The following is a 144,179-nucleotide window of genomic DNA, read 5'->3' as shown; positions in this document are numbered from 1 at the left end:
TTTCTCGCGCACATTATATTGTTTTTTTTCGAATTTCATTTTGTGAGCGCGACACGCATATATATAAAGACGTCACTAAAGCTGCAGCTATTGTATTACATGCAATATATATGTATAGGTATCGAAGTGGTGGTGGGTTGCAGTGGTGTCAGGCGGCGGCAATTGTGCAAGAATATAGAGAAACTTTTCGTCGCTCAGGAAATTGTTTCGCTCCGACGCCGGAAGGGACACACTGAGGTGCTCCCTAATGAAAATAAATGCTTTGGTATATACGTGGGTGGTGCTATATATATATATATATATATATATATATATATATATATATTTATTTATTTATTTATTTATATATATATATAAATTTGTGTGTTTGTGTGTGTGTGTGTATGTGTCCAGTACAACAGCAACAGTCAATATAAATTGGTGTTACAAACATTGTTTTCACTCACTCCCTCAAATAATAGATGGGGTAAGGAAAAAATGGACGGATAGTAGAACGGATAGACGGAACGACGATAAAAAAAAAAAACTAACTAAAATACAGAGAAAAATGTCGTCAAAAATGACAAACAAGTGATAGTTCTATGTTCTAAAAAATTACAGAAGTCTTCTACCAAAAATATATTTCTGTAAGCAATTTTTTTACGACTCATTATATAATTGACTGTATAAAATAAATATAATACTTTTTTGTACAAATGTTTTACTTTTAACAAACATAATCATGTATTTAAAACAAATTACTCAAAACTATAAAAGTACATAACAAGATAATAATTTTATGAAAAAAATCATACTTAACAGACATAAGTACAATACAAGAGAGATACGCAATGACACAATTAAAGCTTTAATAGTCATATAACATATCTTGCCCACCTTATGGAATCGCTTCCCAAAGGTAGACTTTGGCAACCGGTAGTATTCCGCTCGTGATAGCTTATGTGTTCCTATGCTATAGCAGATAGCTAACCAACAATTTACCTAAAAAAACAGTTCATCTTCACCCCCTTTATCACGTCTCTTTAACCGAACAATCAGTGTATTCATATTTCATTGTTTAATTTTTTGGGGACAGGAGTTGAGTCTATAAAACTTTGCTCAAACCCTTGCTAAAAACCAAACAATTCAACATGGAAAACATCATTAAAATCTATTTGATAGTTTTGAAGGAGAATAGTAACAATACGAAAATCCATTCTTATTTATAAATATATAGCAGAGAGTAAAAATAAAGATACATAAAAGTGTACGCGTGTCTCGGCATATCAACAACTGCCGACGTAATTGATGCTACGAACATTGTTTTCACGTGGCCTTCGCAAAATAGATGGGGTAAACAAAATACTGTAAGATAGACAAACGGAAATAAATATGAAAAAAAAAAACAACAGAAAAACGGAGAATAATATTATCGACGGGTGGCAAACAAGCGATAATAATTGCACAGTCTATAAATAAGTATAAAGATCTGAGCCCACTCACAGTGTGCGTATTTACAAGTCTTTATTAGTGCAGTCTACCATTTTCGTCGTACATCATGATTGACCAATGTTTACTATATGGCGTATACAGACCATGGGGTGAATATGACACACATGTTATTATTGTTATCGTACGACAGATGACTCCCCGCCGAGACTAGAAATCGTTATTTTATACCGAAACGATATAATTAGTATTATACTACGACACGCACCACCTTGTCATTATTGTGAGTATATAACGTCGAGCAATATATAGCGTAAGTGATTGGGGTTGTTATACGACGAGTCAATTAAATTTCCTACGTATTTATAATATATATATATATATATATACAATATATATGTTGATGACAGTTATAACTACTGAATTGTAGGGAGAAGTTATGTTTTGTAAAACTTTGGGTATAATATTATCAATTAAAATATATGTGTGCACATAGCATAATGTATCTGATAGTTATGGCATATATAAACATAATTTCAGTGTAACATTTTCAAATCCTCCGAGTCCAAAAACATATTATGTTATATACTTATATTATTACGATATGATTTATGACTTGTTAATTGAATTATATAGGCATGCTATGCGGACACCATTAAAAGTACTATCAATACTGTCAAGACAATCAATGCCAATTTTTATTTATTTACTTGGATAAATTAACATTATTTCATTAAATATACATTGATCAAACAATTGTATATTGTTTACTCTTTGTTATTTCTACACGTGTAAAAAACTTAAAACAAATTATCATAGACAAAAAATGTAAATAGTTATAATTTTTAATAAGTACCAACGCCAAATTATCATTAGTTATTTAAAATAATAATATTTATATCATTTTACTGTCTCAACTTCTAAGCATATCATTTTAAATTGTAAACATTTTTGAAAATACGACAAAAATAAGATTTACCAAATATCAATATTTTATAAGAATTAAAATTAAAGCATATGATTAGTAAAAAAAAATTAATATAATTTAAATCTCATAGAAAGATTAAGAATTATTTTTAAAAAAAATAAAAGAATAATAATTATATAATCTCAATTGCTGTATAGCGTTTCACCTGAGTAGTTCAGACATAACTATATGATCAATGATCATCCTCATGAATTCGTTTTTAATATTTATGATTTGAATTACAAAAAACTAAAAATATCTACCACTAAAAGATTTAAATTAATAATACTGAGTTTATTTATTTTTTATTTTTAGTATGAAAACTAATTATTACGTTTCAAATTTCTATTGAAAAGAATCATGATAAAAAACATAATTTCTTACTATACACAACATTATAATATAATTTTATAAATAAACCCGTTGTCACAACTAATATTTTGTTTAAATATCAATACACTATACTCGTACTTACGTACCTATTATAGTTGTAGGATTCAAGTGACTGTACAAATTTCAAAAATCATTATAGTGTCAAATGCTCTGACAATGTTCAGTAGCGTTCGTAAGATTTCAATTTCTCTAAAGTTTTTCTCAACAGTAATTATCTTCTTAGTCAGAGGTTCATAACCTAATATGTAGCAAAATAGTATGAAGGTTTCGTGAAATAATTTCAAATATAAAACAATCATACGTATTTTTCACAATTTAAAAAAAAACGATTTAATAAAATACAAATAAGGTGTACATTTAATATTTTTCTTATTTATTTTTTTACAAAAAATAATAATATTTATGTATAATATATTTGGTTATAATAAGCTAAAGAAAACTAAATTTATAAAATATAAATATAAGATACACTGCAATAGAGCCTCGCCAGATTTTTATAAAATAGTAAATACCTACCTTACAGTGTCATAAGTCAAAAAAGATCGGAAACTAAGTTTTACTCTATGAGTATACTTAGTGTTAAACGTATAATAACAGATATTTGAGTTATTTTAATGATAGATAACAACTAATAGTATATAGCTTATCCAATAATTATAAAAAAATGCCTAAACAGTACATAACATATTGTTTAAAGACATTTAGAAAAGTGTTATTTTTTCAACGTAATCAACTTAATAATTTTAAAGTTTAATAGAGGATATTTTTTTATTTTTTAAAGATATTGCATTCCATATAATTATATAAGCTTTTATCAGATATTAAACTTCAAAACAATATCATTTTTTATTTAACCATCATCTCTTTCTACTATAATGAATCTAAATCGATAAACTTATTATTATTACAAAAGTTTAATTGTGCATAACTAATTTGCATCGCTTTACGCCTGTTGCGTTCAAATCGACCGTCAGAAAATCACAGGCATAGCGATATAATTTATTCGTTAATTACAATAACATTAACTTTGTATATACAAATCTGTTGACAAATCCAAAAAAAAATTAAATTTACCGAGAAGAAGCTGTCCTTTATTACTATGTAGATATACAGATTGAAATATCGTAATATTTTATATAATAGTGTTTACTGTTTACACAGAGTATTCCACAATCTTATTTAATGTGCTACACTATTATTTTTTCAGTTGGTATTTATTAGGAATAAAAGATTTATACTTGAATAAATACCTATTGACTATCATTCATATATTATTACGAAATTTTATAATTATTTCTATTCTATTTTCAAGCGGCAACCCAATTTTAAATTTTGGATAATATTCTGAAAACTTAGTTATAAAAATATTGAAACAATATTTTGTATTTAAAAATTTATACCTAAGTATTAAAAGTATACATCACCAGAGTAAATGCACCAGAATTTCTGAAATTAATGTTGTTGTTTTTTTTTTTATCAAAACGCAACTAATTTTGTGATTCTAAAGCTTAAAATCAATTTTAGTAATCAAAATAAAGTAAATATTTATTCTTACGGATTTTGTTTTAGAATATGAAATTAAAAATATGGTCTTTAATTTATAAAAAAATATGTTAATCACCACAACGTATAAAATAGTAAACAAATTATATTTTTCAATCTAAACTTATATTCTATACACGTATATTATATAGCACGATTATGTCGATTATACTCTCGCTCTATATATACATATATATTCTTTAAACTCATTATAATTATGTTAGGTAGGTAATATGTATGTATCATATTGATATTTCAGAAAAATGTTAAAGGCTAAATTTTATCAATAAATCAATCATTTTTTTCTCTTCCAATAAATATAAATAATCATAAATTATTCCAAAATGAAGGTACTTATTTTTATGTTATGCCAAAATGTATTATTACCTGTGTTATAGAGATAAATAAAATAAAATAGTTAATCTAAACTGTGATATAATTAAATTTTAAAAAATGTAATTAAATTATTATTACGTCAATCATGAAGTTTGAAATTAAATTAAAGTATAAGTCTTCATTTTTAATACGTTAGAATCGTTTTAAATAAAAGTGGTTTATTAATAAATATTTTTTATTTTTAAATAATTTAGCCTTCAAAATTACTTGTCTATTTAAAATATAATTTGTTTTTATTGACAATGTTCAAAACCACGAATATTTTCACTGCGACAACACATCCCACTTATTATTCTCCCAATTTTTATATTATAGCTTTATTATAGTCGATATACTCAGTGAACTAGAACACGTGTAATAAGACTAACTATTTAACATCGCTAGCTAAACACTTGGCGTTAATTAATTCTACTGATTTCATATCAAATCCACTGTCATATACTAATTAGTGACTAGATAATCACTTGATTCTGTCAAATTTTAAATTAAATATTTAAAACTATAACCTTTAAAGTATTAATACCTAATTTTATAATGTACTACGTGCCATGTTATAATAGCATGTAAATCGTTATTTTAATTTTTAATGAATTAAAATATATTCCAAATTTGTTATATAACGTCTCTGTCATTTAAATCAAGTATTATATATTTCTATTTATAAAATAACATTTAAATGTAATGCATGGCAAATAATACAGTGGTATAAGGTGTATATATTATATATTCAACACTTTATCGGCAACACATATACAACACGTATATAATATCATTTGAATATTATAATACAAACATACACGCTACCATACACTGTCAGGATTTACGCGAGAATAAATTTCGAATATTGCATTAGAATATTATGCACATTGCACATACAAAATGCAACTAGAAAATATGACATATTTCAATGTAATTTTAGTGTAAAATTATCAAGACCTCCTTATATACTCTTCTGAGTATATGTACGAAAGTTTATCAGTCGACGACATATATACATTATATATACACGCGTATAAAATAATAGTTTATTTAAATATTATTATTATAAAATAATATACATTTGTTTGTCGACCATTTTTTATTATGTACATTGTTTAATACTGAAACATACATATACCGACCGATGTATCTATATACCTCCGGGACTACGAAATTTATCAGAATATCCGATCGACGATGTTACTATGAAATATTACTACTTACCAGTTATAAGTTTATTCACAGTATACATTTTCACGAACAACCACGCATAGCCATAACATGATCGATTCTAATGTGAAATTATAAATAGACATTGTACACAGAGGTTATTTTATTTTTATTTTTAATATAGAGATACATCGCTTTGAACCACAAACTAAGATCTTAATCTTAGTGCTTTGAACAGAGTTTTCCGTTTGTACCTATATCAAAGTATGTCGAAACTACGTTTCAATCGCAGTCCATCAACATTCATCACCCAACCGTAATGAATCCAATATTTTCGATTATATATTTTATAAAAACATAAGCATCTAGCAAAATAAAAAAGTTCTAACCCTAAACTTGAACAATATTTAAAAAAAAAAATGTATTAAGAACTTCAAAGTTCAAATTAAATTTGAAATACATTCTCAAAAATGTGTATTCTTTTCAAGATAATGGATGATTAGTGATCAAAAAATCACTCAGTATATATTTGTTGGCTCAAAAACCTATCACACTGCGAATACGTAAAATAACACAATTTATTACACCTAAATTGTTTCATACGAAACCGATTTTGAACGAAAACAGACTATCATCCTAAATATATTTTATATTATACTATATATCTATTTATAAAGATATTGCTTATTAATAATTTATTTTGCTATTAGTAATATTTTAAATTAAATTAATTCTTGTCAAAAATATCCTATTTATTCATTATTGATTGTTACAGAAAATGAATAATTTTGCTTAAAAGTTTAAGATATTTTAGACATATTTCAACATTTTTTATTTAATAATAACAGAATAATCATAAAATTTTTTCGATATTATAAACTTATAGTTGTTGATTGTACTCACATTACTTTTCAAGAAATAACTTATGAAAATGTCATGACATTCCAACCATATTACCCTAAGTTATTGTTCAAAATAAATATAAAAATTACCTACAACTATTTTGTACTAATATAATTACAATAATATCAAATAATTATTATGTTTAAGCTGTTGTTATTAAAAATTGTATATAATATGTCTAAAATGGTTTAAAATTTATAACAAAATTATTTATTAGAAAATATAATAAAGTTTTACATTTTAATTTTTCCCTTTTAGCATATTATTTCATCCAATTATACACGACTATATAGTTAGTATACACACAGACTGCAATTAAATCATATATAAGAGTTGAATATATAACTACATACAATTCAAGATAGATACAATATTATACTCTTAGAAAATAAAAGATAAAAACTAGTTTTTCTACTAATATATCTGACATTTTGTGTCATAAATTAATTATTTTTGTTCTAAATCATTCATTCTATTATGATATTATTTAATGGCATCATTAAGTAATCATTTAATCGTAGATATTATGAGTCCCAGTGAAAAGTATTTCTACAACTATAGAATCATTATATTAGAGTCATTAGAGTACATTCATATAATATACAAAGTTAAGAGCGATTGTGAATAACGAGACTTTTAATTGAAACAAAAACAGTTTTTCCAGTTTATATTTGATAAATTTGAATGCCGACACAGTAAGAGTGTTGTGGGAGAAGATTCGGCGGTGATCTCATATTTCAAAGTCACAGAAGTACTTCAGAAAATTGTATTAGATCAAAATAAAGTACAGATTACACAATAAAACTTTTGCTGTATAATCTACCCATGTACGGATCAGTTTACTGTTATACAGTGATTATATATTGTATAAACAATTTTAGGTTTTTTAACACGTAATTTCATTGAATTTAGTCATAATGCTAAGTTTCAAAATCTATTGGTAAGAAACTTAAACTTGCTTTAAATGAAATTTTACTCCAGACTACAAAATATTACAAACTATAGTTAATAGTTTATAAATAAGGCGTATTACATTTAATCATGAATAACATAACCTTTATATTAATACATTTTTTTAATTATAACCACAAGGATTACCAAATATCAAAGAATAAATACAACAAGTACTACCTACATACCTACAGTTTATTTTTATCTGTAATACTACTACGCTATACGGAATAATTTATGTTTCGATTCATTTTTTCAATTTCACCAGTAAGTGTATAACTGTGATAATAATAACGAAATTAAATTTCTATTTTGTAAAATCTCATAAAAAACTTGTGCTTGTGCTTTGAAGTTACTTTTTTTTACAATTTTTTTTAATAAAAATTTTATTTATTTACTATAAAATATAAATTTATTTTAAATAACAATCAAATGTTTAAGTTAACAATGTTACAAACTGTACTGAAAGTTATTATAATAACTATTAAGTAAACTCTATCGACGAAGCGTTAGTAGTTTAAAAACTAATTTAAGAATTTTACTGATTGATTTTAAATCGGTAGAATTCACCTGTTATATAAATAAATATACATACAATGTGATACAAGAAATAAAAATTTTCATCTGTTGTGAAAATTTCATATTATTATATATTTTACATGCTTTCCAATTACGACTGACGTTGAAATCAATAAAATGTTAAATGGAAATAATAAAGAAATAATTATTCAAAAGCAATTATTATGTAACACACGCAAATATTGTATGTATAAATTGTATAATATATATATATTATGTTAATGAATAATATCTTTACTTATAAATTAATTGAACCGTTTAATTCAGGCTTCAAAAATATTTTCACGCTTTAATACGAGTATTGACTATAAATTATAATAGCAGTTTTACAAAAATGTATCGTTATAACTTGTTGAATTACACATACTTACAAAATTACATCACTACCGCAATTCCGCCGGAAGTGCCACTTATCACGTTCTTTTGATAATTCCTTCTCATTGAGGACTAAAAGTGGAATGACAATCGCGCAAACATCTATTATTGTATGCATCAGTAATTCGGGAGTCACTACCATAACCATGAATCCAAAAAAACAAATTTCAAAATAGCGACGGTAAAATAGCTAAAGTATATATTATTTTAAAATTATTGTTCTTATTATTTATCTGTAATAATAGTATTACTTATAAATTATAAATATACAAAAAAATCACAATCAATTTTATAGCTGGGTTATCCAATATTCTGAACAGACGAAATACGTATATAATAATAAAATAGGTGGATTAGATACGAGCACAATATTCGACAGCGACAGTGTATGTTAAACCGCGGATCGTGGTTTTAATCATTTACTTGGGTCATGTCACTCAACACTTTGAAAACTTTTAGAAGGGCTAAGCAATTACTAATAACGCGGAAATGAAAATAGAACAATATATAAGCTGACAAAATCCAATAAAAAAAAAAAGAAAAAATATCAAAGTATTACTACATTAATAATTTTAGAAATTCAAAAACAATATACGAAAATAAATATTGTAAATTATTTAACATGCATAGTCTATAATTTATCTCTACAAGTATAATCTATTTAATTTGATGTATGAGTAAACACGTATAATTATAACAATTTTAAAATAATTAGCTTTAGATGTTTCAAACATTTACTATTATGTCTTTTAGCTATTTCGCCGTCACTATTTTGAAATTCACTTTTTTAGATTCTTGGTTTTGATGTGATACCGTAAACTAGGTGAATGCTAGTTCTTAGTTTTCCTATACAAAACCAGCAAATGAAAAAAATGCATTAATTAGTTCCTACGACATGAAAAAAAATTACTTACGTTAGTTCCTATATTAGAGTGACTCTTAGGTCCATTTAAAATAAGATTTCCCCCTGTTAGATCATCCTGTCTTGTTGTCTCAGCAAACTTAAAACTCTCTTTCATATATTATATATATTATTTTTGTATGCGCCTATATTGCTCTTTGTCCAGATTTAATCCCGTTATCTTCATATTATTATATTATGTGAGTGAAAAAAAAAATAAATTTATCAACAAGTTTTGAAAGTTTGTAGAATAACAATGCCAAGAACTAATGCAACAATAGAAAGAATATTTTCTATCAAAAATGTATTATTGACAGACATAAAAAATTGCTTTCCAGTACCTTCTACCAAACGTAGAAACTAACATATCTACGTATTTTTCTTACCATGTAGGAACCTACACATATCATTTATAGAAATTAACGTATGTAATTTTTTACCTACTATATTGTGTAAAAACGTATTATTCCTCAGTAAGTCGGACATAACCACCTACCATTTAAAAATTGGTGCAATCAAAATTGTATTCATTTAATTTTATTTTTTATTACACTGTATTGTTATTGTAATTCATTTTATGTTCTTACCAAGCATCGACTCATATATGTATTAGCGCCTGCTAATAAGGAAAGTAGTTCAAGCCTTCTGAAAAAAAAAAAAAAGAACAATCATAATATATATTATAAACATAACGTTTCAATAAATAATTCTGTAGAGGGGATGTAATGCTTACGCAGAATCTCTCATCATGTTAGTGGTTCAAAAGGGTAAAAAAATATACCTACAACAAGTAGTTTGTCCTGGCGATATTATTTATTTTTATTTTTTAATTTTTACCATTTGGCTGGGTGTTATCAATAGATAACTTCCCACCCTTATAATTCACCGTCAATTTTTATATTCTCTTCTTTTTTTATCAAATCTAATTATTGTACAAATAAATTGTATAGATTGTAGATGTATATTTTCTAAATAAAAAAAAAAAAAAATTATCATACAAATTTATAATTATTATCTTTGTTCACATTTTTTTAACACATATAAAAATGTTGTTTTAATGACAGACACATAAAAATGAAAATTGTATCTTTTGTTTTATCAATTTTTTTTTTTTTTTTTGTTTATTTTTTTTTTTAAAAAAAAAAAAAAAAAAAAAAAAAAAAACAACAAACTCCGTCCATGTGTATAATAATAGCTTTTTTACAATTATTAAATAAAGCTTAATTGTTGAAGTTATAAACACGTTGTGCGTGTGTATTTCAAATATTTATTGGTAGATACCTATATATGTTATAAGAAATGCGGAAAATCTGATTATATTTTAAAATTCCCGGTATTTTTAGGACGTATGAAAATTATTTTAACATTTTCTATAGTGTCCAGAAACTTTAATAGAATGTCTCGTATTTAAAAAATAACCGATTTATCACAAACAATAAATGCTATAAAAAAATATTAATTTCGTAGATATTCGTGAAAATAAATTATATTATTGATTTTCTCAAATATTTAAAAAATTAATGAAACTACAAATTTAATCATGTTACATTTTCTATTTTAATTCATTATTAGGTACTATTATTATTATAGGTAATGTACTAATACATAGTAATTAGGCACAAAAGTGATCACCTGTTTTTTATTCTTTGTCAACCAACAATTTACAAAAATAATAAAGATTATCACGATAATGTTTTTTTATTTATTCTATTCATTCATTATAATATTTCATATACGTATTTCACGTACCCACCATCAACCAAATTTAAAGGTCTATCATAAGGTACAATTTAAAATGAAATAGTCGCCACTGAATCATTGTACGACGTATTTTTCTTAAGTTTAAGTTGCATGATGAATAAAAACGTTTAAACATTATTTGATATATAATATTATTATAGTTAAAACTATATGAAATAATGAAATGAAATAATCAAAAAAAAAACGTTAATGAAACATTTACTTTTTACTTTTTTGTTATGCTTGTTATTATTGTTGATTTAAAAAATCTATAAAATGTACAAAATAATCATATTGCTAATGCCTACTATTATTAGGCTAGGATAAACTTTGACCCTAATTTGTCTATCTAGCATGCCATCCTACATGTATTTATTACATTATTATTATTATTGTATAGTTCAATGACTTTTTATGCGATAAAAATATTAAAATAAATTTAATTTTTGAATAAGTAATCACTTCTTTCACTTCGATTAAAAAAAAAAAAATCATCATTAATTCGTATATTTTTATTAATATTGGACTAGGTTTATGTTTCTTTTATACAAATAAATTTATATATTATGTATAATTTATTTAAATTCTCTATGAGCCATTAATTAATATTCAAGTACTTCATTTTATAGATTTCAAAAAAATTATACCTACATAATCGTGTTAAAAATAAACTCTTATATCGGATTAAAGTATACTCATAAATGATCGTTTAATTTTGATAAAAAATTCTTAATTAAACTCATTAGAAATTTATAGTGAAAAAATTTCATAATATTTATCATTCGCTGCTAATAATATTAATTGATAATACATTTTAGCAACAAGATAACGTACAAGTATCCTTCCATTCCGATTTTTCTACGCTAAAAATTAAACCTACTGACCACGAACGATAGTTTTCACTCAACACGCAGCATAATGAAAGAGAAACGATAAAAAAAACACCCCGTCACGTTGGAGTAAAACGAACGATATTTCCGGTGAAACTCAATTCGAACACGTGCAGTCCGTGCGGTCAACAGGTACTCGTGCGTTGTTCGCGAGCATATATTATATTACACGTATATCATTATTTATTATTATGATATTATGCGGGTGGTAGGTACATTATAATATCCAAGGTTGATTACGGTGACATATTCTATACGGGAGCATCCCGTGAAAAAACTAAAAAGGTACTTACTACTCGTACCTACACACAAACTACGTCTCACAATATCTGAACGCAGTTTATAGATTTTAATCAGAGATTCAAAGAGCGACTAATAATTAAATAAATAATGGGTAAATAACAATTTATATGTTGAATTTATTATAATTGTTGTAATTATTTAATGTAACAAAAAAGCAAAAATATAGGTACCTATGTTGAATGCCACTTGAATCTTCTTAATATTCTGAATATTCAATAAATCTATAACATAATATGTATTATTAATAAATGAACAATATACTTACATATAATCACTATTTTATGTGCCCACAGCCGATAAACATATTAGCGTGTATAGTACCACAATAATACTTTATAATTCACCTAAGTAAATATCGATGTTAAACATTATATCTTCCCTTATCAGTGATACGCGATTACTAATATACTTTTCTCTGTAGCACAATTAGCACAATTGCAATTGTTTCAACTTATCTTTTTTCATACGACATATTGCTAGATCATATTATTTCCACCATATATCAGTGTGCAAGAACTATCACTGTTTCTACTGTATTACTCGTATAACACAGTAATTAATTTATAAAAAAATATTAAATATAACATAAGGAATTAACATTTTATTTATTAGATATACTTACATCACATATTTTGTATATTATTTATTTGTTATTATTAAACTAATATAGTAAACAATTATTAGAATTATATAGGTAGGTACTTTGACTTAAAATCAATAATTAAATAGAAAAAAAATAAAATAAATAAAATTGTAATATTGTAATTTGTTAATACGTATAAAAATATTTAAAAAATGTACCAAATTTTACAATGAGTACACTAATAAATTCAAAACATCTCTGTATTAAGTTAGGTTAGGTAAATTCAAATTTCAATAACCTAATACAACAGTCAATTTTACAACCCAAGTCATTCAAAAAAATAATATATATAATGGTTTTGACTTGATTAAAAATTCAATCATAGATAGCTAGACCATAGAACGATAATTAATTCCACCAAACATCAATAATAATTTGTCAATGTTGCTTAAAAAAAACGTTGGCTAAAATCTGTCATAAAATATTTTTAGTCAACAGATAATTGGGTTACAAAAAGGTAAAACGTTCATAATTAGGTTTCATGCATTGATAATATGAGTATATAATTATGACACAAAATTGCTTACAATTATATCTTTTTATCAACCCAATTCTACAAATGTTTGACATACAATTGATTCTTTGATTTTTCCCGACTGTAATACGAATATGTATAAAAATTGCTGCAACATTGCCAGGTATAATTAAAAAAAAAAAAATGTAATAAAATTATTTCTTTTTTTGTTCTGAAATTGTATTGCAAAAAAAAAAAAAAGAAACAAAGTAGTCAATATAATAAAACAAATGATTAATAACAAAGTATATAAAAAAAATAAATTATTTATTTTAAAATTCTACTGCATTAAAAATGTAAAATTAGTTAAGCCTCAACATACATAATTGAAGTAAGTAATTATATTTTTCCCCTGCATATTGAGAACCACTTATAATGAAAATCAAATAATATTCATTTAGTTTAATTTGTATTTATTAGTAATTATTGTATGCATTTATGGTGAATTCTATACGATTTTTTTCTTTTGCGTTTAATATTTTTTGATCTTTCTATAATTTAATTGATATGATTATGGTTTTAATTTCCTACTGGAACTAAATCAATACTTTTAAGAACAAATAAATATGTGGGTGAGGGTGATAAAATTAGAAGTTATAAACTTACACTTATAATGAAAGTTTTCAAAACATTTAATAGTCCTATAAAAAGAATAAATTTTATCCTATACTTTAGTAACTATTTTATTTATTAACATAGATATATAGGTATTTTTTACCTAGATTCATTTATGACCTTTCTCCTCACAATTCTTGTGGAATTAAATATTCATATTCAATGTAAATATTCAAACTATAATTAGTGGACACATATCCTACAACATTGTAGGAACAAATACTTAATAGTTCAGTGAATGCTTCATTTGATTCATTATATGCAAGGAAAGGTTAGGTTAGGTAACCTCTTTTCAAGTTAATCATTTGAGTTCATAAAACGTTCTCTTGAATTAGATCCAGTTTGAATCTATTAAATAGATAAATATAATCACAATATATATATATATATATATATATTAGTAATCGAACAGGTAACTGATGTGTCCAAAGTCAGATAAGATCTTTTAGCTGTAATATTATTATCGTATATAAATAAATCGATGATTGTAAAAACGACACGAGTCATAAAAACTTTGAAAGTCAATAATAAAAAACATCATATTATTTATATACACAAATTATATATAATCAGTGCATAATATATTTCTACAAATATCCATTTTTAAATAAGAATTTTTTTCAGAATTATTTAAATTATACACTTTTTATCAATTATCCAAAAATTTTAAAAATTGGCTCATGTCGTTTCTACAATCATCGATTCAAATAATAATTATAATTAATAATTTCTAAAATTATTTTCAATATAAAATTAAGCGGGAACTTCAGAAATTTATTATGTGTAGAATCATGTAAATGAAAAGATATGCACAGAATCGTTAATCATGGAAAATATTTTATCCAAATAAAATCAACTTAATCTTTATCTTATCTAGATGAATAAAATCTAAAGTAAAGAATAAATTAAAAGTTATTCTCTAATGATCTCTCATTTTTATTTATTTCCTATAATAGCTTTACATCCTTAAATGTTTTTATATACTTTTCATGTTTTTAACATTTATAACAAATTGAAAATTAAAAGCTGTTTTTAGTGTAAGCTATGAGTATTACTTGAATTCAAGTAATAAGAATAATATAATCTTACCTTTTAATAAATAATGTATTTATTTGATAAATTTCATGTATGGATGAGAAGGAAATAGAAGTATCTGCCTATGCTGTTGACAATCTTACAATGACAAATTAACAAAAACAAAAAATAATTATTATCCCGGTATTAGTTATAATATTTTTCAAGTGTTTTATTTTAACAATTTAAAAATCAATTTAAAATCATTATAAATGCAACTATAAAAATAAAATAAATATGATTTATTCGCAAACTCTGCTGTTGATAACTAAAATTTAAGTACACTTATTTGCTAATAAAATCAAGCTTCAAAGTTTTGAGCTCCACACCAATTTAGTTTCTAAGTCGATTTACTACTTTACTGACAAGTATATAGCTTATAAACACATTTCAATTAATTTCTTAATACTACTACATCAAATAATATATTTTTTGACAGTGAATTTATAGCCGTCAATCTTACACAGCATTTTATTACTTATTTTTTACATTATTATTTTTAAAAGCGTTTTAAAAATAATTACACCGTGACAAATTTTTAAAACATTTCTATAAACTTCCCAAACACAATTTCAATATTTTCCAACGTGCAGTATGAGGGTAAGTGTTATTATAAGCAAACATACCGGCCTTCAAAATATTAAACAACATTCTTGAAACATTGTGTTTATATATTATACTGTAGTTATAATATGTGTACAATGTACACTGTAAATTCAAACAGTATTACATAAAAATAAAATAACTAGTGATTTTTTACTATTATTTTTTACATATACGAGTAAATGTGTAGAGATATAATTTTTGATCAGCGTCTTAGTTATCGACTATCTAAGAGAACTAGAGAGTATAAATTTTGAAAAGTTATCCGCAGTGGTCACTGACAACTCGTTATAAATTACATAATTATATCATTTAAACACAAGATAAAAATATCATACCTGTACAATATTATAATATTATAGACACCAGGAGAAAATGACGATCATGTACCCGATTTGCCTATCTATATCGCCGTTTAATCATTATTGTATTAGGTATTCAAATACATTTTTAAATAAAGCATTAATCACCCCAATTTTCCCATCACGGTGGATAAAATTAACAGTATTATTTAACCAATAGTAAGTATAGTTATATAAAAATGTATGCTATATTCTAATTTAAAAAAAAAAAAAACACTTGTTTGTGTGTTCTCTGTGACTTTGTTCCATTGGTAATTCATGAAGGCATACATAAAATAATTTATAAATATATTAATATTACATTCCCAGCATATCTTTATCCCAAACGTGTATCAAATTATTACACTTATAAATTATCATCAAATAATATCAACAATATACTTATATAAATTATAATTAACCTAACCTATACTATTGTCGACGGATGCGGATAAATAAATGCAAAAATGAGGACAGAAAGAATATTTATGAACGACAAAATTTCCGATCCAACAACAAATTCAAAGTTTGATTAGGCAAACCTTGTGGAAATCCCAAGGCGATCAAATTAAATTGTATTCAAACTATATTTTGTGTTACAATATGTAAACAATATAATATTGTATAGGTATATCGTATATAAGGGCATTATTCATATTGCACTACCAGTGTTTCGAATGCACGAATACACACATTAAGATAAATTACACACGTATAATTAACTTTCTAAACTATTAAATTTCCATATACATAATCACCGAGATCGTCAGTGTGACAAAAATATTGTCATTTTTCTTGCCTTTTTTTATGTTTTAGTTAGTAACAAACTAACAACCCAATACATTTTTTATTTAATTTTTTGTTCATAACTAATATTATAATAAATATAATAGTATAATATACATTTTATATATTATAAAATTATAATCCATGTGCCCTGGTACAGTGTCGTAATTGTGGAGGGAAAGGTGGCACTTACTCTCCCTGATAATTTTATGAATGGCAAAGGAATCAGTTTGTCTCCATGTTACTTGCGTCCCAAAAAAAAGTATATTTTTCAGATAGTAAATTTGACCGGTAACTTGCGTCCCGTTTTAGGGACGCAATTGGCTGTATAATTATTATCGATATTACCTACTAAAATCACAAAAATTTATGGTATAGTGTCACTAAAATCAGTGGTTCATAAACTATACTATATACTAAACCTCACTGTTTGTAGGATAAGGACAAAACAGTTTGTAGACACAACTAATCTATTTCAATCGTGGTATATCATAATAATTAGGTACATAATGACATATTGTATTTATAACCTATATGTGGGTAATATGTGATGTGAAGATGGTAGAGAAACATGTATATTTAATACAACTTATTACCTAGTTGTTAGATTCGATAAGATATAAAAATGACGCCGATAATCTTTTGTATTTTATCCTTATTATGTTTTCACATTTTACTTTTGCTCAGTACAATTCGTCTTATCATGACAAAATGTAAAACATATGCATTTTGTATATTGATATAAATAATATGAAGACAATATGATGTTATGAAACTTTTATATTATAAATCAAAATAAACATCAATTTATTTTTATTAGCATATTGATATCGATTATATCGATAGTTTCGGGACGCAAATAGGCTATGACCCTTTTTGAGTTTTTTTTTTTGCAAGACGCAACTCATCTATTGATAATAATTTCAGACGCAAATGTACCCCCCTCCCTTTATGATAATCCCACAGTACAAATATTTGAATCATCATAAGTTAAGAAAGAATGTATAATATATTATTTAACAAGTTATAAAATTTATTTTCTCAAATTATTTTATAGAAGTTAACGTTTATTTTAGGTTTTTATTGTTGTTTATGTTATCGCAATTCGCAATAATCACATTAGTTAGGTTAGAAACAAAAATAATCCAATAATATCATCATCATTATAGCATGAAGTATGAACACGATTTAATATTATTGTCTTGAAATCGTGATTATGACTACAGAAACAAGAGGTTATTTTTAGGTCAATAAACAAATTACAATAATAACAACTGATAATATAATTATTATTTTGTCTTGTTTATACGAGTACTCACATACTTATTTCTACATTATATTGTGCTGTGAATCTGTGATAGTGTGCTTTAGTGCTTTACTGAAAGTGTATAAACTATGCTGTTATAAGTTATTCTATACTTACTCATCCTTCTACTGTAATTTGTTAATAATTACTAATTATATCTTTAAAAAAAAATTCCAATAAGCAACAGTTGACATTATTCAATTAAACAATAATAACAGATTTTAATAAAATAATTTATGAATTTGTTTCAAATGGAGTAGGCTGTAACAGAAAATTAATATTAAAATAATTATTCTTTCATTTATTTTCTAAGTTTTGTTTAATCAATAAAGTCATTAAATTAGTCATTGTCATTATTAATTGTTCAGCAAATATAAAATATGTATAAATAATATTTATACTAGTTACTTTTTTAAACTTTACATAGCACCTTTTATTAATGAACGCTTATTGGTACTTAATATTGTTTAACAACATTAGTACCTTATACCTGATACCTATAATTTGTTTCTATCTAAGAAAACCATAAAATTAGTTTTAAAACTTGAATGAAATCAATCAATTAGGTATACTGTATACAATACAAACATTTAAGATATATTTAAGCCGAGGAGGGGGGCTCAGGGTATTGATCACTACGTATAATAAATTATTTTTCCCCCTCACAAAATTTTTTTTCAGTTAAACCGCTATTCTGTATACAATTTGAATAGATTATTTTAAGTTATGGGGTTTAACTTGGGACCTTATTATTTATTTATTTATCTGCGTGCAACTCAAAATATTGACAAAAACACCTACAGACATACATGCATTTTTATTCTCTAGTATCTAAAGTTAGATTAGAATGTTAAATAATATACCAACATTGGAGCGCATCCAAGCTAATAATTATATCTAAAATATTTTCTTAAATCAATTAACATTTTTCAGAGTAAGGGGTTATCGGTTAGATTATAGAGATTTTCGGGTAAGGGTTTACAAAAATTATAAAAAAAAAAAAAAACAATAGGTATTATGCGGTGGATTGACATCATGCTGCACCTGAAGTCTGCGCGTGTGTTTGACAAACAGTTTATCAATATTTACATGATATTACGAGTATAACAACATGCATATTCTATGAAATATTATACAGTAACATATATTTTTTGTTATTACCCCATACTTATCCTACTACTGTTAAACAGACCCATCGGTTGTATCGGGTAAAAATATCGAGGTGTTTTATGACTGGAGTAAATAATTGAATTGATAAAAACCTGGTTGCTCGTTCAAAAACCGGAAGTGCTTTAAGTACACCCTGTTAGCACCCTACAACGAGGGATGCATTCTCTTGTAGTGGTTTGACAAGAGTGATGAATCGTGTGTGTAGGTACCGACCATAATATGAGTGTAGGTATATGAGTATATGAGTGTTAAAAGGTATATATTGTGGTTTGTAATCGATATTACATAAAGTAAACAAAACGAAAACTAATTTTGCTAATGATCAACAAACAACTAATTTGTAGAAATTGTGAAATTAATCGTTACCTCGGCCTCGGCCGTAACGTCATCCTGTTAATTTAATGAACGTAGTTCATTCAAATCTATTGATATTGTGTCACTAAATTAATCACAGAAATAAAATTAACCGTAGCGGATATTAATCTTGTTAATAAAAAGGTAAAAAGATATTAAATGCCTGTGATTCACAGTTTTAAATAAATGGTATCATTTTTGGTCAAAAAGGTAACGGGCAACCAACCCAAAAACTAACCATACAATTTAATACCGTTTCCATATAATGACAACACTTAAATTTCTTATTATTTTCATTTTATATACATATAGTACCTAACAGGGTTAGAACGTATTACAAAAGAGTAATAAATATTATACAAGTCGTTTTAATGAAACACAGGACACGTAAACTGTTTTTTTTTTTTTTTTATTACTTATTATTATTTTCAAGACATCAGAATAAATGACTAAAAAACACTATCACGCTACTTTTAATTAAGACCTTCATTCTAATTTCTTAGCACCCTATGCACCGGAATCATTCAAAAGAGATCATATTATCATAATATTATGTATTATACACCTGTCAATTTCTTAGCGCATATAAATTATAGATATATTTATTATTATTATGTGACTACTTTCCCATGACGTCAAATAATAGCTTATGCCGCTACTTCGTCCAATCAGTAAGGTTTTTTTTTTTACTTTACTAACAATAATATAATAAACGTATTAAGTTATATTTTGTTACACATTTGATAGTTTTTTAAGTGAAGTTTTACCTAAAATTAATTTTACCTATATACAGATATAGCTACCCTATTTTCGGACCTTGTTATTATTCGTTTAATTTATTATACGACCCTGACATGACAAACTGTATATATATGCATAATATTATTCACGCACTCTCGAAATCGTTTATAATATAAACGTACATGAAATATGATCGATGTAAATACGAAAAAAATCCTTTGCGATCGTTTTGACTTTTATTAATTATTTATTTCCTACAACGCAGTTCTAAAACGTTTTTACACGACATTGTTCACATAACAGGAAGATAATTTAATAGTCATACGAAAATGTATCTGAACACTTTTTTCCACGAGTGTTTTTAATTTAAAACATTTATACAACAGACTATTCACTATTCCTTAAGTGTAACATAAAGGCCAAGGATTACTTGGGTGATATCTTTAAGTTGGGTTGGGTTATGTTTATAGAGGACCAATAATAACGAAGTAATTCAGTACTAGCAGAAAGAAGATATACAGTAGACGCCGCTTATAAGACTCACTTTGGGACCAGCACAAAGTGAGTCTTATAACCGAATGAATCTTATAGGCGAAGTGGAAAAAAAAAATTAATTACGTATTTATAAATTTTATTTTACTACATATTTTACTTTGATTTTAATACATTAACACATATTACATATTACATACTTTATTATTTAATAAATTTAATAATCCCGATAAAAAAAACTAAAATTATAATCGTTATAATTATTGTTGCGATAAAAATTATTATACGTTATAAGGTACCAACTGAAACTAGAAATAATCAACACGAATATTATTTCATTTTTCAAAACCAATTTATTTCTAAATTATAACCAAAAAAGTTTATTTTCTACTATTTATTTTACGAAATTTGAGTCTTATAACCGAAGTGTTGAGTCTTAAAACCGATTTTTTTTTAATGTATTTGGATACGTCCGGACCGTTCCAGACGATTTTGAGTCTAATAAGCGACTGAACCTTATATCCGTGAGTCTTATAAGCGGCGTTTACTGTACTTAGAAACTTATTATAAAAGTATAGATACGAGTAGAATAGTAATTTTTTTCAAATGATACGTTCTATTTGAACAAAAACCTATAATCTATTATTTTTTTTTTTTTTTTTTTTGATAATATTATATGATTTTAAGGTCCTACTATAATTCTGAACACCAATTTTTTTTTTTTGCTATATACCACTAGTACGCGCTTAAAATTGTAAAAACCAATTACCTGACACTAGAATAACATACGTTTCTTATATTCTTATATTCTTCTAAGGAAGAATCTATACACTCATAAAATATGTTTTCCAATCAACACATTTATTTAATAAATAATACATTTTATAAACGTCATTTTGATACTCAGCGGACGTTTTTCACATCCAGAAATTATGATATTACCTCTTTTATCTGCCCAAAACTCTACTCATTTTATATATCTACGTGGTTGTGTATAATAATATCCCGGATAAAAATAAACAAAAAATGTAAAGGAACATCTTTGAATCTAGTATATGTAGACAAGTAGTATACGGTAATTTTCTCGATAAATTAACTGCTAATTCGAAAATTGATTTTTATACATATCAGTTTTATGAATTTGAAAGTAATCTTAAGATTATTCATTCGTAAAACAAAAAACTTGTTATGTCAAAAATATTGTATTAACTTAAAACTACCTATATAGCAAAAATAACAGCGAAAAGTCATTAAATAAATCATCTAATATAATTCACGCATTGAGCCAACATATTAATTCTAACAATTTGGCGAGCATTATAACACATACACCTCGCCCATTTAAACTGAAATTTTCAACTAAGAGTTTCGTAAAAGATAATCAAATTAATTTTCAAATGATAATATATATTTATAAGTACATAATTCCTACCGATACTCAAATCATGACAAAATATTTTATGAATCAACCCGAGTTTTTGTCATTGCAGTTGTTGTTTATTTAGGCAAAGAGAGCACAGATATTGATGTTTCTAAAATCTTGTGATGGCAAACACTTTAAAAAAAAAACCTCGGTGTATATTATAAAGGTAATCTCGAAAATAAAGGAAAACGTACTTTCGAAAAACGTTCGTTTTTCATCTTTCACACGTCTCCTCTCGAGAACGGATTAGAGAAAACGATGGTAAAAGTATCCGCACAGTAGCTACTACCCAGTACTCACTTACAGCAGACGCACATTATTGAACAAATAAAACTGTAATATTCGTTTGTGTTTATTCTATAGAAGCATACGTATTAACATGTTAGTACTTAGTACCTACTGTACACACTTTTATGTTGAATTAAATTTATTATAAATGTAGCGTAGGTATCCAAAATAAAAATAAAATTGGTTTGAAAATAACACAGTTATGTCATATTGTCATTGTATTACAATTCAGCGCATAAAAATTGTAAGTAAGGATAATTCAAGTACACCCAACATATTCTTATCGTTATTAGAAAAACAATTTTTTTTTTTTATAAGTTAATATCTCGATATTATAATTTATAAGCAAACCTAGATAGCCAAAAGTAGGTATTCAAACACTAAAAAAATTTAATACTTTTTTTTTACTTTACGTACATTATATTGACTTAAAAGTATATTTTGGAAAAAAAAATTTTTTTCCTACATATATTTATAATTTTAAATCTAAATTCTATAGCAATACAATTGTAGAAATTAAAATAAATTAAATACACGTGTTATACGTAGGTATACAATTTACCCTCTGTAGATGAGTTTTTATATAGTCTCGAGAAGTAATTCCGAGATTTCAAAAGGTAATTTTTCATTTAACAATTATAATTTTATTTTTTTTTTTAATATAGCACTTTTGTGGAAAATATTAATAACAAATAAATATAAGAAAAATTAATATAAAATGATATATATTTATACTTACTATGACCATACCTGGTATAACTTTATATAATGAATAAACACGATCACTTGTATATATATATACATATTTATTTAACAATAGAAACAACATTCATCAACCATTACTACAATACGTGGTGCCGATACAATAAATTTCTGACCCACCCAACTATATACTATTTTCATTTCTCGGAGACACGGACAAACAGCAGTTTACCGTGCGATTAAAGCCATCATAATATGTATATGTATATATTATATATATTATTTTTAATCAATTTTTTCCGACTTTGAACTTCCACAACATATACCAATGTAGATGCGTACCCACTTAATAATTATTAAGTACAATACATAAAATGTAAGTTCCCGGTCAAGTAAATTGTGCGCGGTCCAAAGTAAAATCGTTATGACCGGTCGCGATGAGGGGTGAGTGTGATAAAGTAAAAAGAACCCGGCAATGACGGCACTCGAGAGAGAACATCTACATGAGAGAGTGGGAAAAGAGGTATGAAATTAAAAGAAAAATAAGGGACGGGGTTAAGGTATAGTGTATACTACATATAAATATATATATATATTATATACATGAGCTATTCACGAAACCTTGACATTTCACCTCGAGGCCGCAATAGCTACATTTACCCACCTTAAAATGTCGGTAAAATATTATTTACGCTCTCCGCCAGTCTAGTACCTACCGTACGCTTAATTATTTTTTTCAACATTAAACACCGTTTCTTCTTTCCGCCGGGTCAATTATATTATGCATTAAAATGTAAAGAAATTAAAAGAGAGCTAGCACTCTGCCCATTTATACTCTCCAACTACTTCCTACCCACCAGCCCGTTAAAAAACGACTTGAATAAGTTAATTATTAATTATTACATTTAAAGGTAAAACGCTCCGGGTCAACAAATCAAAGTGTATACTGTAACTGTATTATACTACCCAAACTGTAAACACGTTGTTTATAACACGTATTTAAACGAAACCCATTCGTTTCAATATTGATACTGATCACAAAAAACAAAACAAGTTATAATTGAAACAAATAATAACAATAATAATACCTGTAATAACGCATGTGTTGGTTTCAACAATTTTGCAGCCGGCGGGCGCACTGACGTAGAGCAGACAACACAATGAGGTAGGACCCTCATAAACACGATTTTTAATGTAGGGTGTATATATATTACACGTTTTATTCTACAAACACCGTGGCAAGCTGCAAACCTTGGCTTCCGCAGAACTGAAACGGATACATGCAACTCTGAAGATCTCTACCGACTTTTAATGAGCAATAAAACATCTTCAGATGCGGCTTACTTCATTATACAAGTACTATTTTAAGGCGCAGTGCATATTCGACACTAGTGACTTGTTAATATTAATTTATAAAATATTATCTAACTGTCTGCAGTGCTTTTGATATGATGTGGATGAGCAGGAAATAAAACGTATACTATTCAGATGGAAAAAAAATTAATTTAAAACAGTAAAAACTTCATATACATGTTTATATAATATAATTGAATGTTCGAAAAAATTACGTACACGTCATACACAACATATACACTGCACGATATATTATAATACGGCGGTATAATTATATAATATCAATATTTTAAAATAACAAGTGGCATATAATAATTAACATATAATATATATATATTAATTACAAATGCTATAGAACAAAAAGAAATATACAATCATAATTTACAAACTAGGTAGAGTGAAATTAAAAACAAATATAACCCTAAAATAAGAATAAAACGTCCTCGGGCTCCGTCACCACTTATATTTTCCGATACTACTTTCACTGCCACAGCAATATGTAAAGCAGCAGAGCGGCCCACAGTTTCATATGGTCACGCAATCACGTGAATGAGTTTGTGCAAACGATAAACATAACATTATAACAATATGATTATTATTTATCATATAAACGATGAATTCCGGACGCTCACTTGTACCGTTTTCAGAAGAAGTAAATATAAAATACAAAATAATAATAATAATGATAATAATAACAAAAGCAATATAATATATAATTATTATACGATCGCTATACATATGCCGCCGCCGTTTCTAATCCCGTGATATATATATACATATTATATACATCGTTTTACATGTCTTTGTTTTCATCACTACCGTTATCACACGTGTATCATATATCACAGATTATAGAGCGTTTATGTATTCATTATATTATATATAAATATATATAATATAATCTGCGCGGCATTGTAAAAACTGTATTACAATAATAGCAGGAGCAGTAGTAGCAATTGTTGTCATCGTCGTTATGGTAGAAGTGGTTATTGTTGTTGTAATAGGAGTATTATAGGTAAGTAAGATAGGTATATAAGGTATAGGTGGTAGGTAGTTTGGCAGCTCATCGCGGTTATAAAGCGCACTATTGCATTGCGACAGTGGGCGCCGCTGCCGTAACGTTTTCTGAACCAACACTTCCGGTTGCATCAGCCATCGTCGAAGGTGTCCGCGGAGGCGGCTGTGGAGACGTGTTTTGTTGGGTATTTGGAGGTGGAGTCGGCGGCGGCGGTGGTGGCTCGAAAGTCCTTACCCTGCGCCGGCGCAACAACACTGTCCGCAAACGGCCCAGGTTATTGAGTCCGTTCATCAGACTAAAATGCTGAACCGGTCTGATGGTTACCTCCACCGGACTTCTGCCTTCAGGCCGCAAGGAATCTCCGCCGGTTGGCTGGTGTTGGTGCTGATGCTGTTGCTGTTGCCGCTGGATGATCACCTGCTGCAGCTGAGCTTGCTGCAGCACATATGGCAGCTCATAGTGGTGATAAAAGTAAATCATGGAATGCTGTGGAAAAAAAATAAGAGGGAAATGTTTTACACTGTTATAAACTTCAAATTTGTACAGACACGGTGGTCTTTAATTATGCGACTCGTAAGTACATGGCATAAATATATAATTAAGTTATGTGCACTAGCGCTCAAAAAAGTAAAGAAGACCCTGAAAATACATTTTAATTTTCCGGTTGACCGTCCGTATGTATACGATTGGCAAGTACCGCAGTGGCTACACAATTACAACATAATATGCATGATAAGCACAGTGCACAGCCATTTCAACCATAGACATCAGCAATAGACAATTTTTTGTATATTTTTCAGAAAAGAATGAAAGAACGTACGAACACGTATCCGGGGGATCCAAGACACAACACCATAATATATATAATTACGAAGGGCATGCTCGTGACATTTCATATTATGCATTATTGAATCTATTATTAAAATATTTAATTTGAGCTCAACCACGGTCAGAGACAATGAGTAGTAGATAGAAATAATGTTTATTTTTGTTACAATAATATAGATGAAACAACTTATGGCATAATTGCGCACACAAAAAACACCCAGTGGCGAAGCGTCATAGGAGACAATGAGACAACGTCTCCCCACTTAAAAATTAAAACACGGGACAAATAATTATATTTTATAATATAATATTTATAAATTTTAACGTCTTTTTATTATAAATATAATGTATGTACTATGTTTTAATATTTATTAAAATCAGTTTTCCTTTGTACAGTTAAGTTATGATAGTCATTAGTCTTACAGAATTCTTAAAATAGATTAGATGCGCTCGATACGACCGTCTGTACGAATTGGCGATGCGGGTCATTCTAAATATCAATATGGTATTAAATCAAAGAAACGTTCCAATGCAACGTCTCATAATCTTTGACGCGCGGGTACAAGGGGAATTTGAATGGGAGTGGGATTTACCATGTATGTGATGAGACGCGTCTCATTCGTCTTGCCGTTCGTATTTCATCGATTATTGTCGTTCTGTCGCGTTGTCACGCCATCGTCAATAAAATTGCGATAGCCGATAGTTATACATAGGTACGTGTTTATTAATATTTTTTAATTTTAAATTATAAATTATGGCTGATGATTTAATTAATGCTATTTTGAACGATGGAATTAGTAATTATTCATACGAAAAAAAATTTGAACTAAAAAATAAAAAACCTTGTCCTTTATTAAATTTAACGACAACTGACGGAAAATCCATTCGAAAATTTCAATTTGTGTGGTATTCAAAATATAAGTGGCTTACTGGTAGTCAAGTTAGAAATAAATTATATTGTTATTATTGTCTATTATTAAGAGGAGAGAAAACCTGGAGCCAAGAAGGTGTATCAACAATTAAAAATTTTGAACGAAAAGCAAACAAGCATGCTATTTCTGAAAGGCATCTTGTTTGTCAAGAACAATTCAAGTTACTCGGGGAAAATATGATTTTTTTTCAATGTCTCCCCAACTAAAAACTCCAGCCTCGCTACTGAAAACACCAAAACTAAAATACTATTTAAAATTTCAAAATATAAATCACGTTATAGTTATATACCTATTCAAATCATATTGTTATGACTGACAAAAAATTCGCAATTTTATCTGTTTTTTTATAAACACGAAAATATCATGAGCGATTTAAATTTTCAACAAATAACAGAAATGCGTATATTGTTAAATTATTTTTTTGAGTTAAAAACGATCACATGTTTCTATTATAATAATTGATATAGTAGTCAATAAGATTTATGTTCTAAAAATATCTAAAAAAAAAATCATAATTGCATTTTATTTTCATGTAAATTGTATTCATTTAAAAGATTTTGTATTTAAATTAATCGCCTATAAAAACAAAGAAAAATTTTGACATTATCGTTAAGACTTATATAATATAAGATACAACAAATGTGAGATACAAATATTTCAAAAGTTAATATCATAAACTATTATTATACATTTAAAAATTATCTATGAGTAATATTTATGATTTAAGTAAAATTAGATAAAAATCTTGTTAAAGAATATCATAAAAATACGAATTATAACTTAATTTCTAACAGATATTTAAGAGAAATTAAAATTGTATTTAACATAACTTTTTCTGCAATAATGATATAATTTTTAGTAACATAATCAAACAAAACTAATATTTTAATCGTAGTATTTAATTACACTAAAAAATATAGCTACGAGCATAGATACTAGGTGCAACGTGACAGAAACATATAATTACAACGGCATAATTCCTATAATATAACACAATCATACAGGTTTAGATAATTCGTAACCCGTCCTAGGGTTCAAGTGAATATATTATTATTATTTTATTATTATAATATGCCATACGATAAACCAACGGCCCTAAAAAAAATATGCATTAAATACAATAATGACGAAAATAAACGAAAAAATGATTCGATCATAAAGTATATATGCACGCGGTGAAAAGCATGAGAGGTGTTGGACGGACAGACGGACCGTGCTCTTTGTTAAATTTATATGGAAATTTCACATCATCCCTTCGGGACGTCGACGCTCGGAATTCATTCTGTTTATGACACTATAAATAAATATATACATATACAAATATAGCTGTGTGCGACGGCGCATGTTCTCAAAAATTTCCATACACATAATAATATAGACCATTGGGTTTTTCGTCCGTTAATTACAATAACACAATACTGAACGCAAAAATTTCACATTTAAATTACATTAGAAAAAAAATCGAATTCAAACCCAAATAATATTATAAGGGAGCAATAATAATAATCGCAAAACGACCACGCTGGGTACTGAACCGTATTCGTAGATAGCAGACATCACTATATTAAATAGGTACTTGAACAGAAACAACTATAGCGATAACATATATACATATATATGTATCATATGAGTAATCAAACGTGAAATGGTGTTTGAACGCGCAACACCCCTCAAAATCATGTATATGTATTATGTATATACATATGATACATAAAGGAAATATACCTGTACTCAATATTTTTCGTTATGTATTTTCTGCTTATAGGGGAGGAAGAAAAAAACAGAAACTAACCAACTGACGAGAAGAAATCGAAAGAAATGTTTCAGACACAAATCAAATCCATTAATATAACTTGCGGAAAAGTTCACTTAAATAAAAGGGTGGAATTTTACTTTGCTACAAAACGTTTGGAAAATAGCAAAAAGAAATGTTTTTAATTTTTTTGAAATTGCTTACGGACTGATTAATTATTAAGACGCAACGTTTATATAGGTACAAAATATTATACTATACTATGAACGTACGACAAATATAATTTGCATACCTTATAATACTATAATATACATTTCTGCATTACCAGAGCGCGCATCAAGAAAAACGTGTCCACGAAGTTTTCGAAAGCATTATGCATTTTTAAAATTCTAGTCTGAATTCATAACACAGGTACGACATATATTTAAATTCTATCATAAGGACCGATAACGAAAAACAAAAACAGTTCTACAAAAGCATCATAATGGTGCGCACTAGCGCACTACGCGGTGTAAACAATAATCTATTGCATACTTTGTAATGGCCCCAATATATCATAACATAATATACTCCATCAGTCTTAATTATAATATTCTCATTAAAAACGCTTTAAATTAAATGTCTGAAACAGACGATGAAAACGCAAAAACCTTATCGGCTCACTATACACAATGTATACATAATATTTAGAAGTAGTGTCAATAGATCCTCCCTTCCAACATGCTTTCAAGTGTAGTAAACTAATAGTTAACTTATTTACTTATTGCGTATAAAGATTTTAAATGTCTTTTATAAATAAAATAAAAACATAATATTATGTATAGCGTACTGCATGAAATATTACATAAACCACCGAAGTACAATAACATGCATCTCCTATAAACAATAAAATGTAATTTTCCTTTAACAGTAAAATGCAGTATAGGCACAGAAAACACCGTCCAAAAACATAAACTATATTATAGAAAAATATTTGAATACTGAATTCACTAATACAAGCACTTTCTTTTAGATATTTTACAATTTAAATAAAAATATTTTTAGTTTCCAATTATTTTACCTAAAAAGTAAATTTAAATAAAATTGATCGATTTACAGTGTAAATGAGACAAAAAACAATCCATCGGAGTTTAATTAGAACAATGGACTATACACAATCTTAAAAAATGCACCCTTTTAAGTTTTATGATTTTATCTACACACAGATATCAATTCAAAATCGATAGACAATACTATGAAAATGTAAAATAAACAATGATTTACTACAATATATTATCCAAATCATCGTGAAATAATAATAATAAAAATTAAAGTAAAAAAAAATCCATTTCGTATTACCTGAATAAAGAACCACGAACAAATGAGAGCCAAATTGCTGTACTGACCATTGAACCGATAGTGGTAAGCGTAGAATGAAAAGTGGTACAGATAGAAAAACCTGGAACAGAAACATAATTGATTTACATATACAAATGTATAATATACTTAAGTATACACAATACTAGCACACATGTTTCTATAAATATTACGAAATACATAGTATATATAATTATATAGGATGTTTCGCTGTGTTTACACTACCTATTATCAGCCTCAATTTAAAAAAGTACCTATAGGTATACAAAATAATTTGAATATTATACTTAATGTTAACGGGTGATTCAACTTTTGAAATATTTACATAAATAAACTCAATAAAACAGGTTATCTAACCCAAAAATGGATATAAAAAACGCAAAAATAATTTTAATTGTTTTCATGTTAATTTCAGATAAGGCCGAAAATAAATTAAATAGAAAATAAGTTACATCATAAATGAAAACACCCTGTATATATAATATATCAAGCAGTTTTATTTATAGCTTTCGAGTTACACTTCTGTAAAAGACGACTGGCACACTTACGCACACGCGCACATACTAGATGGACAGAGTGAGTGAAAGTGGGGGAAAAAGTGCAATTCTGGTATATTCATTACAGTTCTTGGCAGGCGGTCAATGGAATCCCCGTAGTGTCGCTTCGTATTCCTCGTCCTGCAATGGACCCTTTTTCTTCCTTCCTCCTTTTTTTCGTACCTCATGTCAAACTGTGATGCACTCGTGTTCGAGACAACTTTCTCGTGTAATTCCTTTACCAATATCCCTCCCCGCACCGGTTACTAGAATATCATCCCCCAATCTGACACCCCCCTGATATGGACCCCCCGCAGTAGGGTATATATTATACGACGACAACAATAATAACAGCTTTTATATTATATAGGTACTCACTTTAGCCAATGCCTTTTCGTGATTGGACAATGGCTGCATATGGTGTCGTATTGATCAGCTACCCAGACGATCAATATGATGTAAAACGCTGTGGTTGTGTCATTGAAAAATTCCGACATTATGGCCTCCATACCTGTCAATAATTTGAATAATATTTACTATAATAATGGTAAATAAATAAGAACATAGATCGTCATCGAAAATTAAAACCCCTTTTATACACCACAACCCCCACACTATTGTCGACATTATTATTATTGCCGCACACACACTGCAGTACACGGCACAACGTTATCGTGTTGACAAAGTCCTTAATTGTTAATGCATAAAATTATGTTTCCGGGGGACGAACGTCGCGACGTCAGTGAACTCCGATGACGCATAAGCCGTTTGACAGGGTTTTAAATGTTTTATTAATAATATTTGGGTGCGACGAAAAATCACAAAAACGGATTATTAATATTATTATTATTATCATCACTATCGTAATTTATTTTACTCACCAACCAAAGCCAGTATGACAGTCAAAAGTGGCGCCGCTGGAAAAGAGAGCGAACCGTGAAAATCTAATAACTGTAGCAAATCCACTGAAAAAATATATAACAATAAGTTAGTAAATTTAAAAAAAAAATTAAGTTATTATTATTATTTATTTATTTGTTTTTCACCATAATAATAATAATAATATAAATTACCTATGAAAACAAATATCTGATGATGCGAGTACCTCAAGAGCATTGAAATCGATACAGTCTGAAAACAAAAAAATAACATAAACCGTTTAATTTCAATAAACGTATATTTACATATAACTTATATATGTAACAAGTCACTAACAGTATCAAAAATATAATTTAGCTAAAACGACAGTTGATAATTAGAAAACATAAGATTATGCAGGGCTCTAGAAACTTTAAATATTCAAAAATTACGTAGTTCTTGGTTATTAAAAAATAATTAAATAAACAATGAAAGAAAACAAAATTGAAAAAACCTTTTTTGTTATTCTTATTTATATTAAATGGATTATTTAAAGTGTTTTTCTTTGTTTTAAATATGATTTTATAATCAATACCAAAATCTAGCAAATGTATATTATTTTTTGTCCATCAACAAATACTAATACACCATTGAAAAAAAAACAGTTGCAAAAAAATTGAATTAAAAAATAAAGTAATACATATCATAAAGTAATCAACTTTAATACCTAATTTAAAAATAAAAAAATAGTTCACCAATTTGTTTAAAACAAAAACTAAAAATTATAAATAATATGACACCAAGAAGAAATGTACAAAACTAAAAGAATATGAAACCTACTCAACGTTACTAAATATTTAATTGCACATAATATTCCAAATATCTTTAATAACCAAAATATGATATTGATTTAAAAAAAAATAAAACAAAATGACAAAAAAATTCAAAAACAATGCATTAAATGCACAACCCCGATAATTAAATACTTTTATGCTAATATAATTATAAATTAATAACAAATAATAATTATACAATGTACATTGTATATCACATAATAATGTTATGCATTTACGATTTAACAAATATTTCTCTAATTTCATTGCCACGTACCAGTAGTACAATTCTATAATTATACACCTGTTCATGTACTCTGTCAAACAATAATGCACCGTTAACAAAATAGGTAGGCAAGTATGAACCACTCAGCCATAAATAAGGTGATGAATAAGAGACTGTAATGGGCGTATAAAATATAAATTCAATAATATATCGTTATATCCGAATAGTGATTGTGTGCAGTAAGCCAATGCAACTAAATATATTTCATGATGTTTCATGTTTTTATAATATACTATCATATAGCTATCAAAGTAATTTATTTTACTTTTAATATTACGGTATAAGTTAAAGCAATTTTTTTCAAAAATATAACATTTATTATATTATCATTTATAATTATTCAATTATTATAATATTATTGTTATTAATTTTTATTTTAATAATACCTTACCTACTGTAAATACGGAAAAATAACGTGAAAAGATCTATAGAATAAATAGATATCTAAATTCATCTATCTAACCTTGAAAATATCTTCGCCTAAAGTAAGGTAAAAAATATATAAAAAAAAAGTCCTCACTAATAATATTTTTGAGTTATAATAAAATAATTAACATCATAATTCATCGTTAAAATACGTAATTTTCTCCAAATTTCAAGTACAAACATATAAAAAATAATTGTGTTCGAATATTTTTTTTTTTAGATTCTTTATATCTAATATGAAATACTTATAAGAAACATTGAATTACATTTTCATACCTTAGCCATAAAAATTAAGAATTGTATACATTTTTGTGATACAAAATGCTTGTAGTTAGTAGATTTTCATGATTTTCATGATTTTTTAATAACTTAAACATCAAATACATATAAAAAAAAATTGCAACTTAAAAATGTTCAATCTTTTTTTAATTTATAAATTAATAATTAATTTGAAACCATGTGTTAAATTTTCAAGTATTTTTACCTATTCATATGATTTTTATCAACATTTATAAAAAAAAAATATCAACAATTTCAATCGCCTATTAACTTTTAAAAGAATCAAAACATTTTGAAAATTATATGTAAAATTATTTCACAAATTTTATATTAAATTACGTGTATGAAAATTATCTATCATAATCATTCAAGAAAAATTTCTAGTTTCCACGGTTATTTTTTTCGAGACACAAAATATGTAAACTGCTATTTTGAAGATATAAAAAAATGTTGGGTATTTAAAAAAAAAAGTGCCTAATTAAAAATAATAATAAAAAATAGGTAATGAATGACAACAAAGAATTCAATACGTAAAGCTGTTAATAGATTAATCAATGAGTTGTACCTTATTTAAAAATATACGTTAGATTATATACTCTAAAATAAAATTATAACTTTGTCGACTTTACATAATTTATAATTTAAATTTTTTTCCAAGTATTACACGTATTTTAATTTATTTCCTCTATAATTTTAAAGTTATTTATTTCCTCTATAATTTTAAAGTTATTTTTTTATTTTTTTTTAAGTTTACTTTTTCTACTATTTATGAACTATTTAAAATTTTTATGAATAAGTTATTATTTCAGTTGTATTTTTTAATTGAACCATATGTATTATGTACCAACATTTATTAAATAGTTATATCGTGATTATTTATAATTATTGTAGTTTTATTGATTTATATAATACATAACGCTTTAAGCTATGCGTGTAAATTGAATAAAATTGTATGAGATATTGCAATTATTTCATTTTGAATAGATCATTCGACAAATATGATTTAATAAATAATACGCATACAAATATATTACCTATATTTATGGTATTATACACACGTAATTAAACAAATCGAATTGATTTACAATTGAAATGAATTACTTGCTCTGCGCCAATAGATAGTTTGAAATGATTTAAAAGAACTGCATTTTCATACCAAATACGTTTTTTTAAATTCAACGAAAAGGGAAAAATTCGGCTTTAGTAATTGGCAACAGGAGGAAGAAAATATATGGGCATTCATTTCTCGGGGGAATAAAACATCGTATCTAATTTCACGCACTCCTTTCTTATTGGTTTTCTTAATCATTATGTCGCTACTACCAAGCAATCTCACTATATGACTTCAGGCGGTAATTTGATCGAAGACGTATTATGTTGAAAAATAATATACGCGAATACTACTACGCGAACAACTTAATTTAAGAATACAAATATTGTTATTATTATTTATACTTATTAGTTATTACAGAATATTAAATTTTAAAACAAATTTCGTTTCCCCGCTGTTACCTAAACATACTATATGAAACATACAAATGTAGGTATACTTAATAAAAAATTAAAAAATCAAATTTCATATAATTTAAAAAACATAAATTATTTAAAAAAAAAAAAGAAATTTATTTTTATAAAACAGAAAACGACGTTACCGAACCTGAATTTTGAGTTTACATCAAACATGTAAAAATTGAAATAAATTTTACATTATTTAAAAATATTAGTTTAAATAAATAAAATAATAAGGATAAATTTATTTTGAAAAATAAAAAAAAAGGAGAAAATCAGACAACTAATCAACTGTACTTGGAGTGTACCACGTCATTAAGTCACAATAATACTATAATATATGTGTTCAATTTGAAATCATACACAAAAAACAAAAAAAAACAATTCTGAACAAAAACAATCTGTCAGCCTATATTAATAAAATATATTTATATTGCTACTACAGTAATTTGTTTATTATTAGCAATAGAGTAAGTTGAATTAAATTTTGTCAAAATGTTGCATTTATTATAATATTCATTATCATACTATAAAAACTTGTATCATAAATTATTGTTTTAAAGTTCTGAGTATACTGGGATACCATTACTGAGGAACTTCTCCATTTACAGCTATAGACTCTTTCTATAATAATATCACATTTACATAGTTTACATTATGTTTATTTTATACAAATTGTAAATTTTCATATTTTTATTAAAAAAGAAAATTTCTGTATCAACAAAAACTTACTGTAACATTTTGGAAATAGAACAAATGAATAGATTTTTTTGGTGTAAATAAGCAATAACTAACAATTAATCTAAATATTTTGAAAATTTAAATATTTAAATAAAACTATATAATACTATACATGTAAAACTCTTAAGTTCGCACTATTAATATTTTTGAATTATAACAGAATAACTAAAAACATTATTATTTATTAATATATGTAATTTCATCTAAATTTAAAATCACTTTAAATATCTATAAAGAAAATTATGTTTATATATTTGTTCAGGTATTTTTTTTCAATTATGATGAACCTTATGTTTTATATTCAAACTATAGTAATAAAAATTGAACCTTTTATAAATGTATGTATAACTAAATAATACATTTTTGAGGTTTTGAAAAATTGTATTTTATCCAAACTAGAACTTTAGTCACTTTTAAAAAATAATTGTACCTATGTACTACCTAATAGCTAGAATTTTTTATTAATATTTCATTAAGCTTTTTGCTCAACCCTAAACATTTGTATCAATACTTTAAAAATAAAGAAATAAAAAATTTCAATTTCAATAATTAATTTAAATTAAATCTAAATATTTTGAAAATTTCACAGAGTAAAGAAAATGATAATTTAAAATGGAATATGTTAAGTTTCTAAGATTAATAAATTTTTAATTAAAACAAAAAGAAAAAAAATGTTTAATGGTAAATCATTTTAATGAATATCCTATTTTGTCAAAATTAAAACTTCAGACACTTATTACACCATACTTAAAGAGCTGTATTTATTATTCCAGCAACAACTACTAAAGAAGAACCTTGTATTATACTTCAAACTTTTTAATTTAGTGAGTGAACATTTTTTTATCAATATTTGTCATTTATAAAAAGAAAATCAAAAATGTCTATTATTTAAAATAAATAGTACAAAAAGACTCAAAATTATTTATAGAAAATGTCAATATTAATATTTGGTTAAATAATTTTTGAAACTACAATGGTACTATTCACTTAAGAATAAATTATAACCAATTTTTAGTAAACGTTTTTTGTTATCCTAATTATTTTGAAAAATATATATTATAAAAATATTTTATTTATGAATCACAATTAGATCCAATTTGTTAGCATAAACTACAATTGAGTTGAATATTGTAGCAATTTGAATTTGAATTCACTTTAAGGTGATAAGTGATAACAAAAAAAAAATTGTAAAACCAATTAAAACACTTTCATTTAAAGCTCTACTCAGAATATAAAATATACTCCACGGCCAACATTCTATGCTTCTTCAAAGAACCACAAATACATGTTCTCACTTAATTAACTTCAGTTTAAACAAAAAAATATTAGCTTGAAGTTATATTTGCTATTAGATCCTCCCCCCCCCCTATAGTGATTATCACCAACAATACTCTTCAATTTATAGGGATATTTCTAATACACATATATCCTTTTTTGTAAGGTACTACTCAAAATATTAGTTATATTGATTAGACTACACATAATACACAACAATATTATACTTACAAACACAACCATTATAAAGAATGATGCAATATACGACGTTCTAGCCATCCAAATACTCACAAACCTATAATGTTCTCCAGTAATGACATTTCTGAAATATATAAACAAAAATTATTATCTACATAAAGGCAATAAATTAAAATTATTCATAATAAATTGTGTTTACCTCAGAAATCCTTTGTTTTGTTCATTCTCGGCTAATGATTTAACAGAGGACATCAGTAAATCGTCATAGCCAAGGAAATACTCCAAGAAAAACTGACCCACTGAATCACCAAAACACTTGTTCCGGGTAGGCTCTAGAGCTACTAGCATTACTGGAATTCCTAATCGAGTTCTGGCATTGGGCGACAGACGCAAAAACCCATACTCCAAAGAATATTCAACAATGTAATTCTCATAAAATGCTCCTAAAAAATTAGTCAAAAAAAAATTGTATGCATTTTCATTTCCATTCAAATGCATTCCACAACTCATAAAATATGGATACCTTCATTGTCATTAATCGTAGGTAATGTGGCACTTGTGGACTGGAGTAATGAACTTCTATCGATTCCCAGTACACCTTTAATAGAACTATTTGGATACTAAAAAAGATTAATATTTAATTTTAGTTTTAAATGTATAAAGGAAGATTCAAAGGAATAGTGCAAGTACTTTGGTAGAACGAAATTCTGCTGAGTCTTCTATTAGTGAAAAATTTGAGTTACTGGTGGTATGGCGATTCATCTTACTGGTACTTTTAAACATTTCTTTCTTGTCATCTATATAAAACAACAAAAAATCAATGAAAAATATAGTAAATTTAGATGCTAAATAAATAAAAAAATGTTATCATTATGTAAATTGTTCAAAAATTTATAAAACTATTAGAATAATAAGAACTCTTAAAAGTTACAACTTAAAATAATACTTCATGTTTTTATACTCGTAAAAAATTTGACATTAAAAACAATTTCATCATAATTCTCTACATAAAATTTCTCCCCGAGCATACTTTATAGAAAATAAATTAAAATAAAAGATTATTATTTATTGACAAAATTATAATTATACTATGGACAATGCTATTAAAAATATCTAGACAATCTATTACTAAATAAATTATTCAAGACAAATATTACTCAAGTATATCACTATTAATAAATTACATACAATTTTTAATATGATATTAGATAATCAAAAATGTAAGTAAAATAATAATAAATTATTTTAAAGAAATAATGTTTTATGTGTATATGTGCTAAAATGTATTTCAAAATACTTTTTGTTAAAACAAGTATACCCTTCATATTAAATTAATACAGTTATATAAACAAAGCATTTATTAAAAAAATAATAATATTAACTATAAAAAAATTGAAAATAAATTGTAATATAAGATGATGGCTTTTACATTTATTTACATTGTGTATAATTCCAAGATCTAAGTCATAGACATATTTGATACACAATCATAATTACAGATAAATTGAATAATTTTTAGACCCGTATAATATCACAATACCTTTTAATAAAAAAGAATAATATTTTATGTCTAAATTAAATAAAACAATAAAAATAATAGGAATATATCTATGAATAAATAATAAAAATAATATATTTATAAATTAACTAAAATAATATAAAATAACCAAAATTGGGTTTGCTACTAATTTTTGTAAAACAGATATGATTTGAATTTTATGATTTTCAAACACATCATACCATTTAAGACATGAATCTCATAATAAACAATCGGGAACCATAATATGTTTTTAATTTAATAACTATCTGAATAGCAGTCTACGCTTCATTTGTAAAAATGGCTCCTTCATGGAAAATGTTAAAATGCTAATATAGTATGAATGAGCCATGAGGAATTAATATTTATATTTATATGTGCATAACCATATGTAAATCTAACATATCTACGACCAAAGTCAGGGAATCTAAAACATATTAGATTTAGATATGGTTATGCACATTATGTTTAAACCTAATTGTATCATTTACCAATTTTAATACTAAAATGTATTTATAAACATAAAAAGAAAGAAATAATATTATTAAATGTATTTAAAGATACTGTGGTATTATTATATGGGTCTAATATTTATCTAACACTTATCCCACAGAATGGGTCGTATATCTAACAAGTTCATAACCTAGGTTGTGAATATAAATAGTATATACTGTATTAATTTAACCATAAACAACAAAAATACTTAACTATTTTTCCATGACACCAACAAAATTTTGTACTATGTAATAAAAATGTAAATTTTATATTTACTTAGAATAAATTTTACCTTCAACACTTATATAATTTTTAAATGATATGAAGTTGAATAAGTTAGGTTTTGGGGTACTAGTCTCTGGAAATTTATTTTCAACTAATTCTTCTGTTGATGGTTCAATATCAACCTCTCTTTTGTTCCTAAAAAAGAATATTTAGTGAGAATATAATTGTTAAATGCTTTAAATTTTACTTAATATTAGTATTATTCAATCAATTTTAATTCAAGTCTAATTTTCATTTTTTCATTTTTTTTTTTTTCTATTTTGTGGTCGAAACTTAAATTTAATAATTTATAATATCAATCTAATACAAAACAAAAAATACTTATTGATATTATAGTTTTTTACATGCATTTTTACTTTGTTGAATGACACATTTATTAAAAAACAAATAAATCAAATAGATTAATCAAAATATTTAATGTAATTTATAAGATATAGAAGTTTGTAACTGAAATAGGTACTAAGATTATACAAAAAGGAAAAAATTAATTTTTTTTAATACAAATTAAATATTTTACCTATATTTTTTTTATTAAATTAATAAAAATAATTATTTTATGTAATAATAAAACGTATACAACAATAAATTTCAGTAATAATAATTATGATAATTGAGATTTATCTAGATATTCACACTTCTAAATGGGATTTGAGGATTGTAATTCTATAAGAAAATAAAACTGAAATAATTTTATGTCAGCATATATTGAAAATTTCGTTTTAACAGCTTAAAAATAACATTATTAAAATAGAGGATTGAATAAAAGAAAAGGCATTTTAAAAATGTATTAAAAAATGCAAATTTCTCATAATTTAAAATAATTATTTGATACATTATATTAATTATTTCAACTATATTTAAAAATACAAAAAATTCAGAAATTAAGTTTATAAATATTTTTAAAATAAATTATATTAACAATATAGTCAACTTATAAAGCAGCACTATAAACAACATAAAAATAAATTGTCTTGTAAATGAAATGTTTATTGATTTTGTTCAACGTTATATCAAATATAATATTATGATATTTAAAAATTAATACATTTTATATTTTGAGAAAATTTTTAGAAACACAATATGCTCTTAATATAATTTATAGTTTAATAAACTATAAATTTTAAAAATAATTATTTGGTTAATTGTTTTAATTTATTACTTTGAGATATGTTTTAAAAACTTGAATACCAATATAATTGTTTTCAATTAATAAATTTTTAAAAAATTTTCTTTCAATAGGTATTAAATAAATTAATTGCATGTTTAGAACAATAATACAAATTCTATAATTAATAATAATTGGGTAGGTACTTACTCAGGATTATTAGTTTTAGTTAAGCGGTTCAACAATGACGAATTCTCATCACTTGTGTCTATACGTTTTAGTTTATATTCACGTTCATAAGACTTTTCTACTGTAAACAATTCATTTATCATGCCTGTTTGTTCTGCATAGTTACGTTGATAACTTCGAATAATCTCCACTCGTAATATACCATCTCTAGGCCAAATGTCTTTTACATGGTCTAAACAGTTGGCTGGCATTCGTGAAAAGTTCATATGCACATACACAAGAACAAAAAATGATAAAACAGCCTAAAATCAAAAAACACAAAAATTAAAACATTTGTAAACTTTGACATTCAATTTAGTACAAAAGTTTACCTTTAATAAAAATACAAATTCTATAAGCCTTCTCAAAGATCTTGGGAATATTCTTGCATACCCTAAGGTGGCCTTGTAGAACAGTGCATAGAACAGACGATCTCTTACATTGAACGCTTGGTTATTATTATTGTTATTGTTATTGTTATTAACTCCCGTTGTTCTCATATCCAAAGCGTTTGGTGGCACAACCACCAGTTCTTCATGATCGTGACCGTTATTAGACATGATGAAGTCGTCCCTTTAGCTCGGCAACAGACAAAACGTTAGCAAAAAATGTTGAATGCTAAACTGCATCGTCACCTAATGGACAATGAAAACCAATAAAATCTATACAGAAATATTGAGTATTAACCTACGTTCCAATTGTAAGCCAACTGAAGCGACTAAACAAAATTGTAACACAATAGAAACGTGGGCAAAAGTGTTCAAAAAAACATCGCATAAATTGTTACAGACAAGCAAATTTTTAAAAACCTTCACACCCAAAATAGTACTACTGGGTAACCTGACGAGTGAAGGAGTGGTGTACTCATGTTGAGACGTCGACCCCGACAGTCATTTTGATCGCGATCACAAATTACGATCTGTGAATCACTGATCACAATTACTAACATACATAAATACTCACATATATCGACCGACGTATGGGCCGAACGCGACAGCAATCGGCGATATTGATATGATACACCTATAGGTGTGCTCTAGACTATAGGGCTTACGGCAAACGAGCGAGCGGTGGCGCGTCACTCAGGAAATTGGAATTATTTTACCAGGATCTGCGATCAATCGAATCGACAGATGATAAACAGGAAACACAAATACACAACGACAATTGAACGACGAACAGGTTTAACTTGAAAATGCATAGTCGCGCTGGTAGTCGTCAGCTGCAGCTGTGCGAGTACTATATCGTTTTATCATTTTTCCTTGTGACAATAATATTATAATGATAAATAAATTATTCTACAATAATAATCATTTTGGGGTTCAAAATGATAGCACGCGCGACGTGTCGACTCATTATAAAAGTGATCGAGATCTCCGGAATATTATTATTATTGTGAATGCGATACTGCGATAGGTATCTGCATTAATTATAGCAGATATTATTTTATTACTGCGATTTAGTGAAATATTTACGTAATTAATCTTAGCAGGTAGTATCCGAGATCCGTAGACCGTAATCGACACATTTATTCTAACGTTGCCCAACATGAACTACGTTCGCCGATGCTGATAACACAACGGTACAACAATATCATGTCGTTTACATACAGTATAATATTATTATTATTATTATATTTACTTGCTAAATTGCTACTTGCTATACCTTACTCGTAGTCGTCTCTTATCTCTTTTATTTTAACACCCCAAATCCCTCCAATCATCGCAGTTGATGATGACGGTCAACGAGGCGCACCGCAACTTTGCGCAAACTTTCGTTCGTAACTGACCACTAGCTTCGATCCGCATTCAATGGCGTGTGATTTGTGGGTGCCTGAGGTCCACAGACGACCAATTATAATAGGAAGAAAATAAAGCCCTCGCCCTACACCGAAACGAACCAGTTCTAAGACCTTTTCAAAACATTGAACACAGGACCCATTTTTAAATATTTTAAAAACTCAAAGTCCTAGACCATAACCGATACTTTAAGTGTGCCTTCGACATTTTTCAATCCAACTTTGAACATTTTGATTTTTTTTTTTTCTTGTTGTAAAACGTACTATTGGAACGCGTTATTTAACGTTTATTTCATTATTTCAATCTGGTTAAAATCAATTAACCAGAATCGAAATTTCGATTTTAAAAACCGTAACTGTAGACTGTAGTAAAACCCATCCAGAACCAACATTATTTAATGTTCGGAGATTTAAACCGAAACAAAAAAAAATGTAATGGTTCCGGTTACTGTAATTTTTAATTTATCGTTATACATTGGTGTTTCTAAAACCTAAGACCTCTCAAATCAAGTTCTAAATATGTGTAGATAGGTAGTAAGTATTATACAGTGGGTTCACGCTAAGAGATACCACTAAATATTTCAATTGAATGACCTTGTATAGAAACGGAGTTTTCGAGGAATGAAAAGGAGTACCAAAATACACATTTGCAAACTAATTTAAAATTGTTTACCCTTTGGTAAGTACATGCGCAATCAATTTAATTTTTTTTTAAACGACAACACCATTTTTTTTTTCTTATTGCAGATTCCAGTAAAGTATTTTGTTTTGTAATATTTTTTGTATAATGCGATTTTTATATATAAACAAGACACAAATGAACACTTATTTGTTTTCGTAATTTACTCTCATTTTCACCATTTATTTACGCAGTTAAGAAAATCAACCCATTACGCATTACCTGATGATTATTATTATTATTATATCAAATGAAAAATAAATAGGTACTCGACTACTAAATACCATTATTCAAAATTATTTAAGAGATAGTTTGATATACTAACACTGTATTATTTTTATTTTTATTTTAATTATAATACAAAGTTTTAAGCATGGACAATGATGTAATTTTCAACAATGTAACCTAATCTTACAAATACAAATATATAACACAATAGGTAACTATAATCTGTTCTGAATTTTAGATACGTGAGAACATTTTTTATATTTTATGTAGGTACCATATCTTTTATTTCATGACCTTTTACTAATTGAAATTGATCATTGGTAATTAATACGTTGACGCAGATCACCGTCTCTTGAATAATACTTTAAATTAGTTTGTAGAAAAAGAACAATGTACTTAACTAAATTAAAATAATATTTAATGAGATAAATACCTACAATAATTTTTATTTTGACGATTATCGAAGATGTGTAGCGTTTAGCTGTGTGTAAGGATACTAATAAGGGACATGCCCGCTCATACCTCCAACAGTTTTTCAGACATTCAATTTCAGTCCCAATGAATTACACTACTACGGTGCGTCCTGTTATTATATTTTTGTTAATTTTAGATTCATGCTTTTTATACATTTTATAGTGATGTAAGTATTAGAAAAATAATTGTTGATGGTGTGGGGGAAATTTTCAAGCATTTTTAACATTTTTTTGATAAATTTGTCAGCTTTACAAACTTTTAATTCATACTGTTGATTACAGTAGTGTAATGCATATTATGTATTGTATATTTAACTCAGTATAATTACAAAAATGTACTACAATTAATAGGATTTAATTTTTCTATGTATACGCTCGAGATTAATATGTCAACACTAAGCAATAAAACATAAACGTAAGTTATTAGATATCAAATAGGTAAGGGTAATTTTTAAATAAACATATTTTTTAAGTTTAAACGTATAGGCATATAGCGATATAAATTGTGAAGGTATAACTTTTGATCAAATCTAAAATAATAAAAAATAAATCGAAAATTATAGTTTTTATTCAGATTTTGTTATGTAATATGTATTAAGTAATATAATTTTATTATATTTGCGTAATTACAGTTTAAGAGATTTATTATTTTAAACCATCTCTTTTGTTTGGGAAATGAAACTTAATATACACGAAACTGCACGTCTGCACTTACCTTAAATACCCAGGGGCGAATTTAAGGCACTGCGAACTATGTAGCCGCATAGGGCGGTTTTTTATACGCAGTAAAATTGTATTTAATATTTATTTTATTCTTGTACCTACTTATAGAAAAATACTAAATTTTTTTCTTAAATTTTTCAATTTCAAAATAAATAATTAATATTAAAACTACTTATATAACCAAATAATTATTTAATAAATTTATTATTTTTTCTTGTATAATAAGAATAAAGAGAAAATACTATATTTAAATCAAAACGTTTTTTATTGAACTTTAGTTAAATGAAAATAATAATTGCATAATACATAGAAAATGTTATCATGTAAGGACATTTTGCTGTACAGAGGTGATTATTTTTTAAATAAAGGCGGTAAATTGCTTTTTTTGGCATAGGGGTGGCAAATTGTTATATCCGCCCTTATAAGTACCTAGGACATACTTACTTTTAATCAATCATACCATTTTTATACGATGTGTTGACAATTAAATGCACATTTTTGATTCCAATAACGGCTCAGTAGTGCTAAAAACATAATTTTCAAGTACCTATAATTCATAACAACAGACCATGTTATCTGTTAACATAGTCAAGACTGCCACAGATTGGACGAGAAATTTGATTTAAAATTGAATGTTATTGATTTATAATATAACCAAGGTAGGTATAAAAAACAAATTTCAAGGATTAGCTGCAATTTATATAAATACCGTTTGTTAGCCGTGTGTATATCTATCTATTCAACTTTGAACATTTACAGGTTGTGTATTAATTTGTCTTTACAAGATAGGTTACCAAATGTGACATAAATACATAATATTGTTTCAATAATTTTTAAGTAGTCGAAGCATTTAAAATAAGAAAAAAATAGAATCAGAGTACCTACTTAGCTATTTATAAATAGTAGATAGTAAAGAGTATTTATAACTTTATAAGTAAACGTATACACATTTAAGTATTTCTTAAAAATATTTATCATTTAAATATTTAATTATATTTACTGGTAAAGTGGATACGAGGTGCCTATACCTATGTCGCATTTGCATATTGTAATTTATTATTAGATTGGATTCATAATAGTCATAAATCATAATACATTACACAATACACATACATTTATAAATATTCAGTTAGTAATTTTAAGAAAATAGATCAAATTAAATAGTTCAACCTTTCGTTAAGAATAACATTAGATCATGATTGTATTTTTTAAATTACAATGAGTTTTAAAAATAATGTTGCTTATGCCGGATTACAAAAAAAAAAAATAATGAGTTTCATAGTTCAATCAAATTTAATAAACCAATTACAGACCACTAAATCATGCTTAAAGGACCATTATTAGAGCTCACTATTGATTAATTAAATGTATAATGTTTAATGATTGTTTATGCAATCCGGCAATAGTGTAATAAATTATTATTTATGAGTTATTCATAATATATTATAGTACTTATGTAAACAAATGATGTCTTTACTTACCATAGTACATTAATCAAATATAAAAAATGATGCGTCTTACAAATTTCAGGATTTTAAATAATCTCTAGCCAAAAAATAGGTATTTTTATATAAATAAACAATATAATTTATTATTTTGGAAAAATTATTAGCTGATGGGAGAATTTTTTACTGGCCCTTATTGGTTAAAATATAAGTAGCTATAGATACTGCTAAATAAATGTGCACTGGTTTATGCATTCGGTTTTAAGTATTTATTATATTGTATGTAATGTAGTTAAACTGAAAATATAATATAAAACTGGTTTGATGCAAATATTAATTATTTACAGAATGATAACTAAGGGAATACATTATACATTTATACGTACCAGCTCTAATTATTATGAGACCTTGAATATTAGAATTTATAAACATAATAACATGTCATATACCTATATATTCTTATACAGCATATAAATTTAAAAATGAAAAGTTGGTTTATAAAAAATAATATTTTCAAAAACAAAACATAAATTGTATTATAATATAGTTTAATACAGGGGTCGGCTACCTTATTAACCACGCGGGCCATATTTTTTTTCAATTGTTCATCAAGGGCCACATTAAAAAAAAAATTACATACTATTATATAATACTTATATTTGTATTGCTATTATATTTGATTATTTTACATAGAAATATGAGAGTAAAAAAACACAAATGCTACTAGAAAAATTGCATTTAAGAAAAAATTTAATTGAATAAAAAATTGTAAAATTGTAAATTAATACGATTTCTGTGCCTGCAATTTATTAGTTAAATTTTCAATATCAGCTTATTGCAGACTTGTTATTGAGACTCGTAATACAACTCGTAAATGTTCATCACCAAGGCGTGAAAAGTGCTTATTTTTTGTGTACTTCACAATTGAAAATGTCTGCTCACATAATATATGTACTTGCAAACGCCGCTATAAGCTTTTGTGCAAATTATCTGATTCCAGGGAAGGTAGATATTGGAAAACAATTATAAAATTGAGGAAAACTAGTTGCTTTCCTAAAAGTATTTTTAAGAACCTCGTAATTTTGAAGTTCAATGACTTCCATTTGTAAATTATTCTTGACATTATTTATGTCCACTTGAAAAGGATTCTGGAATAATTTAATTTTTTTATCGTATTTATAAAAATCATCAAACCTTGTTGAAAATTCGTTTTGCAATTGTTCAATAATATTGAGAAATAAAAACTGACTATATAACTATATAGAATAAACACTAACTATTAACAGTTAGATTAGATTTTATTTATGAAGGAAAAAGAATTATATAATTAGTTTAATATCCACTACCTATTATTTATATGACGTATAGGTATGGTTAAACAGATAGTTCATATTATGGTGTGTACCTACCAACCTACAGTAAAAATTAATTTATTTTCTACACAATCACAATAATTTTAAAACCCCTTCTTTGGATTTTTGTCAGTTATCTTCACGAATTATAATAATTTGAATCTAATGGTGAAATTTGTTTTGCATATTTCTGCATATTAATGATTATTGCATATATTTACATAATTCGAAATGTATTGCATATTAAAACATACATTTTTCATTAATTATTTAAAGTTGTTTAATTTGTGAATTTAAAATAAATTTAAAAAAAAACTCTCTTGCATATTTTTTGCATATTTTCATAATTATTAATGATTAATTAGAACTCGGATATCAAGTGAAAATATTTCAATTAATATCCTCTGAAAGAACAAAACGTCTTTCCTAATATTCTTTGTAGATTTAGAACAACTCAAATTAATCAAGACATGCTCCAAAATCAAAATCGAACAGCCCATATAAAAAATAAATAATTCAATGTGAACGTCGGTCATACTCGTAATTGCTGTTTCCATAATCCAAGATGTGTTTGTCGTGGTGATGAACATGACACAGTTCATTGTCAAAAAATCTATAACGAACCTGAAAAATGCATCCTATGCGGAGGTTCTCATCTAGCTAATTATAGAAACTATTAATTACAATACCTATAATAATATAGAAAATTATATCCTATTCCCCGCAAAAAATTAAAATCATTTATCAAATTTAAGCCTTTGGTTATAATATAAGAGTCAACTAGCACAGTGGCACAACACATGGTAAAGTAGCGCTACTTATCTCTAATAAAATAGTGCACTCAGGTACCTACTCTCTTTTTTCTCCCACTACATTAGCCAATATACAAATTATAGCTCATATCTCATTAGTCATTACCAACTAAACTTATTCTAATTTCTACTGCTAACCCTTCTCTCGCGTATCGTCAATTCCCCGAAAACAAACGTACTTTTCTGTTAGGAATTGATTTTAGGGACTCTACTTTTGTGCTGTACATCACTAATACCAGAGATAAACTTCATTTCAATTAAACATGTTAAAAAACTAGCATCAAATATTCAACCTACTGACATCATACCGGCCGCCACCGGGATATTCTAAACCTCTAAGAATAAACAACAATTGTATGTTTGTTGACTAATTTTTTAGAGCAGCAAAAAAAATTTTATTGAGATACATTTTTGAAAAATATAACATGTACTCAAAATATATTTACAAATTAGTCCTTGCCGATAAGACAAATCAAACACAATTGGAGTACAAACATACTTAGGTTATAGCCTGAAGGACAGATTACTTGATACTTATCAAGATATTAACGTACTACATACCAAATAGTTTTCAGAATTCAGTAGAAGTCGTTTTATGCAGTTAGCTTTAATATAAGTCAATTTACCTATTGTTAAACTTAGTTAAAAATATTATCAAAGACATCTCATAGACTTTTATTGATTATTCATTTCAAAATGAATTATATAAGCTATAGCTATGAAAAATATTACAAGTTAAAATACTTATACCTCATTTTAGAATTGTAACATTAATAAAAACCTGAAATACCCTAAATAATATTCTTACCATCTTACCTTTAAGTTTTACAATACCTACATACATAAATTGACTAATATTAAAGTTAACAGCATAAAATGGATTCTGCGAAACGCAAGTTTGCTATATTAGTAAGGCAGAAACAGCACATTGACATCACCTTAACAAAAACTAATTAATAATATGTACCTAATCAATATAAAAGGTGACTCAATAAAGAGCCTTTGTTCAACCACAGTTATTTATATTTTGACCAAATTAAGTAAACTCATTACATAGAATATAGATTGTAAATATTATTCAATAAATACTTAATTATAAAAAATATTGAATTTGTCTAAATTTTAATTTAAGTATCTAAAAAAAAATCGTGTATATTAATTATTTTTTAGATTTTTTTATTTTTATTATAAATTATATATATATTAAAAACATTATATTACATTTTCAAGCCTAAACTATAAAAATTGAATATTTTATAATTTTTAACTGTAACATAGTTTACAAAGTTTTGCAATTTTTAATAATTTTATCAAAATTTTAATTTTTAATACTTAAAAAAAAATTAGAAATTTCAAATGTCTTATGTATATAGCTAAAAAAAAGTCAAAATATTTCAAAAATTTATAGAAAATGCAAATATAAACATCTGGTAAAAATATCAAGAATCTGTGGTTATTCATTTAAATTTTTGAATTATAGAAAAAAGATAGTTAATTTTATTCTGTCAAACTTTAAGTAAAAAATTTTTGTTTTTTGTTTTTTCCATTATTTTGAAAATTCTCAAGTTTTGACCTCTCAAAAGTATGAACAAGACTATATTTTCTATTAGAAAGTACTGTAATCTACTCAGAATCATTAAGTTACTAAATATTGTTATTTAACATTGTAGGTTAATAAATAAAAGTTTATTAATATAGTCAATAAATTCTGGCAAAATATAATATTATTAAAATGGTACTTTTTATTTTTTACAATTTAAAAAAATCATAACACAAAGATGTACAATTCAAATTTATGATTTATTTTGCAATACTAAGCTATTATCTATATTGTTTAACACAATTAAGCGTTTCATAGGTAATGTTATTTTTACAAACGATAAAAGATGTAATACACAAAACCATTGATATAATGGTTAATCATATAAGATAAAAATTACTTTCTATACCAACTCTGGGCAAGTGACATTCTTTTTATTTTTTTCTGCAACTGTAGGATACCATACATCAACGCTTCTGCAGTTGGTGGACAACCTAAAGAATATTCAAATATTATAAACAATATTAACATGATACATATTTAGGAAGAGATTAAAAACAATTCACTGCATATCAATCATAGGTAGATATTTGCTTGTAATTCAGGGGGGGGGGGCTTAAATCTTTCTTTGCATTGTTACAAAATAGGTATCTGTTTAATACTTTGAAAAATGTTCAATTATTTTTGGGGGACTTAGCCTCCATGATATCAATGCTTGTTTCATCTCAGTATGCTTTCATAAAAATTATGATTATGTTGAGTAGAATATTTTGTTTATCAAGAGAAGAAATTATGTACCCTTCAAAAAAAATAAAAATTGAAAATGTTATGTTGAACATATAAATACTCTATGAGGGTATGACTGAGTGTTTATTCCAGACCTATGTTGGGGGAGGGGAATACCCCCTCGATCACCCACCTGAAATAAACATTGATAACTTTAAAGTATTATACAAATGAAAATGTTATACTTGACAAACATAATGTTTAAAATCTACTATCTATGTAAATTTAACATAAATTACTGCTAATATTTAGAAATATGAACTATATATCTGTATTTAATTATAATCTATATATATATATATATTATATTAAATATTATGATATAAATACATAATTAAAACAATATCTTACCTGGTACATAAATGTCGACTGGAATAACCCTATCACATCCCCTCACAACTGAATATGAATAATGATAGTAACCACCACCATTTGCACAACTTCCCATGGAAATAACCCATTTTGGATCAGGCATCTATGAACATTTTATAGAGTATAATCAATGAAATAATGAAAATTGTCTCACTTACTTGATCGTAAACTCTTCTCAATGCTGGTGCCATTTTGTTGGTCAATGTTCCAGCAACTATTATAAGATCAGCCTGACGAGGAGATGCACGAAATACAACACCATATCGATCCATATCATATCGAGGAGCAGCAATGTGCATCATTTCAACAGCACAACATGCCAATCCAAAAGTTAAAGGCCAGAGGGAGTGCTGAAAATCAAGTGTCCAATAAATGTTTAGATTATGATATGACAATAATTGTTTATTATTTAAATACCTTACGGCCCCAGTTCAAGACATCATCCAAACGAGCTACAGCATATTCAGCCATATTATTTGTCTTTTGAAATGGAGAATATGGACGATATGGTTTTTCTAATAAAAACAGAGAAAAAAAATGTTTCAATAATAATAAAATAGTTGTAATTCTGATAACAAACCTTCTACATTTGAGTCTTGAGGTGCCGATTGGATTTTGGTAGATTCATTTCTGAGACAAATTTGAGTGACTGCAGGATTCTTCAACAGGGAATTGATGCTCTTAGAGGCTGACAAGATTTGATTTGGGCGGCCTAAATTATTAATAAAAATAAGATTATCCATAAATATTATACAAATATAGTTTTAAATATTATTATAGTTACTCATACGCAATGTGACAACAATTATCAATAGAATAATAAAAAATTAAAAAACAAAATATTTAACTTGTAACATCTTTTAATATTTTACTGATTAAAAAAATAACAAAAATAACGAAAAGAATTACTTATGTAGATTTAACAAAGAGTTAAAAATCATACTTCCAGACAACTTAATTAAATTGCACCATACACATGTTAACATAATAATGTCATTATTCACTCACCGATCATCCTCATTTTTTTCAATGAAACCAACAAATTTTACTTTGTCTGGTATCAAAATTCAATAAAACTGACAGTGAATTTAATTAACAACCTACTTAGGCATTCAACAATAAAGTAACTAGATCTTACACAAACTTAAAAGTAAAACGAAAATAATCGAAGAGTAAACGACCTCAGAATCAGGTATCTCGTGTTATCAATTGTTTAGTCTCGTACTTTCGTCTGATAACAGTTAAAACCTAAACAGCTGACGCGAATACGCAACCTAAGCTCGATAAGCACATAACCTACCTCATGAATCACCATAGAACCACAGAACAAAGGTATGTACTAATGTACTATGTAATTACTAATTAGATAATAGATACTACTATACTAGTATAGTAGTATAGTAGCTCACGCAGTAAGCCACTAGCCAGTAAGTAATAATGTATTATAATTTATTAGTTTATATGATTGTCGTGACTCTTGATTTCGTGATGAAAAGACTAAAGAGTAAAGTATACTGAGTTGAGCATAGACCTTAAACTCTGAGTAGGTATAGTAATACTTTTAATCCCAAATCTACGATGAAAATTTTAATTTGTCTTAAAGACGCCGATTATGTAAAAAAATTAGATAAAATTCGATTTAAAAGACAAATTAATATCAATTTGGATATGATTACTTACATATTTATTTTATTTAAAAATTATAGAACTATTTAAAACTCAAATTAATAAATCTATACAGCTCATGTATATTAATTTACTTAAATAGATATTTAATTTTATAAATATATGATATATCCACTAAGTTGGATAAAAGTGATCGAGAAATGATGGAGGGGGATGTTAACGCCGACCACAGGTTGGAAAGAGCCACAATGTGTCCAATTTACTCAAATTGCTTTTGTGCAAACTGCAATGGTGTGGCTAGAACAATAATCTCAGAGGCAATTGCCTCTGAAATTTTTTAAAATGGCACCTCCTTTCAATAATTTTCATGTCAATAGTGTCGAAGGTCCTTGGGACATTTTTCATTTGCCTCTGTAAAAGGTTCAGTATTCCACACTTTTATAAAACTTCTATTAACCCTTTACCCTTTGATCAGTGGTTAAGTGGCAACTTACAGTCCACTGCAGCCTGTTACTTTAAAAATTTAATTTTTCGACTCAATCAAGTACTTAATCTAAAAAATACTAGGTAACCAATGTTTTTCACAATTTCATGACTTTACAAAGGTACCTAGTCAATGTACCTACAACATAAGTTTAGATCTTTTCATGTTATGTACTGTACCTTTAAACTGATTGTTTTTCATTACAACTTATTAATTTAACACTATTTATAAAACACTGCAGTGTTTAAATAAGTACCTAGCCATAAATAAATTATTTTGATATTAAGTAACTCATTTTTGTTCATTTTAAGAATTTTTTCCCCATTGCTCAAAATACAACATTGTAGAATAATAGTTAATATGAATTTTTAATTTAATAAATTAAGAAGTACCAATTTACTTGTTATATTTATGTATAGGTAACAAAAATATAAATACAACATTAAAATAAAATATACTATAAAATTTGTAGACCTTTACATTTTTTAACTACTCTTCAGGCACCTACAACTAAAAATATATTATCATTAGAGCTAATAACAAGAAAATTGACATAATTCAGAACCTATAAATCTTTAAAAATTTCATCAAATCGAGTACAAAAATAAGTACATTTTTTTATGATTTTGAAGTCAACCCAGAATAAAAATTACCTTCAAAATCTCATCTTCTGGTACAATATTTCTAATGAGTGATTTAGAAATAAACAATATGAATAATTGTTATATCTGCAAAAAATGTGATAAAAAAATATAGCTACAACTATGCTATATTTTACCACAAATATAATTCTTGTTTGTTAGCTACTCTGTATACAAAAAATATATCTTTTCTGTAATAATAAAAATAATATATATATTTACATTAATTTAAGAATAATATAGTTTTTATGATGAATAATTTATATTTGAAGTATGATAACTATAGTTTGAGAGTGTACCTTCAAATTTTTGATTACTCACTAGTCACTATGTTATTTTAAATGAATATATAAAATTGGCACCAACTCTTAAAAAAACTAAGTATTGGCTATAATATTATAACAAAAACTAACTTAAGTAACAATTAAATGAAAGTGACTTGGTGTAGCGCGGTAATTGGCCTCAGTTACTAATGTGTTCTGAAATCAAATCATTGTTCAGCGTCACTAGCTCTCAGATGGGTGACCACCCGAATTCTTAATGACTAATCCATAGTGTACAATCCTACTAACCAAAACCTTACACAAAAAAACCTACTGTTCCTATACACAGCTAATGGCTTTAGTTGCCAGGCTTAAATAAGATCGATAAAAAAAACAAAACAAAATAATGAAAATAACGTTTTAATCACTAGACGTGAAAAATTTAAATGACCAAAGTTTTCAACAATGTGTTATTATTGTTTTTATACGGTTTGAATGAATAAAAGAGTAAATTATAATACTATAATTACCAAATCATATCATTAACATTAGATTAATTATATTTGTTCATTTCTTATAACATTTTTTTTTTTTTTTAAATTAATATTTTTTCTGTGTATTTCACTACTTTGAATAATTATACATCAACAATATTAATTACTTTAGTTGTTTCAATATTTACAATTAAACTGTACAATTTTACTTATTCTAAGATATTAAAAATACTAATTTTTAACATACAAATTTAACACAAAGTTGTAATTTATTAGTTTAAAAAAAGTTTATGAAAAAATAAAATCTAACAAAATAATTTTTGTAGACTATCATTAATATTTTTTTTTTAAATATTTATAAAAAATTTCCAATTACAGGGTAAAATTTGGTTATTAAATAAATCCGTTAATTTTAAATTTAAAAGAATATAATATTATGGTTTATACATATCTTGTAAAACGCTTGAAATTAATTATTCAATAAGTAGGGTAAAATAATATGAAAAATAAAAGGCAGTGAGACATAATAGAAGCCTATACATCTTGATTATATGAGTATCACTTTGCAACAGCAGCCGTTTGATGTGTTTTAGAATTTAATCCAAGGTTAATTAGTCGAGTTCCAGAAGCCAAAGAAGATGGTGTACTCTGTCTTACTTTTGAAGATGAAGGCTGATTTTTTCTTTTGACCTAAGAAAAAATAAAGTTAATGTTAACAATAAAAATAGTATATTTAAAAAAACTGTTTTAAAATTATAGTTAGAATCATTCTTAAGTTTTATAAAAATGTCTCAAGTCATTAATTATTATATCTTCAATCTAATATAAGAGTAATCTTAGTTAGAGGCGATTTGATTCAGTGACTAAAACAACCCTTTATTAAATTGGTTCTTGGTGATTTAAGTCATTATTCAATTTTGTTTTTGATAGGTCAAGGCCAAATAGTTGTTTTTCTATGTTAATCTTAGCAAAATATAAGTTGAAATAATTAAGTGATGCTCATAAGTGTGCGGCACTCAGCAGATGTTAGCAATATCTATTGTTATAGCTATACATAGAAACCAACTGCCAAAGTTTACTCTTAAATGAGACAAATTGTAAATATGGATCAAAATTGATTCTGAAACTCAAGTGTTAACAAAAAAAAAGGGACAAACTACAATATCTTTAAGAGCAATATAACAAATAAATTTACAGTTATTTTACTCAACTATTATTATTAATGACATGTATCAGTTTAAGTAAACATTATTTTCAATAAATATTAATATTAAGCATGGTTTTTGAAAAATAAATAGAACAAAGCTTTTTATTGAAAATTAAATAAAATTTTAACTATAAGAAATTATTAAAAACGGAAAGAAAGAACTACTAATCATTCATATTTTTTAAAAACTGCAAAAAATACATTATAACTAACCAATACATCCTCATCATCTCTAAGCTCAATTACCAAAGAATTATCCTCAAAATGTTGCTCCGAATTATCTTCAAAATGTTGATCCGGATTTTGCTCAGCATTTTTCTCTTCTTCATACTTTTTGAGTATCGTATCTAGTTTATAACTCTTACGATAATGAGTATAAAATGACTTCAAATGATTATGAGTTTTTGTTCCCATTGCTTCAGCAATAGCTTTAAAATCTTTTCCATACCTGCGCATTCCTAAAAAAAGATTTCACCAAATTAATATAATTATTAAAATTACTATTCATATAATAATCTTAAATTTAATTCGGTCATTTCATAACATATTTAAATCTTTTAAAAAGTAGTTTTTTTTAGAACTAATATTTTATCTTATTATTGTTAACTATATTATATTTTATTAAGATATAAAAAAAAAATTATTCAAATATTTCATTAATTAAAATGCAGTATGTAGTACGTGAAATGTCAAGGTAAGATTTCCTAGCAACAATCAGACAGTTACAGCAGCAATGCTGGTAATTGTAAAGAAAATATATTATTAATGCAACATTTGTTGGCTGTTATATAGATGCATTACCAAAAATAAACAGTATTGAAATAAAGAAAATCTATTCAACAATTAAGTCAATATTTTATTTAAAATTTGAGACTCAAGCATAAATATTAATAAGTATGGGTTTGATTTTATATTCATTTATGATAAATAATGAATTATTATTAGTAAAAATATACTCCAAAAATTGATTACCATTCAATAATCAGACAGAACAATGTTCTTTTAATAAAATAAACAATTATCTTAAATTAAACAAAAAATCACTGATATACAGCAAAATAATTGAGGCAAAACTGAACACTTTAAGAATAAGTATACAAGACATCAACAACATTTAATTTGATCTATTTTTACAGAAATGATGTAGTATACAAATAAATATTAACCTTTAAAATATTTCAAACATACAGATATATATCTTAATCATTAAATTTTAAAATATTAATGGAAAAACTCAAAATTCCAATATAGTAAGACCAAGAAGTAAAATTGTATTTATTACTTCCATATATTATATAATTTGAAACAAATTTTTAACTACTGCAAGTATACATATTTATTTTATAACTTAAGTAATTTTATTAGAAGAACTATAAGTCCAAATCAAATTAATTCAACTTTTCTAAAAAGTAAAAACATTAAGTCTAGGTATCAACTGTTGAGTACAATATTTGTTGTTAAAAATAAATAAATAAGCATTTTTATACTGATTTTAGTGTATAAATGCATGTACATTTTGTATTTTTTTATTTCTTTATATTGGCAGTAGATAACATACAAGAATCATTTATTAAATAATTATAACTAGTGAGCATGATTCAATGAATAACAAAGATTAGTATTTACTTGCATTAATTGTTATAACAAGTTATAGCCCATAGAATTTAAACAAAATGACAAAATCATAGAACTCTAATACACGACTAATAAGATGGAATTAAACAAGCAGAAAATTTTTTAGCCGCCACAATTAAAAAGCGATTGGAATTTGGTAAAATTAACTTGATAACATTAAAGTAGATTATGTGGATAAAAGTACATGTTCTGTAAACCTAACTTTAACATTTATGATCACAATAATATTTTAGTATTAATGTGTGTTATTAACAAAAATAAAGATTGTGTATAGTAAAAGTTTATTAAGTTTACCTTCAATAGCAAGCATAACTTCATCATTTGTCCAACGATTTTGTACACTATTTGTTTCAGGTTCACTATTTCGATATTCATCAACATCTAATTTAAGTTTCTTATGCACATGTCCAATATCTTGTTTGTTAGACTGTATCTAAATTATTACAAGTCACAATTCGAAAATTTTTTTATAAAAATTGAGTAATGAACACACACATACTTTGCATTTTAATGATACAACTTCATCTTCCATTGCTGTTAGAATAGTATCCCCTTGTCCATTGGATCCAGATGCAATAGATTGAAGATCATCATGATTGACATACATGCCTCGTGGTGGTAAACGTTTATTACGAGCAACATTCAAATGGCGATTATTTGGACGTGGTGGACCTAGTGTTGGTCTAATACCACCATTAGTCCTACTGAATATTTAAAACAAATTTTAATATTAACTCTTAACATATGTGTTCATGTATAATTTCATACTTAAAATGTGATTGGCATGTACCACACATTAATCCTTTTATGGTAGTATAAATCATAGTAACCTCAACTCCACAAACTGTACACTCCTGTTTTGAACTTCCTTCCCCAAGGTCTTTCTAAAATAAAGAAAATTACTTATAAGACAATAATATATATATATATTTAATAACAATTAATAATTAATGAAGAGACTAGTGACATTTACTTTCAGACATCATATAAAAATATATGTTATTGTGGAACCCAGACAAAAATGTCGCAAAACCAATATATCATAAAGAAATAATACAGCCATAAATTAATATTACGTCTGTACAAGTTAAAATAGGTACAAGTATAGTAGGAAATCCAAATACACCAATTACAAAGAAAAAGATAGTTAGTTGGGTTGAACGAGTAAAGAAAGTAGTAGCAGATTGTAATCGAGAGTTTGAAGTTTATCTTCAAGGTATTTCATTTAATATATACTTCCATTAATTAATAAACATACATTATTATTTATTTTTTCAATTTTTTTTTTCAATATTTATACCAATTTTATTAAATTATACATACTTTTATCATTTTTATCAACTCTACTATACATTTATACATTTATACATTTATAAAACAATATTATATACTTTGAATTATACAAAATTATTTATAACTATTATAAAATATCAATCAATAATCAATATTATTTATTTATAATTAAATTACTGCAATATTTCATACTGGCGATATATTGGTTTCACAATATTTCAGTTGCGATATTTTACTGGTGATATTTTGTCGATGATTCTATTTTTTTCTGTGGATATAAAATTAAAATTATAAGTAAAATCAATTATCTAATTGAAAGAGAATAATATAATATAATTTAAGATTAAACAGTGTTATTCTCTATATTTTAAGTTTTAAAAATGTAAGCATTAAAAATAATTGGATTATGACAGTAAAATTCTCTTCCAATTTGATAATATAATTAATTTTAATTAAGCTTGATTAAAACACGATAAAAAGAAAATGTATTAAAGGACTATTTATTGGAGTCTAGAATAGTTAACATTATTGTGGCATCATCTAATGATAAATTTTATACAAATGTTTTTAATATTTTATAAAACTGACACTATCAAGTTTACTATTAAAATATGTCTAATGATTGAGACCCATCCACCGTATTTTTGCTTTAAATTAAGTCAAATAAACTTACTAATTGAGTAAGCCTGTCGATGAAGTAGTAAAACCTGTTTGGATACTACAACTGTTATTCCTCAGAGTTGAAAAGAGTGTTTTCCATATACCTTATTAAGCATGCTTACTTTTAATATATTTACAGAACTATGCCACTTTAATATTATAAATTATATGAAATAAAATGATTTAAGTAATTTGTTATTTTGTACACCATACCTATAAGTAAATGTTATATTATACATATTATGAGCTGCGTGAGACAGTTTGTGATAAGAACATTCTGCAATGTTATATAAAACTATATTTTTGTACTATTTTAAATGTTTTAAATAACAATGAAGTCTAACAGATGTATACATTTTAATTTATACATAATAATTGTTTACCCTATACCAATAAAATATGTATACTGCAATGCATGACTTACTTATTTTTATTTTATGTGGTATTCAGTTCAATAGTAATATGATAGGGAATTTTTTTAATCTAGTATCTCATCCTACAAATACATGTTTACAATTGTATGGTATGGTCTTAATATATTAGAAATTATTTTTTTCTTTACCTTGTCATCAGATTCAGACTCTGGTGAACTTAGCACCACTTCTCCGCTCCCATTTTGATTCTCATTGGCACGGACATTTGCTAATTTTTTAGCTTGTCGGTCTATAACACTATTCTTCTTTCTCTTATTTTTCCATAGATAATAATATTTGACTAATGATGCTATTGGTTTATCAGGCATCTTAAAGAACAGTTAAGTAACATGTAAAAAATTTAAATGATGTATTTAAAAAAATTTAAATTACCATTTGTTTAATGCGTACAAAATTTTTTCCAATACTATTAAAAGCTGATTCAAATGTAACCTTATCATCAGTTGACCAATCATCAGGTAAAGGTGCAAAATTTGATAGATCACTAAGAGCTTTTTCCATGTCGTGGTGATGCCAGTACAGCATACCCAACGCTTGTTCACTATTGTAACCATATTTTTCTTTTGATAATAATATGTATTCATTTACTATATAAAAAAAATATAAATGTTTTCTAAAAATAATAATAAAGAAATAAATAGTTATAAGTTTATACATTTAATTTCTGAAATATTTTCGGTTGGAGACCAAACTAATAGTGCTTTTTTGTTCAGTCGTTCACGTCTATTTTTTAAAAGTAACAAAATTATTAATCAATTCTTATCGATGAGGTTCACAATAAAACATACTTGGGAGAACCAACAATTTTGGAATGACAGCCTGGTAATCACGTCCCACTCTGATTTTTTCAACTAATAAAAAATAATAAAAATAAAAACAATTTAAAATAAAATATTTACTTAAGACAACAATAAAACCAAAAAGACATGAAGCAGAATCAGACAATTTTAAGACTACTTGACCTTTTTAAAAAAAAACCTTGACAGGAAAGGAAGTGTTCATGACAATTAAACTCCTAGGCTAAGATGTATGTTTATTATAGTTTGGGTATTAACTAACTGAATGTGTGGAGTATTTTATGAAATCAATACTTGCATTTGAGTTTTACTGATTGTTAAAAATCAAAAAAAATAATCAAACTTGTTTAAATTTTAAAAACGCGTTTCAACAATTCATTCAAAATTATATATATGACTATTTAAATATATTAACGTTTTTAGACATCTGTCACACAATGCTTACCGTTTTCTTGTATAAGTTCATCGATTTCCGACTCTTCAGCATTTGCAGACGGTGCTGGTCGTTTGCCGTTTTTCAAATCTTCCGAATTATCGTTAGCCATACTTCCTTTGAAAAATACTAACGCATACTACGATGAGTGGGTGCAAAATTAGCTATTCTTCGAGCTGTAAACAAATAAAACATGAGCGAAACTGGACGTAACGGATAATTACGAGCAGCTAATGTAGATGTTAAATTATTGGGAAATTGAATATTAAGTAAAAATATAGAATTTTAATAGTGAACAAACACATCGTCGTATTATAAAATATGGGATTTAGAAAATTACACGTTTTTCTCCTCCATGGACGGTATTTGAATTATAGTCTCTTTCTATTTTATTTTTCTACGTATATTGTCCACCTCAACACTATATATATTTAAACTCACTTGCACGTTATTATTACCCGTCGGATCGTGATTGTTTTACGAATCCTAAACTTTGTAATTAGATTTATCGTTGTCGTTGTCGTCTTCTGGAACCAAGATCAAAAAAAAAAAAAATTAGTCGTTTAAAAAATACTCAATTACCTGTGAAATATTCAAAAGAAAAGAAAAACTTGGAATAAAAACTATCGTCCGTTTCCCATAATAATTAATAAGCATTATCTATTACCTGCTATGACGCCGAACCTTAGACAAAATAATAATAAGACGAGGAACGGAACATTTCAGCTCAAGTGCGGCGGCAACATACCTATCATACGGTAATGCGTCGTTTACCATAACGGCCGCACTGTTGCGATAAAAACATGGCGTCTCTCTTGGAGGGTTATTAAACCTTGGTGGTTTTGAATAATATAAGTATATAACATTACTATTATAGTCATTGAACACATTTGTATATGAGTATATAACACATAGCCTCCGCCGCCCACCGCTACCACCGTCTATCAGCCATTAGGCTCATAGCGCTCATGTTTTGTCGTTTATAAATTATAATCTTAGTAGTTAGTAATCTTTACAACGACCTACGAAAATGTTTTTATGTAATGTAAATTAAATGTATACTTAGATCTATACGAATGTACGTACGATTATGAATCGATTTCGTATCATTTAACCGTCGTGCACTCGTGCGAGACTGATGTCAACAAAAAACCGTTTAGATACCTAATTATATGATGATTTTAAATAATATTTGATATACAGTGACGACGATATCGCAAATCAATTCCCATAATGTTTAAATATTATCAAACTGTCGTGCACATAGTGGTTTTTATCATTGACGTCCGATGCATAGTATAATATTATGTTATGAAAATATTAAATTTTCACGTTTTAATCCATATGAAAAAAAAAAAATTGGTTACAATTGCGGTTTTATCACTTCAGTTATTTTTATTTTTTTTACGTAACGATTTCCAGACACGACGTACTCGTTCGGAATCCAGACCGTTTTACAATCGACAACGGTGTTGACGGTCGGGCTCTCACGCATTCCGCCTAACGACTTTTCAAACCAATGTCGTTTACACCTATATCAATGATATTATTTTATTTTATGAGACTCTAACTCTAACAAAATTAGTTGTATAATCATAACGAGACTAATAAAAATAATATAGTACATGAGAGTAGGTATCTTTATGATACCCATTTTACACTTAACTGTTAAACACTTACAACAAATTAAAAAAAAAAAAAAACACAAAAATAAATGTCCCAAATAATAGTTTAATAAATATTTATTTAATTTAACATAACATAATAATTTAGATTATAATAAATAGAACAATTAATATTAAAATTTTGACACAAGAGAATTTTGCTTATCGTCTAATTTTTTTTTTGCTACTATTATTCGTTTTTATTAAATTTACTGTGGCTGTTTTGTTATTATTTATTACAATGATTCAATGAAGGCCCAATTACTTGGTATGTTTCTTTTGAACTATTGTCGCTATAAATAGTATAAATTCTTTGCAAAGCGATGAATGAATCGACTTTATAGTGTGTTATGACGGGTGATTGTAAACTCCCGATGGTACACTCTCCCGGATCTACTCCAGTACTATCTGACGGAAACGTGTAAACTCTCCCCCCGGATTTATTCCTGTACTACCTAACGGAAACATGTAAACTCTTCCGGGTCTAGTAAAAATCATAAAATAAATTTGATATACATTTAAGTCGCGTTTAAAAATAGTCAATCATATATAATAATAATATTAACAATATAAATTAATGTCTTTAGCTGCTATAAATATGATATTATAATCAAAATACAATAAAAAATAAAATTTCAAAAAATCCAATATACATTTAAGTTTCTTTTAAAAATATTCAATAATAATATAAGTTACAAATACAAAATATACGTAAAAATGTTAAAATCATTGTTTTTGATAATAAGAACATACAGATTTTAAAAAAGTTAGGGAATCTATTTTTTTTCTTTATAAAGTTTACCCGGGAGAGTTTACACATTTACTTCAGGTAAACATAATATTAACTCGGGAAAGTTTACTATTTTTAAAAATCGGGAGAGTTTACCACCGCCCGTCATGACGTCATGTATATATTTTTTTTGAGTGTATCCACGAATGGTGATGGTCAAAATTAAAAATTCTCAATATATTAAAAAATTATTAGGATATACAAAAAAGAAAAATTGAAATTTTTATATAAAAAATAATAAATAACCACAAAGATAGTAGTTACTTGAAATAGTTAAGAAATGTTCACCAAATGTTAATATTGGCATTTTTTGTACATGATAAAGTATTCAAAATATTTTGAATTTATTTGAGCTATACACTATTAAAACTGTAAAGATATTTGAAATTTTCTAGTTTTTTTCCTATAAACGTCAAAAAAAAGTTTGCTTGGAAAAACTTTTCAAAGTTTTAAAATTTAACGAAAGGTTCCTCAGAATGTATTTCTTATCAATTTATATAAATATGAGATATGAAAATTAAATATATCATTTCTTATGAGTTTTTTACCTGTAACAAAAAATAAAATTAGCGAAAAAATACATTCATGTTTATGAACATTTGAAGTTCGAATTTTTTGACATCTAGATACACAAAAATGACTTGCTCTTAGACTCTGATTGGAGCATTGAATATTTGAATGTATATTGAATTTACAGTGATATGTTATTTTCTCTCATAAGCAAAATATTTTAGTGGAGTAAAACTTAAAAGGTTAAAATTAAGGTAAAATTTAAATTTGAGAACGATATCTTGTAATAATTTAGATAATCTAGTTGTTAGTACTTAAAGTATCAATAATAAAAATTCCTAGTAGGTACCTACTCTATCAGACACCTATTAAAGACGGGGACATTTTCATTACTTTTCAATTAAAAAAAAAATCTAAATAATGGACACCTATTTGCTATTTATGCTCCTATGTTACTTTGGACGAAATCTTTTCCACTCATGACGACGATCTAATGACGACAACGACGCTGTTGATCCCGATAAGCTTGGTGAAACTAATAGGGAGGAATGAGCATGAGGAAGATGAAATTTCAAAATTTCACATTGCGTGTTTATAGGATGCATTGGCAGCTATAAAGAACGTAGGTCGTTTCATATTGTCAATAAAGGTAGAAAGCAATATTTTTTGTTCTATATATTTTAACTTTGAAAAATGAATTCGCTAACGAAATTTTAAGAGACGACATAAAATTATAAACAAACCAAGCTAACCGTTTATTTTTCATTAAATTGAATTTTTTTAAATGTGTACGAAATACTTATGCCTTTTTTATACATTTTTATAAATATATACATTTTTTATTATGTATTATTAAAAAATTAAAATATATTAACACTATACAACTAAATTTATAGTTTAACATAGTACATATTTTTTCCTTTAAAACATTTTACCTTTTATGAATTTCAAAAATTCACCACTTTAGAATAACAAAAAAAAATTTCAGTGACCAAATATTGGCTATTCAGAGGTTTAACTGTGTATATATAGTTTTCTATATCGGAAGGGGGTCAGAATATTATGAAAAATCGTCATGTCACCAGAACTCGACTGAAGGGATACTCAAAGAATGAGAAGAGCTCTTCTACTATTTTATTTTTTTATTTGCATACCTCAACTATTATTTATAATGAAATGGTAGGAATGGTGTAATCTATTGCCTACATTAATTTTTCATCTAATATGGATTTAAATTGTTGTCAATGATACTTTTTTCAAAGAAATTTCAATTGTCTTATAAACATATTGTATTAAGTGACAATTAATTGTAACTATTAGGTAAAAATAAATTTATGAATTTATTTACATTAATTAGATAAGTATGTATGTATATAAATTAGAAATGTAGTATTTAACAAAAATCTACTGATGCTAGGTGATATGGGAGAGGGGCTTTGTTAAATTATTTTGCGTTCAGAACATCAAGATTTTGCAGTTTTCAAATCGTTGGATTAAGCTCCTTTACTTAATTTTTCCGAATTTTAACACTGCATATAATTATCGATTGTCTTTTGTGCTTGTGTACCTATAATCACTATTTTCAATTTTGTCATAGATTACCTGCAAATAGTACCTATTGATTATTCACTGTAGTCTATTACAGACTACAGTAGGTAAAATAATAAAATATAGGTACCTAATATTGTATTACCATTTGTTGTTTACAAAAACAGTTAAATTTATTATGAAAACTGAAATGTGTGCATTCATACCAATAAATTTATTTTCAAATGTATTAATTACATACCTACTTTAATATATTAATTTAAAATGTTTTTAATTAATGTTAAAATTTGTTTTATAAACTTACATATCTACTGTTGTAACTATTTTCTAACAAGTAAAAAGCATTACAACTTTTTATATATGTATATTGTATATATATATAATGTTGGGCCTATATATATTTTTTTAAATACAATTTATACTTGACTTGTTAGAGGTATAATTAAAATAATTAAATGGGATATTTTCTTGTATACCTAGTATTACCTTTACATAAGCATATTTAATAACCATTATAGTAGGTACCTACATGAAAATTCCTTCTTCGATTATCATTTATCGTGTAGGTACCTATATCATATTACAGATTTGAAATTAAAATAAACATTTCATAGATGTCTTATAATATTATGACATTAAATGACTTACACTAGTGATGAATATTAAATATTTACTATTCGCTCGTATTATTTAAACATACGACTTATATATCCATAAATCCATTTCTATTGTTATATGCTAATGTAAACTGAAAAAGTACAATGGTCAATATTTAGTGATTTATAAGACGTAGATAATATAGTCTATAAGCATTGGTTAAACATAAATGGTAGTTTATTTATAACGAAACAAATACTATAACGAGATAACATTTATATATGGTTTGTGAAAATATTTGAATTAGTTTCATAAATATTAAGATAAATGTGATTGAAATTTTAAAAGTACTGGTGTTTTATTTCACTGTCTCACTGACCAAAATCGTGGAAAATAAAACTATTTAATAAATCGAATCTTGACACAAAATATAACTATTTGTTTGCAAAACTGTAAACTACAATAATATTAGGTATTTAATAGCACACTACAAGAATAAAATATAAACCACATAAAGCATCAATATTCAAATCATAAACAAGATAATAAATTAAAGTTTAATATCAAGAAATCATAACTAATTGTAAAAAAATAAAAACAGATTAGGTATTATTGAGATATTAAAACATAATTCCAAAAATCAGTACTCCCAAATACTTTATTACGATACTATGCAACGTAATAACTAATAACTACCTAATAATTATAAAAAAAAATTAAGTTCTATACTATACAATATATTGGTCCAACCGCCTATATTGACTATATTACAATCACCATAATTTAGGTATACTAATTGAATTTATCTTTAATACAAACTATTAATAAAGATAAAATGTTTTATCGTGAATTCGTGAGCTACTGAAATGTTAAATTTAATTATAACATTTTTAATAAATAATAACTAATAACTTACACAAAAATCAGCATAGGTATACCTAAAATTTTTATTTATAGTATAATTTTAAAATAATATTAAACTAATACTATAATGTGGCTACGGCTAAGTACCTACCTATGACTGTTATAACCTATCTACCTATCTGTTATGGGGCGTGGCCGGTTTTTACCAAAAATGTACCCTTTCTTTATCGGCCGATTCACTTTTCGACCTAATTAAAAAAAACATCGATTCTCTTTTCAACCAAAACAAAATTTTATGTAATATATGTAAAAAAATAAATCAGGGAATTGGTATAGTTTTTGTAAAATTAGGACAATTATATAATTATATAATATTGAAAATGGTTAAAAGTACAAAATGCATAAATGTAGAAAATTATTTAAAATATAAGAATATCTATATATTAACATTATTTTTATGTTAATATTCACAGTATGCAATATGTATATTATATAAAAAAAATAAAATTTAAGCTACTTAAGTAGGTTTGTAACATATTATATCAAAATAAAAATGATATTAATATATAAATATTCTTATATTTTAAATAATTTTCCACATTTTATGCAACTTATACTTTTAATCATTTTAAAAATAATATAATTATAAAATTAACCTAATTTTACAAAAAAATATATACCCACCAATTATTTTATTTTTTTACACACATTGCATAAAATTTTGTTTTGGTTGAAAATTCATAAACTATCAGTCTAGATTCTAGACTCTAGAATATAAAGATATATAATATTTAGTCATATTTACAAAATTATTTATTTTATATTTTTTCAGATATTGCAAGTCAAAGGTGTTTTAAAAGTGTTAGTGAATATACACCATGTACCCCCTTCAAATGATGTCAAACATTTCATTAAACAATTGTATTAACAAGAAATATAGAAATGTTCAGTTATAAATCATACATAGCAAAATTTTAAAAAATAAAGCATAATTTAGTGTCAGAATTGAATTTTGTTCAAAAAAAAAAAAATTATCAATTTTTGTAAAAATTGGGGAAATTATTCTCCTATACCTATATAGTTGTATGTGCTTAGTCATTGTGCAGTCACTGTATGGGTTAAATTGAAACTGAAAATGTCAAAATCTATAAATAATTCAAAAAAAAATCAAAATATTATATCACGTGTAAAAGACAAACATATTTTAGTAAACATTTCAAGTTTTTGTAGTTATTTGTTCTTGAATTACAACAAAATAATAAAATAGTTATTATTTTATAGATAAATATTTAATGTAAAAAATTTTATTTCAATAATAATAAGACTTCTCCATCAACTTTTTTTTTTAAATTAAATTAAAAAATTTAAGAGAAACGTTGTATTTAATTTTCAAATTTTAGTTTCAAGTATTTTGAAAATTATCCTATGTGTGGGAAATTCGAATTAAAAATATTAACAACCTATGGTTATTCGTTGTTAAAGTACATCATTGATTTTGAATCAATTAACTAGTCCAATATTAGTTTTGTTTAAAAGTGCATATTTATACTTAACTTTTTTTTTCAGTTATTTAGAAAATACCAGGAACTTATAATAGTGGTGGTATATTTTTACACCAATTAAATCCAATTTTCTATAAGAAACTAAAATCAATGTATATTTTTATCCACCAACTTATTATGTATACATGGACAAAAAAAAATATTGTAAGATCAATAAATCCAAGTACACAAAACCACCTATAAAATAAAAATTAAAAAAAAAATATTAACTATTGGTAAAGAAATGACAACATTAATCAATAGTTATTCTATAAGATTATAAAGGATTTAAATCCTTTTATATGAATAAGTAAATAAATCAAAATTTAACTGATAACAGCTCCTTTGAAGAATTAATGACTGTTCATTTTTCATAGAAATATATATATCAACTTTTGTATGACATGTTGATACGTTTTACTTTTCAATTCTTAAATATTTTCTTGTTTTATAAAACTACACGGATATTTGATAAAAACCAAAGGTTCTATAAAATAAAAAAAATAAAGCCATAAAATAGAACTCAATTGTTTATTTATAAAAATCCATGGTTTAAACAGATTCTTGGACTGGTGGCTCATAACCTTCAGGCCTGTCTACTTGAACACCTGTTTCTTCGTCAACAACTGTTGTCACACCTTCGTCACTGTGGAATTCCATCAATTTACCAATATCCATACGTGGTTTTTTCAAAACTTTGACCTAAAATAAATAATGTAAACATCATCAGCATTCATAACATAAAAACATTTGTTTATGGGTTAAAAAAAAAAAGTACCTTGCGAATAAAAACATCGTGCAATGGATAGATGCTTTGGCATTTCTTTTCAATTTCCTTAGCAATTGAGTCAGGTCGGAGCTTATTCACTACTTCTTTTAAATCAGATTTCACTATTTCTTCAGTAATAGTTTCTACCATCTTCTTTCTTATAGCTCTGACCTGAAATAATAAATATACATTATATACATAAATAGTAAAATATATTAATTATAAAATATTTATATATAAAGAATTTTTAATTTGAACATTTTCCAGCAATTAATTTGAATTTAAAATTTATTTTTTATCAATTTTCTATCAAATTTATTTTAAGTAATCTGCCCATCAAAAAACGCATTTTTGATAACGAATCCAAATGAATCAGTGTCAGTTTTATAGTTAAACTTTCTTATTAGACAAAAATTAGAGTTCAATTTCAGTGTAAAACTTGAAGCAATAAAAAAGTTTTGATCAGCACACATTTGCATTCTTTCAATAGATAGTATTAAAACAAAAATAAGTTAAATAAAGAAAGTTTTTACCTGAGTGTGTTGAGCATAACATGTTTTTCTTGTGGACGATTGATCTTTTGATGTAAACCCAATACAAAATACACGTAATAAGTATCCATCAGTAGTCTTTACATCAACATTAGCTTCAATCAGGGTTTGCCATTTCTTTACCATTGATCGCAATTTATCAGTGGTAAGATCCATTCCGTGGAAATTGGTCAGAACATTTCTGCCTTTAACATCTTCAGCGATCAATTTGAATTTACGGAAACTCCTCTCAGCTCCATCATCTTCTTGCAAATCGGCAAGCGAAACTTCAAAGACACGATGCTTAAGACCTTCAGATGCAATTTCTAAAAAATTTAGAATAAGCATGTTATTATACAATTAACAATAACAAAAAATTATGCTCTTTAAAAACATTTATTATGTATCGCATCATTATTTATAGACTTAAGTAATATTGCTGTGCATAATATATAACCTCATAGTTAATTCATTAGAACTTTGGATAAAAATTTTTTTTGAAAAATAAAATAATTTTATTAATATACTTTATATTTCCATTAATATATCTATTTAGGTAGCGCATGAAAGACAAAATAATTTACAATATACAACATGATTATGCAAGGAAAATAAATTATTCAAAGGTGTTACATTTGCATAGCAGAATTGTTGGCATTAGAATCAACTATACAAAGATTTAAAATAAATGCTTTACCAATTAGGACAATAAACTAGATATTGTAATAATTAACAGCATCAGTCATTTAAATTATTGATAACACAATATTTGAGTCCATCATTTAACAACACAATACTTGACCAAATTAAATTATAATAAATATATTGATACCAATTTTTCTTTTGAACGAATAAAACAATATTTTAATTTGTATACAACAAAATAAGATAAACTTTAAGCATAAAAGATTATATAGCTTAACGATGGTTTGAATGAAGGGGCGTCTAGTGACACTTTAACAGTACCTGCTAAGTATAAATATTATGTACCTATATTATTTTAATAATTTAAATATTTAAAAAACTATCATTTTTACTATTTAAAAATAATATAATGTAATTTAAGAAGCCATTGAGTGAAATTTAAAAGTAGAAAGCTGGTAGCATACAGTATTTCATCAGTCGATAAATTGAGTTTTTCTATCCCTGGTTTAAAAAAACGTGTATCAACACGTATTTATACAAAGCTTTAAATTTAACGACACAACGTCGTTTTGTTAAAATCAACAGAAGTTACGGAAAAATTATTAAAACACTTACTTGTTCCCTGTGTACGATTGACGAGTGTTTTACCAACATCGCGGTTTGTAAACATGCACGGGGCACGAACATTGTACCAATCCTTCCGTGTGAACGGGTCGATGCTGAAAGAACGAAATACAATACATTAAAAAACGATTTAAGTCAAACATTCTAGGATATGATAATTTATATACGTAAGTTTGGTTACGTTAATCAAAAATATGTATACTTACATCTTTTTCTTTAAGCCTTTCTTGCCACCTTTGGACAGCCCTTTGTTTTTGCCAACAGCCATGACGGAAAAGTTAGTAAATTAAATGAACCCAAATAATCCGAATATCTGCTAAACTATTTCAAATGAAATAGAAATTGGGAAGCATACAATGATTCCAACGTGGTTTGAAAAAGGTAGATATCGACACTTAATGGCGAATAGGAATATTGCCGACGAGTCACATACGCATGCGCAAAATGATTTAATCCAAAGACATCGTAAATGTTTTAAGGTTATCTAAGCAAAACGAACGTGAAACATTTATACAAATGGCGCCAAAATACGAAATTTTGAACACAAATACAATTTATGTATATAAATATTTATAAACGACATAAAATTTATATTTTTATTTTAAAAATTTGAATAAGTAAGAGCTTAACCCTTTTATACATTTAAACGTAAAAATAACAGACAATATTGAGCTATAAGGCTATTAATATGCTTTAAAATTAGGATAAACGTGTATAAAATAATTATGACCTTCTCTAATGATTTTGTGTAGCATACTTTGAAAGAAAAATCTCATATTTTTTTTTCTTAATTTATCCATGAACACAACAAAAACTATTATAATTAACATTTTAAAGAAAATTTTGTCCAATGACTGAACCATACTATACTTTATAGTTTATATCTAGTTACTAAAGAGTATTTACTATAGTCTAAAGTAGTGTAAATTTGTAACGCTGTTAGATAAAATTCTATAGGTTATCCATTTATCGATAAGACAAGTTTCTATCACCTATACTTTTTTTTTAAATCTAAATTTTTAAAATTACATTTGTAACTTGTACTGTTTTATAACGCGATTAGTAGTGATTTAAGTCGATAAGATAAAACTATTTCACATTGAGTTTTTGACAGGAGAGTTGAAGGGTTATATTATTCATACATCGTCTATGACACTTGAATTAGTAATTAAGACAAGTTCAAAAAATCTTTTCATCTTGAAAATATTATAATTCCTAGAAATGGATGTATGTTTGCATTTGCCAATTTCCCATGACAATTAATAAGTCACACGGAGTCAGGGAAAAAATTTTGAGAAAGTTGGATTATTTTTTTACATATATGGAAACCTAACCTATTTATTTACATATGGTCAATTATACTTATACATTATATTTTCATGACATAAAATTCGTGAGCGTATCAAGGTTCAATACTAATTTGAAAAGAAATTAATTGAAAATATTGTATTTGATGAAGTATTATTACATTTGTTACAGTAGATACAACCGTATAGGTATACTTATGTTTTACTACAACGTTAATAATTTATAATGTTTATATTATTTTTCATTCAGATTTTTATGATAATCATAAACTATTTTAATAGATGAGTAAGAGTAATGCAGAAAGGACCTATATAGGAGAGCTCGAGATGAGCCTTTTTCGGATGCGATTTATCGATTAAACTAAACACCTTTACGCTGGTCTATATTATGATTGTATTTTTTTGAAATTTATTTATCCATTTTTCAGACTTATATTTTATCATAAGTATGTGCATTGTTAGCTATGTATACACTATGCACAATGAATGTTTCCATTTGCACAAATTTAAATTAATTTTGTTCATCATAACATAATAATTAATAATTATTGATTAGCTAAAATGTTTATTTAGACTAAAGTGGTTGAAAGTGATAAACAAGTTATTTTTAGATATATCTATTGAAAGTTAAAATAAGAATTGGGATATAAATTATAATTTAAAAAATTATAATTATAATAATCAATTATACGAAAAAAGTGATAATAACTTTAGTAGATAAGTATAAATTTATATTATATCTATGTATGCAAGCTATGCCGTCACCTCGATCACAGAACAATATAGAAATTACATTCAATCAGCTGGGCGGTGTACTGTATCGTCTGTAACCCGATCGGTAATATTACTATATTGGTGATTAGTTTTTTAAATTTTTATTTTTTCTCAATTTTTACGATCAAAATTTTAAATTTTTATAGCAACTCATCTGTATACGGAAGTTAAAAACAAATTAATAACTCAAAACAGAACAATATGGCTTGTAATATTGATCAGTTTTTAGATCAGAATACACCGAATAATGAATTATTAAGAGGAAAATATATGAAGTAAGATTTAGTAATATATTGTTGTATGTTAATAAAATTAAAATTAATTATTTAACCTTTAAACATTCGATTTTTTTATTTAAAAATACAGTTTTTATTTATTTATTTTTATTTTTAAGTGTATTAGTACATAGTAAATTGAAATTGAAATCAGTAAACACTCTGTTTCGAATGATACATATGTATTGTAATATATCATTTAATATTGTAAATTAAATATGAGTGATTGTTTAAGTTTTCGGATTTAAATTTAAATTAATATTGGTTTTACAGAAGTTTTGGTTATCATTCTCTAATGCATAGAATGCCAGATGTATTTTCTGCAATGATTGATTTATTAAAAGCCGAACAATTAAATGTGGTAAGAACTTAATTAACGTGTTTATTTTTTTGCTTAAACTAATAATATTTTTATTTTTTAATAAATTTTAAGATATTGAATAGACTTGCAAATTCATTAGGTATTGTTTAGTTTAAAATATAAGAGGTAATAATTATAAGACTATTAAAGCTATTCATCATGCTCACTTATATTTTATTTTTAAAGACAAACAAAGAAGAAATAACTGATGTCATTAACAAATTGGAATTACTACTTTCTGAAATATTGAACAATAAGCCTCTACGAAAAATTGATAGTACTTCTACATTATCATTAATGTGGAATCAATTATTAGAAAAAAAGTTTAACTCAGATTCTGTTGTAACATGGTTTGAAACAGAATGGCTTTTTACCGAGAATTATTTGTACATAAGAATAAAAGAGATTTTCGAAAAAACGTAAATTATATAAATAAACGAATACACTTACATACATTTTTAATGGATTATGTTTAATATACTTGTTTACAGGAAAACGTTGAAAAATTATGACCCTTTTAAACAACTGAAGTATAACGCTTTTAATGAATCTGAAACTACTATGATAGCTATAGCAGAATTTTTAATTCTCCAATTTTCAAAGAAAGAATTGAACAATAGAAATTTGCAAACGATTTTCGTACAAATGTTAAAGGTATCTTTTTTTTTTTTTAATTGATCTTATTTAAGCCCGGTAACTAAGGCCAATAATTTTGGATAGGAACAGTAGGTTTTTTGTGTAAAGTTTGTTTTTAAAGTTTGATTAGTACGGTTGGAACACGTGTGTGTGTGCACCATGGATTTGTCACTAAGAACTTAGGTGGTCACCCATCCGAGAGCTAGCGACGCCTCCTGATGCTTGATCTCAGAACACATTAGTGACTGAGGTCAATCACCATGCCACACCAAGCGACAAATAAATGTTTTATATCATTGAATATATTATATTTAATGTTATGACTGATCACAAATGATAGTTATTGAAAATAAAAATGTATTATTGTCATAGTTCTTTGTACTTAACATGTTTTTATTATTTTTTTTTTGAAAGATTTGTTTGTGGGGAAATAGATTTGATTTATCTCTTAATATTGGAAAATCAATAAACATTACTGAAGATCCGTTGAAAGCTGTTGTATCTCTAGATAAATATATTTTGGCTGATCATTCAGATGAAATTTGGAACACTTTGAATGTTTCAAATGACAAAAATCCTAAGATAATTGGTAAATAATATATTAATGATATTTAATAATAATTTATTGACAATTTGTTTTTGTTTTCATTATTATTAAATTTAAATAGACTTATTAATCTATTGTTTTTTACTATTGTATAATATACATACATTTAAATTAATTAAATTATTTCAGATATTATTTTGGATAATTCGGCTTATGAACTATTTACGGATATGTGTTTGGCAGACTTTTTTATTACTTATGGATTTGCTGAAGTCATTGTTTTTCATGGAAAATCTATTCCTTGGTATGTGTCAGATGTAACAAAACCAGATTTTGAACAGTTTTTAAATCGCTTAGTAAAAGAATGTACATCAAGTTACCTTCAACAAATTGGAAATAGATGGAATGATTATTATAAAACTGGTTAGGTTTAATTAAATTTTTGATTTTTTGAGTAAATTGACTAAGTATTTAAATTTTAATGACTGTTTTTTACTTGATCACATAGGTAAATTTGTAATCAAATGTGAGGAATTTTGGACCTTACCTCACTGTTACTCTACAATGGCCACTGAAGATTCAGAGTTATATAAAAAATTAGCTTGTTCCCAATTGTTAATATTTAAAGGTTAATTTTAATTTATAATAAGTTTATAGATTGGAATACATTTATAATAATTAGTTTTTAAAAATAATCTAAAAAATTAAATATTGGGTTTTTTGATTGTATCAAATATAAAATAGTTTTTAATTCAAAGCAATTAAATGAGATTAATATGATATTTTTTTGTAGTTTGTGTAGAAGAAAATTTTTGATATGATTGTACTATATTTTGTTAATTTTGATTTTTATAGGTGACTTAAACTACAGAAAACTAATTGGAGATATTAATTGGTTGCCATTAACTACGTTCAAGTCTGCCTTGTGCCAATTTCAACCTACAGCTGTAGTAGCTTTACGTACTTTAAAATGTGACTGTGTATGTGGCCTCAACTGTGACTATGAAACTAAAATTGATGAAAATGATAAAAATAATAATTATCTTAATTCCACTAATTACTGGCAAGTTAATGGTAAATATGCTGTTGTACATTTGAGTAAATAGTTGGTATTTAATAAAATATTCCTATGTAGTGAATATCTATTGTTTGAGCTTAAACTTTTGCGAGTTATAACTTAAATATTGTTATGTAATTACTTGTTATATTTTTAATAAAGTGTCTTATTTACATTATATTTCTTATTTTTTAATTGCTGAGATAAAAGTTTATCCAAAATCTAAAATGAATTTGTAAATTATTATGAATGGACAAAGTGAAAGAATAAAAAATAGAAGTTGAGTCATGACTCATGATTATATGTTTTGAAGTTATAACAATCAGTTTGATTAGCATTACAATACAATTTACAAATATAATAAATCAATAAAATGTATAGAATTATTTATAATGATTTAATAATGATATTTACATACAATTTTTTTTATTAGTAATTTTATAATATAGTAATAATATTATAACTTGTAAGAATATAAAATTGCTGATTACTTCCAAAGCAAATTTTTTCAATATTAGTTTCATCAAAACGTCTAATGTAAATACTGAGACATTTAGTTATAGAATAATTGTTAACAATATTAGTTAATTAAATTGATATTGTTCAACTTATTGTTATAATGCACTTAAAATTTAAACTTTTGTATTACTATTTGAAATAAATCTATAAAAAATGACATTCCAGAATAATTTAGTTCTAGGTAACATGTACTTATAATTATAAAACAAAATATAATAAATATTATTAGATCATTACTCATTAAAATAAAACTTGATATCATTTTAAGGCTGTTAAACATTATGTTTTAATTTTACTAATACAATATTATATTTGATAATAATTATTCCTTATACATATTATAGGCTATGGGCTATAATTTACTAAATATCATTGCTATTTAAGCTATTTTGTATAAATAGCCAAAACTAAAATTTGTAAAATATAATTACAATAATAAAATGGAAATCTGTTGAGTATATATATTAATCTGATGTTAATGATGTTTCTATGTTTGTTGATTGCTGGAAAAAGATTAACAATCGATCATTGGTCACAGAATAGGTATATTATAAAAATATTACTTCATAATATTGATATTGTTATGACTGTTATGAGTTTATGACTAAAAAACATCATTAAAAATAGGATTTTTTGTTATACTCTGTATTAGGATTATGTTTAAGCTTATAACCACGGACTAAGATATACAAGACTGCTAACAACTGGATAGCGGGATAAAGGGGGCTGTCCAGTATCTATGAAAAGTAATAGGTGATGCGGTATAGGATATCTAATCTGTGTGCTTATGTCGCTTATGATATAACAATTTATTATTATTATCTCAATGAAAAAACTTATTATTGATAATTTTTATCACAGAATATTATTATTCTGTGATTATATCAACCTATTTTTATAGTTCGTAATCACTGATAAGACAAATGTTAAGCTTTTAATAATCTTAATAGATAATAGTTAATAAATTTACAATTTACATCGTTCGTTGCTCATAAATGTTAAATTGTTAACAATTTGTAATTAACTTATTAGTTATATTTTATTGAAATTATTTTCTACTCTCACAAGTCATTGACTGAGTCTAGTAAGGATTTTATACGATTGTTTGGGATTTGAAGTGTTGAGAATCATGTCCAAAGACAAGATTCAAGAAGGAAGAGAGTGTATGGATAAAGCTGCGAAATAGTAAAATCATTTTTTATATTCTTTCGCCTGAATACTAAATTGTATTTCTTTATTGATTGATACCTAATGTATCGTTTTGTTTCAAGTCTGAAGACATCTTTTTTAAAATGGGTTCCTGATTATGATAGCGCGGCTGACGAATACTCAAAAGCAGGTATACTATATACTATAGTATAGAGTACCAGTAGTTACATTAAAATTTATTTTTATTATGTAGTCTGTAGAAATTTAAGTTACTCAAGTGTTTGATGAGAATTAAAAATTATGTTGAGTCAATAATTGATATAAGTTAATAATGATCCTATGATATTAATTTAAAATAACTTAATAATTGTTGGTTATGGCGATTTTATGAATTGGTAATTTAACATAAGTTGAAATTTGAATAATAAATTTCTCTTATTCTTATATTTGAAAAAAAAACTTTTAGCTGGCAATATTGTTATACCTTTTAAAATATAAATCATCCTTCAAATTTTACTTAGAAATTACACAAACTTGTTCTTAAATTAAAAATTATTTTTAGAATTTTTAACTGACTTGAATAGACCTATAATCAGCCTAAGAAAAATAAATATGTTCTTTTGTCTACAGTTGTTTGCTTAAATCTTGTTCCTGAAATGAATAAAGAAAAATTATATTGTCTTTTTTTTTCAGCTACTTGTTTCAGAGTTGGAAAATCATATAAAGAGAGTAAGGAATGTCTTATCAAAGCATCAGAAAACTATTTACAAAATGGATCGTATCCTTTATTTACAAACATCAACATTTTTATTAAAAGATATTGGTTATCTTGTATGATCTCTACTGCAGATTCCAATCTACTAGTGGTTATATGTTCTTTACCGTGGCAAAGCAATTAATAGTTATTAATACCTCTTCCTATATTTTATTCTGTATTCATAAATTTCAAATGCCAACATATTTGGTAGCAGTTTAAGCCAAGCATATTTTTTGAAAAACTAACTAAGTTTTCAAATTTTTAAAGTACAATTTCTATAACCTTTATGGTAACTTATATTGTGGTAGAGGAAACTTAATAATAAAATGCATTCATTTTATTTTTTCAGGGACACAGCAAAGTTTTTTTTTTTAAATTAAAAACATTTTAATCAATACCTAGCTTTTTGAATAAATTTTAACTTTTTGACAAAATATTTTATGAAAATTGAAATTGAAGCTTAAGTAGATTTAAAATCTTTGTATTTAATCTAGATAAACAGCATGGCTTAATGACTATGTTAATGTTATAATATAACTAGTATTAAAATGTAAGATACAACTGAATAGTGTCAGAGATTGTATACTCAGTTTGATGTTTAGTGAGTAAGTGTCTGCATATATCAAATCACTTAATTTCTAATGACATTGATGTCATATTCTTATGATAGTTATAATTTACATTCATTTAAAAATTGAAAGATATCTTAGTGAGTAGCATTATGAGTAGAGGTTTTATAGTGAAGAACAATATTGTTATGTGAACATTGTATTGTTTATATTAACCAAATTAAATCAATATCTGGTATATTTGTATTGAAATTGCATTTTAGGTATTTCTAATTTTAACTATACATAACAAAAGAATTGTAATAGTAAAGTAATAACTATAAATATGAATGGAGTGTGTTTTGAGTTAGAGTGCATACTGCAATCACAATGCCAGTAAAATGTACATTACTAGATACCAAAAAAGTTTATTAATTTATCTTAACACTATTCATACTAGACTTTTCCATGCTGCTAAGTAAGTTACCACCTCAGTTTTTGTTTCCATTTTTCAAAACTGATAATATGTTTGTTTAGATGTATGGATCAGGCAATTATAATGTCTAAGGAGATAGGCGATATGAGTGAAGTGTTTAAACTGGCTATGAGAGCCAGTCACTATTATCAGCAACATGGATCCTCTGGTAGTGCATCATTATTGTTGAACAAAGCTGCAGATATGTTACAACTATCAGATCCGGAATCAGCTGTTAAGCTCTTGAAAGAAGCTTCAAACATTTCTGGGGTGTGTTGAATAAAAGTTTACATTACATAACTTAATTTAACTGTTTAGAATGTAGCAAAAATCTTTTATTTGGAAATAATATTTTTTTTTAGACTGAAGATTCGATTGGACAAGCAATGGAGTATACACACAAAGTAGTTCGACTGTTGGTAAAATTAAAAAGGTAGTGTTTTTTATTGATTTATTTTTATTCATTAATAGTACTCAAAATATTTTTTAGGTATGAAGAAGCTGAAAACGAAATAAAACGTCAATTTGATCTTGTTACCGAAGGAGGCCCAACATCTAACATGGGTAGAATAACTGTTGAACTATTTTTATTACAATTGGCTAAAGATGATAATGTGGCCGCTAAAAAAGTATTGAATGATTATGGAATGCAATATTGTGAACAAGCAGAGGTACAAATACATTGTTATACTTTTGTTGTAACAAGATTAAACACTAATTTTTGTATGCCATTAGATTCATATGCTTGACAGCATTGTAAGTGCATATTCTGATCATGATGGTGCTCAAATCAAAAAAATGTTGAACAGTCCTTTTATTAAGCACATGGATGTCGAGTTTGCAATACTTGCCAAGGATTTGGCTGAAAAATGTATAGTGGAACCTGTATGCTATGATTGTTATTGCTATATGTTCTACAATTATTATACTTAATTATATAAATTTATTCATGATTATTAAATTTATAGAACGAGCAAGTTACCAATATTGAAAATGAAGAGGCAGAAGGATCATCAACAGACTTTGGAGGGAAGCTTTGTTGAAGTAGAAATTACCTTTTTATATTCTACCTTATTTATTCAAATTGTATTTGTCTCTTAGTTTGAAAGAGTTTAGGCTAATAATTTTATTCGTCCTATAAATCTCAGTAAGTATAAGTTTTAAATATTAAATATAAATACAATAATTAATAACTTACAATTGCATTAAAAAGTAAGAGCAAGTAATATTATCAAGTACATTTTAAAATAATTTTAAGTTGCACAATAATGCAATAGAAAAAAATAAGTTACCTTGACATTGATTATTATCTCAAAAACAAAGTAATAATTAAAAATTATAATTTATAGTATTATAATAGTAAAATAATTGTTAAAAGTTGGTGGCAATGGTTTTTGAAAAGTAAAATTATTAAAATACAAATACATTTATAAAAATTAATTAATTATTATTGTTTTTATGTATTTATGATTTAGGTTAAATGGACTAACAACAATGAAACATTGCCATTTTAATTTTTTCAATACCTTTGTAGGTAGGTATGTACTTTTGAGGTTGAATTTTGAATTGTTATTTATTGATGATATTATTGTTTAACTGTAAATTTATGTAATGTAGATTATTAAAATATTTATAATACATGAACATTTTTTTAACTAATTTTTAAAACATTAACTTTATTATTATATATCAGTCACAATTGCATGTGCAACATTCCCAATTAAATAATGTATTTTTAATTACACTCTACTTTGTTTATGATAAGGCCAACAATGTAATTTTAAATTGTTTAGTATGTATTTAATTAAACAATTATAGTAAGTACTTGAAATAATACGCTTCAACTAGAAAAATATACACAATAGTTATTTATAAGAATATAATTGTATTCAATTTTTAGTTTCAATACAAAATATATTATTATACACTTATAAATTTGTTTGAATTTATTATTGTTTATTTAATAAATATATATCCTACTTCTAGTATAATTTACTCAGTCTTATTACAGTGCACATTAAATATAAAAAGGACGGAATTAGTTTTAATAGTAAAATAATTTATGAACAAATCTTGACTTGAGTAACGTGCTATCCTAACATGAGAGGTGAAATAATTCAAAAAGAAAGTATAACCTCTTTCTTACACAGTGGACAGTAATTTAATGGACCCATATCTATGGTAGTTGCACTCCGTTTGCATTGTCTGCAACACCAAAGAGATTTGATGTCTGTTAATGGTTGACCCGTAACAATACTGGCTTCTGGTTTAGTTTTACATTTTGGGCATTTCAAGGACCTGTAACATACATAAAATATCCTTGTGGATGTAAAACCATTCAAGTGTGGATGTATTGGATATTTTAAAAAGTGAAAAGAAATTACCAAGCTGGAAATTCGTCAAAACAACTGTAACATTGAATGAATAATGGAGTAGAGTCTTTGGGAGCATATTTACTAAAAATGATCAATGACAATTGATGGTAATTTTTTTTCTGTAAAACAAAATCAACAATTAATAGGATTTTTAAATACACAAATTAGTACTTACTGAATCTATAGTCTCGAGTTTCATAAAAGCTCTAGATGCGATATTAAACAAGCCATTTGCTATCGCTGCCAATGCTATGATTGAATATATTTGTTCTGTGTTTAACAAATCTTCGTAGTTACGAAGCATTAATGATGTCCATAGAGCTAAATGAAAGTCTCCTAAAAACAGGTAGTTAGAATATCAAAACAGTACAAATTTTATTAAAACATTAAAAATATAGTGAAGTATCAATTACCATTGTACAGTTGTTGTTGGGCGAGTATTAAAAAATGTACAGATTCAACAATATGCCAACTGTTTTCTATAATTTCGGCACGGGATTTAAACGGTTTAATTCCAAAATTGTCTATTACAATTTCTTTATCAACTGGTTAAAAATTATTAAATTTTATTAAAGAAATAAAATTAGATTAAAAACATGGTAATAACTAATAATAAAACAGAAATCAATTACTCACCATCTAACAGGGTGGATCGAATGTTTTTTTCTTTGTACTCTTCAATCAATAGTGCACCGGCTAAAGCTAACTGTTTAATAATGTTTGGTTGTACATCAGATTTTATTTCTTGATAAACAGTCTAAAATTAAAAAATATGCATAAAGTATTGAGATAACAGGTTATTGCTAATTATATCATTACAGCAAATACTAATTGAGCAGCTTCTGTGTATCGTTCGCTGTTTATGCACTTGGAAACTATTGTCAACACGTCTTTAATATTGTCTAACCACTGACCACGATTGGTATCATTCATACATTTCATGTATTCATTTAATTTGTCCGTATCAAATTCAATGTCTGTTAATGTTGCTTTTGAAAACTAAAATATTCAAATTTGTACTTAGTCACAAAATAATTTATATTAAATATTCAATTTTACCTTTTGATCCATAGACTTGTCTTCAGCCATCCCACTGTTGATAAAAAATACTGAAATTATTTCTAATAATGGATGGTGTTCTGGCAGACTTTTAGCAAGGGATGCTAACGACTCGTAATCTTTGAGTATTATATAACATTCAACTAACTTTTCCGGGTTATCGGCTTTTTTATAGTACTCAACAGCCATATCCCTAAGAGTTAATAAAAAAAATTATAAAATATTAACTGCTTAGTAAGTAACTATTTATTGAACAAATTGTTTTATGTTAGTATTCACCATTGCTGATTATCTAGGAAATGATCGCCAATCCCTTGCCACGCTAAATTCATTGTGAGGCCAGAAATTCCAAGAAGTGAAGAACTTGATTTCAATAGCTCAACAACTTTAAACCAATTGCCTAGTTTCTGGTGTAAAATTACAGCCAAATCTCTACTTAGGAAGAACATGATCAATAACAGTTATTAAAAACTAACTTAAAATAAAATTTATACTTTCGATCGGCTTCAATATATAATTGTTCAGCTTTCACATAATCTCCAAAATATACAGCTACTTCAGCTTTTTGTAAAAGAATATCATTTATGTTGGCTAATTGTTTTACTAATTTGATGCCATAATAATCTTTACATTGTACAAATGCAGTTTCACTTGTTGAAAGGTCTAAAGCTTGCAATGACGCTTCAGCTAATAATCTCCTAAATAAAACAATGTAAATGATTTGACATACATACTAATTTATTAGATGTTACTTTTTATTATGAATATAATTAAATATTTCTTAGAAACAATTTAAGATCAATACAATTTTGTACTTAAAAATTAACACATTTAATCTAAAAGGATGACAATATTTTGTTGATTGTGATGAGTGAAAGTCAAAAAATTAAAGTTGGCAGGAATAACATGTTATGTTACATTTTTTTTTTAAATAAAGTTTAATATATAAATAAATAAAATTTACAAAATTATAGAATAATGGTTGAGTTATAAAAAATATAAAAGAACTTGTTCTTAATTGTTAATAACGTGCTACGTGCAATTTCAAATAATATTAAAAAAAAAAAAAAAATTACAAAACGTTTTTTTGGTTTTTAGCTGTTACTGTAAAATTTATGAATTTACATAGCATATTATTTTGCCTATCTTTTAACTATCAGTACTTACGATAGTCTTGGATGAGGATTATCATTAATAAATTTAATTGCTTCTCCAATGCTGACTTTATCTAAAAGTTGTCTTGTGTCTCGTAATGACTTTGTTTCCAACGTAATAACATAATCAAGAGAAGGGTTTTCTGGAGATTGAATAATTTCGTCTAACATAACTGCTTGAATTTCTAAATTCTTATAAAAATATATATTTATTTAATATAATATAATAAAATTAACAGTTTTCATTAATTGCAATACTTAGAAATGGATTTTAAAAACATTTTAACAATATGTATTTGTTAAGTTATCAATCTATTCTAGCCATTATAAATAAATCAAAATTATTCACTCTTAACTATATAATGAAACCATTACTTCTCGAGGCTTAGACTAATCAACTAATCTTTATAAATAATAAAAAAGTTACATTCCATTCAACTTACTTCAAAAGAAGCGATATAGGCTGAAGTGCTAATTGGTTCTTCAGGGTTAAACCCTCTCATGACATACATTCTAGTTTTCTCCATGATTGCTAAGAGCTCAGGATCGTCTGATGCCCACTTCATAGTCCATACATCTCGTCTTTGGAATGAATTCAAAGCTTCTGAATTAGTTGATTCCTTCACAACATTATCTTCTGATATCTCAACAAGTGTTAATACTCCAGTTGAATCAATGACTGCCAATCGCCTGGATAAAAACAAATATGCTTATAATAAATACAATTATATTTTAACAATATTATGGTAACAGAATTATTAAAAAATAAAATTTACTTAGAATTTGAATTTAATGCCAATTTATAAGGTTTAGAGGATAGTATTTTTCTTTCCACTAAAGCCACTTGAGGCAATGAGTATATTTGCAAAGCACAACTCTCTCTACCAATCAACAAATATTTATCACTTGCTGTTAAACAAGTTATATGATCCTTGGTCTCCTAAATACCACATTTTGAACATTTAATATTAAATTTCAGCATCTTTATAGGTGATTTACTTTTTGAAATGATGAACTTTTGAATTCCCTAGATTCTTGAGTGAGTTCTTCAACTCCAGAAGGAGTATCGTCAACATGAAACATTTTCACTTTTTTACGCTTAACTGTAACCATATAATAAATTAACAAATGTTATGTATTATATCAAGTAACATATATATCTTATTTATATACAAGTATTAAATGTATTAATAATTTACTGTTGGTTATGGATGCAGAATGTGACTTAGGAACAGTATATTGCCAAGTCATGAAGCTAGTGTGTGAAGAAACAACTACAAGAGTCCCATTCATTGCAATCCATATTGGTTCAAAATTAATATGTTTGGCTACAAAACAAATAATATAAAATTGAATAGGTTTATTTTTTAAACATTAAGTTTATTAAAAATAAAATTCTTACAATCAACTATAGTATTTATATTATTGCAAATAATGAGAGTATAAGGTTTAGATTCATCATTATTATTTCGTACAGCAAGAACACAATGATCTTTATAAGCGTCCATACATAACAATGAATCATATTTTGTGTGATAAAACTAAAATATATGGCAGAAAACATATTTTCTATTGTATTAAATGATATATTAAATTATAAGTTAGTTAAAGTACTTACTTCATTTTTTTTTATGTTCCAAAATGTAATTTCTGTAACAGCTTCTTCGTAATTTCTAAACGCATAAACGATTGTGCCAGCAAAATAACACCAAGGATAATCATATCGCACGTTTGCGAAGTAAACAAAACTATCAATGGCTAAGGTAATGCGTAAAGATGTGCTTTCCCAACAACAAGATGACACCATATAACCAGGAATTCTAAGGGTTCTCAAATGCTAAAAAATAAAATTAATATAAAAATGTATGTTATCACATCTATATTATAATGATGAATAAAATACACAAAACTCACCTCTCCGAAAGGTGAATAAAGTTGAAGCACATTGGATTCTTTGACATCTCCATCAACTATTAACGTACCAACCAACGCCAAAACACTGCCATTATGGTTCCATTTGACAGCGACAATCGACATATCGCATTCAAAAACTACTGGATCTATTGTACACTACTTTTATGAATAAACGAGTAAAATAAATATTTAGTTTTAATAAATTACTCATATCATATTGGTCTCTCATCAATTGTACATGTCCTGTTTTGTATGCAATTGCCAACTGTGGGCAGTCGTTCATATTTTTATCAAGCCAATGACAAGCAGTAATTGGCACATTATTAAGAGATACAGGTAGACACACTATGCCTAATTTTGACTGAAATAAAACCACTAATTATACTAGCCCATTTTAAGAACATTATACATACTATGAAATTGCCATCACTATCAAATATATGAACTTCGCCAGTTTTTATGGTAAACAAAAGAAATTTTGAATTTGGAGACCACTGGACTCCTGTCAACATAAGTTTTTTTAATTCTTTGCCCCAGATACGACTACCCTCAACTGAACCAACAATAACAGCTCCTAAAATGAAATTATACATATATAATTAAGTATTAACCAAATAAAGTGAATAGCTAGATTAAGAAATATTTTATAGCAGATTTACCATCCTCATAGACAATACAAATTTTTTCACCATCTCCATTCCATGCCATACCTTTGACGATAGATTTGTTACGATTATTGATCATTTCTTCTTGCCATGTTCCCTGGAATAGACAAGACACATGTATTATAAGTAAACTACGCATAATTAAGCATACTTGCACCATGTATAATTACTATTTAATATTTATACATTACCTTATACAATGTCCAAACTATAATCAGCCCATTTTCGTCGCTTGAAGTCAGTTTATTGTATTTTTCATTCCACACAATAGTCAACACATTACCGGAATGACCCTCGAGAGTTTTGTTTATTGATAGGTTGGCCTGGCCTGCTAATCCTCTGGGCTTACCATCTACCGGTGTACCAGAATCTATTTTCAACACTTTTAAAAGACCATCATCTCCACCCACTGCTATGCAATCCTGACAAGAATTCCATTCAAGACAGTTGATTTTTGTGTTGTTTGGTATAGCGATCTAAACATAGCAATCGTATTGTCACAATAATAACAACTTTTTTACAAAAATAATGATTTACCAACCTTTTTGCTCAAGTACAGGAACATAGTGAAGTATTTTCTCACAACGAAACGTTATATTACTTGTACATCACTTTTAACTCATAACTAAGGTCTGGCAAACGATTTCATTTCAGTTATTATTTTTCGAAATCGTCTTCTTTCGAGGATCAAGACCAAACAACAAAACATCCGACTATCGGTAGTCGCAGTCAAGAGTCAAGACTCCAGACAACGGAGACGACGGGACCGGTTGTTTCGATATCAATTATCTATTTAGTGCTTATCACAACGACTCATAATCAGGGTCTTAAATAGGTATCTACGTACTGGTTATAACTCATAAGTCTATTACAAAAATCAAAATATTTTTAATTCTGTAAAATACAATAATATGCTATGTGCAATCCATTTTTCAAGAACAAATTATAAATAATTTTTCTTGAGAAAATATAAAATATAATTCAAATATTTAATTATAATTGTTCGTTTAGATTTTTATATCTATTTTTTCATATCACGAACTAATATAGTCAAATACAATTATTTTATAAATGATATATTTTGTGTTCGTGTAGTAAATATTATTGTCTATTAATGATATTAATTAATTTTGATTGTTATCAATTTAAACATTTATTTTTTATTGATATTTGATACTTATTTTAATGTACCTATGTAATATAAATAATATAATACAATATTGAATACATATTTTACATCGTATCTACTTAGTACTTGTTTGATATTTAGTTATTTTTTTCTTTACTGATTGATTACTTAGGTGCATCCCCAAGAGTGGAAGGAGGGAGGGAGAAATGGGGTATCTGCGATCTGCCTACCTCATAACAAAATTACCCTTTTTGTTTACAAAATATTAATGATCAATGATCAAAATTTCAGTTTAATAATTAATTTTATGAGAAGAAAAAATTAGAACCTACCTAACCACATAAATAATTATTATCTATGGATAACCATAATTAAACAAAAGATGCGCATATGCATAGAAATACACAATTTAATATAAATAATATAATTTATCGATTTGGAAAAATAAACAAAAATAGAATTCAAAATACAAATAATATAGGTATGTACCTAATATTAAATTTTACTTATTTATTATTTTTAGGATTATTTTATTTATTATTTATTATTTAATTACTTCTATTACAATTAAGAATTCTATGATCAAGTAGGTATCTACTATGTATATAATTTATTTATTTTTAATCATAATTTTTAAATTAAAATATAAATTACGTTATCAATATTGAAACTTAAATAAAGATTAAACTTTAAAGGTATATGTACTAAATAATGCTTTTTTATGTGATTTTATTTGTAATGTAGTCTCTCATAATAAAGTAAGAATGATTTAATTTCTTTCAAAATTTTGATAAAATAGTAATTATTGATTTTAAAAATAGGTTTACTCTTTTAAGATTTGTTCAGGAATGCCCTTGTACTTACTTCAAAAATGCCTTTGTCTCAGTTTTTAATAAAAGATTGTAGAAATGAGAGTTCTAATAAGCCACTTTAAGTTAAAAATCCAAAGTGAAAATTTTAATTTGTTTTTTAGAAACGCCGATTATGAAAAAACAGTTAGGGTAGAATTCAGTGAAGAAGACCAATTAATGTCAATTCCGATGAGTTTAGTATGATTACTTATAGATTTTTCTGTAAAAGGTTAACCTCGATTTTAAAATAATTTCATAATACTTTTATAACTTAAATTAAATTACTACAACTCAGATATATTATATTATATTTTTTATTAAATTATATAGGTATTTAATATATAATATGCGTTATTCATGAAGCAAATAAAACAGGCAATTGCTGTAATATATAGGTTATAGGTAAAGTAATAAATTATAATATTTATAAGACAATGTCATAGAATATATAGTTTGACAATGCCATTTATTTAAATTTACAGATTCAATTGAAAAAAGAACATAAAAAAACATTTTGGCATGCATTCTTGGGTAATTTGAATTTTCATAATAATCAAAATAATATAATATATTATTAGTATAATACTAATATATACATTTATATATATTTTATATAAAATCAAATACTTTATTATTGATTTTAAAAGTATATTTAGAAAGTATAAATAACAGCTGTTCGAATAAGGTTTTAAATATTTCAATCTAAACACACTATTACAAATTAGTTATTAGAGATCACTTGCTGGCTGATACTCAAGAAATCAATTTGAGAGAAAATAAACAAACACCCATAAAATATAGCTGTGTTTGACTGTCACACGATATTTATATGATTATTACGCCGTGGTTTTGTCAGCTTTATTACTGATAAAACAAAACAAATTGTTTGAAAAAAATGCACAGTCAACGATGGATGTTCACGTCACCTGGTGGAGAAAACGAATACAAGAAGCCTTCAGTCACCCGAGCACATTATGATGCAGTTTTCGAAGCGAAGAAGATGCAGGAGAAAAACCATATCGAGACTGAAAGTGGTAAGTTTCAAATCATCGAAAACGGAGATCGTAATAAGAACTTAAAAGCTCAAATTTTATGGTTGGGGGGGAGTTGGCCAAGAAAGGTAATTAGATCTAGCATAGTGGCTTAGCGGACTGAAGGATTTGTCGTTTAAATCCATATTTTTCTCATGCAATAATAATGTTTAAAAATATATGTTTGTACCAAAGAACGTAAGAGACGCATGCTGGAGGATTTCATGTGGCAACAGATGACCAAAAGGACGTTGGATCAGATTGAAAAGCAACAGCGATGCGCTAATGAGACTAAAGCCTGTAGTACGTACGCAGAGTCCTTTGTTTTACCTGGATTTAAAGTTAAAGAACTGGGTTTTGAAATCGACGAAGAAGTATGTTTTTTGAAAAATCTGTCGTTAATAATAAAAATTACCCACCATAAAAGTTATACACCCAAATAGTGGTATATTTAGACCTTAATTTGGAGGAGGAGTTTAAATTTAAAAATTAAGTGCCTTAATACTGGCCAAAAAGAGTATTTCAGAACAAATTGTCATGTCAAAAAAAATTTTGAAAGGAGAGGGTTTTAACTTCTATTTTTAGTACACCATTGAACCATATGAACCTAAATATATTAAATATATACTAAATTACCATATGATCTAACCTACATACACAAATAACTTATCAATCTACTTGAAAATCTGCCATATTGATATATAATGACTTACTTTTTTATTAGTTTAGATAATTTCGGTCTAAACAGTGTAAGTGTTTTTTTTAATAAAATATTAATCATAAATTGATAACAATAAATTTTACATTTATTTTAAAATTGTAAAGTATGCATTTATTTTGGTTAAAATATGCAAAAATATGCCATTAATATGTATACGTCAAAAGATATGAAATAAATACTTAAAAAAAAATCATACATTTTAAAATTAATTAAATAATATTCTTAATTATTCATGCTATTCAAATTTATTACATAAAACAATTACATGGTGTTTTACATTTTCAAAACTGGACGGTCTTTAATTAGACTTTAATATATAGGTATACCTTCACTAGGTGTTTTTGAATATTGTCAATACATACTGTCTCATGATAAAAACGTCTAGTAACAAAATATACCATAAAATATACATTTTTCGCGTTTTTATAGTCGAAATATGTAATGATATTAATTTTATTTAAAATATGCAATAATATGTATTTTGTCAAAAATATGCAAAAATCTGCAAAATAAAATTACCACTGTTTATTTCATCATGAGATGATTCGTGGACATTGTTCACAAAAGCAATAATCAGAAGTTGCAAAAAAAATAAATCGTTGCACATAAATTCTAGCCCTAAATTATAATATATATATACATTATATAAATTATACAACATTGTAACAAGGAATTATTTTTTTAGCTTCAACAAAAATATCCACTGTACACCGATATGGCAAAGTCGTCAAACGTAAGAGACTTAGATACGATTAAAGCAAAAAATCCTATACATAAATCTTATACAAAGTTATTCAGAAAAGACAGTCGTTTTACCAGTCGTCTAAGTAATCCAATGGATATTCATGCTCCAGTTGAGCCTGGTCATTTCGCGTATATCTAATAAAATTACTTTATAATAAAATGTTATGCTTATTAGTTATATACTACCATGTTATGTAAGTGTAACATAACGTAATAGATCTTTGAGCATAAGCAAAATTTTTTATTTTTTTTTTTGGGGGGGGGGAGTTTATTTCTCTAGAAACGAATTTAGTCCCCAAGATGTAATAGAATATATATCAAAATTTATTATTTTATTATCACATAATAATTTTTAAAATAATATAATTTATTATATGCATTTTTTAAAATTGATATAAACATTTTTTTTTTTGTCAACATCATCAAAACTAAGTTTTCAACCACAGATTCTGTAATCTATACATTATGCTTATCTGTTAACTAATTACCTATTTATATTTGTTATTAAAAATATATAAAATTGATTAAAATTATATTATTAGCACACTATATTTTGTCTTATCACCCGAAACATAGTAAATTTATGTTCAGTAGAATTAATTTTGTGTTGAGTAAATTGAACAGTTATTAAACAAAAAATTAAAATCATTTTTTATCTATATTTGTACGTTGTATTTTTTATAACCTTTTTGTTAGTTCTGAGTAGCTACGTAAAATATTAAACTTTAAAAATAATCATTAGATCATAGAAAGATTAAAATATCGTAGAAATAAGTGAACATATAAACTTATAATTTTTTACTTTTAAGCTTTGATAATTGGTCTATTAGCTCTGATATTAAAGTTAATAATATAAAATTGTTTTTTTTTTTCACTTGAAAGTAAATTTTCTATGTTACGCATGGATCAAACCATCAAAGAGAGAAAACAAAAAATATATTCTTATAAGTTGTAATATTATCTTAATTCATGATATTGTCCATTGTAATTTATTTTCTTTTTAATTTTAGTTCGCATTATTTTATTTCTTATTGGGTGTTTTAATTTATTCTGTTGTAGATGGCTATGTTGTGTGTACTGAGTAGGGTGATAATTCTATACATTTTAACGGGAAAGAATAATAAATAAAATGTTGTTAAATTTAAAAATTGTTTAATGTAAACTAAAGAAATATAATATGGTGGGCTTAATCTTCGTGGGCCTATTAAAATAAACTTGTTTAGTTATTCCATCAAGAAAAAAAAATTGAACTTACACTTATGGCTAACATCAGTGAAAATATAGACCAATCGATTTTGTTAATTAATTTAAGTTTTTAAGTTATGTCAAGTATCCGTTAATCGTTAATCACGCGTGTGTTGTCGAGAATAGAAACACAATGATATGAGTGATAGGGGTGATCTATATTGGCATATTGGCTATTGCTGTAATATAATTTGAAAAATATATAATAGGTTTACCTAGGCATCTAGCATTTAGAGGACACCATATTCGCATGTGTGTCTCCGTCTTACATACCTACATATACAACATTGCAAATATTCGTTGAGTAGAACACATTACGTGTTGTTAAGTTTAATATTAGAAAGAATTTACAAATTATAAAAAATAATGGCGAGGACATTATGTGTCATAGCATTGATCTTTTTCGATATTTTAATTTTTAAGCTAGATGTGGGCATTTTAAATTTGTGAAATTTTACATACTCGATCATATCTTGGTTAAAAAATAAAATAACAAAAAAAAAAAAAAAAAAATCAATGCTACGACACTGATAATGTTTTCAATTTTAATTTAGATAATAGGTAAATTCTATCTAATATTAAATCTAACAACATGTAACATGTTCTACTGAGTGAAAATCTGCTATATTGTATATACTTAAGACGGAGAAAACACATGCTGGTGTGGCATCCTCTTAATGTTTTATTCCTTCAAATTTGTAAAATCTATAAAACTAAAAAAAATGCATATATTATATTGCAGAATAAATTACTTAAATAATTGTTTTGTTCTAATTTTTTTTTTTTTTTTTTTGCTTTTTATTAGAAAATTGTTCTAAATTAAGTGTGTCATATATTATTGAATATTAATATATTTCTATGCAATCAGTAAAATCTTTCAAATTCATTGTTCTTCAAATGAAAATCTAATTTAATTATTATTAAAAAATTATAATGAGGTGCAAAGCTATATTCAGCGTTGACTGGCATCGGGCAACCTAAATTTTTCGAGCCCCTTATTTTTGATAGAGTTAAACCTAATCTTTAAAAGAAATTTTTTTTTTTGTTATACACAAAAACTGATAATTTTATTAATTTATAAACGATCATACGGGGATACAATGTTAATAAATAAATAAGTTCTAAAAAGTGGTTGGGGCCTGTTTGATGTTTCTTCAGCTGGGACATGTCCAGATTTTTCATTTTTTCGTATGCATGGTCCCCTTTAAATAGATTCAGAGGCGGAAATTTTACCCGAGAAAATTGGTCTGAGTGCTCTTTATAAGTTCATTTTTTTAAGAGATATACTGGCTACATATAAATACTTTTTTTTAACCATTTAAATAAATTTATTTACTAGTATAATATTCTGGTATAATATGCATATTATTTTATATTATTACTAAAAGAAACGGTTAGTTAGAAAGTAGAATTGACATACCATATCGACGAATATATTAAATTTAATATTTTAATCTATTCTATGATGCCTCCAACGAACTAAATAGTGTTTTCAACGATTTACATATTATAAGCCATATAACACATAACATTTGAATAGTTAATTAAGAAATTATCTTGTTCCATTTTTACTGTATATTCAAAACTAGTACCTTAATTTTAAAACAATTTTATACATAAATATATATATATATATATATATATTATGTATATGATATATACATGAAATACATTTCAAAAATAATACTTTGGAAAATTAATTTATTATGAAGTAATTTATACTTTAATAAAATTAATTTTATATTAATACTAAATAGATATTTATATATAAAAATGCCATGCCAATTATCAAGCTGGTTAGAGTTTTAGCTAGATAATTTTATTTACAAATATGTATGAAATAAAAAAAAATGTTTTACGTATACATTTTTTGTGAAGTCATTTTAGAGCTAATAAATGCACAATGAACAAATAATTATAAAAAAAAATAATTTTTTTATGGTTGTGAGGGAGAGTGATAAACCATTATTTAATCATATTTATATCATTGAGAAAATGAGAAAGTTTTAGTTACCATGGTTTTAGCTATACACTGAGGCTTATAGTAGCCATTTATTATCGTTTCGTTTAATTGTTTTAATATTTCCTGCAATATCCAGGTCCCAAGTCTACTAATCATTAATGATTGTATTATAAATGTATAATATGTTAATGACTTAATATATGATTGACGGAAAAACCAGAGTGATACATGTGTTCGTTTTTAGTAATGTTACAAAGTTAATAGATAATAGTCGTACTCGTACATTTGTTGTGGCGTGTAGGTACTCCTAATTCCTATAAATCATTTTTATTTTAAATTGTAATTTACAATAAATACAATTTATAACTCATAATATCGTTCATTTGCTCTATAAGACATTTCGTTGAAATTAATATTATTGTTAATAGTCATTACTCATTAGTCATTATATGTTATTATACTATATAGTTTTTTAAGATATAAGATGTTCATAATTTATTATTTAGTTGTATTCGAATGTATAACAGACATACAGTAAACATTCCTATTGGCTATTGATATAATATCCCTATACACAATTATATAATATGTTATAGTTACTTATGCAATATTTGTGTACTTCAGTTAATTAAATATTTTAATATGTAATTAAAACGAATTAAATGATTAAATTTATTTATTTTTATATTATACCTTTATACGAAATAATAGGGTTTTGATGTATAATTTTTTGTCTTTGACCTTTGTTCATATTTCATAATATATTCCACTTAAACTTTATTTAATGCAGTTGAATATATTATAATTTACACACGTGTTCGTATTATATACGTCATAATGCATACTTCAATTAATTAATACTGCTCATCGGTTGTTTTCTCATTATATTTATATTTCTTAGTAGAGTTCATCTTGCATCGTCGATATAGTCTTTTATTCACACCGTTTTGGGATTATCTATTCATTATTATCATTGTTTAATTAATATAAAAAAAAAAAAAAAAAAAAAATAGAATAAAATAATATGTTATAACTAATATTCAATCAAGCATTCTTATAAACGGAGTAAATAACATAGATCTTCTGTTTAGTCAGTATCTAGTTCAGGCAAGTCATATCTACTGATTATTACATTGATAACATAACATACTATATTGTAAAAAAATGATTAAATATTAATTTTATTTTTTTCTATGGTTATGTATAATAATAAATTAAACTATTAAACTATTTTATGCATAAATAAATAAATACATATAATTTATGTATACATAAAAATAATTTATGAATTTTCGAAGAATAAAATATACACTATAGTTACTTGATTACATAGGTTTAACCATCAAAAAATATATGCGCGCATAATAACTCTAATAAAAGATGTAGTAAATATTATTAAAAAATATAACAATTGATATTATATTATGTTGCATAGATTAGGTACACTAATTTTTTATAACCGTCCTTATTAATATTCAATTTTATCAAGGTTATCTTAATATATATATTACAGTTAATGTAGTTGTAGCTGATGTTTGTTATAATAATTATAAATAAGGTGTCTAATTAGAGGTAATATTATTGGTAGATTATTTTTACAGTAAACCGAGCAAGTTATTCGTTGTATAATTAGGTAAAAATATTATGATTTCATTTTACTTTCAATAATAATTTAATAATATTATGATACTTGCAAGGTATTTGACCAAATTTGAACATTTTTGTGAAATATAGGCTGAAGCATCTTATTAAAAAATTAGAAATACCAATCAAGTGAAAGTAAAAGAATAACCACGTTGCCTTTAAATAGTCTTATAATGTTAATGATAAAACACTTATTAATGAGTTATGCTTGTGAGTTATGAGTGTTATGACTAATGAGTTTATGACTTAAGGTACATAGAAGTTTTTTGTGTAGGATTTTAGTAATATAGGTTTTAGTCGTAGGTAGCTATGTATAAAGTGTATTTTAAAATGAATAAAGAATTATGATCGATCTATTTTCATACAGATATGATAATAGTATATTAGTATATGATGAAATTTAACACTTATTATATAGTGTTAGTACAGAGATTTTATTTCTTAATGTTATTAATATTCTGAAATTAGTACTTACTAAAATTTCTCTTCACTTGAAGAGAATATGAAATATTATTTAATATAATAAAATCAGCGATTGTGTTTTTTGCAAAAAAAAAAACAGAAAAAAATATTTGTTTAATAAATTAGTTTCAATATGATGATAATATAATATTATTATGAGTAGGGATCCGAAGTCGACGCATTTTGTATTTTTGATTGGAACTTATTAGACGATGCTCTTTTGGCCATAAATTTAATGTGTTTCATAAACATGTGAATCTAAATAATATAATTTTTATTTGCACTTCTTGCATTTTTTGGTTTTTTACTTTTTAAGTCACATTTTCCCTGTTAAGTCATTTTTTTGTCATTTTTAGGTTCTATTTTCCTTTTTAGTTCAATTTCTTGTACTTATAATTAGATTTTGTCAATTAACATCTTTACACGCATAGTTTTTGTTTAACACTGTCTGTATATAAGTACCTACATCAAATTTATATTTTATAAAATAATATTTTACACAAGTTGTATACGGGTTGAGTAAAGACAAAGATTCGATAGAATAAGGTAATTGCTAGCTGTCATTTTTACTTTTGACAATATAAAATATGCTTTAATAGTACAATGTAATAATAATTTTTATTATTATAAATATTCTTTTTTTTTTTTTAAAAAAAATGTATTTTTACTAATTTTAAGCAAATATTTATAATTTTTTATGTTATTTTTTGTGATTTTTTTGTGATTTTTAAGTCATATTTGCATTTTTATAGGTCATTTTTTAATATTTTTAAGGTCATCAACTTCTGAGCCCTAATTATGAGTAATGATAATGCGCTATTGCGGCTTCAAAAATGCCAAAATACTATTATAAGATTTATATGTAATAAAAAGTGGAGAACAAAAGACTTATTTGAAGAACTTAATGTACTCAAAATAAATAATTTATATATAAAAACCTGCATCATATACCTAAAAAAACATAACTTATTATTGCTTACCTCGTCAAAACTATGTAGACATACAGCTAATAACTTCTCATTAAAATGGCCTAAAAAACGGGGTGTCGTAAGATGTTCGAATTTGTTGGAACTCAGACACATAATTTAATGCTCTAAAATGTGGCCAATATGTTCCTACTGATGTTCAAAAGAATAATACCCATTGGCTTATTCATAAATACGAAGCAAAAAACCTCAATAGCATTATTAAATACCTACATTGTAAACTTCCATTTTTATCTTAATTGTTTGTTTTATTTTATCTTATTTTGCTGTTAAAAGTCTTAGAAAAAGTAATATTATAATGAAATAATTATATATATTATAATTATATAATTATAGTTATAATACTAAGAATACAGTAAAACCCGCGGATGCAATTATACGGTCGCTGTAAATTGCGTCCCGATTCAAATTTTTTATGTAAATTGCGGCCCGGGTATATTTTATACCTACATAAATTGCGGCCCCGGTATATTATATACATACGTAAATTGCGGCCCCGTTACAATTTAATATATTTGCCTACTTAAATATTTTTCATTGTTATGTAAATTACATTAAGGGTTGTTATTAAATTTAAAAAAAATACAAATACTAATTTACCAAATACTGTAAATACTGTAGATCAATGTAAAAACTCGTGCAAAATATTTCGATCAAATGCACACTGGCGGCTAGTAATATTATATAAGTGAGCATCAAGTGATATCCTTATCAAACAATATTAAAGATAATATAATTAGCCGACCGGAAATCGGAATATCCTGGGCCGCAATTTACGTACATTTCAAATATATCCGGTCCGCAATTTACGTATGTATAAAATATATTCGGGCCGCAATTTAGATAGTATATATAACTATGACCTTTTTTGCGAGACGCAATTTACCAACTCCGAATTATACATGGGTATTAATTATTGAACTTGAGGACATCTACAGTTAAGAATTTGGAAAGTCTAGATACTTAGGTAGCGATTTATTTGAATTATAAAAGGAGGGACTTTTTTTTTTTTAAATAATAAAAACTATTCAATTACTTAATTAATATCAAAAAAAATAATAATAACTTGTCAAACTTGATTTTTTTGAGGCTAAGTCTGATTGAACCCCCCTTTTATATAGACATGAAGTTTTCATTATATTGTCATAGATACAATACAACCTATTAGTACCTAGCCTAAGTTATTTTTGCATTAAAAATTGTATATAAGAATAATATAATATAAAAATATGTTCTTACTTCTCTCAGAGTCAATAATTTCTTTGATGTTTAATCATACAAATAAAACATATAGTTATGTACTTAAACAAAGTCATATTTAAATACTTCTTGAGGTATTTATAAAAAAATAGTTAGCATAGCGTGCTATACTTGATATTTTCTCTATTGCACGAAAAAACATTGAATCGCATATTATATTGGAAAAAATGTATCAACGAGGTTACTATGACAATTTTACGAAAATACTGATAAAGAAAAAAAATTGTGAATTGGTTGTTTTTTGGTTATTATGGTAATGTAATTACTCATATTATTCATCGGTTGCTAGGGAAAACCTAGATATAATAACGCAAAATTATAATTTATAAAATTAATTTAATTTTTGTTTTTGTTTAGATGACATGATAACTGTAATAGTCAGTAACAAAAAAAATGTTATTGTATGTCACATATGGTTTTGGATTAGATACAAAAAAATTGTTTTATGAACATTGCAATTACCATATCAACCAACCATTAACAATATTGAAATTATGTTTATCAATTAGTTATATTGATAAATCATTATTTTATTACTCGTATATATTAACGAAATTGCGCTTAACATATTTTGGGTTACAGTAGCTATGGCGTGCAAACATTAACACACAAAAAATAATAATTTGTTAACCGATTTTCAGTTACGTTTAAGCTGTGCGCACGGAAAACACATTTTGCATTCAAATTTTATGGGTCCAATTTTCTAAATCTTTTATTTTATTTCTATAAAATGAAAAATTCTATCACTGTTGTAAAATTATTAAGACCATTTACGCGCTGTGTTTGGTCGTTAAGCAAATATTGGAGTGATCCAAAGTGATACGTTCAAGTGAATTTGTCCCGTTTACAGTTTGAATTATTTGTATACAATTTATGATTTATACTTATAAAAGGACCTAAGCTGGGTTAAAAAAAAAAATTAAAATTTTCAATTGAAAAACAGCAACGAACAACGCAGATCGCGCTCGCACCGGTCCCGTTCGGTAATGAATCATTTTATTACGTTACGCAGTGGCACGTGCGACCGCCGACCGTGCTATGTGCAATGCGAGTATCCGACCAGTCTGCACGATGACTCGGCCGATGTATCACGTCGTTTGTCGGCGTCGCGTTGACGCTGTTGCCGCCACTACCGCTGTTTTTCGGAAGACGATGGTCTCTCCGCTGTTTCTACTTTTGTTATTGGTGTTCTCTTTGTCGTCGTTTCCTTCGGCCGCCGCTGAATGCCCGTCCAAATGTATGTGTTTCAAGACCACCGTCCGTTGTATGTTCTTGCATCTCGACCAGATACCCGACCGCATATCTCCGGCTACCACCGTGCTGTAAGTGTCTATAGAAGATATTCCCAAAGTTGGAACGCCGGGTGTTAAGCTTTACCTGGGTATTGCGAATTATGATTCAACTGATGTGTTACGCTAGTGATGTATTTGTTGATGACGAGGAGGGGGGGGGGGGGAAAGAGGAATTTTTCCGTTCTGTTATCAAAGGAAAACTATATTAGGAACTATATTGTCATAATTAGTATTAAAAATCAAAATATAGATAATAATATTTAAAAAAAAATTGTTCCCCCCATAACTGAAAATTTGTACTTTTTTCGACCACAGCAATTTTTTAAACGTCCTCAAGACCCCAATTGTACTCATCATAAATTACAATTATAATTATTGTTGTTATATTATGCCCTAAAGAAAAATTTAGGAACAGACTTGAATATTAATTATTTTCGACAGAACTATCAGGTGCAGTGATTTTATATAAGTTGACATACTTCACAAGGGTAGAGTCTCGAAGATTTTTGTCATTATGATAGTTGAGGAAAAAATCAAAAAACTAATTTAAGTGAAATTACAATATTATTCTAGGGAAAAAGTTGATTGTGGGAATGATGTAGTGAGTTTATTAGTTAATCTTTCGCATTCACGATTATCATTTACCAACAACTTTAAAATATTTAAAAAAAACTCAAGGAAAGATAAACGAAATGATTATTAATTTAAGATTTATAGGTATCTAATTAAAGTCTTTAGAAGTTATCAAGTTATTTAAGAAGACGTTATGTCGCTATACCTTCACATGGGTTGTCTACGTTTTACTAACATACAACATAGCAAATGTGTGTTTAATAGAACCAACTGTGTGTTAACTTTAATATTGGAGTGAATTGACCTGTTATAATCAGAGTTAAAGATAAGAATATAAACTTTAAAGTACAGTTTATGTTTTTATCTTTAACTTTTATAATAGGTTAATTTACTCTAATATTATCTTTTATAAATCTAACAACATACAATGGATTCTATTTATAGGCAGAGCTAGCCTTTGTGTTCAAGGGTGCATATATTTCTGGAAATCTTAACCCTCTTCACAATAAATATTGTTATTATAATTTATACTGTACTTTATTATGTATTGCATTTTGTAAGATAAATCACAAAATAAAACTATTAAAAAATTATAAATAGTCAGGTTATAGCAGTTATCTGTATCATATATTATGCATATTAACGAGACTAGCTACGTTTAGAATCTAAAAGCGTAGTGTGTAAAGAATATTTATTTTATTTATGGGGTGCCATCGTATTATCCTGCACACCCCTAGCTCCACTTATGGTTCTAATAAACACAAATTTGCTGTTGTATGTTTGTAAGACGGAGATATCACATGTAACGGTAGCGTCCTCTTAAGTTATAGTATTAAAACGATATGTTTTTTATATCAGTATCGACGATATCTGACATCGATTTTGATTTTTAAAAACGTAGATAAATTGAAATATTAAAATGTACATTATAGTCTATACTAATTGTTTCATGACTTGTAGAAAATGTGTTGAGTATCAAAATATGTAAAATACATTCTCGCATTTGCATAAAACAATATGGGTTATTAAACACAATTTATATTTCGTAGAAATGGTCCGGAACACTTCCCCTTTTTATTTGTTTAATGTGTATTATTGTTTGTAATATTATATGCCATAAGTTAGGTTAGAAAATCTATTTTTGAACGTTGTTTAGGGATGTCTTGTGGGAATCATTATTTCAAATCTAACTTTATAGGTAGAAGTTTAACAAGAAAAATTTCTGAGAATTTTCGTATTGAATTGTCAAACAATGAGTATTAAAACTAAAGATTTAATGTACTTTGAAATCGTAAATGGATTTGAACCGATTTAAAATTTTGAATAACTAATTTTTCCACTTACGAGTATTTATCTAAAAAAGTATAATTTATTAATAAATATTCAAAAATGTATTCAACATTTTTAAAGTAAAATTTTGATTAGTTAATAATGTTTAAATGTGTTTAAATATTATTTGTAGGATCTATTAAGACAAGATGAGGGATCTAAACTTGTATTCCATTCAGAGTAATCGATCAGTATTATATCAGTATATAACATGTATACACGTTGGAAATAAAGTAGATAATTAAAAAAAGAGACCATATTTAGATTACTTCCAAATATTATTTTAAAATATCTTAAATATCCTACCAATAAGTGGAAAATTTTCTTTTTTTTAGTTACTTAACAATTAACTAAAATATCAAACAACCGTAATATAACGGTTTTCAAATTTAAAATTACAAAGATAAATGAGATAAAATACATGTTCAGAATTCAAATTTTGAGTCTGATGTCTAGCCGACAGCTGTACACATATAATATAGGTAGGCCGTAGGTGCTTACCTACAATTTATTATTTTTTTCTGCTCAAATGTGTGAAATTAGTAAATATAGGCTTTAAGACGCATAGTAATAAGAATTCACAAAATCTTTAATAATTCCTGGTTTTAAGCATAACGTTTATGAAATTTTAATACTTTTATCTATATAGTAGGCATATGTATTGCCGAAGCAAGTAGTAGGTATATTATATTATTTTCCATTTTTGTTGCACGTACATTGTACATATTATAATTTTAATCAATGACGAGTGAGAACCAGCATCAAAATGATTATGTTGTTGTTATTATTTTTCAAAATCTGTGTATAATGTATACACATTATGCTATGGTTTATGTTTATACATCAAGATTAAAAGTATACAAAGAACATCTGGAACAATAATATATACGAAGTGTATATTATGTTTTGAAAAGTATTTAATTTATGTAAATAGTGATTTTTCTTGGCATTCATTGATCAATCGTCTATGTCTAAAAATCTAAATAATTGTACTAATTTGGTATTATGAGTTTACGAGGTATGATTAGTAGCAGTAACTATATTATAGCCAATATCTATGTCTTATAAATATTAAAATTGATTATTAATTTATAAACACTAGTATTTAAGTATTTATAATCAAAGATTGTATGTTACTACTATAACATAATTTTCATAATATCATAGTGTCTTGAAAATTATTTTAAATCGTTTACTAACAAATATTATAATTTATTTTTTTTAATCCATACGGACATTAGTCTGATTTATAATGTAGTAATAATATAATATTAATAACAGTAATACAATATAATACTATACAAGTAAAAATAGATAATAATAGTAATATTATATAAATAGAATTCAAATAGAATTTAGTATACAATAAAATAAAAAAAAAAAAATTTAATTTTTATATAGTTGGGAAGTAAAATGAGATAACGAGAGCAAATTTTAAGTAATTTTTTTTATATAATATTGTAATATTATGCATTGAGAATGTATATTTTCAACAAAAATTAATTTTAAAAACTAAAAAGAGTTTGAAATAATGAATATCTAAAGGGTGTTTAAAATTGTTTTGAGATTTAATTTATTGATTTTTTTTTTTTGAATTTGTAACATAAAGAACGTGTAGATTTACAACGTAAAAACAAACTACGATCTATATAATTATATTTTATGTAAGGATAAGGTATACAATCGATTTTAAATAATCTAACACGTTTATAATAGTATAAATGTAATAGGTATAATCATTTGTGCGTTTTTATCAATCAAAGAAATCGTTGAAGTGGTCTATTGTAGGTAGTAGGTTTTAATGCACATTATATATCATTTTACATTATGTTTTTGATGGGTACAGTCTACAGATGGTTTTGTATAATAGTAAATTAAATTAATAATCACGTGATATAGCGTATCAAATACTATGATCACGGTAGGAATTTATAAAACGTTTTTGAAGAGGTTTTTTCAATTAGTATATTAAGTATAGAAATAATATAATGAACCTAACATATGAATAACTTAATCTGTAGGTTATACGAGTCATTACGAGAAATAAAAAACACTGAATACTTAGATACAGGAGTAGGTATATCAAGTATATCAGTATATGTCGTATAGAAATAAATTATGATTAATTGAGTGAAATGCCAAAGGTATGCATTAAATTAACTAAAACTAAAATATTCGACAACTTAGTTGTATTGTTGGAGAACTATAATAATTAAATTAAATTTATAAATGAAACGATATAATGTAAACTACATAGCTGTATAAATATTAAATAGAAATGGTTTGTGGTATTTACGTATTTAATAAGATGAGGGCATAAATGCATACGTTCAAATACATTTCTAATTGTTAGGTTATTATCTTCACTGTGACTGTGGTGAATTGCACAATTTAGACTTGCGAGATATACCTACAGTATTAGCTAGTACAAAACCAAAATAAGGTTTTTCAGAATTAAGAATAATAATGATCAGCCAGCCGCGAGCTGGTGGAACTAAATTATTCCAATGTTTAGCCATATAGGGGTTGTCGAGTTGAATCTTGCATCATCAATCATCATCGCATATACTAGTATTTCTATCATTCACGAAAAAGTGTCGAATCATACTCCCACTAGATCCACTATAGTCATTATGATAGTTCCCGTATTATATCAATCAAATCCTACAATCATGGAGACCATGGAGTTCTGACATTTATACTTGATAATATTATGAATTATGATCTATGACGTACTTTCGGAATAATAGTTGTCTATAAAAAGTTATTATTTTGAAAAATATTTTTAGCTTTGTTTGCGCAATCATAATATTTATTAATATATTAACATGCGATTATTATTAGTACAAAATACTATTGATTAAGTAAATTTAATCAATGATTATTTCTAGCTTTACATTACATTATAGTGTAATAGCTTATAAGCATATTATTAAAAAACAATAAGTTAATTAAAGTGATTAAATAGCGCCAAAAGAGTTACAGATAAACATTTTTATATACCTATATATCTATGTATATAAAATTCAATAAAAATTATATTTTATCTTTATACTGCCAAGTTCTTAATTTTTTTCTAATTTTCTCCCTTTTGCAGTTTTACCTAGGGAGATGGTAAACTGCGGCAAAATTTACCTTTTTCTAAAAGTCGATATGTGAACTGCGGCAAAAAAATAATTAAGATTATACAATCTGCGACAAAACCGATAAGATACATCATACAAACTGCGGCAATTCATTTTATATACTTATACACGTTTATTGTTTAATTAGGTATAATACGTATTACGTGTTATGGCAGCTATTAGTATCTCTTAAAGTACTAGGCGTAAAAATAAAGAAAACCCAATTTTTAAAATTGAAAAATATATTATTATATTAAAAATTATTTAAAAAAATTGTTTAATTAAAAAAAAAAAAATAAATAAATAAATAATAATACAATAGGTATCTAATTAAATTGCCGCAGTTTGTATGATATATCTTTCGGTTTTGTGGCAGATTATATAATCTTAATTTTTTTTTTGTCGCAGTTTACATACAGCCTTTACCTAATTATGTTCAATTCGATCATTGTTTATATTTAACTTAATTTAATAATGAAATGTTTCGCAATTTACAGTACTATAACTTAAAGTAGTGTTTACTTTATAATGTAAAAATATCATTAAGTTTAAAAACAACAAACATTTCGTTTCGACCTGTAACCTATGCGCGCAAACGTGTTATTATGCCAATAACCCAAGTAACACAAGTAACTGGTTCTATTAAATTTTATTATAATACAGTGACTTATGTTACTTAACTGGTGTTGACTTTATGTATACATTATTATAACATGGTAACATTTACTGGCGCCGTTACACGATACACTTATATTTTCATAGTTTCACGAACTTAGTTTTATCACAAAATTTTAAATTAAACGGGTACCACCTGTGAAATAAACCTCTCTATATTTCAATTTTTGAAACGTTGACCTGTTAGTATGATTTTCGTATGTATAATCAAGTTATTTTATTAATAAGAGCATATTATAAGTTATAATTATTGGGCGTGTGAGTTAAAATCCTTACAATTTTACTTTTGGAAATTAAAAATTCCGACATATTATCATGATTATCAAATATTATAATTTAGAATGTGAAAAAATATAAAATATATTATGAATTGTATTAGGAACCAATCGGGCCGATTAATATTATTTTCTCTATTTTCACTGACCGGATTTTATTTTTTTTATTGTAAATGATTTAATGTGAAGTAAATAAAAAGTATGGTTGTCAGTCTGTTATTCAAAATCTGTGAAACTATAACACTATATAAAACAAATGTTTATGTGAAGTTCAGATCTAAAATCAAGATTTAATCAAATCTAATTCGATCTTGGTTTATCCTCTCTTGAGGATATAAATACATAATATTAATAATATCACCATATATAATAATTTATTTTTATTGTGTTACTATTATACAATAAAAAAAACATATAGATTCAATATGCGTATTCTCTATGTTATAATATGTATATTTTAATCTATAAAATAAAACTGTGATTTAAAATTATTGCTTTCAGGTGCTAATTTATTTAGTCACCTCATTTCGTTTAATAAAATATTATGCGAAATAAATAATATTGCGAGTTATCATCGGTTAGTTTCTCCTATGAATTATTGAACATATGTACATGGATTGCTTTACTTTTGTCCAATAAAAAAAAAAAGTTATAAACGCAAATATAATATTAAGAATGTAAAAAACTAACTCTGAAAGCGATCACTTCCTTCTCCACAACTAGCACTCCTACAAATACGCCTCGATTCGGCGATAAACAAACAATTTTATGTGAATTTTTATACTAATAATCACATAGAGTAGGTATAAATAACGGTTGGTGATTACTGATTTGTGATAAGGTATACTTATTATATAATTATTGCGATCAGAAATCGCAATCGAATAAAATAAAAACACACATATTACACATACAACTGTCTTGATGCATTATTAGATCCCTCGTTTGACAAGCTCTACACAGCGTTTTTACTTTACGGTTGTAGTTCAAATGTGGTACTAGTACATCGGTACTATTATGTTCTATGCACTATTTTAAATTACAATATATATGTATATTGTATGTAATATGTAGGTACCTTGTGTTCGTCAAACTTTGGGTAGGACATTTTGAGCACGACCGTATTTTGATATCCCGTATATTATGGTATTCAACAGTTAGAAACAGTTTTGTTTTACCGGTGAGCCGGCAGCTGAAACACGAATCTCGTCATTTCCATTTCATAAAATATATATATCTTTTTTTTTTTTTTTTGCTATTGGACGATTTTGAATCAAGATTTCACACAAAAATAAACCGGTTATAGTTGTATATAATCGTAATATATTATGACGGTTAGACAAAAATAACAAAATACATGCGTCAATAAATCTTTGTGTACGATCCTTATAATAATAATAATTTTATATATTTATTGCGTTAATTGTGTTCAGTAAAGCGAATTATTCTGCCAAAACAGAAATCATTAAATTATAAAAAAGTATAATCGTGACCAACGCATGAACGAATGATACAATTGTTTTACGTACTCGACCGTGGTGCTGTTAAATTGTGCTTTAAGCCTTACATTTTTAAATCATATAGATCTTACATTTTGGTCAGAATTAAACATCGACAAGTTGATGACCCGCACTTGATGGAAGTTTAAAAACATTAACATTTGTTGATAGATGGAATAGCAGTGTTATTAGTAGTATAGTATGTATTTGAGGATCAATCATACTGTCGAATTTTTATTCGTTGTTTACTTTGGCTCTTAAAATTTTGACGTAGATTCTACCTGCCTGTTTCAGTGGACAATATTCTTACATGGTTATACCTTCATCTGATACAGTCAAATATTTAAGCCTTACACTTGATAAGAAATTAACTTAGAATCAACAGATAAGATTAAAGATATTCATTCTAAACTTTTGTTCTTGTATGTTTAAAATAATGAATAAATGTACAAGTTTAAAAACAGAATGATTAGTATGTAAGAATTTACAAAAACTGATCTGGACTTACGGTTTACAACTGTGGAGCGCAGCTAAAAAAAAATTTAAACAACATTTTAATTTACTAGAATATTATATTACGTAAAATCATTAACGTTCCTCAATACATTTCAAATTAAATTCCTCACACCGATTTGCAATTAAAAACAATTGATGACGAATCGTTACTATTTTACAAATCTTACATCTAAATAACCATGAAAATTCACTCATCATAAAATTAAACTCTTCAACGCTTCCATAAAATCTTCATTATCGAGTTCGTCTAAAAAGAAGATGCTGTAGAGATTTTTTGCTTTAGGCCATATGTTTTTTATTTTTATTCTATTTTTCCACTTCTTTCTTCTCTTCCTTTTTACTTCCAAGATAAGTGTTACTACTTTATGACTTCTTAAATGAGTATAGACGCATGCATTTTTTTTCTTACTCTCTTCACATATGCTTATTATGCAATTTTTGTAAAGATAGAATATTTTTCTTAAAATAAAAAAAACTATACATCATATACACTAATCAATTACTTTTTAAGTAGAATTTTTTTACTAACACAATTTAAGGTTCAACGTTACACACAGTCGTTTTTCCGGGGTTAAAAAATGAAAAACATTTAATATTTAGTTTAGTTTAAATAATAATTCATCAACATTTTTAAAAGTTAATCGGAAATATTTTTTTTTTTAAATTGGCTTACATTTTTTTGAGATTAGAAAATATAGTTGAAACGTACTTTTTAATGACACGATTATTTTCAGTTATTTTTTATTTTTCTAAATAATAGTAACCCGGTGAAAAGTATAAGTCCTGTTTTGTGGTTTATTTCTATTTACTTTTAAACCATTAATGTTTACTAAAAAATAACATAAAAACATATAATATCATAACGTTGTAAGTATTTTGACTAGTTTTATTGTGAACTTCTTCAATGAACCATAAGTATTCTTGAAAGACATAAAATATGTTTTTATCTGTTGCATCCTCAAAATTAAAAATTGGTAAGCTATAAAGCAGATTTTTATGATGAGCTAATTACACGTGTTAGTCAATAATTATTGTACAGGGGTACCTAATTATTAGGATTAGGAATTTCATGCTCTAAAAAATCTTAAAATATACACGCATTTATGTCCTAAAAAATTAAAATATGTGCAAAGAAGATAAAACATACTCTTGACTCTTGAGAATATTTTATTTTTTATTAAAAAAAATCAAAAATTTTAAATTTAATTATTATTAAATAAGGCGTTTTTAATTTAATTTTCAAAAAAAAAAAAACTGTGTTTGTCTAGAATATTATACTTACTAGTCATTAGATGAAAACATACAATATATATCGATACTAACTAATGTATTGATATCAACTGACCGTATTCAGCGTATTCCTTATCGACTGACTATATTTTTCATAACATACAAATAATTGGAAAAACACATAGAAGCTAGTAGATAGTAGATAGATTATTTAATTATTTATACTTAAACATTTTTATCTATTTTTTCAATTCCTAAAAAATTAATATTAAATATTTTATAGTACGTATATAAAATATTATTCTCTACATCACATATTGTTTTAATTTTTTTTGTAAGTAAATGATATGAAATGTATACTTAAAATACATTTATAAAGAAGTATGCCTTAAAAGAAAAAATAGCTGAGTATGAAAAATATACAAAATAAAAATGATTGTTTTAAACTTTTAGTACTAAGAAACAAATTTTTATATTACTTAACTATGTTTTGAATGATTATTGAAAAACATACTAACTCCTATAGGCTACAAGCCCCTAGTTTTACTAATATTGTTGATACTTTTTAAAATTCCACTTTTAGTCAAAATATTCATAAATCTGTTTTTCCGAATCACAATCTTCTCATAATATTGTTTAACAATCGATTATTTAACCGCGTTTATTAAATACATACCTACATAATATAATACCGAGTCTCTCAATGTACTGTTCTATGATACATATACATATAGTATAGATGTGATATACTTAAGCGTTTCGCTGTGAATTGGCGATGGCCGCCGCAGCGCTCAAGAATTGGTTGTTGTTAAATAGCCAGGCAGGAAACCGAATCTATTAATAATAATCAGCCAGTGCCCATTGTTGCTGTTCCAGGACGTTGTTGCAACACGTGTTGATGATCCTCTTGCGAGCGTTTAGATCGGTTCACATTGATTATTGTATGCATTTTTAGGTCTGTGTTCTATATATATATGTGTATATTTATATAAATTATAATGCACAGAGGGCATCATGGATCTGAATTTATCGTGTTCCTATAAGTGCAATCGAGCATCTATTTAGCGTTTTGCAAGTATGAAATCTTTAAGGACACGTACGATAGTTATTTTAGTTAATTTTAAACATAATATTGTAATTTATAATACCTAATAAATCGCAATTACATTAATAATTTTTGTTCTCCAAAATCCTTACTTCAATATGTCACAAGATTTTTAAGATTTTCGATCACTAGCCTCTCAACTGTCTCATGGCTAATGGCAATATGACATTAAACTTGCCGTGGAATTTCAAAAATCGTATTTGTCCGTAGATACACATATTTCTTAAGTTAGACAGTGCTTTCATAAAATTTATGTTTTTCTAGTAATAAGCACACTCTAACATCATCCAACTATCATTTTATGTGTCTATACAAATGTGATATATCAAATTATCAAAATAGGAGTTTTGTGTGACAAAGTCTCATATAGGATACATGAGTTTCATTACAATAAGTAATAACGACCTAAACATTTATAATTTGTAATAAATTAAAAAATTAAAGCTTCCGTGTGACTATAGGTTTTTGATAATATTTACCATCATGAGATCACTGTAAACGTTTATAAAACTGAAAACACCGTGTCTAGTAATGGTACTATACAGTATATTATATATTGGCATTTAGTGAACAGTCCGTTGTTGTTTCATCTCAGCAGTACGATACAAAAACAGTATTACATTATTGCTTTAGATAATACGATATGTGTATACCTATCGACTATCAAAATAATAAGCAGTGGTGAATTTTCCGAGCATGATTAGAATACGCCTCATTTTTTAGAATAAAAACATTAGCAGTAAGTAACAATGTAAAAAAATTATTTTATCATCAATAATATATAAAGTATTTAAATAACATGTCATCTATTTCTGTTATACTTATCAATGCTTACTATTTATTATGATGTTATCGTAATTTTTACTGACGGAGCATGCAATGATTGTGTGCGCAAGCTATACAACGTTTGTTTTCTCTGTGAAATACAGGCTATTCTGAAAACCCACTTCACTAGCAGCCTCGATACTAATCACCAGGACATGCTCATTCAGTTGTGCTTCGTCAATAATTTGAATTATTTATGTTAGAGTGTATGATAATTTTTTTTTGTTTAGGTTAGTTTTACTATTTTCAATACTATTTTATTATATTTTATATTATAGAAGAATTGATTTTATTTATATAAAAAAAAAAAAAATTTGAAGAATTCTTAATTTTATTAACTTCATTAAAGTTATTTAAGTATTATAATAAATTAAAAATAAACTGTATATTATTAATTAATTATAAATAAAATTTAATTGATTATTACATTGAAAATCATGGCATAAATGTGTAATACTATAATAAAATATGATAAATAAGCATTTTCATACTTCAGAGTCGGCATTCATCATTGGTAAAAATAATAATAATAACATACATAATATTGTGTTTACAATAATCTGGATATAGTTACCATGTAGCACATAGTATAATAAGTTTACTCTTGTAATATATGTGGCGGCCATATTATGTTTTTTTATCATGTTTTTATTAATTTTTTTTTTTTAAATATATTATCATAATATTATCTCTGTATAAACGTTTGAGTTAGAAGTTAATTATGCTAGACCGTTTGTTCTCGACAAAGATACTTCGTTTAACGGTTAAAATCCTGCCGATAGATGGTACATTTTTGATGATAAATTTTTAACTTCAGGATACCGATTTAAAAATGAAACGACATAAAATATTATAATGAATTAAACCACAGCTATTAAAGTCGCAAAAAATGCTTAATGTAAAAATATTAATTGTTGGCAAAATATTGAAGGCTTCTCATATTATATATAAGGTTTTCTATTTGCATTAAATATAATTCATGATATCTAATTTTTAAGTTTATATAAACACAAATCATTTTTTTTTTAAATGGTTGTAATTTTTTGTTAAAAATAATAATTAAAAAAATATATTTATATACTTATATATTATTATAGTATACTTTCCAATAGTTGTTATAATTCAAATTTAATGATAGGTGTTTTATCTCTATCATTGCTCTTAATTCTAAAAGCCTACGGTTATAGTCGATTTGTGGTGGCGTCGTCAACGTATGTTTGTATATCAAAAATTGTCGGTGTTGAGACGTACCTATATAGTCCAATAAATCACGATAATATTAACTCAATATTTTTATTGGGACAGTTCGTGCATGTACCTATGACTTTATATATTCATTATAATATTAAAAGTATGAAAGCGCGCTATGCATAATGTTTTATAGTTATATTATACTGTATAAATATAATATATTATATTGGTATGTTATTATATTTATTATCGTAATCGTTTATACAACATTAACAGACACATATTACATATCACAGTATTATTATGTGTTATACAACACGGTCTCGTCGGGTAAATGAGACGTCCAATGAATGAAAATTGGCAGACCGTGTAAATAACATATATATAAATATTATATTGTTATTTATTATATTATTATTATATCGTTACGGATGTACGTAAAAAATGATATCGTCTTAGCTTGAAGGGTTTACTCAACGCGCCGGACTATATTATATACTAATATACTGTAATATTTACCTATAAATATATGTATATCTCGTATAATACATAGTACATTATGATATAGGCGCTGATTAGTGCGTGCGATCGCGTCTATATATATATGTGTGTTTAATGTTTATATATATCGTAAAAACGTTCTAGATCGAATATTCGTTGTTCGCTGGACCCTATGTAATTTATTAACGACCGGTTACGCGTGTGTTCCGGTACGTCGTTTTTACGTCCGTAGGACCCGAGGCAATCGCTTAATTTTACGCCGGGCAGAAGAAAAAATAGGTACACAAAAACGGATCGTGTCTTGTAAAAATTTAAGAATACTTAAAATGATTTAGTTAAATTATTGTTTTGATTGGATTGTTTCTGAATTAGTTCTCAAGTGTTATAATACCCCACTAAAAACATTTTGGCTGCTAAGTTGTATTTAGGTTCTGCTTGAAGTTTTCAAGTTTAGTTTTAGTTTTATCTGAAACAGTTTCATTTTAAATATAAAATTACATATACATTATCCGTATAAATAAATTATAAAATATATAGGTATCTAAAACCTACCACCTATTTAGTTTATAAAATACAATTACATCAGATAAATAAAATAAATATTATTACTTATCTATGTAATTAATATAATAAATATTATTACTGTTAATATTATTTCTAGTTTATACCCACACAATATATTAATAATATTCAAAATTAAATATTTTATACATACCTAATCAAAAAAATAATTTTTTTTCAAAAATATTTGTTTGATATAAAATGGATATTAATATTAAAATGTTATTTTTAAAACGATTGTACTAAACAAAATAACTATTTTTTTTTTTTTAATTTTATATCTTATTAAGGAGATTATAATATTTATAAAATATTATCAAAATATACACAGTCTTAAGCTCGTATAAATAGGAAATAAAAACAAGGAAAAATAACCAACTAACTTTACAGGATGTTGCTTGTACACCAGCTAAGTTTTACACATTTCGTTAAATTTATCGTTGCGATTTAACACTGTGCAAAGAACTTGGATAATTTTATGTTGGACTTTAAATAAAAAAAAAATTACATCCAAGAACATGGAAGGAATAAAACGCATTCATTGTATTTTGTTTATATTTCATGTCTTTGGTAACGATGTTAATGTTAGGTAGGTTGTTATTTAAACAAACTACATACAAAGATTCTTTCTATTTTAAATATTACATAAATAGGTACCTTCTTAATATTTTATATTACCTATTTATTATAGACTACGCATATACTAGTAATTATTTGATGTGTAAAGTTTTTTTGTCGGTTTTCAAATTTTTGTTTAGGTATTTATTTATTTTTTTTTTTATTATAAATCATGTGTAAAAATATACATAACGATATATTATTATATATTATTCTTATCTTCAATCTAAATTTGTGGCTATTATAATATTGTACTATTAAACGATTGAGATGATAATTAAATGAAGTAATTATAAATATATACTATACCCTCCAGGGGAGATTTTGTATGCTCACTATAGATGTATACTTAAATACCTACTTCCGATGGCGCCACCCTTTTGCTTGTGAAGACATATAAATTATAATATTATATAGTATAATAAAACATTTAATAAGTAGATTTCCATGGCACTGTAGCAGTTGGGGTGCTAAAAATTAAAGTGTAATGCTGTAAAAGAGTGTATTATACTTTGAATCGTTATTAATGTGTAAATTATTTAAATATAAACAATTTATTGGCGGATTATACAAAACATAAATGTACATCAAAATAAAATAATGATATAGTTTGTGTTAGGTATACAAATAATAAACGTTATTATTATGTAAGTACAACGTTACATTCGGCAAGATCCGCCACAGATAAAATGTATGATGAATTTTATTTTTAATAAAATAATGTTACGTTTCTTCCACAAGAATTGAAAGATCTATAATAGTAAAAATAGCTTCGGTCGGTAGAATATATAATAATATAATATAAGCCATTGCCTAAAAATAAAAATACTTAAATACATTAGTATTTTAATTAATTTACATCCTGCTAATGATCTCAGGCCTCTATTCGCTAATACACAGAGTGATTCATTAATCCTACTCATGAGTTATTTATAATTTTCTTATAACTATGAATTTATTTAAATTTTTTACTTAAAATTTTCAATAATCTTAAAAATAATTTTTAAGTACCTACTTAAATTGTTCATATCATTTTAATTCTAACTCTATTTTTTTTTTAAAATAAATTGTTAAGCAGATGATTTTTTTTTAAAATGTTGATGTTAATAGTTATCTAAATTTTAAACAAAAATGTAAACGAGTAGTTTTCGAGTTATTCAACTTTGTGTATTAAGGATAATAGGTTTAAACTTTAAATATATGGGAGCTATGATAATTTTAATATTATAATAATTATTAATATATTCATCTATCGACATTTTTAAAAATGGTCTAATTATAACAAGTAATAAACAAAATACTCTATAGATATATTTTATATTTAAACTAATGTGTTCGTCCACGTTAGTAGATGTATACAATCATATTTGATATAGGTATTATTTGAGGTGGAGATCGATAATAATCCAATTGACTATTGAGGTCTATTGCTTATATAAGAATACAACAATGACGAGATCATATTATAGAAATTATTTTTATACACTATTTTTTTTTTTTATTTAATAAATTTCAAAACGATAGTTTTAATATTTTTTTTTAACCAAATACCTATCAGTTATTTTATATGATATCATGTAATTGCGTTTTAATTTTAACAGTACCTAGTTCAAAAAAATAAAAAGGTTGGGGTGCCGTATAAAAGAAGGGTAGATAGAAAATTAATATTAACTACTGCAGATAGAATGTTCAATTAACGATGAAATGCTAAATAGAATATAAATTTAAGAAAACGAAGCAGGTGAGTGATATAGTCAAGCAAAAAAAAATAATAATACCTTTTTGATTGTTAGAGCGGGGGAAGTCCTAGCCTAAAAACTACTAGTAATTATACACGATACGTATATTATAGACTCGTTTTTTTTATCTCTCATTCTTAAATGGATATTTTTCCGTTTTCGTATAATATATATACATATATAACGTCAGAAAAGTAAGAACCATTTGAAATCTCCGAACGACGAAAAGCAATTAAAAAATCGTGCGAGTAATGGATGACGGGTCATTTCCATGCACTATCCCATCACAGTATTTGTTTAAGGTATCGTTGTATTAAATAATATGTTTTTAATGTCACAATAAACGCATATAATATTATAATAATATATTATACTCATTTGTTATATATACCGTGACCGTGTATTTGGATTCGATAATAATATTTTCATCGACGTTCGTGATTTCAGATGACTCCTCCTGCAGTCACGTCGTGTTATATTTTACCAAGTCTACACTTGCACAGGGGCTTAAAAAATCATAATAATAATTTATAATACGTGATATATAATGCGTACGTGTGTAAATATTGTAATGTAATACATGTGTACCTCTCACCTATCTACCTACCATCCTATACCTATATCGAGAAATCTGTATTAGTAGTAGCCGACAACGCGGGGGTGTGCGAGCAAAGATTATGTTGATGCGTTTTATGGACTATCTAAATTTTGAATAACGAAAAAAACAAACTAGTTATTATAAATAAAACTATACAAGTAGTCCGTATATAATAGATAGATAGCTACGTAGTGTTTTGTTTATAATTAGTATCGTATAAACCAAATTTCCGTTTGTTTAAATTCTGCAACTTGTTTTCCGATCTAATTTAGCGATCGTTGCTACCTAATAATATAGTTTCTGTTCGACTTAGGATAAAAGGATTGATCTTTTTCGATAATAATTTTTGAAACATAAATTTTAACTAGAATCCCGAACTAGTTGATATAAATATTTAAAAATGTAATTATCAATTTTCGCTAAGTTTATAATATTTGTGTAAATTTAAATTTTATAAAAAAATATAGTGGTGTAACCAAGATTGGCAGGATTATTGATCTGGGGAAAGAGTAATATTATTTTTTGTTTGAAAAATTAAAAGTGCAATACATGGTCCCTTATAAGTTAGTTTAATAGTAATTTTATTGAATTATCAAAAAAAAAACCTAAATGTTTTTTTTTATATGTACTTGAAGTTAATATATTTCGACAAAAATGCATATTTTAATAGATGTTGGTAAAGTAGGTTTTTAATAACTTCATTAAAATTCAAAAAACATTAATTATAGAGACTTCTCATCGTTACGTAGATACATTGTTATTTTCTATGCACATTATATTTTTTAAATTGCTTAAATTAATTTAATAAACTATTTACAATACGATATATTATGATATATTGATATTGACTTATATGCATTGGCATCGCCAGATATTCATTTTAGGAGTTAACGACATTCAAAATAATTGTTATTAATTATAGCATAGAACAGTATTAGAAACAAAATTAGACACGCAGACCAATTTCTATGATACTTTATAATCTGTATTATATAATTTTACACAAAACTTAACGGTAAAATATTATTTAGGTATAATGTATTAGTTGTACTTATTATTATTGATGAAAATACTTGTTCGATAATATTTTAACATAACCTTTAAAAATTTAAGTCATAATAGCCATATGGTCTAATTAATAATTTCGTGGAATTCGTTGTTATTCCATCGATATCATGAATAAAAAAAAAAAAATGCTAACGAACACTATATAATTTTATGTTTAAATAATGTTTAATCGAAATCGTGATTTGTGGGATTATTAAACAAAATAAAATGAATCACTAGTAAAAACAAAAATCAAGATGATATAATTAAAATTGGAATATACAAAATTTAAGTTTTTAAAAATACTCAAGTAAGTAGCTATCCCTAAGTCCCTGGAAAGTGAGGTTAAGGTCAAAATATTCAAAAACTTTTACTTAAATTCTACATAACATAGCGCAGTATCTGAGTACCCAACCCATATACGCGCGTCTACATACCTGTAGAAAAAGAGTGGAAAAGAAGATACTGCCGGTTAGAGGCATATTATTAATATTATGCTTATAAGATATCTGTGCATACGGAACATATGCATAATGATTATGACACGCATGGCGTATATATGTATAATAATTAATAATATTAATATTATATCGTGTTTCTATGCACGCACACATCTTGTTATTAATTATCGTACAAACCTGGGCTCATGCTGCTGAAGCGCGGAACACATAATATTATCATTATGGTTTGTGTATGGCTCTATAGAATTTTAGATAATTATAATAAAATATGATAATATTATTTTACGGGGCGGCACGTGTGGGTGTAATAAGCAATAGAGTCGTGGTGGGAGAGAACACAGCTGCAGAAGACAGTCGTCGACTACTATTACTACGACGACGATATTATTATTGCTATACTATACGCATACCTATGATATTGTAGAATTATGTATATATATATATATTATACAGAGTGATCAACAAGCATGCTCAGTGTTTATTCCCATTTTTTTTTTTTTTTTTTTTAGTACCTAATGAATTTAATCAATTTTTGAATCCTGAAATTTTTAAATATATTTAAAGATCGTATTTTTAATTTTATGAGATTTTTGTACTATGTAGGAAATGTTCAGCAGTTATGATATAAAATTTTGTTTTTTTTTTTTTAAACGAAAACTTTTCTTTTTACTGTAAATTATTTATTGGGCGATTTGTTGGAACATTTTAAAATATCTAATTTAAAATTTGAATGATTACCTAGTTCTTTAGTATAGAAAGTTAAATAACTCAAAAACGGCTTGTTCGAGTATTGAGTCCGATAAGTCATCATTTAAAAAATTATCTGCTAAATAATTTACAGTAAAAACAGTGGGTTTTTTTCGAAAAAATAAAAGTTTGTATATTTTATACACGGAACACTTCTTAAGTGTCCAGTACAACAAATTTCAAGAATTTGAAAACATGGTCTTTAAGTATAATTAAAATTTCCAAAACTCGGACTTTCAATAATTGTAGTATTGAAAGAATAAGAAAGGGTGAGTATGCTTGGTGAATCACCTTGTATACGAACATAACTGGCGACGATCCAACGGCTGTGGCGGTCTACCGTGGGCTACTGTTGCGCAGTTCCTCCGTCAAAAAGATTCGAATCAAGCAATTAAAGATAAACGAATAATCATACGAGCACACGATAACACGCATAATTATATCATAGTATCCCGAGCATACGTCTCGCCATACGTACCTATACATCATGATATGCTCGCCGACGCGTATTTTAATGATTATCGGTGGCCCGACGTCGTCAAACTAGACGAATCGTATTTATGTTTATTACATTATCATACCCCAACTCGGTTACCACGTGTACGCCACATGTGTGTGTGTGTGTGTGTGTGTGTTTCGCTCATCCCGATACACCGAAGTAAACACAATGGACCGTGAGTATGAACGAGATTCATACATGTGTACCTCCGACTTAATCGATTTTTCTTCTCTCCGCGTTCGAACGAATTATGCGTGTTTCAGTCCTCAGAACCGTAGTATAATACGATATAATGATAATATAATACATACTGTTACACGATGTGTAATGTGTAGCTATAATGATTTTTTTTCTTAATAACCTACTCGTACCACATCAACTGTAGACTTAACACGCATTATCGTGATTTTTTGCTACTGCAGTAGAACGAATCGAATTCGATCAACATTTTTATTAAATTACTATACCTATACGTACCTAGAAACACATTTATCAAATTATAACTGCTGGTATCATTAAGCCGAATTCACTTTTTGGTAATATATTAATTTATTCTGTCAATTGGGCCTCTTTTACGTCTGCGTTTACGTGGGATTTAGACAGTCACTGTTTTCAGTCAAAATTAAACGTGTACTGTATATTATATTTCAGTATCGATAATGATATTAAGCTATTATTACGTTATTAGTCGTTAGTCAGTATAACGTTAATTATTGTTCAACAAAATTAATTTGTAGTAATGGCGTCACTTACAGTGTATATTGTGCATGCGTACATTTTAACTTTGAAGTTTCAAAATTAACAATATATAGAGTTTGGGAAACATATTCATATGATAACTACAACCATAATTAAACTGTGTGTTGAATTCGATATTAATAAAAACTATTATATAGATATTACATGTAATTTACTTATGAATATACGATTCATAGTCGGTTAGTCGGTCTCTGTATGCACGTGAAAATTGAAAAACAAGTAAAATAATTCACATAACAAGGATGCTAATAGTATTATAAAATAATTGTTTATTTTGTATAATAATAATTATATGAGTGTATGTCTTCTAGGGACCTGAGATTTAATAAAATAAAGGATATCGAACCGAAAAAATTAGCTCATCTGACAGAGTTAAACACTTTGTGAGTAATTTTTATATACGCATTAATTCATAAATGAACTTTAAATATTATAATCCAAAGTTTAAACATATTTTCAGACTGTTGAACAACAATAATATAAATGACCTTAAAAATGGCGCATTTGCAAATCTTTCGAAGCTTCGATTATTGTAAGAAAACAAATTAACAAAATATTGTTATTAATATATTACGTGTGTACCATTTTTCTATAATAAATTATTTATTCATTAGATATTTGTATAAAAACAAAATCGAAAACATCGAGTCTAGGGTTTTTAATAACTTAACGAGTTTGGAACAGTTATATTTACATTTTAACAAAATTCATAAGCTCAAGTTGGAAATGTTTCAGGGACTTGTAAAATTGGAAAGACTGTAAGTAACATTAAGTACATTTTTCTCGTAATCGTATTATGCATGTAACTTAGTGAAATAATTAAATTTCTTATTTTTTAAATAGATTTTTACACAACAATAAGATAAGAAAGATTCCATCAGGTACATTTGATTCTTTAACATCATTGACTCGTTTGTAAGTTGACAAAACCTATGTACCTACAATATAAATATATTAATACATTATATGTAATAATAATTATTATAAATTTTTATAATACATTTTTATACTTTCATTATTTGAACTAAGTGTTCAAACGGAACAATAATGCTTTTTATCATAGACGGCTTGACAGCAACCTGTTGACGTGTGATTGCGATATATTGTGGTTGGTAAACGTGCTGAAGAAAAGTCACAACTCGAAAGAAGAATCCGGTCAGTTTACAGCTACGTGTCAGTTTCCCATCGAAATGAGTGGAAAATCGTTGATGGAAATGACTGAGGATGATTTTCATTGCAGTGAGCAATCAGTTTAATTTACTATAAGTTTTATATAATATAATTTATACTTTAATCTACCAATATTCCGTGAAAAACGATGTATTTATATTGTACGTTTAGACGAGTTGCGATTTAAAGAAGAACCCAACGACGTAACCGTGTCATTCGGAGGTTCAGCGTTTTTCACGTGCAAGGTGGAAGGCAATCAGAACGTTAAAACAATTTGGACTCGCGATAAGTAAGACTTAAACAAAATAAAGTATTGAAAAACATATTACACAATGCGACTAAATCGTATTTAAATGTTCCTACATATTATGTTATACGCGAGCAGTAACGAGATTGATATGAGTGATTCGAGGTATTCGATGACCAACGACGGGCTCATGATCAAATCCGCATCGTTGAAGGACGTCGGCACATATGAATGCATGGTGAAAAAAGAAAATGTTGAGTTGAAGTCACGACCAGCCAAAATAATATTAGAGTCCAATGCGCCAGCTAGCTGTAAGTGCATTTTGCCGTAATGGATTATTATTGTTTGGTTGTTGTCAGGAATGAATTGTTATATTATTTAATGTGATGAATTTGACGTCTGTATTTTGTATGTTATTGTACATACAGCACCTCCAGAAATAATGGTAGAGCCGGGCCATAAGACAGTGTCGGTAGGTGATCAGTTGCGACTCCAATGTGAAGCCATTGGAGTGCCTCAACCATCTATAACGTGGGCCAAAGACGATATTAATCTTGAATTTGGCCAAAGAGTTCAGGTACGATTTTTCATACGTGCTTTGATCGTTCGGTAACCCAGTGACAAATTGGCTTAAGTGTAATTGCACACTGCTGTTTAGCAAATATTTAGTTTTTTTTTTTTTTTTAATGTCATTTAACAATTTTTAAAATTGTATACGGGATTTCTCGTAAGTTTTTCTTATAAAGCAATTTAAAAACATCAAAACTATATAGGCGCAATTTTTTCTTATAAGCGTTTGAAATTAAAATGTTGATAAATGATTTAAGTAGCTTAACATTGTTAACAGTTCATAAGCATACAATGATTTATCATTGAATTTAAATTTAACACATTCATTTCAGCGACTAATTGAATGACGAAGAAAATTCGATACTTTGTTTATTTTAAGACTTATTGTCGTGTAATCGATTTTTTTATTTATTTTTCTTAATAATACTTAGTACTTTTTCAAAATGTTTTTAAAATCATTGTACTATTGATTAAAATGTTAATCCATAAATCTATTACTAACTGCAGGTACTTCAAAACAATACATTGATTATATCAAAAGTGGAAAGAACGGACGTCGGTCATTATAAATGCATAGCATCTAATTATCTGGGAAGTGTATCTTCCGAGGCAATGGTTAACGTAAACGGTAATATCCTGTATAATATAATCATCGTCCGAGTAATATACTCGGATGGTTTTTAATTTGGCTGTCTCTTAGTTGTTATGTGGTTTATCAAAACATTTTTAGAAATTCAGTTTTATTTATAAAATTTATTTTTTTTGTTATGAAATAGAATTATAATTCTTTTGTTGCTAATAAATACACAGTTATACAAAAATCTGTATAATGTATATTAACAAATAACAATATTACAATATTAATAATAATAATAATTTTTTTCATTAAATTTTTCAAATAATCAGACATTATTCAATTATATAATACCTATATATTATGTTATAAATTTACCTTATTTCTAATATTTTAACTATTATGTTGTTATTGTATATACGTTTCATCTAACTCTGTGATTTGTGATCCTGTGGCCTCCTTTTTATAAATGATTTTTTCCAAAATATCAGCAAAATATTTTTATTTAATTATAAGCAACACTGTTTTTTTAAATTATTTAGTATTATTACGAAATTACTGCAGTTGAAATGTTGATAAAAAAATTTTGGTAAACTGCAATAATTGTAGACAAATATGGAACAGACTAAAAAAAAAATAAAATTAAATATTTACTAAAATGGTCTTTATGATGTTTTTTTTTAAACTGATATTTGTCGTACTTAGCTCCACCGGTCATTGTTAGTGCTTCCCGCGATATAACCGTGAAGACTGGTGCTACTGTTGAACTCCAGTGTCTGGTAGAAGGCTATCCGAAACCTGTTGTAACCTGGTTCAAAGACGGCCGTTCAGTAACGCCGGGTCCGAGGATATCGTTCCACAACGAAAGTATTTGTTATTTTCTATCTAAAATATGTAGCTTAATTCTAATATTATATTGTTATTAATTCCTATTCACGTTTTCAAATGTTTAAGGAACGACATTGCGTATTGAACACGCGAAAGATGGTGATAGGGGTATGTTCACGTGTTTGGCTCAAAATTTGGCTGGGTCAGTAGAGAGCAACATCGAAATAAAGGTCAGAGGATACGGTCCTAGACGTCCAAAGCTTTTGATAAAGCCGTTCGATATGGAAGCCCCGCAGAGAACGAGCATCGAAGTGCCTTGTAAAGCAGACGGAGATCCTACGCCAAACATCACTTGGACTAAAGACGGTGTTGATCTTGTTCAAGATCAAAACCACAAGTTAGTGCAAGTTACAAAATACTTATCTATTTTATTTTTTAATAAATTTTAAATAATTTCGGTATATACCTACATTGGTATTTAATTTTTGACTGCAACGTAATTTTTAAAAAATTTGCCAAATAATAATCCATAACATCATAGATACGTAGTATAAATAATAAAGGATGTTTCCTTGAAGGTTAGGTAAGATTAAGAATAATAAGTATGGAGATTGTAAATTATTTTGATCCTTTTAGCTTTGATCTAATACATTTTATTTGTATTTTTAATCATTTAAAATACTATTGATGAACAACAATAATATTTTGAAATAATTTGTCTTACAAAAAAAATGTCAAATATATTTCCAAAAAAAAAAAAAAAAATTAAATAAATTATTAAGATAGTAAATGTAAAATAATAAATGTAAAAAATATAACAACAATAAATCATGAAAAAAAATGCTCAATCAAGTTTCGAAACATAAAGCCATTAGTAATTTAATATAATATTTAATTTTAATTTCAAGTGTTTAAAAAAAAATTTGAGCTTATATATTTTTAATATTTTATAGAAATGCAAGAGCAATTTATTTAAGATTCTGTTTTATGTTTTTGAAGATTTTAACTCTATCAATAATTGTTTATCAACATTTACATAAACAAAAAACTAAAAAAAACTGAAAATTCCTCATATCTATAAATAGCTCAATAATAGTCAAAACATTTTGAAAATTGTATAGTTAATAAAAAATAAAATAAATGGAAATGTTAAATATTTAGTGAAGTTTAACTTTTAAGTATCTAAGGATTTACAATTAATTTTTTTTGAGTTAAATTACAAAAATAAAATCGACTTTGTAGTTTTGCGTATAAATTTCTGAATTTTTTTTTTATATTTTTCGAGATTATAAAACTTACTTTAAGGAATTTTTCTTTTGACTTTTTAAAGTATCAACTGAATCTAATTTTCTACTATAAACTACCTCTATTTTTGAAATAGGAGCATTTTTATTATCCTAAAAAGTGTTAACAGGTATAAAAATTAAAGAAAACATCATTGTAAAATCAATACACTTATCGCTTCGGCTTAGAATTTAAAAATAATCAAGCAAATGAGTTAGATTTTTTCTAGATATATTAGCAATGAGTAGGTATGATTATAATTATTGATTTAACGGATTTTAGAATCAATAGTGTTGGAAGTTTACGTTTGTTCAATATATCTTTCGCCAATTCTGGTGTGTACGAGTGCACGGCCAAGAATATACACGGACAAGAGTCAGCTAGAGGCACAATTGCAGTTCTAGGTAATTACATATTATTATAGATTGCACACTTTTATAACTACACTATTATATATTTATATATTTAATAATTTGTATACAGACAATTGAATAGTGTATATCAGAGGCAGTAATCGTTGTTGATTTTAAAGTATAATTTAACCAAATAAGTACATTTTTAAATTTTATAACACATTTATGATTTATTTATCAAAAACTAAAAAATTATTATACTGTGTTTCGATACTGGGTTACACTTATGAATGAACATTTAGAATAGTATCTTTCATTAGTGGCCAGTATTTACTACGTATTTTTCATACCGTGTTAGTTTATTTAAAATTATGCAGATATTGATTTACCAAATACTATTCTTATAAAAGTAACAATATATTTTATTTTCTAAACAATTTGAGTATGTGCATATTATCTATTATTAATACCTACTAATTGTGTATTAATTAAATTGACCAAGAAGTCGATATCTCAAAAAAAAGTATTATCATAGACGCTTATCAAAAATAGTTTGGTTATTCGTGCTTTATAGTAACAACTTTAAATTTTTAAATATTTAATAAGTATTTATTACTTTATTAATACTTGTCATGAGTTTTATTAAACAAATATTATTTATAGTTTTTTTTCAACAGAATAATAATTAAATAATTAAATAAAATAATAAATATAATTCAATTTCTATACAGGTGATGTGTTGGAACAATCTCCTGGTGACCGTTTCGTCAGCTTAGCATTCCACGAAGCCAATTTGGAAGTCGATAGAGCGGTAAACGCTACGATTAATTCTTTGTTTGGTTCTGATGACAAAATCATGAATCCAGAAAAGTTAATGAGAATGTCTAGGTTTCCAGACGTAGTTGCCAGAGATGTGGCAAAATCGGCCGATATTTTTGAAAGAACTTTAGCAAACGTTCGAAAACACGTACAAGCCGGATTCAAGATTAATTTAACCGAAAGTAATAATTATCGATTAATTATTTTTCGTATAAATGTTTATAGACAATACCAAAGATATATATAATTTATTTTTGTTCTTTAGATTTTTCTTATAGAGACCTATTGTCAGTGGAACAGTTGGACTTGATTGCTAATCTATCCGGATGTCTGAAATACCAAACAAAACCAAATTGCAGTGACATGTGTTTTCACACCAAATATCGAACTATAGACGGTACCTGCAATAATTTACAAAATCCGTTATGGGGATCTTCACATACGCAATTCAGGCGAATTTTGAAGCCAATATACGAAAATGGATTTAACACGCCGATCGGTAAGACCTAAGACCTATGATATTTAATAATAATTATAAAAATGCTAGAAAAAATATTTATTTCGGTCAAATAACCATTGTTTGGCGTTTTATAGGCTGGACTAAAGGTATGAAGTATTATGGTTTCGAAAAGCCCGGAGCCAGAATAGTTTCCACGTCTATTATTCGTACGAGCGAAATCACCTCTGACGAAGAAATCACGCACATGGTAATGCAATGGGGTCAATTCTTGGACCACGATTTGGACCACGCTATACCGTCGACTACCAAAGAGAGTTGGGAAGGTTTGTAGAAATCTGTAATAAACATAGTTGCTTGCAATTACAGTAATCTGTTGGTTATTGCTGATAAATGAATACTGTACCCATAAGCATCTATTTCATAACTATAGGTCTGGACTGTAAGAAAACATGTGCCTATTCTTTTCCGTGTTTTCCGATGGAAGTACCACCAAATGATAGCCGCATCAAAAATCGGAGATGTATGGATTTCATTCGAAGCAGTTCCATATGTGGTACCGATATGACATCCGTGTTCTTTGATAAATTACAGCCTAGAGAACAAATTAATCAATTGACGGCTTTTATCGATGGTTCACAAGTACGGCTACAAATAATAATTTTAATATATGTTTTGTTGGTAAAATATAACATGCATTTAAGCATTTTAATCATATCACGAATGTGTTTTAAAGATCTACGGATTTACAAATGATCGTTCATTTATACTACGAGAAGTTCAAACTGGTTTCGGTCTGATGCGAGGAGGCATATCCTCAAATTTTGGTAAAGAAATGTTACCAATAGCCGGGGCTGATGAAGTAGACTGTCGAAGAGATCTAACGGAGAGCGATACAGGATGTTATTTGGCTGGTGACATTCGAGCAAATGAACAGGTAATATCGTCTGAAAAAAGCAATAAGAATTATCAATCGTTACTAGAAATTAAATTAATTAATTTTTTAGGTGGGCTTATTGGCCATGCATACGATTTGGATTAGAGAACATAATCGTATCGCCAGAGAGTTACGCACAATTAATCCGCATTGGGAAGGAGACGTCTTATTCCACGAAGCGCGGAAAATCGTCGGTGCGGAATTGCAGCATATAACGTTCAAGCACTGGTTGCCCTATGTACTCGGACCTAAGGGCATGGAGATGTTGGGCCAATATCAAGGATACGATCCAACCGTAAACCCATCCATATCCAATGTGTTTGCCACAGCTGCCCTTAGATTTGGCCATTCAATAATAAATCCGGTTTTGAGCCGACTCGATGATAACTTCACTACTATTTCTCAGGTAATATTTTACTTTGTAGAAATAGCATTGAAATAAAACTTTAAAAAATCAATTGTCGTATACAGGGAGATTTATCCCTGGGAAAAGCGTTTTTTACACCATGGCGTTTGTCCGATGAAGGTGGCACAGACCCGTTGATGCGTGGATTTTTTGCTGTACCTGCTAAAAGAAAAATGCCCAAACAGAACTTGAATGATCAGTTGATCGATCATTTGTTCACATCGGCACACGCTGTATCATTAGATTTAGCTGCGATGAACATACAACGTGGCAGAGACCATGGCATTCCTGGTTATACTGAATGGAGAACAGTGTGTAATATGTCTAGAGCTGAAACTTTCGATGATCTCAAAAACGAAATAAGTGATAATGACGTGAGAAATAAACTTAAGGAACTTTACGGTCACCCAGGTAAAATATATTTGACTTTTACTTTCGAATAAAATTATACTTGTTCTTATTTTTCTATCAGGTAATATTGACGTTTGGGTCGGTGGAATTCTCGAAGATCAAGTACCCGGAGGTAAAGTCGGTCCGTTGTTTCAATGTTTATTGATAGAACAGTTTAAAAACTTGAGAAATGGCGACAGGTGCGTTATTTTGGTAAAATTGCTTGTGTGTATGAATTTCTTGACATTTTTTTTTTTATTGTAGATTTTGGTACGAAAACCCTTCGACTTTCAGTCCAGCAAAACTCACACAAATTAAACAAGCGTCACTAGCCAGAGTTCTCTGTGATAATGGAGATAATATCACTCTAACGTCTAGAGATGTATTTAAGTTACCGGAACTACAATCGCCCAAATTAATACCATGTAAATCGATTCCAAGTATTGACCTCAGACTTTGGTTTGAATGCAATGGAGGTATAAACATAAGATAATATTATATTTATATTACATGACTTGCGATAATTTTTATAAAAATAAATATGTCTTTTAGATTGCCCCGGAGAAAATGTGTCTAAAGAAATGGAAGAACTGAGGTCTAAAGACGCGTTGGCTAAAGTAATGAACATGACTGAGGGAAAACTAGAAGGTCTAAAGTCAGTAGTTGATGGGCTTAAATTGGACATTAAAAGATTAAAACGCGAAATTAGACATTTGACAAAAGCAAGTAACAGTGGTTGTTATGATGACACAATCAAAAGGAGGCGCAGAGAAGGACGAACTTGGGTTTCTAAAAAATGCACTAAATGTGAATGTCGAGTAAGATATATAATAATTACTATCTTTTTTGAAAGTTTTATCACTACGCAAATGTTGATATGAAACATGAATACGCATATATTACTATCATATTATACATCTGTGTGGGTGTACTTATTTGAATTATGTTGTTAAATAGAACAAAACTAATGTGAAAATGAATTTTTTTTCAGAATTCTCAAATATTATGCAAAAGTTTGTGTTGAAACGGATATTTAAAGATACTATAAAAAGACTAGTTTTTTTTTTTATATATAGTTAAATCAAATCCAACAACTTAATACACAATGTGTGATACCAAGTTTCATAGACCAAATTAATTTTATATTTTATTTTTGTGTATAATGTCTAGTTAAGTAATAATATAAAATGTTTTTGATTTATTTGTTAATTTTAAAATCAAAATTGATTAAATTTCTATGTATTATGTTTTTTTTCAACTTATGGTTTTAAAACGAAAAATTAAATTGTATCTATATATTAATAACTTAAAAAGAAAATATATACATTATATTATAATTAATTTGATGTTTTAATTTGTATTTGATTACTCTATCCTACAACATTTCTCCTAAAACTCTTCTATACGGGAAAATGAGAATCAATTGCTTAATATATTTAAATATGCGTTGAAAAAATTTGATATAAGTATAATGTGAAAAGATTACCTTTATTATAATTTAATAGTTATGAAAAAATAATTATAATATATCGTTAAAACGATTAGCAAATAATATTGTAGTAGGACATGTAGCCTCTACATGTCTACATATTTACTAATCACATTTTGTATATTTTTACCAAATACCAATTCAATATTCAATAGTATAATACTGTTGCATCAAAACATTTTCTATATTTACACTATGAAGGTATAGATATTTTCAATATAAGAGGCTTACAAAAAAATTCATAATGAATGTACTAAGAACATTTAAGTTTTATAAATATTTAGTGTTTTAAATATGTTAAAAAAAAGATGCAAAAATTCTTAAATATATTTTATTTAAACAGAAAAATTTAACATTTTGAATTTAATTTTTACAAAAATAAAAACTGTACTTAGTTAAGAAATATTATGTTGTATTAATATTTTTATCTGTATTATATGTCATTATAAAAATTTAAATAATTTTGAAAAGTAAACGATATATATTAATTTTGTCATTTAATAAATTATCAAACAAATATTATTTAATCATTTTAATTGATTATTTTTTTCTAATTTAAAGAAAATTCATAATATGAGAAAAATATTTTAAAATACAAATATAAAAAAATATGAATTTTTAGGAAGCATTAGTTACATAAATATGCAAAATAAAAGTTTTCTTTTATTATGTAATTATTTTTTTAAATAACTATATACGAAGATACGTAGTAATAATAAATAAATAAATAAGGGAAGTGTCATTGGCAACTCACGCGATGAGCAGTTCACTTGATAATTTAATAAACTTTTTTATAAATTAAACAAATACATTTATTACTTCGCTATGTTTTGAACATTTATTAAAAAATATGCAAACTTCTAAATGTCAATATTGTGTGTAATTATATTGATTAGATATTATCTATTTAAAAAAAATTTATTTTTAATATGATTTTATCAATTTGATATTATAAAATTATAAGAATAATGAAATGAGAGATTCAAAACCTAATCTAACCATTCACAATCTTTTAGTACAATAATTTTATGTGTTGATAGTACAAAAATACAATGAAAATAGGAATAAAAAGCCACCTATTAGTGGCACTTGACTGGGAAATTATTTAAATATAAAATATAAAAATAAAGAAGTGTGAAATGTTATTTTACCTTATTCAGATAGTAAGTAAAAATGTAGGTGGAATGTATTAGATAAGTTGAATATAATATGATTTTAAATGGGTTGGTAAATTGTGATTATTTTTTGCCCCTCCTCCCTGATAAAGAGTTTAGTAACGCCTATGATTGTATTCAAAACATATTTTGGTATTTCATACTAATAGAAAATCAATTATATTATTTTTCAAATGATATATAGGGGGAGAGCTCAAGTAGCACTGAAATAAATCATTCGAACGAATCGTAAGGTCAACGTGTTTAACTCATTTATTACAATGACAATCGATCGATAAAAGTATGATTGGATTAATTTGTCCAGTAATAAACAATATGTGTCACTACCACCATCACATTGGGATTGGGTGGCTTATCATTTAATATTTATAAAAATTAATTATATTTATAAAAAGTGAACCACTCAGACTGTCCACGTACCTCCTAGCTCAAGAGCTAGTTGCGATCATCGTCGCTGAATAATCCGACCGCACTTACGGTAGATTATCAGCCGCCTCACGCTCCGATACATGGACTATAGTCTCATCATCGTGGCCAATGACGACTCCAGATTTGCACCTGGAGGGGACGATGCATACTACAGAAATGATCCTGTGAAGTATGATCTTGGAGTTCTGGGTGCACATCGCCTGATACTTATACAAGGTACAGTCCGGTAACACTTGGTAGGCCCGTCAGTTTGGAACACAAGGTTATGGCGTCACGATACCGAATTTGCATAACCAGAGCGGTGGATCGCACGCGTTTTCGAGGTCAACTCTTTTCCGGGCAGTTCTTCGTGCCGGAAAAACGTTCCGTCATTCGAGAAAACGCCGAAGCACCGCGTTCCGTTGCACGTTTCAGTAAACGTACTGCTGCAGAGCCATCTACCGTTGTTCGTTTGGCACTCTACAGATGAGTTGTCGACAAGTTTGACGGGAGTTTACACCGATAGATGTCGCTGCCATTGTTAAAAAAAAATGTGCCAAGGCTATTTGGTTTAAATCGTTTTATTAAAATCGAGTTTGATTTCATCTCAGATTTTAAAAACATCGAATATTTCAAATGACTATCGATACACAATAGCCTGAAATAAGCGAAAGAATTTATAAATTTAATTATGTAAAGGAAATATCAATTTAAGTATTTAAAAAATATTATCTTTATTATAATGCACTTTAATATTTAATGAGACTTTTTATTATGAACGATGAACGTTGAGCCCCACAACGGTTACGACTTACAATGGTTCTTATAATTTATTTATATTAATTTGCGAAAGTAATACTTATCACCATGTTTTTGTACGGTGTACAACACATTCCCAAAATAGGTACCATTGTTCATTTTTTCCCATTTTTATTTATAACTTTATAACCATAATCGATATTTGAGGCGGCCGTGTTGTTTATACGAGATTTGCGATTGGCATTTGCAATAAACGTCGACTAACGGTTACTCTCTCGTTATCGAAAAGATAATATATTCGTATGTACCTTAAAAAAATACGGACCGTAATTCAGAAGAAATTTTTACTGCGGGCGCAACTAGATAGCACTCGTGGAGATGATAAAACTTTTGTTTAGTACACAAATTACACAATATATTGTTTTTAATAATTTTAATAATCATTGTCCATATGATATCAAGTATCAACATAATAGTCATAATACAATATATCAATTTTTTTGTTTCACTTATTTGTAATTGTTGTGCTGTAATGTTTAAAATAAAAGCACTATAAAAAAAAAAAAAAAAAATATATCAATACCTATATAATATGTCGTCGCATATTATAGCAGTTGGTACGGAAAATTCATAGATCATCGTATAAATAAAATATCATTATATTTTAAATACTAAATATAAATAATATAACTAGGTAATAGTAATATTGAGTTAGTATTGTTTTGTTGTCCTCGTGTCCCACACTGTCAATCACTTTTAAAAATGTGACAAGAAAGGTGTTGTGTAATGCGTTAACGCTAAAAAAAATGCATGACAGATTTTTATTTTTTTTTAAATTATCATAACTGAATTGAAATTGCCACCCGTTGAAATAGCGCCTTTTGGGTAAATGCCCTCTTGTCAGTGCCTAACTATGGTCCTGCTGTAGATATTTGTTGTCAAATTTGATAAGGCCCCCCTCCGCTTAAACAATGTATTCAAAATTGATCAGCGAGATTGATTTTCGTGATAATTATCCAGAACGAACTTTTAAATTTGCGGATCGTTTATTTGCTATTCATTTTTAAATTATAATAATTCATTATTTTAATTTCTGTGTTAGAATGACTGTCAACAAATCATAACACAATAAAATTAACAGACGAACAAACTTTGTAGGTGTTGTAGCGAATAGCACTTTTATCAACACATTATTGTCTATAAGTCTATCTACCTATAGATAGTGCCCCAAACTTGTATTTTTACATTATTATTATCATTGTTTTAAATTTAAGACTCAATGTAAACCAAAAACTTATAATTGAGTTAAACTAAAGTTTACCGTAGTCTTAAGGAATCTTAATACACCTAACCTTAAAAAAACAGTTAAAGCATTTTTTTCAAAACCGAGATAATGTATTCTTACAAGGAAAAAATCCTATATAATTTTCTATCATTATCAAAATAAGTCATTTTTACTCTTATTAATATTTGTATATCCATATGATTTTCTTGTCAAGAATGTTTTTATATGTACCTATGTTAATTAATTATTATTTTTGTACCTATATGCATAAATATCGAATATGTAATTAATTTTAATTTAAATCTGTAGTAATAAAATATTATTTATAATAATTGAGGACTTTGATAACTTCAAATTAAAATATTTTATTATACAAATGATCATCAATATCTACATTTTTCTTAATCATCTTATTTCACCGAATAAAGTCGTATAATAATATACGAGTATATGATTTTTTACACACTTAATATAAATTATTTACCACGTTTAATTGTTTCGTAATTGCCTATATTTATCGTTTTTCTTCCTTCGCTCATAATATACGTAGATAATAGTAGCTTTTCGTGGAATATTACTACTGTATAATAGAAAACCTTCTTACAATTTGTCTGATATATATATATGTGTGTGTGCGTTATTCTCGGCCAGACCTTTACCGAAAACAGTTGAACGTATTTTTTGGAATACGTCCAACTTCGCATGTTCCGCCCACTATACAGTTACTTTTGAGCTACCTACTACATGTACCTATACTATATATACATGTGGTATAATATAATATATATTATATATATATATATATATTTTATATATATATAATGTTCATTGAACGCGTACGACCGGATGTAATCTTATTTCCGCGTACTATATAAATATGCGCTTACACCAAGCTAGAAGTTAAAACGGTCGGCGTGCAGCAGCATAAGTCACGTGTATTTGAGCATAGAGCGACGCCGGTCGCCAAAAACGTGTCTGTGTTGCGTAACCTCATCCCTTGTGCTGGACACGCGAGCCAATTGGTTCACGATGAGTATATAATAGTAAGTGAATTCGCAAGTGCATTTAAGAGTCAAAGAGATATGTGTGTGTGTACGTATATATATATATATATATACATGTTGGAACACGGCCGAAAGAGTAGATCTGCAAAAAAAACTATAGAATACAAAAAGAAAAACGTTTCTAAAAGCGTTGGCTTACCGTTGCCAATACTTGTGAGAATATAAGTATTGGACGAATTATATTTAAGTCTGCCAAACGTGATTTTTTTTTTAAAGATTTACAGAAATAGTGGAAAAAAATATACCTTCATAGTATTGTATAAATTTATACGTACAATGCAGATGACATACTTGATATTTTATACTATAATATACGAGAATAATGAAAACAGACGCTGTCAGTCACTGAAATTTTGTTCACTATTTAGAGGTTTTCTCAATAGAAACTAATGGAGATTTTCCTGTTTCCATTAGAACTTCAGTTACCTGTTTATATACATGGCTATAGGTTCTCATGTTTTCTAGTTTATCCTGTGTTGACATTACGGAAAACATAGTAACTAACATTCTACGTTGTACCATCATAGTGTCATAATATTATTGTAGGCACGTTCACGGTGAAATTTATGATTTTAATATTAAAATATAGTATACTTTAAAAATTATTAAACTTAAATAAAATTATTATTCAATAGTCAATAACCAGAATTATAAATTAAAAAATATTTTATTATGTATTTTATTTGGTTCTACACAGCAATTTCATAGAATCTTGTTTATTTTTTTTATACTTATAAGATTATTATTGGTTACTCAAAGTAATAATAACATTAAAATATTTATTTTTTATAAACCATTATTAATAATAATATTTGATACTTCATCTATAAAGACCCAGTATTTATAAACAACAGTATACTTGGGTTTAATTTATATACCTTCGCTTTTAATATGATCATTTTAATGAAATTGAAATTGCTTGTTAGTTGTTACTCATTAGTCATTATAGTAGCTGACAATTGTTTTATTTGTTAGAGAATAATCTATTATTGGAATGTGATGAAAAATATCAAACAGCCGTATCCGATGTATAACTAGGAAAACTCATTTACAAACTGTTAAAATAAATTTTAAATTCATTGAAAACTTACACTTTATAAAATGCTGAAACACCACAAACTTAGTGTTCATATAAATGGCTTTTTTTTTGCATTAGTCGGAAAACGATATGGTCACATTTTATAATTAGGACTGTTGATAGTCTTTAATTTTTTTTTATCAATAATTATAATTAATTTTTTTCCAATGTAATGATTCCACATTTTTTTTTCGTATCTTATTAAAATAATTGCTATATTGGTTATTTATTCTTTGATGTTTAATTATAGGATTATAAACTGTTGTTTTAAATTAACAGTTTGCAATTTATTTGTTTATCTTTAATTACCTTTTAGATAATTTGATAGTTTAATACACAAATATTCATCAATTAAAATAACTTTTAAATATTCAGTTCTTGTTTTTTGTTTTGTTTTTTTTTTTTTTTTTTTTTTTACCAGAAAGGAGATTAGACGACTGCTGTATTTAAAATTATTTTTCTGATGCAAATATTCTGTCTGTTATAGAGTATATTACATATATATATATATTTTTTTGTAAATGTTTAATTAAAGTAGGCAATATAAAAATAAAGTATATTATGTTAATTATGTAAATATAATTTATTACCAATATTAGAATATTTGTTATTTGATAATAGTTTGAAAATAATTCAAATTTATTTGTCAATGTGTTTTAATATTGTACTGATTAAAATTTTAAAATCCAAAAACTATATTGTACACACTTTATATAATTAATTAACATTTATTGTTTTTAAAGGTTTAAAAACAAAACAAATTAACTTATTAAGTACGACCGTGTACTTGAATCTAATTGATAAACCTTCACTTTTAATATTATCACTCTAATAAAATTGAAATTACTCATTTCAAAAGCTGACAATCATTATTATATTTATTAGAGAATAATATATTTTTGATACGCCATGAAAACTATTGAACAGTGATATTCCATGTATGAAAAGGAAAACAAACTTTTAAAATAAATTTAAAAATTATTGGAAACTTACACTTATACAATTTTAAAACGTACGTATGTTTATACAACTGATTTTTTATTCATTCATTTATTTATTTTTTTTTTTTTTGCAAAATTGATAAGAAATGAATATATTAGAAAATATGTTCATTGATTTTCATTTTTATATAATTTATAGCACAATAAAGTATAGGTCTTAGATTAAATATATTTTGTGTGTTTTTATACATCAGGAATACGTAAATACAAAAATGATAGAGATGAAACAACTATCAGATTGAAAGATGAGCAGCTACTATATACCTACTCATTTTTTTAAATTAATAAGGTGTCAAGCAACTTTTTTCCATATTCCAATATAAAATACACGTAATAATGAGTAATTAATAACGATCGAGGTAAATTTTGTTTATGATATTAAAGTGCTTATTATAGAAAATGATTCTTTTAGCATTAAATATTTATCTTAATAAATACAATATTTTTGGAAAACAATTTATCCACGTTGAGTAATACTAAAAGTAAAACAAATTACTTTTATAGTTATATCAAAAAATATATCACGATAAGTGATATAGCCTTATAGACTATTTCTACTGAGAATCATTTTTAAAATAAATGATATATCATTGAATTCAAATTTAACACACCTATAATAGTGACCCGTTCGGCACTTAATGCGAAGCTAATCAGTAACCACTTGCCTACCTTAATTTTTTCTTTTTATTGAACTTATGCTTTATAATAGCAGAATATTTTTATTTTTTTGTTATAATTAAACGTACATCTTAAGATATTTTTTTAAATAATATGTTATTATTTGTTATTAATATTATTTATAAATTATTATTAATCTTCATCTAAATATTTTTATGGTAGCTTTTTCATTACAATTATAGAAAAATCTAATAAAATATTCAGTAACTAGCTTATTAAAAATATTATGAAACATAAATACCTATGCTAAATTATACAAAATTAAATAAAACGTATGTTTAACGCCTTAGTTAACAATTTTTAATTTAAGATCAATTTTGATTTATAAATACCAATTACATATTTATATTTGTTTGATCTATTTAGGTAGGTTTAACGCTATAGTATTTTGATATATTTGGAATAGTTTAAATAATTGGAAACTTTGGTTTAGTTAGTCAAGTATTTAATTTTACTATAATCTCCTACTTAATACTATTACCTATATCAATGTCTTTAACTGTTTTCTACAAAGGTTCAATATTTTTTCTATGATCGTTTATAATTAATAATAATTATGCTGATGACAAAGTTGCAATATATATATATATATATCAAGTAATTGATTTGGTATCATAAAGTTTTTTACTCCTCACTTATATCTAAGATTTTTATTAAATCATCAATTTTTTTTTTTTGAATTTATTTTAAAATTGTTGTATATTTACATTTTTTTAAATTATTTACTATTTAAAATAATGATAATTTGTCATTTTATTAATTTGGTAAAATTATCTACAATTTTAGTATACAAAATTTATAATAAATTTAACATATTAAACTTACTTTAAGATTCTCTAATGAATGTATTCAAATCAATACGATTTTACAATTTTTAGAGTGTTTTCTGTCTTTGGAGTTTTGTAAATACTTCGATTTCAATTGTTCAGTTTCAAGTACTTTTCAGGTAGGAAATAGAATATAATTGCTACTTTAGCGATCAAAAGTAAAAAGTTTCTAGTATATTTTTCTTAACGATTGATGAAAAATGGGATTTTAACACAAAAATCAGTTGACGATAAAATATATTTTCTTATTTTCTTATGAGTCATTTAAAAACAAATTGCAGTAAATACTTTTGATAAATGTTTATCAAATATTTTTTTTAACATGGTTAATGTATTTATAAATATTTTAACTTCTTTTTAGTTATTTATAAATATTTGAAATTTTCTAAATCTATAAATATCAGTAAAAAATATTTTTCGCTGGTTAAAAAGTTAGAAAATGTATTAAATAATACCTCATTAGTTATTAGTTGTTACTAAAAATATTTGAAAATATTAAAGATTTATACTAATTGAAAATTCTGTTTTTAAATATTAATTTACACTATACAGTATAATATTAATACTCATTGTTATCACAGTTAGGTACATGATATATGTTTTATTTGATTTAATTGAAAACAATATTTATTTCTAATTATTTTTTTTTAAATATTAACTGTTTTTACTGGTTTTTGTGTTAATTTGATTAAAAATTTTACTTTATTAGAGACTTTTTACCAAGTTTTATTCTTAATAATTTAGATACTATTTGGTGAGCACTTATATACGTATGCATATGTTATCATTGTCACTTGCGTGGTAATATTATGGTGACTTAAACGCTTGGTTAAAAAGTTTCATTGCTCTTTTCCAAATTATATTGCTTGGTATTCATCGGTATTAAACACTTAACTCTTTACTATTATGATCTAAGTAAAGTAGCAAACTTTTGAATTTGAAAGATATTCTTACCACTTACTTGCCTATAATGTTTTGGAGTCGATTCATCGTTCTCAACTGTTTCTCAACACATTTCCGACAATAACACTTATTTAATCAGTCTTTTTATACTCCATTGACTCCATATTTCTTCTGATCTTAAACTATTTTGTCTTGATAAAATCCAACCTAACAACACTCGTCCATTGAAAGTAGTTTTCCAAATCAGAGATTTGCAGCCAAATTATTACAAGATTTTGTTAATGCTAAAATTAATAGCAAAAAGTTTTTTTCTGACCCTCGGATTGTCAGGGATAAAAACACATCTGTAACAGACTCTGCTTAATACATGTCACTTAGAACTTGACAATAAAAATAGTAAAAAACGATCGGTTTGTTAGGTATGATAATGGTCAATCTAAAGTGGTTAATGTCAAGTCAAAAAAATTGGGCGTCTTAGAAATATTATTGAAGTGTCCAGCCTTAAACACCATAATGACGTTAAACATTACAAGCTAAAGAAATCTCAGGATTTTATTAAAAATATTATGGTATTCAGACCAAACTAATTTTAATTGTAATGTCGCTGGTTAGGTTACGTTAGGTTAGATGGAACTATGTCTTTATTAAATAAACAAAGAATTGGTTATTCGATTACAGCGCTTTATATTTAGTAGTATAAAATCAGTAATTAAGCAATAAAAAAATTTATTGAAAAGTAGATACAGAAATTAAGTGATGTTGCTTATTATAAACTATAAAGGTTGTTTAGTTATACATTGTTATAATATATAAATAGTAAAAATGTTTACTCATACTATGATTTAAAATAATTATAATATTTTGATTTATTTATTTATCTTTGCAATGAATAAATCAATTTAATTCATGTAAATAAAATTCAAAATATAATTGATGATTTTGATAATAGGCGTCATCTACACTTTAATTTTTATCGTTAATTTATAACCATTAACATCGTCAATTGTATTACATATTAATCAATTCGTTGGATGATTTGGGTGACTTTTTGCTAGTATACTGTTTTTTCCTGTTTAATACGTATGGTAATTTCATCTATGCTCTACCCATCATTTATTTATAAGTATCAAAGTAATATTGCAAAAATAATAATACACTTCGAACTGTCTATGAAATTTACACTTAAACTGTTGTTGATAGAAAAAAAATTATAAAAATATTCGTTTCCCGTGCCATTTTTAAATTATAATTTAAATAATTAATTTCATTGAATTTTAAATTTATATACGTCTACTTCTCTCCTTAAGATGTTGTATAACTATTTTTCAGCTGTTACAATGACAATATTTATAGATTATAATAATAAATAAGTAGGTATAATAATTATAGTAATTTATTATGGTAACCTCTCAATTTAATTTAAATGATTATGTTAAAAGTGTAAATATATCGTTACACTTCAATTAATTAAAGTTCATTTTATTATTTAATATTTCTAAATTACTCTTTTTAATAGATATTATAGTGTGAATTTATCATTTATTAAAAAATGTAATTTAAAATATTCCATCTATGATGAAATATGATAAATTATTTAAATATATAAATATATGTTGTTGATTTGGCATTTAATATTATTTTAAATTAATGAATACTAAAAACAGATATATAATTACAAATAAAAAAATACATTATAGATAGATATTTATATATTTTATAATTTAATAAATATGAATTAAATTACAAACAAATATTTTACTAAATTAATTTAACTGATTTATTAAGCATGTTTAACTTCAAATTTTTCTTTAATATTTAATTCATTCGAATTTTAATTGTTGAAATTTGATGGTTAAGTTGGTACTTACCTACTCTATTTTTAAATATTTTGATTTTTATCATACTGTTAATGACAAATTCTTTGGCATATTCAAATTCATTTTTTCAAATGAAAATTACCCTTTTTTTTCTGTAAATTGTTTAGTAGAAGACTTTTTTAAAAATGTTGATGTATTTAAAATTAAATTCAAATGAGAATCTAGTTCTTCAGTGTACTAATGAATTCAGAGTTGTAAGATAAGAAGCTATTATTATACAAATAATAAAATAATTAGTATTTATTTATTAAATTGTATAATTTTTATAAATTTCTTAAGTATAGTAAGTTTAATATATTAATTGATATTAAAATAAACGATATTTTAAAATATGGTATTAATATTTCAAAAATAATAATTTGAATGAATAAATTATTTAAAGAAAAATAGAGATGAATGCCTAAAATTTTTATACTTGGTAAATTACAATGTTTAATATATATTGGTTATTTTACATTAATTATTAGCTATAAGGTTGGGTTTAGTATCATTTTAGTTTGAAAAAAAACCCTATAACATTACTTTTTTCTTTCTGTTAAAAAAATGAATTTAAAATTGGGGTAGCTTAAAGTTATAACACATAAATGCTTTGTTTTTTATTTTTTTTTTATTTGTCGTTTATTCATCACGCAGTGTGACTAAAATATAACAAGCAAAACGATGTAATCAAACACATACAGTGAACAAGAAAATAGTCAATCATTCGTGGTAATATTCACTTTGTGCTTAAGTGATTTAGTACTGATACATAGGTAATGAATATCCATTTTTATTCCAAAAATAATATTTTTGAGAATAAGAATGCATGGCATACTTAGTTTAATCTTATTAACGATATAAACGCAGATATTTACTTGCATTTTTTTGATTATGATTTATGAATGTATATTATTTTTGTATACTTTGATTTAAAATAAATATGTTAAATGTACTATGTATGCTATGTAAACTTATAACCATCTCTAAGCAGATAATATTACTTCGATATCTCAAGAAAATATAAATTAATTTTTTTAACGAATGTATGTGCAAAGCTTTTAAATTAATAATTTAACGTACCTACAATATCATAAAATAAAAACACGACATTTGAGTATTATTCAAAATATTACACACACAACACAAATTATAAAATGCAACTACCTTACGGTATAAACCGTTAAATTTTATTTAATTGTAAAATATTTAATAAAAATTTTAAAAATAAATATCACAGCTAAATATTGAATTATAAATACGTTAAATATTAAAATTTAAATGAAACACGAATATCTTCGAATTAAAACAATGAATTTATTCGTAATTATAAATGTCATTGTTGAAGTTTAATCTTCCTCATTTTTTGTTTTCAACCGATAGATACCAACAATGAATAATGATATTCCACAAGATAATGAAAAATACCACGCTGTCTCATAAAAAAGGCTGATGACAAAGATTAAAATTCCACTGATGAAGATTAGTGCTACTCTTTTAGCAGTGATGAGTAAATTAATTATCTAGAAAAAATAATAATAAACTGAGAATTTCTTTGAAAGATTCATCATTTTATTTTAAATTTTAATGATCATAATTTAATGTAAATTATGTTATAATTTAAAAATTTATATAAATCACTATTTTTTTTCAAAAATTTATATAATTCAACAAGAAAAAAGAGATTTCGTAATTTTATAAAAATTATAATATATATAATATAATGTATTTTATAATATTATTGTACTTTTAAGCATTTAATACCTACTCAGGTTTATATCATATTTACCACAACTTATATTCAAAGTAGCTATGACTATAAATCATGATATATGTAATACCAATTATTTAAGAACAATAGTAATAATAAAAAAAAGTGTTTAACGTATATTTGTAATTTTCTTGAAATATTAAAGGTTTTTTTACTTGATTTTTCCATAAATATCGATTTTTCAGACATATTAAAAATTAAAACTTGAGAAAAACAATAATTATAAAACACATTCAACACGATTATCACTAGTTGACGTACAGTTCGATACTAAAAATATAGCGAAATACCTCAGATACCGATCATTGCTAATCCCTATGTATGTTTCACACAAGTCTATAATGTAACTATAAGAACTATTAAATTGATCGTTGAAAACTTTACTCATATACAATTTAACTTATGTACGTATATTATACTTCTATGTACGTTTTGTGTGTATCTTAATAAAACTTAATCAGATTTTATTCGCTCTTATTTTATAATACAGTCCAAAATACTGGTACTAGCTTAATATCATATTTGAAAAAGAATGGATCTGCTCAAAAATGATTTTCGAATCCTAGTGTAATTTGATCAATACTTATTTTATTACTCGAGTGTAATTTGACCATAATCTTATTTATTTGCATAGTTACTATTTTTATGATATGGGAAATTATAAAATACAATACATTTTTTAGAAATAAATTTATTATAATGTATAATAAACCTATTATACATGTACAGTGCAAGCCTAGTATAATATCTTTGTGATATATTTTATCACAGTCTAGTTTGGTGCTTTATGAAATTATGTTTTTCATCAATATTTTTAAGTATATTTTTAAATACATTTTCAAAAAAAAAAATAAATAAATAAATAATAACTACTCGAGTGCATTTTTGTAACTTGTGTTTATGAATGCCATTTTCCATGGCAACCAAATAATAACTACAATTATATCGATTAATCGATATACGATTATTTTCCGAACAATTTTGCATAGCTTATAACACGTTTTAACTAAAAGCATATATTAAATCCATGTTTTTTGTACTACATTTAAAAATATTTTAAATTTCCTATTTTTTGTTTTTTTTTTCCATTATGTACTCGTATTATAAAATTTTTGTATTTGAAAAAATGAAATCAAATTAACAAATCGAGAGATTTTTTTTTTTAAACAATTCGAAGATCATAGCGAGCGAGTGATCCGATCAGGTCTCTAGGTGCATCCAAAATGTATTAATATTTACTCTTTGACATAGCATTTAAAAGTTTAAAGTTTGTTAACACAAAATTATATAACATAATATAATAAACAATTAAATTATTTTGAATTAATATGGTACGATATTTAAACACAGTATTAAGTTATTTTAAAAGGCTCTATTTGAAATATTTAAAAAAATAAAGTAATTTTTTAATAATTTAACGCAT

At 26.1% G+C, this 144,179-nt stretch overlaps 9 protein-coding genes and 1 non-coding gene across 17 annotated transcripts; 4 read left to right on the top strand and 6 right to left on the bottom strand.

Moving 5' to 3' along the window:
- Positions 1–25,052: 25,052 nt before the first annotated feature.
- Positions 25,053–42,850, bottom strand: LOC112599668 (membralin). Its single transcript, XM_025346672.1, has 13 exons — positions 42,364–42,850; positions 41,733–42,035; positions 41,383–41,663; positions 40,075–40,202; positions 38,441–38,547; positions 38,274–38,370; positions 37,950–38,193; positions 37,784–37,874; positions 32,419–32,476; positions 32,227–32,310; positions 31,724–31,856; positions 30,792–30,891; positions 25,053–26,426 (listed from the first exon to the last, which is right to left on the bottom strand). The coding sequence occupies exons 2-13, from the start codon at positions 41,958–41,960 to the stop codon at positions 26,007–26,009; spliced, it is 1,971 nt and encodes a 656-aa protein (XP_025202457.1). The 5' UTR covers positions 41,961–42,035; positions 42,364–42,850; the 3' UTR covers positions 25,053–26,006.
- A 7,841-nt stretch (positions 42,851–50,691) lies between these two features.
- LOC112599712 (NADH-quinone oxidoreductase subunit B 2-like) lies at positions 50,692–52,806 on the bottom strand. Its single transcript, XM_025346740.1, has 6 exons — positions 52,617–52,806; positions 52,189–52,320; positions 52,026–52,123; positions 51,767–51,958; positions 51,588–51,711; positions 50,692–50,944 (listed from the first exon to the last, which is right to left on the bottom strand). The coding sequence occupies exons 1-6, from the start codon at positions 52,627–52,629 to the stop codon at positions 50,847–50,849; spliced, it is 657 nt and encodes a 218-aa protein (XP_025202525.1). The 5' UTR covers positions 52,630–52,806; the 3' UTR covers positions 50,692–50,846.
- A 2,751-nt stretch (positions 52,807–55,557) lies between these two features.
- LOC112599727 (REST corepressor) lies at positions 55,558–62,260 on the bottom strand. Of its 7 annotated transcripts, XM_025346769.1 has the most exons (12): positions 62,243–62,260; positions 62,017–62,102; positions 61,588–61,751; positions 61,134–61,196; positions 61,001–61,075; positions 60,718–60,932; positions 60,474–60,653; positions 58,727–58,842; positions 58,458–58,662; positions 58,253–58,391; positions 56,537–56,781; positions 55,558–55,806 (listed from the first exon to the last, which is right to left on the bottom strand). In XM_025346769.1, the coding sequence occupies exons 3-12, from the start codon at positions 61,685–61,687 to the stop codon at positions 55,675–55,677; spliced, it is 1,470 nt and encodes a 489-aa protein (XP_025202554.1). In that variant the 5' UTR covers positions 61,688–61,751; positions 62,017–62,102; positions 62,243–62,260; the 3' UTR covers positions 55,558–55,674. The 7 variants fall into 7 exon arrangements, with proteins under 7 accessions (XP_025202554.1, XP_025202556.1, XP_025202552.1 ...); XM_025346771.1 differs by lacking the exon at positions 62,243–62,260 and having other exon boundaries at positions 58,458–58,659; positions 62,017–62,181; XM_025346767.1 differs by lacking the exon at positions 62,243–62,260 and having other exon boundaries at positions 62,017–62,180.
- A 7,341-nt stretch (positions 62,261–69,601) lies between these two features.
- Positions 69,602–72,065, bottom strand: LOC112599669 (40S ribosomal protein S3a). The gene is made up of 5 exons (XM_025346673.1): positions 71,864–72,065; positions 71,649–71,752; positions 70,392–70,714; positions 69,868–70,029; positions 69,602–69,791 (listed from the first exon to the last, which is right to left on the bottom strand). Exons 1-5 carry the CDS (start codon positions 71,923–71,925, stop codon positions 69,642–69,644), a joined length of 801 nt encoding a protein of 266 aa, XP_025202458.1. The 5' UTR covers positions 71,926–72,065; the 3' UTR covers positions 69,602–69,641.
- A 1,629-nt stretch (positions 72,066–73,694) lies between these two features.
- LOC112599695 (protein-glutamate O-methyltransferase-like) lies at positions 73,695–76,772 on the top strand. Its single transcript, XM_025346717.1, has 9 exons — positions 73,695–73,802; positions 73,885–74,013; positions 74,287–74,374; positions 74,561–74,793; positions 74,866–75,028; positions 75,425–75,599; positions 75,747–75,980; positions 76,066–76,185; positions 76,413–76,772. Exons 2-9 carry the CDS (start codon positions 73,940–73,942, stop codon positions 76,661–76,663), a joined length of 1,338 nt encoding a protein of 445 aa, XP_025202502.1. The 5' UTR covers positions 73,695–73,802; positions 73,885–73,939; the 3' UTR covers positions 76,664–76,772.
- A 1,344-nt stretch (positions 76,773–78,116) lies between these two features.
- On the top strand, positions 78,117–81,640 carry LOC112599691 (gamma-soluble NSF attachment protein). Its single transcript, XM_025346708.1, has 10 exons — positions 78,117–78,318; positions 78,405–78,472; positions 78,976–79,060; positions 80,048–80,065; positions 80,125–80,332; positions 80,425–80,495; positions 80,553–80,733; positions 80,798–80,947; positions 81,031–81,209; positions 81,538–81,640. The coding sequence occupies exons 1-9, from the start codon at positions 78,263–78,265 to the stop codon at positions 81,103–81,105; spliced, it is 912 nt and encodes a 303-aa protein (XP_025202493.1). The 5' UTR covers positions 78,117–78,262; the 3' UTR covers positions 81,106–81,209; positions 81,538–81,640.
- Positions 81,641–81,990: 350 nt separating this feature from the next.
- LOC112599723 (WD repeat-containing protein 35) lies at positions 81,991–88,028 on the bottom strand. The gene is made up of 22 exons (XM_025346763.1): positions 87,771–88,028; positions 87,421–87,705; positions 87,224–87,326; positions 86,978–87,138; positions 86,772–86,925; positions 86,565–86,710; positions 86,269–86,487; positions 86,053–86,191; positions 85,850–85,978; positions 85,650–85,753; positions 85,427–85,590; positions 85,094–85,340; positions 84,664–84,842; positions 83,991–84,194; positions 83,776–83,928; positions 83,497–83,689; positions 83,257–83,436; positions 83,074–83,194; positions 82,851–82,982; positions 82,613–82,773; positions 82,447–82,556; positions 81,991–82,360 (listed from the first exon to the last, which is right to left on the bottom strand). Exons 1-22 carry the CDS (start codon positions 87,792–87,794, stop codon positions 82,180–82,182), a joined length of 3,489 nt encoding a protein of 1,162 aa, XP_025202548.1. The 5' UTR covers positions 87,795–88,028; the 3' UTR covers positions 81,991–82,179.
- A 1,675-nt stretch (positions 88,029–89,703) lies between these two features.
- On the top strand, positions 89,704–91,997 carry LOC112599750. 2 transcript variants are annotated; one of them, XM_025346808.1, is made up of 4 exons: positions 89,704–89,740; positions 89,935–90,243; positions 90,436–90,614; positions 91,647–91,997. In XM_025346808.1, exons 2-4 carry the CDS (start codon positions 90,105–90,107, stop codon positions 91,842–91,844), a joined length of 516 nt encoding a protein of 171 aa, XP_025202593.1. In that variant the 5' UTR covers positions 89,704–89,740; positions 89,935–90,104; the 3' UTR covers positions 91,845–91,997. The 2 variants fall into 2 exon arrangements, with proteins under 2 accessions (XP_025202593.1, XP_025202592.1); XM_025346807.1 differs by lacking the exon at positions 89,704–89,740 and having other exon boundaries at positions 89,887–90,243.
- Positions 91,998–100,308: 8,311 nt separating this feature from the next.
- On the top strand, positions 100,309–129,630 carry LOC112599665 (peroxidasin). Its single transcript, XM_025346669.1, has 24 exons — positions 100,309–100,587; positions 120,742–120,813; positions 120,891–120,962; positions 121,045–121,188; positions 121,274–121,345; positions 121,494–121,669; positions 121,772–121,889; positions 121,986–122,158; positions 122,276–122,424; positions 122,925–123,045; positions 123,697–123,858; positions 123,946–124,216; positions 125,386–125,507; positions 126,188–126,457; positions 126,541–126,774; positions 126,870–127,058; positions 127,166–127,374; positions 127,469–127,669; positions 127,740–128,075; positions 128,141–128,486; positions 128,548–128,665; positions 128,730–128,941; positions 129,018–129,283; positions 129,457–129,630. Exons 1-24 carry the CDS (start codon positions 100,337–100,339, stop codon positions 129,487–129,489), a joined length of 4,317 nt encoding a protein of 1,438 aa, XP_025202454.1. The 5' UTR covers positions 100,309–100,336; the 3' UTR covers positions 129,490–129,630.
- Positions 129,631–131,527: 1,897 nt separating this feature from the next.
- Positions 131,528–131,737, bottom strand: LOC112599797. The gene has a single exon (XR_003114967.1). It is a non-coding gene; the product is annotated as a small nucleolar RNA U3 (small nucleolar RNA).
- Positions 131,738–144,179: the final 12,442 nt, after the last annotated feature.

This window comes from Melanaphis sacchari, unplaced genomic scaffold, assembly GCF_002803265.2.
Source record: "Melanaphis sacchari strain LSU unplaced genomic scaffold, SCAv2.0 Contig54_pilon_pilon, whole genome shotgun sequence".
NCBI classification, from domain to species: domain Eukaryota; kingdom Metazoa; phylum Arthropoda; class Insecta; order Hemiptera; family Aphididae; genus Melanaphis; species Melanaphis sacchari.
Note: the sequence above shows the minus strand (reverse complement) of the source record. Positions and strands in the feature narration are given on the sequence as shown.

What these genes read in the sequence shown, in the direction of transcription:
- LOC112599668 (XM_025346672.1), bottom strand. Translation starts at nt 41,960, where the DNA reads ATGTCTAATAACGGTCACGATCATGAAGAACTGGTGGTTGTGCCACCA. An exon ending in TGTCATACTGGCTTTGGTTG is followed by an intron (nt 31,857 to 32,226) that starts GTGAGTAAAATA and finishes AATTATTGACAG; the next exon opens with GTATGGAGGCCATAATGTCG. An exon ending in GTTCGTGGTTCTTTATTCAG is followed by an intron (nt 26,427 to 30,791) that starts GTAATACGAAAT and finishes TTTTTTCCACAG; the next exon opens with CATTCCATGATTTACTTTTA.
- LOC112599712 (XM_025346740.1), bottom strand. An exon ending in TCAAGACTCAAATGTAGAAG is followed by an intron (nt 52,124 to 52,188) that starts GTTTGTTATCAG and finishes TGTTTTTATTAG; the next exon opens with AAAAACCATATCGTCCATAT. An exon ending in AGTCGACATTTATGTACCAG is followed by an intron (nt 50,945 to 51,587) that starts GTAAGATATTGT and finishes AATATTCTTTAG; the next exon opens with GTTGTCCACCAACTGCAGAA.
- LOC112599727 (XM_025346769.1), bottom strand. Translation starts at nt 61,687, where the DNA reads ATGGCTAACGATAATTCGGAAGATTTGAAAAACGGCAAACGACCAGCA. An exon ending in ACATGCCAATCACATTTTAA is followed by an intron (nt 58,663 to 58,726) that starts GTATGAAATTAT and finishes TTAAATATTCAG; the next exon opens with TAGGACTAATGGTGGTATTA. An exon ending in TTGTATCATTAAAATGCAAA is followed by an intron (nt 58,392 to 58,457) that starts GTATGTGTGTGT and finishes GTAATAATTTAG; the next exon opens with ATACAGTCTAACAAACAAGA.
- LOC112599669 (XM_025346673.1), bottom strand. Translation starts at nt 71,925, where the DNA reads ATGGCTGTTGGCAAAAACAAAGGGCTGTCCAAAGGTGGCAAGAAAGGC. An exon ending in AAAGGCTTAAAGAAAAAGAT is followed by an intron (nt 71,753 to 71,863) that starts GTAAGTATACAT and finishes TCGTTCTTTCAG; the next exon opens with CATCGACCCGTTCACACGGA. An exon ending in CAATCGTACACAGGGAACAA is followed by an intron (nt 70,715 to 71,648) that starts GTAAGTGTTTTA and finishes TAAATTTTTTAG; the next exon opens with AAATTGCATCTGAAGGTCTT.
- LOC112599695 (XM_025346717.1), top strand. Translation starts at nt 73,940, where the DNA reads ATGGCTTGTAATATTGATCAGTTTTTAGATCAGAATACACCGAATAAT. An exon ending in AAGCCGAACAATTAAATGTG is followed by an intron (nt 74,375 to 74,560) that starts GTAAGAACTTAA and finishes TTATTTTTAAAG; the next exon opens with ACAAACAAAGAAGAAATAAC. An exon ending in CCAATTGTTAATATTTAAAG is followed by an intron (nt 76,186 to 76,412) that starts GTTAATTTTAAT and finishes TGATTTTTATAG; the next exon opens with GTGACTTAAACTACAGAAAA.
- LOC112599691 (XM_025346708.1), top strand. Translation starts at nt 78,263, where the DNA reads ATGTCCAAAGACAAGATTCAAGAAGGAAGAGAGTGTATGGATAAAGCT. An exon ending in TGACGAATACTCAAAAGCAG is followed by an intron (nt 78,473 to 78,975) that starts GTATACTATATA and finishes TTTTTTTTTCAG; the next exon opens with CTACTTGTTTCAGAGTTGGA. An exon ending in CTGTTGGTAAAATTAAAAAG is followed by an intron (nt 80,496 to 80,552) that starts GTAGTGTTTTTT and finishes AATATTTTTTAG; the next exon opens with GTATGAAGAAGCTGAAAACG.
- LOC112599723 (XM_025346763.1), bottom strand. Translation starts at nt 87,794, where the DNA reads ATGTTCCTGTACTTGAGCAAAAAG. An exon ending in GAGAGACCAATATGATATGA is followed by an intron (nt 86,711 to 86,771) that starts GTAATTTATTAA and finishes AGTGTACAATAG; the next exon opens with ATCCAGTAGTTTTTGAATGC. An exon ending in CTGCTCAATTAGTATTTGCT is followed by an intron (nt 83,195 to 83,256) that starts GTAATGATATAA and finishes TTTTAATTTTAG; the next exon opens with ACTGTTTATCAAGAAATAAA.
- LOC112599750 (XM_025346808.1), top strand. Translation starts at nt 90,105, where the DNA reads ATGCACAGTCAACGATGGATGTTCACGTCACCTGGTGGAGAAAACGAA. An exon ending in CCATATCGAGACTGAAAGTG is followed by an intron (nt 90,244 to 90,435) that starts GTAAGTTTCAAA and finishes TTTGTACCAAAG; the next exon opens with AACGTAAGAGACGCATGCTG. An exon ending in GTTTTGAAATCGACGAAGAA is followed by an intron (nt 90,615 to 91,646) that starts GTATGTTTTTTG and finishes TTATTTTTTTAG; the next exon opens with CTTCAACAAAAATATCCACT.
- LOC112599665 (XM_025346669.1), top strand. Translation starts at nt 100,337, where the DNA reads ATGACTCGGCCGATGTATCACGTCGTTTGTCGGCGTCGCGTTGACGCT. An exon ending in TGAGGATGATTTTCATTGCA is followed by an intron (nt 121,670 to 121,771) that starts GTGAGCAATCAG and finishes TTGTACGTTTAG; the next exon opens with ACGAGTTGCGATTTAAAGAA. An exon ending in CTTTTATCGATGGTTCACAA is followed by an intron (nt 127,375 to 127,468) that starts GTACGGCTACAA and finishes TGTGTTTTAAAG; the next exon opens with ATCTACGGATTTACAAATGA.